General features: G+C 45.2%; 1 protein-coding gene across 1 annotated transcript; it reads left to right on the top strand.

The window, feature by feature from the left end:
• The first annotated feature begins 40,574 nt into the window (after positions 1 to 40,574).
• On the top strand, positions 40,575 to 135,721 carry LOC147700390 (uncharacterized). The gene is made up of 4 exons (XM_086935759.1): positions 40,575 to 40,654; positions 60,555 to 60,653; positions 61,424 to 61,470; positions 123,035 to 135,721. Exon 4 carries the CDS (start codon positions 124,106 to 124,108, stop codon positions 125,405 to 125,407), a length of 1,302 nt encoding a protein of 433 aa, XP_086791885.1. The 5' UTR covers positions 40,575 to 40,654; positions 60,555 to 60,653; positions 61,424 to 61,470; positions 123,035 to 124,105; the 3' UTR covers positions 125,408 to 135,721.
• Positions 135,722 to 144,179: the final 8,458 nt, after the last annotated feature.

The following is a 144,179-nucleotide window of genomic DNA, read 5'->3' as shown; positions in this document are numbered from 1 at the left end:
GGGGCGCACACAGGCGGTCCATCTTGCCGAATTTTCTGCCCCACCTAGCAGGGTGCAATGTGGGGTTCCGCAGGGCTCTTCTCTTTCCCCCCTTTTATTTAACCTTTATATTTTCCCTCTTATTTTTGCACTCCAACAGATGGAGGTCACAGTCTACAACTATGCTGATGACCTCCAACTTATTTTTAATTTCTCTCCCTCTTCACCAGGCGCCTCCAACTTCCAGTAAGTCTTACTGTTTATCCGGGCTTGGATGAATGCAAACCATCTTAAACTCAACCTGGATAAAACAGAGCTGATTCTGACGGGAGGCAACCCCTGGTCGCCTTCTTTTTGGCCCTCCTCTTTTGGCCCCCCTCCCTCTCCTTCTTATTCTGTTAAGACCCTTGGCATTACGCTCAATCACCACCTGACACTTCACACCCATATAAGTTCCGTTGTCTCTTCCTGTTTTTTTACTTTACGTATCATTAGGAAAGTATCCCGGTTCTTCTCTCCCTCTGCACTTAAATTGATTGTCATGGCCATGGTTTTATCTAAGATCGATTACGGGAACATAATTTACAACGGTGCTCCTGTCTATGCACTTCAACGCCTCCAGATGGTGCAGAACCAGGCAGCTCGCCTGGTGCATGGCCTATCGAAATTCCATCACTCCTCCCCTCTTCTCACGGCCCTTCATTGGCTTCCAATTAAACAAAGAGCCCTTTTCAAACTTGGCTGCCTCACCTTCGAAGCCCGGGCAGGCACTGCCCCCACATTTATCAATTCTGCCATTATCAAATATAGCCCTGCCAGAGACTTACATTCCTCCTTCAAGTCCTTGTTAGTCATCCCCCGGTTCAAGAAAAAACGATCCGGTGGCCAGAAATTCTCGGTACTTGCACCTACTTTCTGGAACTCCCTTCCCCTCCCTCTCAGATCCTCACCCTCCTACATGGAGTTTTGCAGAGCTCTTCAGACCTTTCTGTTCCAGCAAGCCTTTAGCCCATAGCCCCTGTTTTTCCCCTTCAGTTTGAAATCCTATAGCGCCAAGAAACTGCCTAGTGAATGTGCGCTCTACAAATAGCTAAAAATTCAAATTCAAAATTCAAATCTCCGGCTCCATAAAGGCTACTGAATAATGAATGCTGATATTCTTCTCAAAGATGAACACAAAAACAAATTAGTACATTATTTTACACAGTTTTTTACTGTTGATGCAGGCAATAATATGTCACATGGAACCAAGTGGGATGTGTTCAAGCCTTATAATAAAGGTTTAACTATCTATTTTACGGTTAATGAAACAAACTATTCACTCATAAATAACTAATTCATAAAATGAGATTACTAAATAAGAAAGGTTCTTTTCTCCTCAAATAATGTGGTTTATAAAAATAGAACGACATACATTAAGATACAAATATTTAGTAGTAGTAGTATAATCTTTATTCAGTAAAAATTTCCCCATAAAAGAATACATTTTCAACAATTATACATTACTTTCCGTTAAAAGAAAAGGATAAAACATTAGATAAAACCTGGCACAATAAAGTTCCTGGTTAAAATGAAACCTACATATTTACAGTACATTGGGGGTTTACTGTGGGGCCCGGTTCAAACCTTCTCATCAATACATTGTTATCTAATTGATAGGAAGACATCAAGCTATACTAAACTCAGCTTAACATACGGCCAATGGGTGCCGACTATCTGTTTGACAGGGGTGGGGTTTGCTGCTTTAACCTCCTAATACGGGTCAGCCATGCACTACTCAGAAATTTGGCCACCCCGCATACCAAGACTGTGGAAGTTGAGTCAGTGGTGAGGACTCGTAAAGCCATTCTATGGCACCTCAAACCCAGCCCCTTACATACTGGTTTCAACCATACCTTCCTAGCAGTTTTATATGCGGGGCAGGCAAACAATAAGTGCGCCACAGACTTCTTCGGGGCCGCGCACCCGGGGCATGGGCGCGGTAGGCCATCAGCATTAGACCGCCCCGAGGTAAACTCATGTACCGGAAGGGTCCCATACCTCAACTTTAAATAAAGGGCTCTGTCTAGAGGCTTGGTTATAAGGTCGAGGAAAGGTTCCAGCTTCCTGGACCACTTAACCTTTAAGAACCGCTCTGTAAGTGAGCCCCCTACCCCACTGCATATTGCCTCTGTCTGCACCCAATCCCAGTATAACTTCTTGATCACTGGTTTGGGAGGTGGCATTTGGCTCTCCCACACATCCCTTAGGCCCAATTGCACCACCAGCTGCCTCACATTGTACAGCCACCTGATCTTATTACCAGTGTCTAGCAATATTAATTCATCCAATACGGCAGCATAGTTAGCGAGCTCCTCGGACCTTCGCAGCCTCACCCTAAACAGTAAGGGTCGCAGCCGCACTAGCTCTTTAATGGATCGCCTGCCCAGATCAAGCCGCAGGGGAATTAGCGGAGTGGAAACGGGAAGAGCCACCAAGTCCCTAAAACACTTATTTTTCGCTGCTACTAGCTCTGACACATTTTCAAACCCCCACAGCTCGGAGCCATATAGTGCAGCCGGGAGTATCTGGCCCTCATAAATTGCCATAACTGGAGCCACGGGTTTGCTCGTTGATTCCCGATGCTCTCTCAGAGTCACCCCTGACACTCTTTTATGGGTAAGTAACATTTTAGCCAGGTGGTCCTTCCAATTCATCCGACTATTTACCCGTACCCCCAAATAGTCGAATGATTCTACCAACTCCAAGGGTGCCCCGTTAAGTGTGAGATTGTTTCTAAATCTTTTGGAGGGTGAGAAAGCCATGAGCTTAGTTTTCGAGGTATTGATGGTGAGTCCTCTATCTGTACAGAAGGTGCTGAAGCGATTTAAAAGCCTTTGGAGTCCCACCGGGGATTTGGAGATCAGTAAGGTGTCGTCCGCGAAGAGTAGAGTGGGGATTCGTTCCCCCGCCAGGTCTGGTGCGTCCACCTCTTCCCCTCTCAGATGATCCACCACACCATTCACAAACAGGGAGAAGAGGGTCGGTGCCATGACACATCCCTGGCGCACTCCTCTCCTCACGGGCACCCTTTCTGTTAGCTGGCCCTGAGTGCCCCATCTGATCCTCGCATAATTCCCCTCGTGGAGCCTTACGATGAAACTCAAAAGGGGCCCTGGGAAGCCCATCTTCTCCAGTGTCTCCCACAGCCTTGCTCGAGGGACCAGGTCGAAAGCCATCCTGAGATCTATGAAAGCCATATAGAGGCTGCCTCTATTGATGGTAACTGACTTCCAATAGATCCCAAAAAAGCGGAAGACCTGGTCCATCGTCCCCACCCTCTGACGGAATCCTGCTTGAAGGTGGGAGAGGATTTGTTCCTCTTCCATCCAGGCTCCAACCCTTGAGATAATGACCCTGCCAACCACTTTCTGAATCGCATCTGTCAGACTGATGGGTCTGTAATTGGCAGGGTCCTCTCTAGCCCCTTTTTTAAACACCGTAACCACCTAAGCGCCCTTCCAAGAGTCAGGCACGGGGTGCCCCCTGGCGATGTAATTCATTATGAGGGCGATTAATTCAGCCCAAGCCTTATGTTCCTTTATCAGAAGGTCCCCCGGTATCCCATCTGGGCCAGCCGCCTTCTTCGGGGTCAGATGTCTAATTGCCGCTAGTACTTCCAAGGGCAGGAAAGGTTCCTCGAGCTCCCTTGTGATTCCCCCTTCCCTACCCATGGCTACCGTTAAGGAAGTGTCAACTTCATTTCCGCCATATACTGCAGAAAGTGGTCAACCCATTGCTGACTTGTTATATGGGTGGCTAGTGGTTGTGTACTCTGTTGCCTAGCTTTGTTAATTAGGTCCCAGAATAGCCTTGAGTTCCTCATGCAGACCGCACCATTTAGATCCTGCCAATATTTTTCCTCCCACTCTCGTTTGGCAGCTGCCATGACCCTCAAATAATCCTTCCTAGCCGCTCTAACTAGTGAGGGATCTTTTTTGAGCAGGGCAGCTGTTAACTCTTTCCTTTTACCCTTGCACTGGGCTGTGTACCAGGGATTAGAAGAGATGGGAGGTGTATTATTAGCTTTAAAGCTTTTCCCTTTAAATAAGAAATATTGGCACACCTGCTCTATTGTATTCTTAGGCGATTGGTAACTCGGGTGCGCTTCTCAATCCCTGTTCCCGTGCTGCCAAATCCAAGGTCAGATCTACCACAAGGGATTTTATACTCCCCAGTTGATCTTCCTTTAATTGGGCCTTGTCCCATTTCAACCTACGGTTACTATTATAGGGGACAACCTCTTTGGTCAACCTCAAGGGAGCACTCGACCCCACACCCTTTAGGTTACCCCACCTGAGCTTGCTACAAAGAGGGTTGTGGTCACTATACTGTGTAGCCACCACCTCCATACAAATATAACTCATTGGTTGGCAAAGATGCTGGCCTGCAAATATCAAACAATAAAGCAAATAATTATTTTCAAGCCTGTAGATCTAGGAAACTCCTTGTTAATTATGCAATAAACATGATAAACTACAAACACATTCTGTTATCTCAGATTTCAGACAATTGTTGACATCTTTCAAGGGTATTTTATACTTACTCATGACAACAGAGATTCTTAAACTCTCCTAATTTCTCTCTCGAAAAGTAATCTGCAATTGCTTCACTTAATTCTTGAAATTCAGGTGTCCCAAATGACATTCCTACTGAGTTATATAAAACTTTCACCACACAATTATCATCCTATTTTTTTCACTTTTTGCGGATTTTGCACAATATGCGGCTGTAGCTGGTATTTTTCTGAAGCCTTGATTGCAATTTTTCCTAAGGCAGATAAGGATTAGTCAATTAGGAATGTAAAACCCATGCTAAATGTATTGCTACTAGACTGCTTGGTCTGCTAATTCACACTGACCACGCCACTTTTATGAGACAAAGGTTATCTGTGCATATCATCAGACTTGCTTCCCATGACCTTTCATCTATAGTACAAACCATCAGGCTGACTTGCAATAGGTGCAGAAAAAGTGCTTGAAAACGTTAATTGGCAATTTTTATTTCGGGTTATATTGCTGTTATTTTTTGGTCAGCCTTTTATAAACACGATTAGAGCTTGTTGTATTTCTCCTACAGCTAAACTCTTAGTTACTGCCCAAATTTCTAACTCCTTCAATCTCTTTAAAGGAACTAGACAGGGTTCCACCATTCTTTTTTTTTTTGCATAGTTTTATGTAGCACGAACTTGACCCGAATCGGAGTGCTTTACATAGCACCAGTTACGTTACATGAGGGCACACATTCATTTTTGTTAGGCACAGGGAGATTAAGTGATTTGGCCAGAATCACAGGGTGTTTGGCGTCGTTACCAAGACTCAAACCCAGATCCCCAGGTCCGAGGTCAAGCGCCTTAGCCGTTAGGCCAACTCCTCTCCTTTCTCCCCTTCTTTTCCTATTGGCTATTCAACCTCTACGGAACTCTCCTCATAGTAAAGGTATTATATTTGGCAACACTACTGCTAAGACTTCAGCATATGCTGATGATCTATTATTTATTTCTGATCCAGAGACATCAATTATGATATTACTAGACAGAATTAAAAAGTACTCAGTAGTTTCAGATTATATTCTTAGTGTAAATAGGATAGCATTATTTCCTCAAACTGCATGATTCACATCAAAAATGATTAAACAATATAATAGTGTCTGGTGTCCAAATAAACTCTTAATCCCTCTTAATCCTTTTCACAAATACTTACAGTATACTTAATAATTAAAGTGTCATTCAAAAAGTTAAAATAAGAAATTGATCTTTCTTAATCTTAGTGAGGGTAAATTCAGTCAATTAAAAATGGTGGTTGTACTGCAGATATTGTATGTGCTGTCTATGTTGCCTCTTTACGTCCTGTTATCCTTTTGTAAATGGTTGCATTTCTTTTTTATATTCACCACTCTGCCTTTATTGAGTGACAGTGTTCCTCTTTGGTTCAAAATACTACTGTAATTAAGTTAGTAAGTTTGTAGATTTGTATAGCGCAGCTTATCACTGTGAGGGTATACAGACACTGTCCACGAGCATGGGGAGATTAAGTGATTTGCCCAGAATCACAGGATGTTGCACCCCAATGCCGAGACTCGAACTCAGACCTCAAGCTCCTCTGTCTGCAGCTCTGGCAGCTGAGCCATATCCTCTATATTATGTGGGTTAAATTTGAAGATTTTAACTAATCACTTTCCCTAATTTCGATTTTAACTATCTCCATTACAAAAACTTTTAACAATATCCAGTTAATAAAGCTACAAAGCTAGCTCTCTTGTCGCATGATGGATCATTTTATAATAGAGTTAAACATTTTAAACAGACCTCTTTATGTTAAATCCTGCTATTAAACTTCAACATAATATAAATTATTGAACAAATTGTATAGATCCCAGAATTGTTTACTTATCCGAAAGAAGTCAATGTAATAAGATTCTTTTTTATCATTCACCGATTTACCACAAAAGTTTTTTTCTAATCTTTCTCTGAACTCCCTAATCATGGAATTCTATGCAACTCCTTTCTTCATTTTTTATAATGTTATTCCAGTTTTTATGGTACTTTAAATAGAATTGTCTTTAAATATTTCTCATCACTATGGTCTTCTTACGTCCAAAGTGTGCAAGAAAATATTATCCCAGTTTCTTTATATCAATCGAAGTACATTCTTCATTTTCTAGAATGTTATTCCAGTTGTTATGGTACCTAAAATAGAAATGTCTTCAAATATGTCTCATCACTACAGTCTTGTTATGTCAAATGTTTGCAAGAAAATATCATCCCAGTTTCCTTATATCAATCAAATCTCTTTATTACACTGTTTATGGACTCCTCTTAGGCTGTTCGAAGCTGAACTACTGATTTGTCACATTTTCTGGCATTGTCATGTTACTAATGGTTTTTTGAAGCTTTTATTATTTCTTGACTGCCCAGTGTTATATATGCTTTTTAGTTCGACATATGGAATATTATTTGGAAAATCTCAACATCTCTATTAAATGGTCCTATTTTATTATAGGTAAATAGTTTGTCCTACCTTCTTTTATATCTGTCACTAATCAGGCGTTATTTAATATATTTGGCAATTAAAACTATTATGTCTAATTGTAAAGATGCTAATTTATTGTCTACACACATACCTGGTGAGCATGGATTAGATTTACACCACAAGGTGATAGAATTTCTTCTCCTCGTCCTATTCTTACATTACATAAATATGAAATTTTGTGGACACATCTGAACTACTATGTTTTTCAAAATGTATAATATTTCATAGGTATCAAAGTATTGATCTAAATTATACTTTCTATTACTAATACTGTAACTTCATAAATGTCTTATTGTCTTTTGATATATTATATACACTTGTATACTGATATGATTTATCAATGCTTCATATGACTTTATAATTACCAGTATTTTGTTATTGTTTCTTCTTTCTGTACTTTAAAAAAAATGTTTATTGTACTCAATAAAATATTTTGAACTCGCAACTTATTTTTAGAAAAGCATAACCTTTATGAAAAGCTGTAAATAATATGCACCACTTCTTACCCTAAGCATAAGCCTTTTTTCTCAAAAATACTAAACTACATGTAAGATCAATCATCATACACTCCACAAATGTCTATGTTAACTTGATACTATCTAATCTCCATTGACAATGATTTTCAATGTGGGTACCCCAGGACTCAGCCCACACTTTGCTTCACGTCTATATGGCCTCCTTACAGCGGTGGCTCAAACTGGGACTTGAATGTGGTGTCCTACGCTGATGACACCCAGTTATTTTTTTCAATGACCTTGACAACTCTGCTACAGACAATTCTCAAGGCTGCCTTTTGGAAGTGGCAGACTGGATGTTTAGGAACAGCCTCTGCCGAAACTCCAATAAATTTTAGATCCCAGTCTTCGGTACCTCCTCTCCACTGTATACTGAGAGAATTTGGCCGACTGAACTGGGTGTCTCTCCTACCCTCACCTCATGGCCAAAAACTTGTGTGTCAAATTGACACCTCACTGTTTTTTAAACTGCAAGTCAATGCCAAAACTGGTACATGCTTTGCAGTACGAAATCTCTCAGGGCTTTTTGTAAATTTCTAACAGCAAACACTCGCTAATGTATCACTCATGCCCTCTTAACATCTTGGCTTGATTATGCCACTGTCATGCTCCTTGAGGCTCCTCAAAGGTTTTCTAAATTGACTACAATGGGTCCAAAACGCTACGTCTCGCCTGGTCCCAAATTTCCCAAACTTCAACTTGATCCGAAAGGGACTGAAAACACTCTACTGGCTTCATATCAGGCAAATAATTAATGCAGGGAACTTTCACTCACTTTTAGAGCTGTGAATCTGACAGGCCCGAGCTACATTCAGAACAAAGTGAAAAGATATCAGCCCCACATAATTATGCGGTCTACTCCCCAAAATCTGCTTGTCGTTCCAAGAATATCCAAATCCAGAGCAGGAGGCAGGGCTTCGTCTTATTTGGCACCCAGCTGTGGAATTCGCTTCCTGATTATCTAAGGAATATACAGACAGAGTTCATGTTCAATGACCAGCTAAAAACTCACTTTTTTGACGAACTGTGAATAGTCCCCCGGTCTCTGTCTTAGACATTTCATTAGTCCTTCTGGTTACTTTACCTGCAACTAGTGCCGACACGCTTCTGCTGGAGCAGCTGTTGCGCTCTATAAAACAATGTCATTCATTACACAACCAAAGCAGACCTGCTTGATTAATGATTTGATAGTCTGTTCTGGATATCATGCATTCTGTCTACCACACTGGAGAACTTTACTTTATATGGAAGGTGAATCTGTGAAGGACCAGTATAATGTACAAATAGTTTATTTTTCTTTCACTATATTTGTAATGTTAAAAAATGCTACTTTATAAAGGGAATATTTTTATGGTGATTAGGACTTTTTGTGAAATACTTGTTTAGAAACTAATGCTAACCGAAAGGCAAGTTTCGCTCAGCAGCTTAGCATATTATGATTTATGTCATGCTGTATTTTCATGTGCGGTAGTGTTAATTGCAAAGTTATTTAACCATAACCAAAGCATAAGGGGTTTAATCTGTGCAGTGTAACAGAATGATCGTAAACAGGCTTCATGCGTAGGGCCATTTTGATTAATTTTGTACAATGATTTTAGAAAGGAATATTTGATGCATCAGGCCTCTCAAAATTAGAAAGATTTTACTAGACCTACAGGTTTAGTGACTTCAATGATCTACTCAAGCTAACTGTAATACATTCTTCCCATAAACTTGTCTCAATTCGCGTGATCCTCGGCAAATATTTTATTTCAGTGAATCCTCTTTTTCTTTCTTATCACATACAAGAGCATCTTTATCTTTGTGAGTTCAGCATGTCTGCTTTACAAAATACCCTTTTATTTGAATTAATAGATTAAACTTTTGCTCAAAGTATAATAACAATCTAACCCACATATAGGGTACACATGGCCCACAACTTTTTTCTTGGTTCACTATCAGCATTGCCATCAAGACGGAGCAGGAATGTTTTCTCAGTTCATATTTAAAAATATAATACTAAAGTATGATGTGATTAGCACACTGTTCTTTACAGACAGACAGTTTCCTTGAAAATGGTCACAAACGTTCGCACTCACATGCAGTTTTACTGATAAAACTATATTGCATACACATGACTGTGGGGAAATCCGGTTTCAGCAAATATTTATTTATTTGCATATCACCCATATTCTGAATTGTTTTTATCTTATTAAAATCTTGTTTTATTTTTTTGAAAACAGATTATATTTATCAAAATAAAACATATGATGCAGACCTCTGGATCCCAGAGACAGCTGCCGCATGTACGATAAAAAGGAATTGACTTTGACCGTTTTACTCATTTAAAACAGGAGAATATGAAAGGCAATTCAAATAAAATCGATCCCTGCAAACACCCAACATTCCCCCTCCATCCCCATCCTGCATGCACCGTCTCCTTATTCTGGGACAACGTATCTCTAAACCAGACTGCCATTGCTCTACATGAAGCTCAATGTCTACGATATCACATCCTGCTGTGGAAGTAAGGGCAACCCAAATGAAAGTGCAGGAAACGGGAGAGGCCAACAGGTCACTCTGGGTTACGATCATGGCCCTGGCTCCCCGCGGCGGCTCCAATTCCAAGCATTGATAATCCACCCAGCGCCTCCAGATCTTATAGTGCTTGCAGGGCATCCTCTAGCTTCAAAAATAGGAATCTCGAGGCCAATACAAAATTCCAGACCTTTTTTCCAAGTCGAGACCGAGGTGGCAACCACAGCCTTCCAGGCTCTAGTTATATCTTTCTTCGCTAAAGTAAAGCCTAGGAGCATAAAATGGCGCTTATAGATGTTGCCCCTGATCCCTTCCATCACACAGAGGAGGACAAGTTTCGGTGAATTAGGAAGCTCCCATCCCAGTACTTCGGAGAGGCAGGCCAGTATCCCCCTCCAGAATCGTGCAAGCGCCATGCAATGCCAAATAGTGTGTAGCAGGGTCCCCTCCTCGTGCCCGCAACTAAGACACACCGGGGAAACCACCAGGTCCGCCCTCCAGAGCCTAACCCTGGTACAATAGACCCTATGAAGGTATTTAAACTGAATAAGCCGCAGGGTCACTGCAATAGCCACCCCGCGCAGAAAAGCAAAAGCTTCTGTCCAGTCCTCTTCCATCTGACCCAGATCTCCCTCACAGGTCTCCTGCAGATTCTGCAAAAAGGGGGAACAGTGAGGAACCAGGGATTGATATATTTTAGAGATCTTATGGTCTAGGAGGTCCCCATAAATACCTTAGCCTCTACTGGGCTAAACACCAGCAATGAGTCCAGACCCTCCAAGCTGGGGGAGATAGCATGCCTAATTTGCAAATATTTGAAGAATTGGGTCTTTGGCATCTGGAAATCCTTCTGGATGCCCTGAAAGGATTTTAAAATCGTGCCCCGCAAGATGTCCCCCAGAGTGGAAATCCCAATGTTGTCCCAATCACGAAACTCGGAAAGATTCAGCAATTGTGGGAAGCGGCCGTTGTACCAAAGTTGGGTCTCCTTAGTCAGTTTATTCCACCAGTACATCCTCCGCAAGGCCTGCCTCCAAAGCTGAAAAACAATCCGTGTGGCAGATGGTAGGGGACACCTCAACGGGGCAGAATAAAGGAGTGTGTAGGGACTGGTCACCCATGCAGCGCCACTCCACAGCATAGGCTGGGTCCGCTCTGTCTCCATACCACCACTCATTTAAGACAAGTAGATGCGATGTAACATAATAAGACCAGATATCGGAGGTTACCAGCCCCCCACAATACGTAGATAAGCACGTCTGGACCCCTACCCTCACGGCTCCCCCATCCCAAAGGAACTGACCCAGGGCAGAGTTCACCTGCCGGAATCACCGTGGGGGAATCTGGTAGGGATGATTTTGTAGTTGATACAGTAATCGCGGGAGCGACACCATCTTAAAAATGGATGAGCGGCCGTAGATGGAAAGGGGCATATGGGACCAGTTCTTAATATCCACATGCTCCCATACAGGTGTGAGCTTTTGCTCCCCATTGGTGGGGGAATCAAACAGATACACCCCCAAATATTTCATGCCCCCGTACACCACCTGTACCGGCGATGCCCAACTACCGAGCTCCCAATACCCACAAGGTAGACTTCCGAGGGTTCATATATAGACCCAACGTTTCCCCCAAAGATCTGCACGATGCGCATCAATTGGGGGCCCGTGCGTTCCAGATTGGTATGGAAAAACAATACATCAACCGCATAAAGGGTGATGCGATCAGACTGTCCGTGCGCCCACTCAAAACCTGGACACCTGAGGATCCATCCGCACCCAGGCAGCCAAGGGTTCCATTGCTAGAGCAAAAAGATATGGGGAAAGCAGACACCCCTGCCTGGTGCCCTGCCCAATAGAAAAACCCGCAACTCGCGCCGATGCAGTCAAGTCAGTGTGCAACAGGGTTTGGTAGGACAAAAAACGCGGTCCGAAATTCAGCCGCCGCAGTAGCGCAAATAAATAGATCCAACTGAGGAAATCGAACGCCCTGTCCACATCTGCCAGCAGAAGCGCTGTCCGTTCTCCCAATCCCTGGACCGTCGCGACGCCACATGTGCCCGCCTGATATTATGGCTGGTTGCACGCTGGGGCATGAACCCAGCCTGGTCCGGATGCACAAGTAGGGTGATATGGGGGCGGAGACGGTTCGGCAGTGCCTTAGCTAATATTTTAGCCTCCACATTCAGGAGGGAGATAGAGCGATACTCTGCAAAACTACGTGCAATAGCAGACGTGCCAGACAAAGGTAGCTCATCCGACCCCACGATACCCGGGAGGGCCTGGTGGCAGCAAACCCTGACACAATCGATGCAACATTTTGCTAGAGAAATTTTGTTTTTCATCTCACTTCAGATTTACAAAAAAGTGCTTTCCTAGTTACTGAAATAGATTCTGATGGATTTGTACAATTCATTTACAATTTATATAAATGTTGTGTGCCCAGCACGGTTGTCAGACAGGTTACTTTACAAAATCTTCAAACTTTGCTGTCCGACAAAAAAAAGTTAACACCAATCTCCAGGGCAAAATTAGCAGTTATTTGTTTGAAGATATAAGCTGACATTTGAAAAGGCTGCAACTCTGACAAGATAAAAACGAGATTTAAAGCTATATTTATTGTTCATTCTCTTTCTAAATGAATTGAACACCTATTCTTTACCAGCTTCAGTACTCTTGCCAAACTGGGCCGGTACACCCTAAAAATAGCTTGCCCTGATTAAATCCGACTCGCCATGCCGAGTAGATTTCTCAAAGCCTCGGCATTCAGCATTGCTTCCTCAGTGCAGTGAAACTATATAGCCACAAAATTAGCCTTTTTTGACACATACTTTAGATAACCATACCACATAATGTAGTCCTCTGTTTCCCCCCATAACCCAGTAGCCCCAATAATGTTTAAACTATGCAGAGTGGTTTAGGGGTATTTTGATAAAAATCTATATTTCACAACGAAAAATTTTATATTTTTCCATATTTCATGGTTTCCTCTAGGTTTTAATAACACTGCATTTCTTACAGTGAATGCATTCAAACGTGATCTCTGTAGGGGGAGATCCTTTTATTAATATAATTACAATGTTAACACCTGCAGCATACAATGAAAGTGAATATGTATTTAAGTTATACTTTGGAATCTATTTTAAATTTGTCGATGTTATTCACATTGTAGGGATTCTTACTAGAACAAAATCAGTTTACTTCAAGAAATGACACCTGAACTTTCAATTGGAGCTTAGCGACAGATACACAAAACCGTTTTCAACTATAAACCCGGCAAACAAGGTCAGACTGGCTATACCGGGCATTGGGCTTTTCCTTGGGAGGCTGAAAGGTTGGGGGGTTGGTTTTGTTACTGGGCTGTTTTTGTAGCAGTGCAGCAGTTTTGAAGGCACCTGCTGCAGAGTGTGTCCAGTAGTTTTCCAGCAACAATAAAAGTGCCAAAATAACTCTGGTGATAAATGTTCGTGCTGGAGAGAGATCAGAGTTTTGTATAGGGGCCGTTTTGACTCATCTAATGTAGTGCAGAGGGTTAATATGCTTGCAGCGAAGGACGTGTACCATGCAAATCACAGAACAGTATTTTATGTGCGTAGCTTAGTGGGTTACTGATTTTGTCACAGAGACTTTTTGTTACTGTACAGTTAATAAATTACAATACTATTCGGTAGCGAGAAATCCTTGAACCTCCCCTTGGAGCTTAAGACCAGATTCACAAAGCCATTTTCAATTGTAAACCCTCCGAGCACGGCCGGACTGGCCATACCGGGCATTAGGCTTTTCCTTGGGAGGCTGAAAGGGTTTGGGCCAGTTTTGTTACTGGGGGCCGTCTGGGGGCCGTTTGTGTAGCAGTGCAGCAGTTGTGAAAGCACCTGCTGCAGAGTGTGTCCAGTAGTTTTTGGGTAATAATAAAAGTGTCAAAATAACTGGTGATTAATGTTCCTGCTGGACCGAGATATGAGTTTTCTATAGTGGCGGTTTTGACTCTTATAAGGCAATGCAGATGGTTAATATGGCCACTGCAAAGGACATGTACCAAGCATATCGCAGAACAGTATTTTATGTGCATAGCTTAGTGGGTTACTGCTTTTGTCGCAGAGACCCTTTGTTACTGTGCAGTTAATAAATTACATCATAATCTAGTACAGTGAGCTATGAAGTGTCATCAAACTGCATGGTTCAGGTTAGAAAGTTATGTTTTTTTCCTGAGGCTTTTATTATCCTAATGTTGGTAAAAAGGGTTTGTTTGGGTAAAAATCAATACTTACTAGTAAAGCCAACCCTAACCACTGTGTTACGGTATAAATCCTGAGTTTGTGCTTCTCCAGACCAAGTACTCTTTAAAAACAAATGCATACCAGTATGGATGACATGATCTTAAACATTGTAGTTCCGTTTCTCTTGCCTAACATTTCCAATACACTCATATACAGATGTACAATACATTGTCTCTGTATTCGTATGTGAGGTAAAGTGCTCCAACATCCTACACTGGTATGAGACGCGCTATAAAACAAATGAAACAGTGGCTATAGAGAGATAAAGTGGTACAAAAGGGGGTGGTGATGGACGGAGCATCTGAATCAATCAAACACTCACACCCAGTCAAATGATCTGGGTTTAATCCATTACCGTTCTTTAGCCCACTCTGCCACCCCAGTTCAGACATGGCTACATGCAAATCAGTCTGACCCTGTGCCTCATGGGAACAGTCCAGCCCGAACTGCCAAGCCATGTCTTCCCTGGACCAGGAAAAAAAGGAGTGGGGGGGAAAAAAGGTCAAAACACAAAAGAGAACGAAACTTGTTCAATGAGGAAACCACAGACCTTGGTAATAACATGGACTATGTCAAAAGTAGACCTAATCCCCCCCGAAGAAGCCCAAAGACTAAATCAACAGGGGAAACACCATGCCAAACCCTGAGCGTACAAGAAAACAAAGATAGACACCAAAAAAACTACGGAGCCCTCGTTGAGCCAGGTGCTCAGCTCAATAAAAAACTTCCATGAGGATGTGAAAAAAGACAGTCAAAAGAACCGCATGGCCATTGAAAAATTACAAGGAGCAGTGAGGAAAGTGGGCAGTATTTGCTCCGAGATCTCTGAAAGAATGGTCATGATGGAAACCCGTACTGAGAATCTTGAAACCCATGTTGAGACGCTTCAAAACAAGGAAACAGAACAGGATGGAACAATAAGGGATCTTATGGCCAAAGTGGTAGATCATGAAAACAGATCCAGAAGGAATAATCTAAGGTTTCTTGGAATTCCGGAGAATTTTGAGGGAAGCGATGCTAGAGGGGCAATGGTTAACATACTCAAAACCTCGTTTCTGGAATTGGAAGCCTGGGATATGGAAAGGGAAGTCCAGCGGGCCCATCGTTTTCCTCTAATGCTATCAAAAAACTCTAACAAGCAAAATCAATATCCCAGGGCAATGCTGGTCTGCTTTGGGGATTTTCTCCTCCGTGAAAAAATCTACGACCTTGCAAGACCTACCATCCAAAGAGAGCATAAGGGGTTCAAATTTTTTGTCAGACCGGACTTCGCTCACGCCACCGTGGAGCGAAGATGGAAAATGCGTCAGCTATTTGGACCCTTTGAAAAAGTTGGAGCAAAAGTATTCTTGCAAAATCCGGCACGCCTGAAAATTATATTTTAAGGTGCAACAAGAAGCTTCAACAGCGAAATACAGGCGGAGGACTATCTTCGAGAAATTTCAGAGATAACCTCTCGAAATCCAGGGAAATAATCTAAATCAGATTTATAGACTTGTAGACTTAAAGACTTGTTGTAAAATGAATATATAAGATGAAGGAACTATTGCAATGTATATCAAGTAGAAGGTATGTATTGGGAAAGCGTGGACTTTTAGCGGAATGGCTGAACGATTTGGGGAAATTAAGTCTGAAAAATTATTTAAAAATTTAGGCTTAGGGTCAACTATAAAAAATAAGCATGAAACTTATAGTAACAAACTAGCCTAGTTCGCAGAGCCTGCTTGCGCGGATGTCGCACCCCTGGTCCAGACAGGCCCAGGTAACCTTCAAAGGTGGTGGTGGGTGGGGGGGAAAGGGGAGGGGGGAAGGCCGGACAGGTTAGACATACAGGGAAGTAAATCTATGTCAATAAGAACTATGGAAATACCTATAGGGATCACAGGAAACCAGATTGTCTGTGATATAAAACATGGCACTCTTTTATTAGGAACATGGCTGGGATAAAAATATTATCTCTGAATATTTGTGGTCTGAACGATCTCAAGAAAAGGCAAATGGTTGCAATTGGTCTATAAAATTGGGGAGCCAATGTTGTATGTATGCAGGAGACGCATATTGAAGGGTCCCAGAGCCAGTTGTTAAATACACTAGGGTATAAACTGGTGTGTGCTACCTCACAAGGTGTTAAAATTCGGGGGGTTGCCATTCTGGCTAAAGGGAGTGGATTGGTGTTTAACAAATCTAAAGCTGATAAGTTTGGCCGCTGGGCTATTACCGAATGCAGCTATCAAACAGGGCAAAAAATCACAATTTGTGCTATTTATGGGAGCAATACAGATGACCCCAGGGTTTTCGATGAGGTCTATAATGAACTTTCACACTGGCCTCTTCCGGTGTTGGTCTGTGGGGATTTTAATATAAACCTCCCGGCTAACTGGTCTTTAAATGATGAATGGGTCTATAAAGGACACAAACCTAAAGTATTTCGCTCTCTTAAGGATTTGTGTCTTGTACATGGACTTGTAGATAGCTGGCAGACGTCAAATACTAACACCGGGGACCTTGGATATACCTTTTATTCAAATCCACACCACACGCACACCAGAATTGACTATATTTTACTCTCAAATTCACTATTCAGGAATTCCCAAATTGTTAAATGGCCCCGGGTACTATCTGACCATAACCCCCTTCTCTGTACACTGACTATTAGGCTAGCTAAATCAGAGCCTACTCTGTGGTCATTTGAAAAAGCACTACTGAACGACCTTCAGTATTGTATCCACATGAAAGACTGGATACCCATGTTCCTAGCAGAAAACATTAATAGTACGTCAATAGAGGTTGTTTGGGACACATTGAAAGCAGGGGTCCGGGGTGAGACTATGTCATATTCCCTCAGAGCAAACAGGCGAGAGAAAGAGGAGATGCAGAGGCTGCAGGATGAGCTTATGCTAGCTGAAGTAGGGCTCATCAGTGTCACTAGCAATAGAGACTCAACTGGGGACATCTATAGCACCTTAGCCCAAGTAGCAGTTGCCAAGGCAGCAATTACCAATATGTTTTCAGATAAGGCAATCCGGAAAGCCACGGCACGAAAAGAATTAATATATGAAGTCAATGAGCAAGTGGGTCATCAATTGGCGGTGCGATTGCGACAACAGGTCAATGCTAATCTAATAAGGGAAATTATAGACCCAGTGGAAGGCCAGTTAAAAGACTCAGAGCTGATTAAGCAAGCATTTTGGAGGTTTTATAAAGAACTATATACGGATAATGGCAATGAAGATATTACAGAAATAGAAAGGTACTTAGAGAATTGTGATATCATAAAGTTTGAGGTAAATACGCAGCTGGCTCTAGAGGAAACTCTGAATATGGAAGAGGTATTGACCGCAGTTAATAGCCTCCCTAAAGGAAAGGCAGCAGGTCTGGACAGTATCCCCTCGGAGTTCTATTGCACATTTATAGACGAAATCAAACACATATTTAGAGACTTGATTATCCATATTTTCTCCGGGGGGGAACCTCCCAGCTCCTGGTCCAGCGCCAAAATTGTGATTTTCGCTAAAAAGGGGAAACCCCCAGAACATTTAGGATCATATCACCCCATAACCCTTATAAATGCTGATTCTAAAATATATTCCAAAATCTTGGCAAATCGAATTGCCCCTATAATACACAATGTAATCGTCAAAAGCCAGCACGGTTTTGTCCCTGGAAGGTCAACGATCAATCATATCCAGAGGGTAATAACACTTTTTGATGGAACAGAAACTACAGGAGACCCTATGGCCCTGATCCTTTTGGATTCAGAGAAGGCCTTTGATAGGGTTTCCTGGCAGTTTCTCTGGAAAGCAATGGCGATGATGGGATTTCGAAACAAGTTTATTCAGGCGATACAAAAAATGTATAATAATCCTAGGGTTGTTGTATCTATCAATGGAAGTCTAACTAAGGAAATCGCCATCTCCAGGGGAACACGTCAGGGGTGCCCTTGCTCGCCATTGCTCTTTGCAATATATATAGATTCCTTTATTCGTTATTTGGAGGAAAATAATCATATAACCCCCATTATATCACAGGGGTATACAACAAAAACATTAGCATACGCTGATGATATTGCTATAGTTACCGCAGACCCCATAGTAGCAATGTTGATCATTGAGGCCGAGGCTAGGAAATTTGGGCTGGTCTCTGGCTACGCGCTAAATCAAGGAAAGACACAAATTGTTTTAAATCAAAAAATTGTGATGGATGACCCTAGGGTGGTGAAGGGAGCGACATACCTGGGTGTCACAATCTCTTCAAAGCTAGAGGAAGTAGTGGACATAAATCTTAAGCCAATGCTGAACACGATACAAAAGGATCTACGACGGTTAGACAATCTTCACCTGTCCATCATCGGAAGAGCAAATGCAATTAAAATGGTGTACTTTCCTAAAATATTATATTTATTCAGGGCAATTTGCCTAGAGTTCTCTAATCAGTGGTTTACAACAATGGAACGTACCTTTTCTAGATTTATATGGTCATACGCTCAACCCCGTCGACCATATAAATATCTTACCCTTCCTAAGGACAGAGGTGGGTTAGCACTTCCCAATTTAAGGAGATATTACTGGTCATGTGTATTACTTTACAGTAAGGAATTATTGCAAGGGGGGAACAACATAGAGCTACATACCGCTTCAATCTTTCAGCTATTGGTGGGGAATTCCTGCTATGGCTACTTTTGGAGACACATACATGACAGTTACCACAAAAAGGTCAAATTCAAGACTCTCTATAGCTGTTTTAAGGTATGGAAGGCGGTAAAAAAAGTACTAGGCATAGGACGATTTTCATATTACACTCCGGTACTAAACAGCCCAACTCTTCCACCAACAATCTTTAAAGATAATTGCGTTAATAAATGGTATAATTTAGGAATTACACAACTTGGGGATTTTTATACCAATCAGGGGATTAAATCTTTTGAAGTTCTGAAGGGAGAATTTGGTTTAGACTGGCGGGCTTTTTTTAAATATCTCCAAATTAGGGACTTCCTAACTCACAAATCTGGAGCAAGGACACTCTGGGAACAATCTATTGTAGTGGAGACAATTATACATTCAAGGAAACAGTCAATAGGTGGAGTGTATGTGTCATTGCTGGACAGGTTCCCGGATGATCTAGATAAAACGGCAATGAGGTGGCAAGGTAAACTCGAGATTTCTAAAGAAGGATTTTTGTACTCCTATCAGCTAGCTCAAACCATTCTTATTTCGACTAGACTCCAGGCACAATTTTATAAAACCTGTTTTTTTCTTTACTATACACCCGATAAAATTGCAAAATGGGGAACCAGTAATGGGACTTGCTGCCCGAGATGCATTCTATTTAAGGCAGACTCCATCCATATCTTTGCCTCTTGCCCGGTGTTAATACCTTTGATACAAAGTATAGAGAGGTTTCTAACTTCAGTTCTTCACAGAAAGGTTGTCTTGTTACCAGAGGTAATGGTACTTGGGGTGGAGGATCCAGATAATCTTGAGAGCGGCCACGATTTTACATTTGTTGCTATGGCTGTTTGGCGGCTATGCCTAGCCTCGGCTTGGCTAGACCCGCTACCACCTACTTTCCAACAGTGGCTAGCTAGGCTCTTAGCAGTGCATACAACATCCCGCTCTCTACTGGATCAGCTCCTTTCTGACCGGTAGGGCCCAGCCAGCCTGGCTTCCTCTTCTTAGGATGCGAGCAAACTGATCTGTGGATTACCGCAAGAATCATCTCTTCATTGCCTATATATTACCACTTGCAAACATCGTCAGGCACCCACAATATCCGCCTCCTACTCCCACGACTCTCAACGTATACTTTCCACCTCGAATAAGACTCCTAACACCCAGAAAAATGTATTTGCCTATATCACCGAAGTCGCTGACTGGATGAAGACCAACTGCGACACTCCGCAAAGTGCCATCAGTATTGTCATTGACAGCATGTCGAACATGACCGCCCTATCAACATCGTCCTAGCCTCATGGTTCCACACACTGAAGACGCTCAGGAAAATCTTCAAATGGTTCTGGACTACAAGGACACCCTCTACCCTAGGATCAACAAGCAACTCACCAGAAGACTGCAAACCAGTCAGAACTTGCAGCCAGAAACACTTTCAACCTCCTCCTCACACTGTAGCTCAATGAGCTCCATTGACTTCGCATACACAAACGAACGCAGTTCACACATTTCACTCACCCCTTCAACGCACTACCCAACACAAGCACAGCATACCTTGATATCAACATCTCCTTTCACAAACCTTCCAGACACCTCCTCTCAGCTAGAGGACTCTTTGCACTCATTCCATGCCTACTTAAAACCAAATCTGGTGGTTGAGCTTTCTCCATTCCTCCTAAGGCTTGGAACAGCCTGCTATTCTACACCACAGCCTCCTGTTCGATTATTGAGGTCCGCAAGAAGCTGGAGATTTGGCTCTTCTAACAACTTCCCCATCTGTCCGAGGCGAGGCTGGATTCACACCTGCTCAGTGCCAGGATACCCTCCTGGGTGATAGTGTACTTTTCACATCAACATAACATTTCATGGACTTACAAGAGGCCAGTGGACTGCACACCTCTCCTGATACAGGTCTTGGTACTTGGACCATTAATGGAGGAGAGTGCATCATTTGCAGTAGTGGTCTGGGAGGCAGCTGAAGCCATAGACTTGCATTTGCGTTCAGTTACGACCAAGACTAATGTCCTTACTGAAATGTTGCAGCTTGGGCCTGACACTTGAGAGCCCTTACCTCCATTGATAAGCACTTGATCAAAGTCCAGTTCATACCCTCCAGTAAACAGGTAGGTGGCCAGGCATCGCAGATAGGTGCCTGGTGAGCCTGATTGTCTCTATAAACCCTCTACCACAGAGCCTGGTGTGTCAGGGTTCAATAGGCGAGGTGAACTCCAGTTCATTCCCCAAGACTCCTGTGGGCAGGGAGTCCAGAAGGATTGAGGCATTTGGAAAACAAAATACTAGCATGGCAGTGAAATCTGTCAATGTTTTCTGTTTGTTGGCCCGCTACATGCATGACTTCTGGGATGACCAGCAAGATTTTGCCAGTGGCCCCTGAAGACCTTATCTCCATGTCTCAAACAATTTATGATGACCAGGATGTGGCCAAGTATGTGAGGCATGCTGGCTGAGATTCAACTGATTGGCTGGGAAGGACGGTTGTCACCAGTGCTGTGACCCCCGCCACGGGACGGAGATGTACAAGCCTCGCTCGTGGATATGCCTTTTGATGGCTCACAACTTGCTGAAAAAGCTGCTTCTCCATGGAGCATTTAAAGACAGTAGAGCCGCGGTGCATTCCATATGGCTATTGACCGCTGCTAAGCAGTTCCATCAGTGCAGAAAATTCAGTGGATACTTCAGAGGGCTGGCATGTAGACCGTGATAATCGCCCTAGCCACCACAGGAATCATCCCAGGACTTTTTCAAGTCTGGGGACATGTGTCTGGCTGAGAACCCAGCATAGGTGCCAATCCTCCCACTCCCCCTTCTCTGTGGCAACAGCCACTAAGCGGCTTTATCTTGCGCCTATCCACCCTACCCATCCCATGGTGGGCAGTATTCAACACTTTTCCCCAGGATGGCGATCATCACATCTGGCAGATGAGTCATATAATTGTTCAGCATGGCTGTGCCCTCTACTTTCAGAGGAGCACATGTCTTCTCTGTTACAGGAGGCGCGAGAGTTGCTCTAAAGGTGCTATAGGTTGGGTTCCAGACACGGAAAGAGGAGAGGCTATTACTCTTGCTATTCCCTTGTACCAAAAAAGGACTGGGGCCTCTGGCCTACATTGGACCTTTAGCTCCTAAAGTTCTTCTTGCTGAGGGGCAAATTCTAAATGCTCGCTTTCGCTTAGATCTTGGGTGCCCTGGACTTGCTGGAGTAGATGGTATCTTTGGACCTACTGGACGTGTATTTTCATATATCCATCCTGCAGTTCATAGGCAGGAACATCTTCAGTTTACACTGCTTCCCTTTGGCTGTTGAAGGTGGGCTCGCCACGAGGAGTGACAGACCATCTCCGGTTCATTGTAAACCTCTTGACATCATTGGGGTTTGCAATCACTGAGATAAAATTGCACCCGACTCTTTTGCAGAGACTGCAGTTCATTGCAGCTATCTTGTATACAGTGCAGCTTAAGGCTTTCCCTTTGCCACGAGTTGAAGACATTCAGGCTGTGGTCCTGATGTTTCAGCAGATCTTTTTGAGTGCAGCTTGGAGACGTCTTGGCCGATTAGCCTCTTGCATCTCCTGGTCGACTGTACCAGGAGGCACATGTGAGCTCTGCAATGGAATCTGAGATTCTAGTGGACCCATTAGCAAGGAAATCTGTTGGATGGCATTCAGTGTTCAGAAATGACCTCTCACGATCAGTAATGGCTGTTTGGTTAAAATTTAGACAACGTCACAGCCCTCTCAATCTCCCAAATTTGATAATGATGATTGTAGCACTCCATTTTCAGATGGAAGCCCAGATGCATATCAGTCTTTTAGAGTTGAGGGCCATTTGTCTGGCTTTGAAGACATTTCTGCTGTCCACCAGAAGGTGGCAGGTACCGGTTCTTATGGACAACATCACCATTGTGTGGAATTGCACCAGGAGGGGCGAGTGGGCTCCTGGGTCCTGTGCTAGGAGGTGGTATGCCTTTGTAGCTGGTTGGAGTGTCAGAGATACTCCCTGATCGTGAACCACCTGGCAGGATCCTTGAATGCCGAAGTGGACAAGCTAAGCAGGTGGCACTTTAGAGATCACAAATGGCGGCTACATCCCAAGGTGGCGCAGGGCATCTTCTAGCAGTGAGAAAATTCCTGTTAGATATTTTCCCCACCATTTAGAAGGCACAGTGTCAAAAGATTTACACGATTGCGTACCTGTGATAGCACTCACTAGGACATTCATTCTGTCTGAGCTGAAATATTAGACTCCTCTATGTCTTCCCGCCCCCGCCTCTCCTTCCCCAAGTCCACAAAAAGATCAGGAATGCCTGGGTACCCTGTCATGATAGTGACTCTGGATTGGGCAAGGCATGTATGTTACCAGGTAGTTCTTGCCGCCTCATTGACTACACGTGAAGGATCATTTCATCGCCAAAATATTTCTTTGTCCTGAAGAAGCCCATGTTTGGGTGAAACGCGTTGGCTGGTTTCGTCATCTGCGTATTTTGCATAGCTGAAAATAAAAGATGAAAAACAGCATCTGAATATGATGTGTCATTGAATGCTTACACTTTGTTCTGTTTTTTATATGTTGCCTCTCATTCAAACTAGCTTGTGTTATATTTGTTGTGGTCTACTAGCAGCAGGCCTCTTGAGGTGGGCAATATACTGGATCAAAATCTGTGACTAGCCCTGGGAGTGCAGTCGCCTAGGACCCAGCTGCCTGGTGCTACTTAAATTCATGTATGGTACCAGGAACCTCTGGGCATCTGCCCTCAGACCATGCTTCCTCATCATGGGGATTTCCTGTTGCAGCAACATGGTATGATCCTTCACCTGAACCTGTGCAAGCTACGCCTCCATGTATGTGGATTGAGCAGCACCTGTTAACTGTGTTTGGTTTGCAGCTTGATGTGGTGGGTGTCACCCTCACCTCCGGTTGCCATCCACAAACTCCATTTACACCAGCCGCTTGGACAAATGTGTTGCCTGGTGTGGTATCCACAACACAGACCCCTTACAAGTAATGCTGTCAAATATTATACTGTTTTTTTTGTCTTTGGCCCAGGCAGTCTTGTAGTGGCCATTAATACAGGCTATTTGTCAGCTCTTTCAGCCTTTCTACGTTTACCGGTTTAAGGTTGACTTCTCTGGATCATACATACATGAGCAATGAAATAATGGAATACTGCCTACAAAATATTTCCCTTGTCAAAAAAATTGATGGTCCATGAAAAGTTGTCTCCGGCGAGGGCCATTAAAGAAAACACAATCCATCATCCTATCCGCCAGGCAGCCCTTTAGTGCCTTGAATTTAAAGCAGTTGGAATGGAACGTTCAGCATGCCTTATCCTAAACATGTGAAATGCTGTGACTAACATTGTACTAAATTGTGTATTATTGTGTAATCCTGACACATTGTTGCACAGGTGTATCAAAATTGTTAGTTGTTTTTTTATACATCAGGAAATCATTATTGTTTGTGTGCTCAAAAATGCATTTAATATCTAACAATTATTAACAATGGGACTTTATTTGCATTTTGTTGTTTGTTTCATAACCAGACAATATGTTATAACATGTTCAGCACAAGCAAATTATAGAAGTGATACGTACCATCGTGATAGGACTTTGGTAAGCATGATAATAAATATGGCGGGGTACATAGCACAGTGAAATGCACACATGAGCAATGGTGGGCTAATCCTTTATAGATACACGAGGTGTCTCAGCTAGCACCTCTCTGGGGTCACTCGTAACCCGCACACACCCTGGGTCACAGGTCCCCCTCCTTTCATGCCAGCTCACACGCCACAGGTGTAACAACTCACGTCTAGTAGCTCAGCAAACAGGGCAACTCCCCTTACCGACTCCTTAACGTTACTCGCCTCCCCATCCTCATCGTTAGCATTTCTCAGATGTGCCAAGCACGCCTGGCATGGAGTCCGTATATCTTTTGGGTGGATATGATCACGCGCAGTTGTTGGAATATTGCAAGTCAAAAGCGCTGCACATCACTGTTTAATTGTTGGTTCGTCTGATTTAATATATTCAAACATTGAATAAATTTCAAAGTCGGGCTGGACTTTTTTTCATTATAGTGCTTATTGTGGCCTATAATTATTGATACGTTGATCTTTCCTGTCAAGGACCGTTGTCTCTAGCTCACCAGGACAGAGGCACGCCATATGTGCAAAAGACAGAGCCACGCCATATGCGCAAAGGACAGAGGCACGCCATATGCGCAAAGGACAGAGCCATGCCATGTGCGCAAAGGGGATCACTGAAATAATATAGACTGCTAAAATATCGACCTGCAAAAATATCGTTGACAAAATATCGACAGACAAAATATCGACTTTCTATCTACAAACAGGTAAGTACAAAAATATCGAGTACAAAATATCGTTAACAATAATATAGATGTAAAAAATATCGACTTTATTAAAAACAGTGTTAAATTAAATTAATATTAAATTTTAATCACTAAAATATACTTAAAAATACTTAAATTAAATTATAATAATTAAATAATAAATGAAAATAATTAAAAAAAAAATTACAATCTTATTTGTTGACCCTGAACCCTAAAATATACCCTTTTACCCAAAAACCCAAAACTGACCCTGAACCCTAAAAATACCCCTTTACCCAAAAACTAAAAACTGACCCTGAACCCTAAAAATGCCCCTTTACCCAAAAACTGAAAACTGACCCTGAACCCTAAAAATGCCCCTTTACCCAAAAACTGAAAACTGACCCTGAACCCTAAAAATGCCCCTTTACCCAAAAACTGAAAACTGACCTTGAACCCTAAAAATGCCCCTTTACCCAAAAAACTGAAAACTGACCCTGAACCCTAAAAATGCCCCTTTACCCAAAAACTGAAAACTGACCCTGAACCCTAAAAATGCCCCTTTACCCAAAAACTAAAAACTGACCCTGAACCCTAAAAATACTCCTTTACCCAAAAACTGAAAACTGACCGTGAACCCTAAAAATGCCCCTTTACCCAAAAACTGAAAACTGACCCTGAACCCTTAAAATGCCCCTTTACCCAAAAACTAAAAACTGACCCTGAACCCTAAAAATACTCCTTTACCCAAAATTTATCAATATTATTTAATTACCAATTAATTATTAATTAACAATAACAATAAAGTAAATATATTAGCACATTAGCTGTAATTATTTAATTAATTAATATTATTTTTCCCAATTAATTACTTAACAATAACACAAAATTATATATATTAAAATGTACTCTAATTAATGTAATTAACTAATTACAATTAATCAATTACCAATTAATTACTAATTCAAAATATGTACACAATTATATTAATTAATTAACTAATTATTATTAATTATCAATTAATTATTAATTATAAATATTTACAAACATATATTAATTAATTAATTATTATTAAATTACTTCCCACCCTATTCCCCTATAAACCCACAACCCGCTACAGAATTACATAACGCAATTATTAAAAAAACAAATTCCATTTAATAAAATATTTTATTACATTAATACACACTTTTCACACATATTATTACATAAAAATACACTATAAAATATTATATATTATTAAAAATTCGATATTTTTGCTATCTATATTTTAAACAGTCGATATTACTTCACTTACCTGAAAAACGATATTTTTGTAGTCGATATTATGTCCAGTCGATATTTTGTCCAGTCTATATTTAAAACTCGATATTATGTCCAGTCGATATTTTGGAGTCGATATTTTGTCTGTTCACCGCGCAAAGGACAGGCCATGCCATATGCGCAAAAGACAGTGCCACGCCATGTGCACAAAGGACAGAGGCACGCCATATGCGCAAAGGGCAGATCCAAGACATATGCGCAAAGGACGGTTCCAAACCATATGCACAAAGGACAGAGCCATGCCATATGGGCAAAGGACACATCCACTCCATATGCACAAAGGACAGAGCTACACCATATGCGCAAAGGACAGAGCCACGCCATATGCGCAAAGGACGCATCCACTCTATATGCGCAAAGGACAGAGCCACACCATGTGCGCAAAGGACACATCCACTCCATATGCACAAAGGACACATCCACTCCATATGCGCAAAAGACAGAGCCACGCCATGTGCACAAAGGACAGAGGCACGCCATATGCACAGAGGACAGATCCAAGCCATATGCGCAAAGGAAGGTTCCAAGCCATATGTGCAAAGGACAGATCCAAGCCATATGCGCAAAGGACGCATCCAAGCCATGTGCGCAAAGGACAGAGCCACGCCATATGCGCAAAGGACAGAGCCACGCCATATGCGCAAAGGACAGATCCACACCATATGTGCAAAGGACAGAGGGTCGCCATATGCTCAAAGGACGGAGCCACGCCATATGCACAAAGGACGGAGCCACGCCATATGCGCAAAGGACAGAGGCAGGTCATATGCGCAAAGGACAGAGGTACGTCATATGCGCAAAGGACAGAGGCACGCCATATGCGCAAAGGACGGTGCCACGCCATATGCGCAAAGGACAGATCCACACCATATGTGCAAAGGACAGAGGGACGCCATATGCGCAAAGGACAGAGCCACGCCATATGCGCAAAGGACAGATCCACGGAATGTGCGCAAAGGACAGATTCACACCATATGTGGAAAGGACAGAGGCATGCCATATGCGCAAAGGACGTAGCCACGCCATATGCGCAAAGGACAGAGCCACGCCATGTGTGCAAAGGACAGAGGCACAAAAAATACGCAAAGGACAGAGTCACGTCATATGCGCAAAGGACAGAGGCACGTCATATGCGCAAAAGACAGAGGCACGCCATATACGCAAAGGACTGAGCCAAGACATATGCGCAAAGGACAGATCCACACCATATGTGCAAAGGACAGAGGCCCGCCATATGCGCAAAGGACGGAGCCACGTCATATGCGCAAAGGACAGAGCCACGCAATATGCGCAAAGGACAGATCCACACCATATGTGCAAAGGACAGCGCCACGCCATATGTGCAAAGGACAGAGCCAAGCTATAAGCGGAAAGGAGAGAGGCACGGCATATGCGCAAAGGACAGAGGCGCGTCATATGCGCAAAGGATGGAGCCATGCCATATGCGCAAAGGACAGAGCCACGCCATGTGCGCAAAGGAAAGAGGCACACCATATGCGCAAAGGACAGAGGCACGTTATATGCTCAAAGGACAGAGGCACGTCATAAGCGCAAAGGACAGAGGCACGCCATATGCACAAAGGACGGAGCCACACCATATGCACAAAGGACGGAGCCATACCATATGCGCAAAGGACAGATCCACACCATATGTGCAACGGACAGAGGCACGACATATGCGCAAAGGATAGAGCCACGCCATATGCGCAAAGGACAGAGCCAAAAAATATGCGCAAAGGACGGAGCCATGCCATATGCGCAAAGGACAGAGCCACGCCATGTGTGCAAAGGGCAGAGCCACCCCATGTGCGCAAAGGGTGGAGGCACCTCATATGCACAAAGGACAGAGGCACGTCATATGCGCAAAGGACAGAGGTACGCCATATGCGCAAATAATGGAGCTAAGCCATATGCGCAAAGGACAGAGCCACTCCATATGCGCAAAGGACAGAGCCACCCCATGTGCGCAAAGGAGGGAGCCACGCCATATGCGCAAAGGACCAAGCCACGCCATATGCGCAAAGGACAGAGCCACACCATGTGTGTAAAGGACAGAGCCATGCCATATGCGCAAAAGACAGAGCCACGCCTTGTGCACAAAGGACAGAGGCACGCCATATGCGCAAAGGAAAGAGGTACGGCATGTGCACAAAGGACAGATGCACGCCATATGTGCAAAGGACAGAGCCACGCCATATGCGCAAAGGACAGATCCACTCCATATGCGCAAAGGACAGAGCAACGCCAAATGCGCAAAGGACAGATCCAAGCCATATGCGCAAAGGACAGAGCCACGCCATATGCGCAAACGACAGAGCCACGCCATATGCGCAAAGGACGCATCCACTTCATATGCGCAAAGGACAGAGCCAGGCAATGTGTGCAAAGGACAGATCAACTCAATATGCACAAAAGAACAGAGGCACCACATATGCGGAAAGGACACATCCACTCCATATGCTCAAAGGCCAGCACCACGCCATATGCCCAAAGGACGGATCCAAGCCATAGGCGCAAAGTTCAGAGCCACGCCATACGCGCAAAGGACAGAGCCACACCATATGCGCAAAGGACACATCCACTCAATATGTATAAAGGACAGAGCCACGCAATGTGCGCAAAGGACACATCCACTCCATATGCGCAAAGGACAGAGCAACACCATGTGCGCAAAGGACACATCCACTCCATATGCGCAAAGGACACATCCACTTCATATGCGCAAAAGACAGAGCCACTCCATGTGCACAAAGGACAGAGGCATGCCATGTGCACAAAGGACAGAGGCACGCCATATGCGCAAAGGACACATCCACTCCATATGCGCAAAGGACAGCTCCATGTCATATGTGCAAAGGATGGATCCAAGCCATATGCGCAAAGGACAAAGCCAAGCCATATGCGCAAAGTACACATCCACTCCATATGCGCAAAGGACAGAGCCACGTCATGTGCACAAAGGACAGAGCCACGCCATATGCGCAAAGGACACATCCACTCCATATGCACAAAGGACAGAGGCATGCCATGTGCACAAAGGACAGAGGCACGCCATATGCGCAAAGGACACATCCACTCTATATGCGCAAAGGACAGCGCCACGCCATATGCGCAAAGGACAGAGGCACGTCATATGCGCAAAGGACAGAGGCACGTCATAAGCGCAAAGGACAGAGGCATGCCATATGCGCAAAGGACGGAGCCACGCCATATGCGCAAAGGATGGTTCCAAGCCATATTCGCAAAGGACAGAGCCACGCCAAATGCGCAAAGGACGCATCCAAGCCATGTGCGGAAAGGACAGAGCAATGCCATATGTGCAAAGGACAGAGCCACGCCATATGCGCAAAGGACACATCCACTCCATATGGGCAAAGGACAGAGGCACGCCATATGCGCAAAGGACGGAGCCACGCCATATGCGCAAAGGACAGATCCACACCATATGTGCAAAGGACAGAGGGACGCCATATGCGCAAAGGACGGAGCCACGCCATATGATCAAAGGACGGAGCCACGCCATATGCGCAAAGGGAAGAGGCACGTCATATGCGCAAAGGACAGAGGCACATCATATGCGCAAAAGACGGAGCCACGCCATATGCGCAAAGGACAGATCCACACCATATGTGCAAAGGACAGATGGACGCCATATGCGCAAAGGATGGAGCCACGCCATATGCGCAAAGGACAGAGCCACCCAATGTGCGCAAAGGACAGAGCCACACTATAAGCTGAAAGGACAGAGGCATGGCATATGCGCAAAGGACAGAGGCACGCCATATGCGCAAAGGACAGAGCCACCCAATGTGCGCAAAGGACAGAGCCACACTATAAGCTGAAAGGACAGAGGCACGTCATATGCGCAAACGACAGAGGCACGTCATAAGCGCAAAGGACAGAGGCACGCCATATGCGCAAAGGACACATCCACTCTATATGCGCAAAGGACAGCGCCACGCCATATGCGCAAAGGACAGAGGCACGTCATATGCGCAAAGGACAGAGGCACGTCATAAGCGCAAAGGACAGAGGCACGCCATATGCGCAAAGGACAGAGCCACGCCATATGCGCAAAGGATGGTTCCAAGCCATATGCGCAAAGGACAGAGCCACGCCAAATGCGCAACGGACGCATCCAAGCCATGTGCGGAAAGGACAGAGCAATGCCATATGCGCAAAGGACAGAGCCACGCCATATGCGCAAAGGACACATCCACTCCATATGGGCAAAGGACAGAGGCACGCCATATGCGCTATGGACGGAGCCAAGCCATATGCGCAAAGGACAGATCCACACCATATGTGCAAAGGACAGAGGGACGCCATATGCGCAAAGGACGGAGCCACGCCATATGATCAAAGGACGGAGCCACGCCATATGCGCAAAGGACAGAGGCACGTCATATGCGCAAAGGACAGAGGCACGTCATATGCGCAAAGGACAGAGGCACGTCATATGCGCAAAGGACAGATGCACGCCATATGCGCAAAAGACGGAGCCACGCCATATGCGCAAAGGACAGATCCACACCATATGTGCAAAGGACAGATGGACGCCATATGCGCAAAGGATGGAGCCACGCCATATGCGCAAAGGACAGAGCCAACCAATGTGCGCAAAGGACAGATCGACACCATATGTGCAAAGGACAGAGGCACGCCATATGCGCAAAGGACGAAGCCACGCCATATGTGCAAAGGACAGAACCACGCCATGTGTGCAAAGGACAGAGGCACAACAAATGCGCAAAGGACAGAGTCACGTAATATGTGCAAAGGACAGAGGCATGTCATATGCGCAAAAGACAGAGGCACGCCATATGCGCAAAGGACTGAGCCAAGCCATATGCGCAAATGACAGATCCACACCATATGTGCAAAGGACAGAGGCACGCCATATGCGCAAAGGATGGAGCCACGTCATATGCACAAAGGACAGAGCCACGCAATATGCGCAAAGGACAGATCCACACCATATGTGCAAAGGACAGCGCCACGCCATATGTGCAAAGGACAGAGCCACGCTATAAGCGGAAAGGACAGAGGCACGGCATATGCGCAAAGGACAGAGGCACGTCATATGCGCAAAGGATGGAGCCACGCCATATGCGGAAAGGACAGAGCCACGCCATGTGCGCAAAGGACAGAGGCACACCATATGCACAAAGGACAGAGGCACGTCATATGCGCAAAGGACAGAGGCACGTCATAAGCGCAAAGGACAGAGGCACGCCATATGCGCAAAGGACGGAGCCACGCCATATGCGCAAAGGACAGATCCACACCATATGTGCAAAGGACAGAGGCACGCTATATGCGCAAAGGACGGAGCCACGCCATATGCTCAAAGGACAGAGCCACACAATATGAGCAAAGGACGGAGCCATGCCATATGCACAAAGGACAGTGCCACGCCATATGTGCAAAGGGCAGAGCCACCCCATGTGCGCAAAGGACAGAGGCACGTCATATGCGCAAAGGACAGAGGCACGTCATATGCGCAAAGAACAGATGTACGCCATATGCATAAAGAATGGAGCCAAGCCATATGCGCAAAGGACAGAGCCACGCCATATGCGCAAAGGACATAGCCACTCCATGTGCACAAAGGAGGGAGCCACGCCATATGCGCAAAGGACCAATCCACGCCATATGTGCAAAGGACAGAGCCACACCATGTGCGTAAAGGACAGAGCCATGCCATATGCGCAAAAGACAGAGCCACGCCTTGTGCACAAAGGACAGAGGCACGCCATATGCGCAAAGGACAGAGGCACGGCATGTGCACAGAGGACAGAGGCACGCCATATGTGCAAAGGACAGAGCCACGCCATATGCGCAAAGGACAGATCCACTCCATATGCGCAAAGGACAAAGCCACGCCAAATGCGCAAAGGACGGATCCAAGCCATATGCGCAAAGGACAGAGCCACACCATATGCGCAAAGGACAGAGCCACGCCATATGCGCAAAGGACGCAACCACTCCATATGTGCAAAGGACAGAGCCACGCAATGTGCGCAAAGGACAGATCAACTCAATAAGCGCAAAAGAACAGAGGCACGTCATATGCGGAAAGGACACATCCACTCCATATGCTCAAAGGACAGCACCACGCCATAGGCGCAAAGGACGGATCCAAGCCATAGGCGCAAAGGACAGAGCCACGCCATATGTGCAAAGGACAGAGCCACGCCATATGCACAAAGGACACATCCACTCCATATGCGCAAAGGGCAGAGCCACGCAATGTGCGCAAAGGACACATCCACTCCATATGCGCAAAGGACAGAGCCACACCATGTGCGCAAAGGACACATCCACTCCATATGCGCAAAGGACACATCCACTCCATATGCGCAAAAGACAGAGCCACTCCATGTGCACAAAGGACCGAGGCATGCCATGTGCACAAAGGACAGAGGCACGCCATATGCGCAAAGGACACATCCACTCCATATGCGCAAAGGACAGCTCCATGTCATTTGTGCAAAGGACGGATCCAAGCCATATGCGCAAAGGACAGAGCCACGCCATATGCGCAAAGTACAAATCCACTCCATATGCGCAAAGGACAGAGCCACGACATGTGCACAAAGGACAGAGCCACGCCATATGCGCAAAGGACACATCCACTCCATATGCACAAAGGACAGAGGCATGCCATGTGCACAAAGGACAGAGGCACGCCACATGTGCAAAGGACACATCCACTCTATATGCGCAAAGGACAGCACCAAGCCATATGCACAAAGGACAGAGGCACGTCATATGCGCAAAGGACAGAGGCACGTCATAAGCGTAAAGGACAGAGGCACGCCATATGCGCAAAGGACGGAGCCACGCCATATGCGCAAAGGACAGATCCACACCATATGTGCAAAGGACAGAGGCACGCCATATGCACAAAGGACGGAGCCACGCCATATGCGCAAAGGGCAGAGCCACGCCATGTGCGCAAAGGGCAGAGCCACCCCATGTGCACAAAGGACAGAGGCACATCATATGCGCAAAGGACAGAGGCACTTCATACGCGCAAAGGAGAGAGGTACGCCATATGCGCAAAGAATAGAGCCAAGCCATATGCGCAAAGACAGAGCCACGCCATATGCGCAAAAGGACAGAGCCACCCCATGTGCGCAAAGGAGGGAGCCATGCCATATGCGCAAAGGACCAAGCCACGTTATATGCGCAAAGGACAGAGCCACACCATGTGCGTAAAGGACAGAGCCATGCCATATGCGCAAAAGACAGAGCCACGCCTTGTGCACAAAGGACAGAGGCACGCCATATGCGCAAAGAACAGAGGCACGCCATGTGCACAAAGGACAGAGGTATGCCATATGCGCAAAGGACAGAGCCACGCCATATGCGCAAAGGACAGATCCACTCCATATGCGCAAAGGACAGAGACACGCCAAATGCGCAAAGGACAGAGCCACGCCATATGCGCAAAGACAGAGCCACGCCATTTGCGCAAAGGACACACCCACTCCATATGCGCAAAGGACAGAGCCACGCAATGTGCGCAAAGGACACATCCACTCCATATGCGCAAAGGACAGAGCCACACCATGTGCGCAAAGGACACATCCACTCCATATGCGCAAAGGACACATCCACTCCATATGCGCAAAAGACAGAGCCACGCCATGTGCACAAAGGACAGAGGCATGCCATGTGCACAAAGGACAGAGGCACGCCATATGGGCAAAGGACAGAGGCACGCCATGTGCACAAAGGACAGAGGCATGCCATATGCGCAAAGGACAGAGCCACGCCATATGCGCAAAGGACAGATCCACTCCATGTGCGCAAAGGACAGAGCCACGCCAAATGCGCAAAGGACGGATCCAAGCCATATGCGCAAAGGACAGAGCCACGCCATATGCGCAAAGGACAGAGCCACGCCATATGCGCAAAGGACACACCCACTCCATATGCGCAAAGGACAGAGCCACGCCATATGCGCAAAGGACAGAGCCACGCCATATGCGCAAAGGACACATCCACTCCATATGCGCAAAGGACAGAGCCATGCAATGTGTGCAAAGGACACATCCACTCCATATGCGCAAAGGACAGAGCCACACCATGTGCGCAAAGGACACATCCACTCCATATGCGCAAAGGACACATCCACTCCATATGCGCAAAAGACAGAGCCACGCCATGTGCACAAAGTACAGAGGCATGCCATGTGCACAGAGGACAGAGGCACGCCATATGCGCAAAGGACACATCCACTCCATATGTGCAAAGAACAGCTCCATGCCATATGTGCAAAGGATGGATCCAAGCCATATGCGCAAAGGAGAGAGCCACACCATATGCGCAAAGTAAACATCAACTCCATATGCGCAAAGGACAGAGCCACACCACGTGCACAAAGGAAAGAGCCACGCCATATGCGCAAAGGACACATCCACTCCATATGCACAAAGGACAGAGGCATGCCATGTGGACAAAGGACAGCGCCACGCCATATGCGCAAAGGACGGATCCAAGCCATATGCGCAAAGGACAGAGCCACGCCATATGCGCAAAGGACAGAGCCACGCCAAATGCGCAAAGGACGCATCCAAGCCATGTGCGCAATGGACAGAGCCACACCATATGCACAAAGGACAGAGCCACGCCATATGTGCAAAGGACACATCCACTCCATATGGGCAAAGGACAGAGGCACACCATATGCGCAAAGGACGGAGCCACGCCATATGTGCAAAGGACAGATCCACACCATATGTGCAAAGGACAGAGGGACGCCATATGCGCAAAGGACGGAGCCACGCCTTATGCACAAAAGACAGAGCCACGCAATGTGTGCAAAGGACAGATCAACACCATATGTGCAAAGGACAGAGGCACGCCATATGCGCAAAGGACAGAGCCACACCATGTGTGCAAAGGACAGAGGCACAACAAATGCGCAAAGGACAGAGTCACGTCATATGCGCAAAGGACAGAGGCACGTCATATGCACAAAAGACAGAGGCAGGTCATATGCGCAAAGGACTGAGCCAAGCCATATGCGCAAAGGACAGATCCACACCATATGTGCAAAGGACAGAGGCACGCCATATGCGCAAAGGACGGAGCCACGTCATATGCGCAAAGGACAGAGCCACGCAATATGCGCAAAGGACAGATCCACAACATATGTGCAAAGGACAGCGCCACGCCATATGTGCAAAGGACAGAGCCAAGCTATAAGCGGAAAGGAGAGAGGCACGCCATATGCGCAAAGGACAGAGGCACGTCATATGCACAAAGGATGGAGCCACGCCATATGCGCAAAGGACACATCCACTCCATATGCGCAAAGGACACATCCACTCCATATGCGCAAAGGACACATCCACTCCATATGCGCAAAGGACAGAGCCACGCAATGTGCGCAAAGGACAGAGGCACACCATATGCGCAATGGACAGAGGCACGTCATATGCGCAAAGGACAGAGGCACGTCATAAGCGCAAAGGACGGAGACACGCCATATGCGCAAAGGACAGAGCCACACAATATGCGCAAAGGACGGAGCCATGCCATATGCGCAAAGGACAGACCCACGCCGTGCTCACCCATTCTCTTTGCATTGTATATAGATCCCTTAATAACTCTTTTAATGAACAGTAAAATTAAGCCAGTTGTTACCAATGGATTCCACACTAAGGTTCTCGCCTATGCGGACGATGTTGTTATATTAACTACGGATCCTGATAGCGCATTGAAAGAAATAGTTTGAATCACTTCAGAATTTGGCAGATTATCTGGATATCGTCTGAATGTAGCCAAGACGCAGGTATTGTCACCAGTAATATAATTAAAATGGATAATAGATATGTGGACTCAGTAGTCTACTTAGGTATCTCAATCAACGCCCAGCCAAGGGATATTATTAAAGATAACTTCGAGCCGTTACTGGTTAAGATCAAACAGGACCTAAGAAGAATAGACAAGCTTCACCTATCAATTATAGGAAGGGTTAATGTCATAAAAATGTCTATCTTCCCCAAGATTTTATACAAATTTAGGTCTATCCCATTCAGAATAGAAGATGCAATGATCAAGGAAATGGAGTCTATCTTTATGAACATTGTATGGCAGTACGGTAAGGTCAGGAGATCTAATAAGTTTATGTCCCTTCCCCAAGAAAAGGGTGGGCTGGGAATACCTAATCTCAGGTTTTACAACTGGGCTTGCCTCCTTACAGAGATGTCCGTACTCTTCTTCCCAGAAGATATTAGATACAGTCAGGGAGACATCCCCTCTATCTATCATCTGGCACTAGGGAGGGAAGTATACGGGATACTGTCGAGGAAACATGACAAGCGTTTCTTTAAAGCATTTGGTTACAAGATACTTGAAGATATCTGGGGGATATGGCCTTCTATACATAAAAATCAGAATATCCCAAGATATAACCAGCACACCCTACTATGGAACTCAGATCTATTCCCGCATTTAAGCGATGATGGTCCATGGAAACACTGGGAAAGACAGGGGATCACTACACTAGGCCAAGTAATGATAAAAGATGTCTGTAGGCCTCTCGAATTGTTGAGGACACGGTTCTCATTGCAAGGTGGTCAAGAATTCAAGTACATGCAGCTGGTTAACATAATCAAATCAAAAAGACCGCGTCTGAATATATCCAAAGGATGTGCTCTACTAGATTATATGAAAGGGGGTGGTCACAGAATCAAGGAATTTTACGGGTTATTTTTGGAGAGTCTCCCCGATGATTTGATCAAGACGGAGGAGAGCTGGGCCTCTAAATTGCAGGATCCAGACATCGATCTTGACAGAGCATTGGCAATGGATAAAAGGTTTTTGCGATCATCAAATCTAAGAGCACAGTATTTTAAGACCCTTTTTAACTTATACTACACACCAGCTAAATTGTTTAAATGGGGTAAGAGATTAGACCATAACTGTCCCAGGTGTGGTAATGGGCCAGCAGATGTATTGCATATGTTCTGTAGTTGTGGAAACCTGGGACCTATTAAAAAAGAAATCGAAATGTTTTTAGAGGGGTTGCTAGCCGTCAGAATAGACCTATCCCCTACTCTTTTAATACTTGGTTGTGATGCAAAGCTGGGTCTGAGTACAGAGATAGAGGCGCTGGTTTTTATATCGACAGCCGTTTTCAGGATACTAATTGCTGCTGCATGGAAGGATGTGGAGCCTCCAACTTTTCAAATGTGGATCTGTAGGCTGTTAGGGATCCACAATATCGAGTCAGAACTGTATGCCCTCAAAGGAATTAAATCTAGAGAAATGGGGCTACGGGTATGGGCACCAGTGGCTAGGTGGAGGAAGTCTAGGTGTGGGGCCCTATAGTTCATATCGTGGGCTGTTCTGGTTTTCGATCCTAATGGTTTATTTTATTTCGCCTTCTTAATTGCCTCTCCCGTTAAATACTGCTTCTGGCTAATGGTCGTATCTATTGTATGTATCATGTGTATTTATATATTTATATATATATATTTATTCATACATATTGCTGATTTTAATGTACACTATGCTGCTATGAACTTTCAATAAAAAAAAAAAAGGACAGAGCCACGCCATGTGTGCAAAGGGCAGAGCCACCCCATGTGCGCAAAGGACGGAGGCACGTCATATGCGCAAAGGACAGAGGCACGTCATATGCGCAAAGGACAGAGGTACGCCATATGCGCAAAGAATGGAGCCAAGCCATATGCGCAAAGGACAGAGCCATGCCATATGCGCAAAGGACAGAGCCACCCCATGAGCGCAAAGGAGGGAGCCACGCCATATGCGCAAAGGACCAAGCCACGCCATATGCGCAAAGGACAGAGCCACACCATGTGCGTAAAGGACAGAGCCATGCCATATGCGCAAAAGACAGAGCTACGCATTGTGCACAAAGGACAGAGGCACGCCATATGCGTAAAGGACAGAGCCACGCCATATGCACAAAGGAGAGATCCACTCCATATGCGCAAAGGATAGAGCCACGCCAAATGCGCAAAGGACGGATCCAAGCCATATGCGCAAAGGACAGAGCCACGCCATATGCGCAAAGGACAGAGCCACGCCATATGCACAAAGGACGCATCCACTCCATATGCGCAAAGGACAGAGCCACACAATGTGCGCAAAGGACAGATCAACTCAATATGCGCAAAAGAACAGAGCCACACCATGTGCGCAAAGGACACATCCACTCCATATGCTCAAAGGACAGCACCACGCCATATGCGCAAAGGACAGAGCCACGCCATATGCGCAAAGGACAGAGCCACGCAATGTGCGCAAAGGACACATCCACTCCATATGCGCAAAGGACACATCCACTTCATATGCGCAAAAGACAGAGCCACTCCATGTGCACAAAGGACAGAGGCATGCCATGTGCACAAAGGACAGAGGCACGCCATATGCGCAAAGGACAGAGCCACGCCATATGCGCAAAGTACACATCCACTCCATATGCGCAAAGGACAGAGCCACGCCATGTGCACAAAGGACAGAGCCACCCCATATGCGCAAAGGACACATCCACTCCATATGCACAAAGGACAGAGGCATGCGATATGCGCAAAGGACAGAGCCACGCCATATGCGCAAAGGACACATACACTCTATGTGCGCAAAGGACAGAGCCACGCCATATCCGCAAAGGACAGATTCACCCCATGTGCGCAAAGGAGGAAGCCACGCCATATGCGCAAAGGACAGAGCCACGCTGCATATGCGCAAAGGACAGCGCCACGCCATTTGCGCAAAGGACAGAGCCACGCCGCATATGCGCAAAGGACAGCGCCACGCCATTTGCGCAAAGGACAGAGCCACGCCATCTGCGCAAAGCCACCATCCTCAACACCGCATCGTGGACAGCGGGAATCATCACGCAGGCCGCATCGGAATAGCCGAGCTGGCTTGTAATATACCCGGTTAATATATTTAAAATGTAAATGCCCGAGGCGTCCGTTTGAGAAGACAGTGTGCACCACAGAACTGTAGTACGCCCCCTGCTGGCCACTCATGATTAACCCTTGGCTCTCCTGCCAGTCGCTGCTAACCTTGATAACACCTGATTGACGACCCGGGTTTGCCGGGACAGTCCCGGGGCTCCGACAACTGTCCCGACAGATTTCAGGAATTTAAGCTCATGTCCCGGGGTTTTGAGAGGGTCGGCTGAAACGGGTGGGAGTTGTTTTTATGTTTTGCAAAGCAGGGATAGTTCGCAGCTGGTAGAGCAAAGCAATTTAATTAACAGGCAAGCTGCTGGCTTTAAAGATGAGATTTGATGTGTGTTCTTTCTGCGTTCTGTCATTCTAGGCGCTGTCTTGAAGTAATATTGTAGTCCTTGTTCTATTTTTGGGAAATGTCCCTTTTTTTTGCTTTAAACTTCTGGTCGCCCTAGTGAGAAGGCGCCACGCGTGCCTGCTGCCTGTATGCAGCGCTAGAATCACTGGGGGCGTCAGGGATTCCTCCCCTAAGGGCCGCTCCACGAGGCTGGCCTGGTCCAGTGTAGTCCGTTCAGAGCTTTGTGAGTTCCTGTGCCCGGTGCGGCGCCCCCCACTTCAAAGGAATACCCCACAAGTTGTATTCCAAGCCCCAGAGACGCTGTCGCCGCTGCCTTCGTTCCCCAGTGAAACCCACGCACAGCACTGGGTGTGCGGGGGCTGCGGGGGCCGAGGAGAGGCCCCGCCGGGGCAGATCCAAAGATTTCCAAAGATTTTGAGTCTCCCCGCGGGCACGCAGGGGCCCCCGGGCGGCCACCACAGAGCCACAGGATGGCCCATAGCCCGCTGGGCTAGTGTTTCTGACCCCCTGCTGTCCCGCGTCATTTCCGGCAGCAGTGGGCAGGAGCCAGGTATACCTGCCGCCCCCGCCCACCTGGCCACCTCTGTGCCACTGGAGCGCGCGCCGTGCGGGTCGGGGCAGAGTCCACCGTCGTCCGAGGCTTTACATACAGTAAGTGCCCCCCCCCATACACCCGCCGGGGAGTCTAATACTCCGTCCGTTGTGGCATCAGGCACCCCCTGGGTCGAGGCCCCCCCTGGGTCGAGACACCCCCCTGGGTCGAGGCACCCCCTGGGTCGAGGCACCCCCTGGGTCGAGGCATCCCCTGAGTCGAGGCACCCCCTGGGTCAAGGCCCCCGCCCCCCCCCCCCTGGGTCTAGGCACCCCCTGGGTCTAGGCACCCCCTGGGCCGAGGCACCCCTGGGTCCGGGAGCGGGTGCTCTGGTCAGGGCCAGGGGTGCTCCTTCCGAGAGGCGTGTTAGGGCTGCACAGGCGGGGGAGGGGGAGTGGGGGGGGGGGGGGGTCGAGGGATTGGACTCGTGCACGTTCCCTGTCCCGAGTGCTTGAACTGAACACCCACTATTAGCAACGGGGATAAATGTTTCACAAACAGGGCGCCTGCTTGTAGCATGCTTTGACTTTTGCACCCACGTGTGTACAGTCCTCGTTGCGTACGTGCTGCGCACTTGTGCACTTTTTCGAACATGTGTTCAGGTGATGTCATGTTTCGCATGTGCAGCCTTTGAGTTCTGGGTTCTGGTGTGTGCATCAACTTGTGGTTCGGTTTGTAGAATATTGGCTCTGTGTGTATTTCTAGGGTCACATATTCACAGTATTTTGTGGTCTGCGTGCGAGCTTTGGGGTTAGTGTGTTAAGTGTACTCTGTATGGGGACTATAAAGGCCTCTGGAAATACCAGGGGTTTTGTGGCCACGGTATTTGGGGCTTCTTTCTAAAACATTCAGGGCTCCGTACACATCAAATTTAGGGTGTCTCTGTGTGAGGTTTTTCGGGTTTAATATGTGTGTAATATTTGACGTTCTGTGTAATCGTGTTCCCTTTGTGCAGCACGTGTGCAGACCTTTGGCTTCAGTGTAGTCCGTTCTTTAGGCCTTCTGTGTGTAGCACGGGAGTGGTTCTCCGTGCGCAATATGTGCTTGGACGGATAAGTGAGTAGAGGTGAGGGGGGACGGATGGATGGATGGGTCGCAGTGCTTAATTTGTGCCGGTGGATGCGTGTGGTAGGCATCAGCACTCGTCCGTGTGTTCCAAATTGCATTCAGTCTTTGGGGTTTCGCCTGTTGCATTCTATTTTTTGCATGTGCAGGTTTATGTAGCGCGAACTTGACCCAAAGGTATCCAGGCGCTTTAAATGTGCGCCAGAGGCATTACAGATGGACACATTCAGTTTTCTCTCACTTGGTCCCCCTGCTTCAAAGTCGTCCTCCGTAGCCGTTAAGCCACAGCGCACCTTTGGGTGCCTACTGCAGCTTTAAAGATGACCGAGAGGAAGGAAGAAAAAAGAGTAAAGGATAGCACAGAAGTCTCCGAAAAGGGAGCAGAAATATTTGAAGATCACGGATTCACAAGTGCCTTCAGCAAACAGGCGTTTTACTTGAGGCCAAACGGATCTCCTGGTATTCCACTTGTGCCCCCCTGGACTGTGCGACAACAGCTGTTCTCTTCTGTGCTTTGAAAGGTCGAATGTCTGTCTGGAATGACGTCAAATGCTGTGCAGTAGCGTTGTGTGTGCACAGGGTTCTGGGGCTTCCAAGCGCTAGAGCTTGATCGGCTTCAAGGAGCTCGAAGGAACCTTGCACCTCCCACGAGCCTCAGTCTCCATCAGATGTAACTTCATTTAGTGTCGGCCAAAGTCGGGGCTCGATCCTTCCTGGAAAATGCAGACTTAAACAAACCACCTAGCGAGTGCAAACTCCGTACTACAAAGTGAAGTACATAAAACAGATGACCTATTTGGATGTACTTTACCCCTAATAAAGTTCTTGCTTTCCGACATGGCATTCATTGCAGGTGCAAAACACCCAGGTACAACCTTTGAACCACATTTTAAAGTTGCCCCTGCTAACGAGGACTATAAATTGTAAGATACACAGTGCTTCATGTATTAGGATTAGAATTGCGGTTACCTCTGCTTACTGTTGTTATGATTAGAACTTATGAATATTACATCAACTTTAAAGCAAAAACGTGTGACACTGGGCTATCGATGGACCTACGTCACCATGCTGAGATTTTCAATGCTAAAAAATGAATACTGTTTTACCTCTGATAATGAAATGAGACGTCTTATGGCTGCGCAGTGGCTTCTGGGTATGCAAATTAAAACAAGCATTTACAATGCAATAGGCCTCGCATTTGCGAGAGTTTGAGCTATGGGCTTTGCAAATGACAATGCATTTTAGTTGTGTATTTTGAAAACCTGCGAGGGCGCACTTTGTACATATAGTCCTTGCTTACGAGACGCAAGGCTGGGAATAACTGCGCCTCTTTACTGCCAGCCTTGCTTCTCATAAGCAAGGACTAGAAATAGAAAGTGCGCGTTTACGAACCGCTTGCAGCTTTTCAAAACACATAATTAAAAGGCCAATAGCTCAAACTCTCGCAAATGCGAGACCTATTGCATTGCAAATGCTTGTTTGCATTTTGTTATGGACTCTGGCATAGTAGAGCTCTGGTATTTTTCATAAGGGAGTTATTATGTTCCATTTTCATAGAAGAACCCCCTATAGTATGGAGGGCAGCGATGCCCTTCATCATGTCTTTAAGTAATACTCTGATATTTAAGAGAATTTCAGGGTTCACCTGTAACCAGCCCCGTCTTATGCCCTGAAGGAAGCGGGCTCTTTATATGATATACCAAAAAGAGGCATATCGTGGTATTCCCTGGTCAGTGGACACCGGCTTGCTCCAGCAATCCCAATGTGCTTTTCTAGGGGGTAGTATGGCCGAGCAGCCTTAGGCTTATCAGAGAGGAGTGTTTGGCATCTGCAAAATACACACACAGTCAACAAATGATGCACAGGACTCGATAAGGAGATCCACACCAATTTATACAAATAATACGCACCTTTATATATGTTTAGACACCAGAATCAAAAGTCAACACAGCGCAATTATCAGAAGCTGCAATGTTAGCCTATGGAATGAAAACCAAGTTTGGCTTTCAGGTGGAGTAGAGACCAATCTCCTTGACTTCAGGTGAGTGTGGGGTAAGATCCAAGGCCGCACCAGCAGTGCACCTCCAGTCGCACTAGGGCGGGCGAGTGCAGTGCTGCAGTATATCTTCGGGTGCCCAATGTTAGTCAACTGGGATCGGTCTGCATGAAAGGAGGCTGCAGGTTTCGACTGGGAGGCCAGTCGGGCGGAACCAGCCAGAGGGTTTAAGTCGTGTGATGCTAGGGGAGGTGGGGACGCCGGTGGTCCTCCTCTTCTCGGGCCGGGGTGGCTGGGTACTGAGGGTCTTTTAGGAGTCAGGCTTCAATGTCCGGGAGCACCTGTGGCTGAGGATGCCTGCAGACGGCTTCAGGAGTTCATTAGTGGAAAAACCAAAGTGGACTCTGTCTCCTGCGGCAGGGGGGCTCGGATGCAAGACTGCTTGGCAGCGTCAGGTTTTTTGTAGGCCTGGAGTCCTCGCAGTTCTTTTTGGGGTGCCTGCAGGATGAAGGGCAGCAGCTCCCCTGCTGCACGAGAGACTGTGGGGCTTTGTTGAATGCAGGCAGTCCGCTCCGGCTTTGGGAGTCACAACCGCTTGCAGGATGAGATGACTTTGGAACAAATCATTGGGAACAGCAGACAGGCCAGCAGGTCAGTTGCTCCTCCTTCAGCCAGCTTTCGCGGCTGTAGAGTGTCCTCCTTTGTAGGTCAGCAGAATCTGCCTTTCTGGTACCAGGGTGTTAGATCTGGGGGTCTCTAGTTGGCATAGGTAAGTACCTTAGACCAAGTAGGGACCCTTGCTTCTAGTCAGGGTGAAGGAATACACACAGTAGATAACCTCCGCTCTCCTCTAGGTAGCTTGGCGCGAGCAGGCAGGCTTATCCCCAAGGCAATGTGTATAATATTTGCACTCAACACAACAATAATCCCCAATCCACCACAAACTGAGACCACACAGGTAAGTATATTTTATAAAAATATATATAACTTTATCTGGTTGCAGCAATGTAAAAGCAGTTGCACGATTATCACTTCAGTATAGCAATGATGAACTTAATCTTAATTGGTGTTTCTAACTTTCAGGAAGTTCTTGAAGCAAATGTCTCTAGTCTCTTTAATCAGCACAATATGCCAATATTAGGTGATTGAAAACGCTCTTCAAAATGAGCCAAGAACCATGCCAATGTTTTAGTAATGTAAAACGCTCTCAAAACGAGCAATTAATCAAGGCCAGCGTCGATAAATGCGTCACGGCGAGCCCCTGGCATCAGGGACTCCAAGCGCTACAAGCGCGTCTCACCCGGTAGCTGGGGGGAGGGGGACTCCCTTCCCCGTGATCGGTATCTCTTCAGATGCACCTCGCGGGTAAACGCTTACTCGCGCTCCAGCCCGGCCGGTCTCAAGACGCTCTCCGCCCGCTCTCGGTCCTTCAGAGAGCAGCGGGGAGCAGAGACGGCAGGCCGGGGGCTGGAACACTCTGTGGATCCCTCGGCGAGGTCAGGTCAGTCTTTCCCCGGGCCCGGCGGTGATCTTCAGCGCTTCCTCGGCTCCTCGGCAGCTCCAGTCGAGGCAGCCAATCCCGTCGCGGCGTTCGAGTCGAGCCCCTCTTGAGCGCGAGGCCGCCAACCAATGGCAGCGCGGCCTCGCTGATGACGCTCCGCCACAAGCACCAATCCCGTCGCGACTCTGGTGAGGGGGCTCGGCCCTCTCGCCCAATCAGAGCGCGGCGGGCTCGATCTTCAGGACACAGCCACCGGGATGATACGGGGCACTTTCCACGGGGGTTACTGACCCCGGGCTGCGACGGTGACACGGCCAGCAATTATTTTTCAGCGCTCTTTACGCTGGGAAGGCCCACAAGCGTCCGATCTTCGCTCCCTACGTGTCGATGAACACGTCGATCTCGGCCACACGGCAGGCTGGTTCAGCGCGGCGCCCTCACTCAGATTAGAGAGCAGCCAGTGCGCTACACGGCCCCACGCAGTGTTTCACGATCTCTGCACTGCACAGCAGCTTCAGGGGGCGCAGCAGAATCTTGTGGTCCTTGGGGCAACCTTTATGTTCCTGGGTTGCAGACAGGAGGCCAGCTCTTCTCAGGCCCTTGGAGATTCAGTAAAGACACAGCACACAGCAAAGTCTTGGCAGTTTCAAGCAGGCAGGGCCACAGCACACAGCAAAGTCCCTTTCTTCTCCTCTCCTTCAGTTGGACAGCAGGATAGGTCAGCCCTTAAAGCACACAGCAAGGCAATCTTCCATCAGCTCCTTCAGCAGTCCTTCTTCTGGCAGAGGTTCCTCTTGATTGTAGAATCTGATTTTCTGTAGTCAGGGGTCCTTCTCTTATACCCCAAAAAGGCTTTGAAGTCCTTTGAAGTCTTTAGAAGTCTTTGTGCAAAGGGGGCCCTGAGCCCGGTCCAAACCAGTTCTGGGGGTCTGGGGTGTTTCTGGTTTCCTTCTTCCTCCCTGTCCCAGGGACAGAGGTGACAGTCGCCCAGCAGGAGGTGGAGCCAGCTTTGTGGTTAGGCAGGCACAGCCCTTCACTATCAGGTGCTATCTCCTCCCACTTCCCTGGCAGCAGATGCTGCCTTTCATCCACGGGGCTGGCTCAGATAACCCCCTGGGGCTCTGCAGACCCTGTCATCCTCAACCCAGACAGTCAATCCACAAACAGTCCCAGGCACACAGAAAGGTTTAGACAAGAGAACAGCCACTTTCTAAAAGTGCCATTCTCAAACACAGAATTTAAAAACAACCCTTACTAAAAGATGTGTTATTAAATTCTGAGTTCAGGGATATCTTTCACTTATGTCCCATCTTGTTCCTATGGGAAGATAGGCTGGGATCCAATGGGACCAGCCTCCCCCATGTTACTCTATGGAGCAAGATAGCCTTACAGCAGTGAGCACACAAAATGGCTGCTGCTCACTACCAGAGCATGTTACCTGCACTAGTACATGCTCTACCTTATCCATGCACCGCACCCTGCCCAGGGGGGTACCTTGAGCCTTCCATAGGGGTGACTGGTGTGCACAGACAGGGAAGGGTTAGGCCCAGCCAGTGGGGACACTGGCCAGGCGGACATGGCAGTCCACTGACTGCACACAGGCCCTGCGCTGGCAGGCCTGAGACATCATTTTAGGGCTACTCATGTGGGTGGCGCAATCTGCGCTGCAGGCCCACTAGTAGCATCTGTCATCACCAGCCCTGGCACACACAGTGCACTTTACTAGGGACTTCATGGTGACACAAATATGCCAATCAGGTATACCCAATCAATATGACAATTTACAGAGGGAGCACTTACCCTCTGACACTGATCAGCAGTGGCAGAGGGTCCAAAGCATCTAAACCAGCAAAAACGAAATCCAGCACAGCATCAAAAATACATGAGTCAGAGGCAAAAAGATGGGGGAAAAACCACGCCAAGGATGTCAGGTCTAACACAGGGCCTCCCCTATATACTGAATGTTGGGGCCATTGAGGGAGTGTAAGTTGGTATCTAATGGGCTACCTACCTCTGAGGTCACTATGTCCTCTATATGACCACTTCCTGTGGGAACTGGACATAACCCTGTCCAGAGTTCCTAAGTTTGCCATTCCCAAGATGGCTAACTTTGAAAAGTCACCTCCACCTCAGGTAGCCCAGCTTAGGGGTGGTACTAGCCTGAGAGTGGACACGCTAATCTGACTCGCTAATTTTGCCACCTGTCCAGGTGCCAAAGGGCTCTGGACAAAGGAGGCCCATTCTCTCCTGTGAGGGAAGCCATGTTTGCATACCAAAGGGGGTGGGCTCTTTGAAGCTTCCCTGCCCTGGAATACTATCTGCAGGTTATCATATGGGAGGGTCTTTGTTTCTGATCTCCTGAGAGCAAAGGCCCTCATCCTAGGGGCCAAAACCTGTCTCTGGTTTTCGCCAGCCTGCCATCAGTCAGATAGCACACCTGTAGCTGGTAGGTTTTCATAGGCCACCTCTAAGGTGCCCTCTGTGTGCATGTATCAATCAACCCAACACTTGCACCAGTGTGGGTTTATTAATGCAAGATGTTTGATCCCGCACACCTATATTTTTGGTGAAGTCATCGTGTAGGTGGGGAACTCCAGTGTCCAGCACATACTTTTAAAATGGCTTCCCTGATCCATTGTACTGGCAGTAACGGGCCTGACCAGCTGGAGCATATCTGCTCATGCAGTTATGCCCTCAAAAGTAGTATACTGCACCCTGCCTTACAGCTGTAAGGCCTGCTGCAGGGGTGACTCACCGATAATTCATGCAGTGTCTGTGGGCATGGATCATCAGGGATGTGTCCCATGTTGTGTTTTCACTTTTGCCTGCAACAAGACACGCAGCCTACAGTGGCAGTCTGTATGTGCTTGGTAAGGGGTCCTTTAGGATGATACAATTTGTGCTGCAGCCGTTGGGGACCCTCGTTAGCTTCCTTGCCCTAAGTATCAGCCGTACCATTTACTAGGGACGTATAGGGGGTGCTAATGTTAGTGATAATTGTTAAAACATTTGCACAGTTTTGGGAAAGAGACCTGGCACTGGGGACTTGGTTAGCATGAACCCAGCGCACTTCCAGTCAAAATTACATCAAATACCAGACAAAAAGTGGGGGTGACCATGTCACAAAGGGGCACTTTCCTACATACTCTTCCTATTGTTACTACACAAGATTTCTCCTGGAGAGAATAAGGAGGGTGCTTTTACTGAAAGATATAGCAAATCATTGCTTGTCAGTACAAGAGCGTTGTGATCACTGTCCTTGCGAGCTACGATATTCATATCGTCCAGCAGGTGCCAAAGATCAAAGATGACGTTGAGGAGCAGCTTGATACATGATGGAGACACATAGTCAGGCAGACGTATGTCGCACACAAAAATTCCTTCATCAAAACATGACTTGGGGGAGCAGCTTCAGCCATGATGTAGACTCAGACTGTGATATGTAGGCCACAAAAACCTTGTCATCAAAACTGATGTAGGGAAGTAGCATGAAGGGTCCAAAACCTTGAGTGGTCTCACCGGAGCAAACTATTGTAGTGTAGTTCCTATATTCCCAATAGGCTCTGCGCATTGGAATAACATAAACAATAGTTTAGACGTAGGACTTAGGTCGACTAGGTCTCTATTGAATATGTTGGACTTAATTGTGAATGCCAGCTAGCTCAGAGGTCACTAGAAACTTTCTCGAATACACAAGAAGGGATTAGTTTCTGACAACCATATAACATGACAACTTTGTTCCCCAAGAATAAGGAATATATCTCCAGAGTCGTGGAAACAATAGATGGCTATTTCACTCAGTCAATCGTGCATGCTTCGTTTCGCCAGAAGTGCAGATAAATAGAGAGACAGGCGTTTTCAATAAAAAGGTTATTTATTGAGCAGTCTTCTTTCTTATGCCAGAGAAGTGAATTGCTATGATCGTACTACTTGCTATGAAGTAAAGTGCGTACAGTAAAAAAAGTATTATCAAATAATATTGCAAAAGCATTTATATGGTTTCTAAGCCATAAGATACATAAAATAGATAAAATACATACAATGATAAATAATGACTAAAAGTACTCAACTGGTGCATCTAAAATACGCCTACCCCGGTGTACCTAACCTAAGTCTAGTACTAGGGAAGAAGTAAGTGAGGTGTAGCTTGAGTTAAAAAGTTTCTGCCAAGAATCTATCCAAGAATTCTCTAAGGGTCTAATCAGCTCTGTACCTTGGTTATAGAATGAAGGAGGTCTTGTATCTCTCTCACAGTACTCGATCTCCCAGTAACCCGCAAGGGTAGCAGGGAAACACTGGAGCTGGATTTCTCGGCAGGGGAAAAGACAGCGTCTCTCTCAGTGCGTCAGCAGGGAGGGTCAGCTTCCTTCGGCACTCGCATACAGCAGGGCATCGGGCAAGTAGTTAGTCGATCTGCTCTAAAACCACTGTGTGTTTGCTAGGGCAGATGCTGGCATATTTATACCTGGAAGGTGCCGAGTTTGACGTACGGGTGGACATGATAATGTCACTAAGAACTCAAAGTTCTTTACACGCTCCAGGAGTTCTGGAACAAATCAATCCTGAAGCAGGGGGAATTCCTGTACTGCTGAAGGTTGGCTGTCTTCAAGAACTCGTTGTACTCTAGGAGCTTAGTGGAAGTAGCCATGTCGATTTGGACTGCATTGGGTGTGTCTAAATATGGTTATGATTCTTATGCCTATATAAGGATATGATAAGTTATACCTATATAAGGGCATGAATCGGGAAAATTACACTAGAGCCCTAGATACGTTACAACACCCACTCCACGTAGAATGTCCATCTTTACTAAATACTAAGCAGTTATAACATTTCTAAGCATGTTTTTACAATACCACCTCAAAAATACATAAAATGCATTTGAAATGGTTTGTACAAGAAAAATGAGTATTGTACTGTACGTTTTCTAAGCAGTGATATCATTCAAAATAATGCATGTAGTTTTACATTTGAAATGCTGGCTGAATGATTCATGAAATTACATTTATGAAATGGCTCTTAATACAGAAGAGAAGGTCGAGCCCATTTCATCACAGATTGATATAATACTGTACATGTGCTAGAGGCTAGTTTAAATATTGTCTCTAGGTATAAAAAATAGAAATCTTGTTCTCTAAGAATAGTTCTACATTAAGCAGATTACTCTGTGCCAAAAAAAGGTAAATATTTTGGTATTGAGAAAATAATTTCGTTGTAGTAAAAAATAGTTCCAAATTTTAGAAGTTCTGTTTATCAAAACTGAAGGCCGAATTCAAAGTTCAGGGAACGCTGTGTGCTTGTTTTTCAAGAGTTATTCTCGTTGTTAGGAGAAAACATTAACTCAGATAGGCTGGCAAAAAATGTGTCTACCACAGTAGGTGAAAGTTGGGCCATTTCCGAAAAAGTAGGAATAGTGCATATGTGAGATGCATTACAGTCAGCGTTATCGGGATCAGCAATGTTCACAGAAGGTTGTACCTTTGTGCCGCTTTCATCTTGTACCTCACCGTCACCTAGTCGTAATGGTGAGGTCTCAACGAATGCCGTCATCAGAATTGATAGCCGCTGGGGAAAACACGTTGCATGAGCCGTTACCGAACCAAGCAAAGTATCGACATCCATAGGTACTGCTGATGGAAGTGAGAGAAAGATGTCTAACACATATTCTTCTCCGCAGAGCAGGCATCGTAGAACAGTTAAGATGCAAGCTTGACAGGTTGGTCTGAATGATAGAAACCATGTGGTATTCAGATCTCTTAGACAAGCCAAGCCGAGAACCTGTGTTATCCTATTTCGGGACCGCAGTGCCTGGATCGCTTGTTCCATGGTAACCTGGGTATCGCTGGTGACTGGACTTGCCATATTGGAGCAGAAGGAACAAAAATAGAATTCCAGCTACGAGTCCCAAAATGAGAGGCAGGCCGCCGAACACAGAGTGCACGAAATTCGGAAAAATGTTCAGGACTGCTTCAAAGGGTGCTAATAGTCCCGAAAAAAGTGTCTTAAATACATCTGCGATGCCACTGGTATCTGACATGTTTAAAATTTGACCTAACGTTTCTACGAAATGTACGGGGAAGTTTGTTGATAACAATGTATTTATCTCTGCTGAGGTCCTTGCAACTTGCAGATCATACGTTTCTCTGGACGAGGTCAAAGGCACAGTTTTTTTGTAAAAGAATGGCTTTCATTCTGCTTAATGTATTAATTCGAATAGAAGAGATGTTCAATGAAGGCAAAATTGTTGACTCCTTGTTTGGCTTGCTGTTTGCATACAATACTTGCATACAACAAGTGACCCTGGATGTGACACTGACGAGAAAGGGCGTTCCTGGCAACATGCCACAACAGCTGTGGTCATTTAACATAACGTAGCTATCGTTGTAAAGCTGCCTAAAAACAGGTTCTATTTGTGTTGCTGGAGTGCCGTGCAAGTGGAAAGATCATTAGATGAACCCTCACAGGCTCCATGTAAATTAATTTCTTGACACAGAAGTGTACCACTTAGTGATTTTTCACAATTTTTCCACTAAAAAATACCTCTTTGTTACTCCCACTCCAACATCTATGTGTGTAAGGTAAATTCCAGGTTGACTTAATGTGTCCTTTACCCAACCTTTCATACAGGCCCGCTGGTATATGCTGTAAGCAGTATTGAAACTGGAATGTCTTTATTGGTATTGTTATGGTACCATGTATTATCCATTCAATGACAGGTTTCTCGGAAACTGTTAATGGTAATCTTTCTAGTTTTTCAATGCTCAGCACCGTATAGTCTGCTCCTTTTTGTGCCAAAGAGATTTGTTTATCTGTAAGGTTAAAGATAGAAAATAATGACGTTGTGTTGATTAGACGCCAAGGCACATAGCCTGAACGCAGATTTTGTAACGTCCAGCCTAACTGTACAATAGAACGTGATTGGGACTGGCCATGTTGTAACATTAGCATATCCTGTTCTATTATATCAATAGCAGATGATACAATGCTGTCCAAAGAATAAATTCTGGAGGACAGAGTCATTAACCCATTGTCCACTACAGTGCTTTTTCCAAAAGAATACGATCAATTTCTCGTATTTTTTCAGCAGTTTCAATTTGCGTCACTTTCCAAGCTTCGTTGTAAGCAGCATATATACCGGCGTATATGAAACGTTTTTGACGCTGTTTGCGAGGTCCCAATAAGAAATCTTGCAAGTCAGTCCTTCTTTAAGTAAGGTCAAGTGTTGCTTAATTTCAGGTAGTGTGGATTTCTGTAGCCATTTGAGGCATAGTTTTCCTACACTGTATGTTGTTATTATCCCTGGATGTTGGGTCTGGCCTGTATTGTTTGAACCCCTGTGTTTTGTCCAGGAATCTATCTTGACAGTTATTAGTGTCTGTGGACCAGATCAACCATTTTTTCCAATAAGGATTAGTTCTGTTTTGGTGTAAAATTTGGGACACGTCTAACCCCTCATCTGTAGTGCTATTACTATCAGGCATAGGCTTTGTTATAGACGGGTTGTTTAAATCTTTTATCTTGGCTAGGCCAAGACAGGTAGTCTTAGGAATGGTGCCAATCATGAACATTATTTGTTCTGGGATCATGCAGGCTCTACTTGCCAATCTTTTGTTTTTGTTTCAATGTTATCTTTCCAGAATTCAAAACCAAATGTAGACAATTGTTCATAACATTTTGCAGAATAAATCAGTTTTGTATTGGTCATCATATTTTTCATTCCTGTCTTATTCACATTTTTGAAATAAAACGTTTCTGGATCTGTGACATTAAACCCTGAGAAGTATGGAAATTTCTCATAAAATGTTTTCGAGCTGCATTTTGGCGGTGTTGGACAATGTTCCCATTGAATATAAGTTAAAACATTTCTAGGTTTTGCAGATTTATGCAAATAGTGGTGCCCAAAATGATTACAACAATACATTTCTTCATAATCAGATGAACTTTCTAAATAATCATGATTTGTAAATTTTGCTGACATTTCTGAATCAGACATCATATTATTAATAGTCTCAAAGTCCCAATCCTCGGAGAAACTGCTCGGTGAGACAAAGTCACTTAATGAAACCTTGAACTGATTTGGATACTTAAAGAGTTCAACCGGGCCATAGATGTCGTAATCAGTAGCGCCCCATGCTACACCACCAAGTATAGGAATGGCTGTGATGTTTACTGATGACAGGTCTCTTTTTTCAACATGAGATTACTTGTGAGGTTTTAGGACCAAGTTGATGTTCTGACTTGCTGTGTCCATTGTACTGTATTTTCCATCAATCATTCTTCCCAAGCGTAAAACTAAAATGAGCCAGAGCAGGAGGAAAAGTACACCTAACACAATCCACAATTCAATCCATGGTGAAATCAGATATATTTCTCCAAGTTGATGAAAGAGTTCTGTAATTTTTTCTTTCGAAAGTTTTATTTGCTGGCTTTTCTTCATGTTCACTGGGATCTTCAGAAAAGTCATTGAAATGATGAAATAGCCAGAAGCAGTTCTGTCAATTGTTTGAATGGCATCAGGATTATTAATAATCTTCGTAGTTGCTTCTTCCTTTGTCATATTAGTATAGTCAGAGGCTACATCATTGTACACAGGTGTTTCTTGACGAACTGTTGCAATTTGGGTTTCAAGAGGCAAAAGTTCCATGGCTTTGTTGCATAGACCTTCTTTATTCACTGCAGGTTTCTCAAATGTGATTAGTCTTTCAGTTTGAACCTCTTGAATTGTAGCAAGGTTTGGTCTTCTGCTACATCTTGGGAGTCCACTGGGCCTACTACTTATTATTGGCCACATGGTTGTGGTTTTACCAGGTCAATTGATACACCTCTGTTCTCCTTTTTACCAGCAAGGGGCGGTAGTACTACTGATCTTGTTCCGTTGATTGCTAAGATCGGTACTGCTATTCTGTAAGAAGGCCCAAATTCCTTCTTCACCGCGATCTTTTCTCTGACCAGATCCCCAAACTTTGGAATCCAGACAGGTCTTGCTGGGACAGGTGGTTTTTCTTCAGTGGCCGTTAGCTTTAGCTTTGTGTTACTCAGACTTCTTCTTGTTTCATTTAAGTCCTGTAAAACAGCCAAACGATCTTTGATATTAAAGGTTTTTTGTTCCACAAGTGAAGTCTGACTATCGAGGTCTTCGATTATCATTCTAGTACCAAACAAAAGTTCAGACTGAGTGAATCCACCCAGAGAATTTCTTGGCAGATTATGTAGACTACATTGGACACTTATTAGATGTTTCACCCACCCATCACGCGAACCTAATACCCTAGCTGTTATAGATTGCTTTATGTCACGTTTTTTTCTTTTCACTACCACATTACCCTCAGGATGGAAGGGACTAGAGTACTGCAATGCAACGCCCAAGCTGGCCATGGCCTCCTTGTAAGCCCGAGAGCTAAACGTATGACCCTGGTCAGAATGTAGAGTGCCGATTGCGTATGTGCCGATAAAGACTCGCAAATCTTTTATAACAGTTCTGGCGTCAGCCGAGCGCTGGGGCCACATCCAAATGAATCTCGTGCAGGAATCCACTGCGACCATGATATATTTATAGTTACTGTCCCTTTGTAAGGGACCACATTGGTCCAGGTAAACACACGCTAATGGTTTATCTGAGATCAGAAGGGGCGTCTGTGCAGGACGTTTGACTGTTGATACTTTCATTTTTTGGCATATTTCACAGTCTAGAACATAGTTTCTAGTCTGTTTCCTCATGCGGGGCCACCAATATCTCTGTTTTAATAAAGATACTGTGGCGGAAACACCTGCATGTGCAGAGGCGAGCCCTCCGTGCGCTGCTAAGATTAGTCCTAACCTATGTTTCATGTTTGGAATTCCCTATTTCCCACTCCAGGGATTTAAGCAAAAGGAACATTGTTTGCATCAGTTTTATATGAGTACTTTACTGGAAAGCCTTTCGGGAGTGTCTTACCACTGTTTTTTACAGAAGCAGTGACAGCTTGCATTATTTCGCTGTCTATTTTTGTTTTTGAACGAGTGATTGCAGCTACGGAAGCAGTGTTGACGGCTGCCTTTGCGGCTTCATCAGCCAATGAATTCCCTGCAACGTGAATGCCATCACGTTGATGACTCAGTGTATGAATCACGTGAGTCTTCTGTAGTTCTTTTTGTAAAAGAACTAGTTGTTCCGAAAGCATTTTATGCTTTATTGTGCCAACTTTCGCATCTTTGAAACCATTTTGAACCCAGTTCTGCAAGTATTCATTGTAAGACTGGACGCAGTAATACGAATTGCACACTATAAGTGTGGGGAATTCGCGATCGGTATTCTCAAGCGCCATCTTAAAAGCCTGTAGTTCAGCTCGCTGAGCTGTACAGTCTCCGAGTGATTGAGTTTTTGTGACCATAGGTCTGAATTTACCTTCACGCCAGCGACCTTTAACAATCGCGCATGCAGCACTATATGCTTGTTTACCCCCAATCGCGGGCTGTGCTGATCCGTCTGTATATATTATACAGACGTACTGTTTGAGAGGCAGAATTTCGGTCAGCAGAGGACATTCGTACTCGTATTGGAGAAATTCTTGTGTTTTCAAGCTAGGGACAAAAACATATTCAACGTCTGTCGCAGAAAGAGAATTAACCCATTCTATCCATCTTGGATGTAAAGCTTTAGCATTTGGAATCCTCGCTTTTGTTACTGCCTCCAAGGCAGGGACAGGTGTAACAACTGATATTCGTTTTCCCTGTGCCAGGGCTCTTTCTTTTGCTATAGCAGTTTGAACAGCTGTCAGAATTTTCTCAGTTGAAATGAATTTTATTTCAGCTTGTGTGTACAAGTGTGATTTGTAAGATATTGGTACCGTTTCACCTTCGTTGTAGGTCAGGTACGTGAATCCGCATCTTCCTGGGATGACTCGGATTACAAGGTTGCGTACGTTTACGTGTGTTTGTAGCTTTGTTTTTGCTAACATGCCTGTTTGTATTGAAGGTAACATTTCTGTGTGTTTCTGAGTCCAATTAGTTGGTTTGAAATCAGGTTTTATTAATTCGTAGAGAAGTTAAACCCTTTCTGCATAATTCAGAACGTAAGTTCTTCTAAAATTCAGGAAACCTTGAATTGATTGTAAGTTTTTCAGCGTCTTTGGTGCTTGGAGCAGCGCACATTTCTCTAAGAAATTGGCGGCCAGGCTTTCCCCTTCACTTGAAAGCTCATATCCTAGAAATAGAACAGTGAGGTGGGCAATCTGCGATTTTTTAAAGTTGAATTTGTACCCTTCAGATGTGAACCCAAGTATAATGGTGTTCACTCTTTTCAAGTGCCTGTCCAAATCATCATCTGTAAGATAGATGTCATCGACATAAGATAATGCCTCCTCATCATACATTTGTAGTAACTCTGTTACTCTGGCTGAAAATAATCCTGGGCTATTCTTGAATCCCTGGGGGAGACGGCAAAATTGCCTCTGGGCCCCCATACTTGAGAAAGGGGTCAAATATATGCTTTCTGATGCTATGTTTTGACAGAAAAAACCATTTGAAATATCTAATGTCGTTTTATATTTTTTGCGCACGATGTTATTAATTAGTGCTGCACTGTGTGAATTTTGTACTGCAAATGTTTTGCAACAAGAGTTTAAGTGTCTGTAGTCCAATACTAGACGATATGAATTGTCTGGTTTGGAGACAGGAAACAAAGGATTGTTCATTTGTGAGGAGCATGTTTCAATCACCCCTTGGTACTCAAGTTGGTCTAAGATCTCCCTGACTTGTTTTTTAGCTTCTTGCTTAACAGGATACTGCCTTTGTGCAGAAGGTTGATTTTTTAACTGGATTTTATGGTGAGGGGATTCCTTTTCCCATCCTACATGATTTTTATATAATGCAGGGGCTTGGGCCACTGCCCATTTTCTTGCATATGTGTATTTTTTATGAATTGGAATATGATTTGAGAAGGCAGGCATAATCATTTCTTCGCCATGTGGGCACTCCCTAACAAATTCAGGTGGCCAGTCTTTCTCAGCTAGAAGAATATCATAGCCTTTAGATAGCTTCTCCCAAAAGAGAGTTCCTATTTTCCTAGTTATGTCCCCTTCTATACGCAATGTTATTTCATATAATTTATGGGGTACACTAACTCTGGTGTCTGCAGTTTCCACCTGAATGTATTCATTCGTGTCCACTGTCTCCAGAAGATTCATCAGGATCTTGCAAGCTATGGTCACTTCTGCTGCGCTGTCTAGCATTGTTTGGGCCCACTCCCCGTTCTTGAGTTGTGTCCTCAGGATCCTCGGCAATTTTTATCTTTATGCTTGCTACCTTCTTTTTGGAAAATTGAGATTTTTTACTTTGGTGAGCGGGTTCCTTGTCTTTGGACTTGATGCGCTCTTCTTTATGTTCTGACCGTCCTCTTCTTTCCGATTTCTGTGAGGAAGTCTGAAAAGATCGAGAGGGACGTGTATCAATATCTTGATATCTGTCCGGTTTTTTCAAATTATCCCTATTTCTGAGGTTATATCTTTTCTCAGAGGGCTCCCGTTGTGGAGACCTACCCCCCGTTCTGGAGATCTATCTCTCCTTTGGGGCGACCTTTCTCTGGACTGAAACTGTTTTTCTCTAGGAGTGGTCTGTTTATTACCCTCCCACTTCTTTTTAGGAGTAATTACATTATTTTTAATGCAAGTCTTTTCAGGATTTTCTGTTAGTTGTGGTTTTAGTGGTTTCCCACCCAAACTATCTCTACCTAATTCTTCATAGGATTTTCAATTATTCTGGCAAGTTCAAAAGGCTTGTCTGCTATTTCTGTTTTTCATTAGGTGTACTATCAGGGAATACTGCCTCTATTTGAGTAATCTTTTGAGCCAACCAGAACGGAATTTGTTCCCGTTTTGCGGGTAATTTACCAATGACTGATTGTATAGTCTGTGGTGTGATTTTATTTGTGTTCCCATGGTGAGGGGTGTGCTGTGGAATTTTTATAGCAGGTTGGACTGTTAAAGTCCGCATGACATATTGGACCAATTGTCTATGTATTTTAATTAATTGTTTTAATTGAACTAATAGTTCTCTGTCTGACATTTCTTCAATGTCAGGATGTGGTGTATAGCTGGCTAGAACCGGCCATGTGGCTCCTGGTCTACCTAGTGGACCGAGCCTGGTAATGTGATTTTGATGTTTTAAGGCGCCATTAAACCAGAGCTGATGCTCCTGGTAAGTTAGTGGAATTTCAACGTCCTCGAAAGGAATGTATTCCGCTGGAGGTTCCTCTGCTTTGTAGTAGTGGAACTTGTGTGTTATAGCATTTGCTGCTGGAAAAGTTATCCATGAATAGAATACCTCTGTCTGCCGAAATTCATGTGCCTCTACCACAAATATGACTGTACCACCTCTTGATGGTACACCACTATTTATTAGTCTGTAAGTTACACTCTTTCTTACATTTATCGGGATGATTATTGCATCATCTTCATTTTTATTAAACCCTGTAACGTCTGAACCCGGTTGATTCGCATCTACTACAGCTCCATCGGTTGCGTTGTTGTCGCCGTTAGTTTACATTGTTTAATGAAAGTTTGCAGAGCAAGTTTCAAGGAAACAAAGATTAGGTGCACAATATTTTGGAACACTGTATCCTTCAACGTTGAATAAACCAAAAACTAATACATAGGATTCTCGTCCTATTTAGTTCTGGCGGATACTAACCTTTTACCCACTCCAGACGTCTATTGGAGTTTTTACGGAAAAAGGGGTCTGTGTGAAAAGCACGACTGAGTTACTCTAGTATCTAGCGTTAAACTATTGCCTTACCAAACGTTGGGCGCCATGTAGTGTAGTTCCTATATTCCCAATAGGCTCTGCGCATTGGAATACCATGAACGATAGTTTAGACGTAGGACTTAGGTCGACTAGGTCTCTATTGAATATGTTAGACTTAATTGTGAATGCCAGCTAGTACAGAGGTCACTAGAAACTTTCTCGAAAACACAAGAAGAGATTAGTTTCTGACAACCATAGAACATGACAACTTTGTTCCCCAAGAATAAGGAATATATCTCCAGAGTCGTGGAAACAATAGATGGCTATTTCACTCAGTCAATAGTGCATGCTTCGTTTCACCAGAAGTGCAGATAAATAGAGAGACAGGCGTTTTCAATAAAAAGGTTATTTATTTAGCAGTCTTCTTTCTCATGCAAGAGAAATTAATTGCTACAATCATAATACTTGCTATGTAGTAAAGTGTGTACAGTAAAAAGAGTATTATGAAATAATACTGTAAAAGCATTTATATGGTTTCTAAGCCATAAGATACATAAAATAGATAAAATACATACATTGATAAATAATGACTAAATGTACTCACTGGTGCATCTAAAATACGCCTACCCCAGTGTACCTAACCTAAGTCTAGTACTAGGGAAGAAGTAAGTGAGGTGTAGCTTGAGGTAAATAGTTTCTGCCAAGAATCTATCCAAGAATTCTCTAAGGGTCTAATCAGCTCCGTACCTTGGTTATAGAATGAAGGAGGTCTTGTATCTCTCTCTCAGGACTCGATCTCCCAGTAACCCGCAAGGGTAGCAGGGAAACACTGGAGCTGGATTTCTCGGCAGGAGAAAAGACAGCGTCTCTCTCAGTGCGTCAGCAGGGAGGGTCGGCTTCCTTCGGCACTCGCATACAGCAGGGTGTCGGGCAAGTAGTTAGTCGATCTGCTCCAAAACCACTGTGCGTTTGCTAGGGTAGATGCTGGCATATTTATACCTGGAAGGTGCCGAGTTTGACGTAAGGGTGGACATGATAACGTCACTAAGAATTCAAAGTTGTTTACACGCTCCAGGAGTTCTGGGACAAATCAATACTGAAGCAGGGGGAATTTCCGTACTGCTGAAGGCTGGCTGTTTTCAAGAACTCATTGTACTCTAGGAGCTTAGTAGAAGTAGCCATGCCGTATTTGGACTGCATTGGCTGTGTCCAAACATGGTTATGATTCTTATGCCTATATAAGGATATGATAAGTTATACCTATATAAGGGCACAAATCGGGAAAATTACACTAGAGCCCTAGATACGTTACAACACTATGGGATACTGAAAAAGAAACAGGGAGACAAACTAGACCTGGTGCAAAAAACAATCTATCTCTCCTTGGTCTGCCTCTCCTCTCTCTCTCTCCTTGGTCTCTCTTTCGCGTTCTCTCCTCTTCTCTCTCTCTGTCTCTGCCTCTGTCTCTCTGGCTGTCTCTCTCTCTCTCTCTCTCTCTGTCTCTCTCTCTCTCTGTCTCTCTCTCCTCTCTTCCTCTCGCCACACAAAGACTATTCATGGACCTTGGGAGTGTGGGTTTGTTCTGACTCAGTAACCGAGGACTATTACAAGGCTGTCTGAGATTCAAAATGTCTGGTTTTTAACGATCTCACAGAATTGTTTCTTCTATTTTCCTTAGGCTTCAGTCCCACAAGCTCCTTCCTCCCTTCTCCTCCTCCTCCCTCCAGAGGCCATCTGTGGTCTCCACCTCCAATGTCCCTATATTAAAAAAAAAAAGGTAAGTGTTCTTTTAAACCCCAAAAACCCTCAAAACTATTGGAATTTTTCCAGCTTTTGTTTCTACTTTATGTGCACACTTGTATCACTTTTGCATTATTACTTCTATTTTATCCTTTCTTCTGCTTTATTTGTTTTTCCTTTGCCCTCCTGTCTACTACCACCTTTATCATGAGAATAAGACCCAATTTTAGGCCACCTAGACTTACCACCGAAAGAGCTCAAACAGGTTATCTTAGGACTGGCCCTGTAAGAAGGATTCTGTGCATGATTGTTAGTTTCACCTCCAGTTATGCCCCACAGATTCAACTTCAGCATCTATGCCTGTACTGTCCTCGACCTCTTCCTTTCCAAGACTATCACCATCACACACCAGGTCAGCCGCAGTTCTCCATGGACCATGGTGTGGCTTCCTTTTCCTTAATTTGTCCGGACTTAGGGTCTCCTCCTGGCCCTTCGGTCCTCCTCCCTCTGGTGGCAGCTCCTGGGTCTCGATTCTTCCTGGCTATCGTCCATGCTGTGGCACATTGTCGCATTCCTTGTGCAGGAGGGCGCCCTCCGCGAGAGCGGATTCTGCATTTGCAGTCCCCTGCTTTTCAGAGCATTACTGAAATGTTTATCAGAATTAGAGACCATTTATAATCCTTCCTTGGTTTTCTCTCCCCACTTTTTTAAGCTGTTTTGGTCTTTCTATCTTGTAGTCTTTTCTTTCTTTCCTTGTCACCAGTCTTTCCTCTCTTTCTAACATTTCTTCTGTGTCTTCCTTCACAGGTCCTCGTCAGGCTGTTGAGGGAGTCATTGGGACTCCACCTCCTCACGTAAGTGTCACTATCCACAGGCAGTGTAGGCAGAAGCTACATTTTTCTAAATGACCAAAACTGCAAAATCATACACTCATCTATGAGTTCTGTATATGGAAAAATAAAACCCTCTGCTTCACTCTCCATACTGCAAGCAAGACTTAATTAAAACCATGTTTAAAAAATAGCACATATTAAAGCCACCGGCTACTTTTCCCTTAGTTTTACTTTTGACAAACAGAAAATATGAAAAACACGTATTGGCATTTTACATTACCAGATAAACACGTCTACAAATGTCACACACTGAGCACACTGTACATGGTTCACACTGACTGGATACACCAGCACTTTTCTTTCTGCAAGGCTAGGATCTTTGGGGGATACTAAAGCTCAGTGTTTCTAAATTACTAAACTAAATCATACTTTCCTCTAGAATTCTTCCTACACAAAATGATGATGCTCTGCATCACTCCCCCATCCACTAGCTATATGTAATTAAAACCAAAATCGATATTGAAACCACACCTAGAGGCTTAATATCAACAGCAAAATCAGGGGTGCACTTATGCCTCTTTTATATGCGACAATCCTGTCTTACCACCATGTCTAGCTCTTCAGTCATTCTTGTAAACAAAAAGAACATTCCCTCAGCCAGGCCTCAAAATCCTTGGTGCTGAATTTTCTTTTCACTCAGGCTGTGTGAAGTCTGCAAGGAGCAGGCCGGATGTGTGTTGGCAACGGGATTGTCAGCCAGGGGCCACATCTCTTTCTTGATGATGTGCTTGAAATGTTCCAGCAGGCTGCTTGTATCTGGAAGCCTGATTAGTCTTTCATCATATTCAGAATCCACTTGGGTCTAGTTAGTTGCTGTAAGTCGCACACTCCACAAACCACCCTCATCCGCACAAAAGCATCCAGCGAGGAGCTTGGATGCCCAGAGTGTCTTCAGCTAAAATATCAGGGGCCTCATTTATGATGCCTTGCATCAGTTTTTTCGCTTCCGATTCGTCACTTATTGTGACGCATCAGCGGCATAAAACATGCCTACTGTTGCGCACTATTTACAAAGTGAGGCATCTAAGCAGATGCGTCACTTTGTAAACCCCTGCGCTACATCATACCTGCGTCAGGTATAATGTATGCAGGGGGGGCGTTCCCACGCAAAAAGCCTTGTAGAAGTGACGCAATGAAATCTATGAGATTTCACTGCGTCACTTCTAGGACACCGTTGCGTCAAAATCTTGTGCCTGCCTCACAGCAGGCTTAAGACCGACGCAGGCCCTTCCACATGGGGCTTGCCCCATGTGAAAGGACGCATTGCTGGAGTTGCGTCACTTTTATGACACACTCCAGCAATGCGCCACTTTTGCGCTTACAGATACGTCAGAAATACTGACGTATCTGTAACTCGTTGCGACATGATGCGTCATACATTAAATATGACGCATCAGGTATGTCGCAAGGAGTATGCACTGAGAAGTGACGCATCGCTGCTTTCACGCAGCGATGCGTCATTTCTCATAAATGAGGCCCCCGACCTTTAGGAAATTTAGAGTACGCGAACATCAGTTCATGCACAAAGTGAGGGAATATTGCATCAGATTATTTACTAGAAGAAAACAAGCTCTGGTAATGCCAGTGGGTCTTGCTTTTGTGACATATTGGCCCTGCCAGTTCCTTTTGGCGATGCTTTACAGCAGATGCTGTACAGCTTGGCCAAATAGAGGAAAACATATCTCCCACCCCCCCAAAAAAATTGTGTTGCTTTGTAGGCACAATATCTATTCCTCTGCATCTATGATGCAAATAAAATAAACATGTCCTACAAGTAAATGAAACCAAGGTCCTTATTTAGAGTTTAATGGATTGAAGGCTCTGTCACAAACATAGCAGATATCCTGTTACATTTAATATAAGTGCACTGTTGCCAACAGCGCTTTTTTAGAGTTTTCTTGGACTGGATATTCTCCACTTTTTGATGGAGTGTCTCGTCCACCGAGCTGTAAATAAGGCTTGTATTATTTAATCAGATTATTTGGAAATATTATTCTGCCGGAGGGGTGTTAAAAATATATTTTTTTAAATGCAAGCCCCTTTCCCGTAGCAATATTTTTAACAAGCGACGGCCATTTTTAATTTGATCATTTGTGTTGACCGTTTGGTGTAGCAATCTTTGTTTACTCATAGAGTGTGCTTGCAGCAAATATGTCCATAAAAGAATGCTTAGGGCAACAAAACAAGGTGATAGATGGAAAGCTTGAATTATTCTCAGTCACTGGAAACACCGGGGCCACATTCCAATCCATCGTTTTATGCCCATCATGCCACCTAAGTTTGGACCAAGCCCTGTTCAAATCAATCTTGACCCTGCTCCAGTTGGAACAGTTCATCCCAAGCTGCCAAGCACATCCTTCCTGAACCATATCAAAAGCAACCCGGGACCGGTTTCTGCCTTATTAAGGCTCATTAGCCAGGTGAATCGAGTGGCACAGTGAGCACAGGACCCATGTCTGGGCATACCCATCACACTTCGGTCACTATAAACAAGTTGATGAATGGAATGCTTGAATTAATCTCAGCCAGTGGCAGTCGCTCGGGCTGCATCCCAGTCCATTGCTTTTTACTCGCCATGAAGATTGAAAGCTGAGTGACCAGGATGATGGGGCAGTACCGTGTTATATAAAGAACTTTCTATGCTGTTTACATCTATCTTACTTGGAAAAGATCCAGCTCAGAGTTTGTACATTGGGGGAACAGCAGGGGAGGAAAGTCCTGGTTAGATTCTAGATATGTTGCATTCTAAGACATGCTTTAATTCATGTTTAGAAATGTAACTGCTAAATTTATCAGGACCCCCCTCCAGGTTAACAAGGTTACCCAAGCACTGCCTTTGCTACCATCAATCCTTCACGAATAGTTTCTATAAATGGTACCCTCAATCTTGATCTCATTTTATTTTTGTAACTCTTTTCTGTTAAATAACATACACCCTTTGACCACCTCCCCTGCAGTCTTATAAGTTAAAACTATAACTGCAACTTGTGTGGAAATCTTGTCTATTGCAGAAAAACAAAAAGAAACATCAGTTAAGTTCTGCTCGTAGTAATTTTGAGAAACAGCTACCCATCTCGATATCCTAAAATGATCCACATTTATTAACATCCTTTTTGGAACTGGGATGTTGTTGAACATATGACCATATGTGTTTTTCTAGTAGCTATGCACTACTTTACATTAACAGGGCGTTTCATGGGTAGAGCGTGTGACTTCCCATGGATTTTAAAGCAAATCCCTATCTTCCAACAATTGTTGACAATGATTTTCTCTTAAACCCTCCACTTCCTTGATGCAGGTGTAACAGAGCAATGATTTGCTCTTAAACCCTCCACTTCAGTGATGCAGGTGTAACAGAGCAATGATTTGCTCTTAAACCCTCCACTTCCGTGATGCAGGTGTAACAGAGCAATGATTTGCTCTTAAACCCTCCACTTCCTTGATGCAGGTGTAACAGAGCAATGATTTGCTCTTAAACCCTCCACTTCCTTGATGCAGGTGTAACAGAGCAATGATTTGCTCTTAAACCCTCCTCTTCTGTGATGCAGGTGTAACAGAGCAACGATTTGCTCTTAAACCCTCCACTTCCTTGATGCAGGTGTAACAGAGCAATGATTTGCTCTTAAACCCTCCACTTCCTTGATGCAGGTGTAACAGAGCAATGATTTGCTCTTAAACCCTCCTCTTCCGTGATGCAGGTGTAACAGAGCAATGATTTGCTCTTAAACCCTCCACTTCTTTGATGCAGGTGTAACAGAGCAATGATTTGCTCTTAAACCCTCCACTTCCTTGATGCAGGTGTAACAGAGCAATGATTTGCTCTTAAACCCTCCACTTCAGTGATGCAGGTGTAACAGAGCAATGATCTGCTCTTAAACCCTCCACTTCCTTGATGCAGGTGTAACAGAGCAATGATTTTCTCTTAAACCCTCCACTTCCTTGATGCAGGTGTAACAGAGCAATGATTTTCTCTTAAACCCTCCACTTCCTTGATGCAGGTGTAACAGAGCAATGATTTTCTCTTAAACCCTCCACTTCCTTGATGCAGGTGTAACAGAGCAATGATTTTCTCTTAAACCCTCCACTTCCTTGATGCAGGTGCAACAGAGCAATGATTTGCTCTTAAACCCTCCACTTCTTTGATGCAGGTGTAAGAGAGCAATGATTTGTCCTTAAACCCTCCACTTCTTTGATGCAGGTGTAACAGAGCAATGATTTGCTCTTAAACCATCCACTTCCTTGATGCAGGTGTAACAGAGCAATGATTTTCTCTTAAACCCTCCACTTCCTTAATGCAGGTGCAACAGAGCAATGATTTGCTCTTAAACCCTCCACTTCTTTGATGCAGGTGTAAGAGAGCAATGATTTGTCCTTAAACCCTCCACTTCCTTGATGCAGGTGCAACAGAGCAATGATTTGTCCTTAAACCCTCCACTTCTTTGATGCAGGTGTAACAGAGCAATGATTTGCTCTTAAACCATCCACTTCCGTGATGCAGGTGTAACAGAGCAATGATTTGCTCTTAAACTCTCCACTTCCTTGATGCAGGTGTAACAGAGCAATGATTTGCTCTTAAACCCTCCACTTCCTTGATGCAGGTGTAACAGAGCAATGATTTTCTCTTAAACCCTCCACTTCCTTGATGCAGGTGTAACAGAGCAATGATTTGCTCTTAAACCCTCCACTTCCTTGATGCAGGTGTAACAGAGCAATGATTTTCTCTTAAACCCTCCACTTCCTTAATGCAGGTGCAACAGAGCAATGATTTGCTCTTAAACCCTCCACTTCTTTGATGCAGGTGTAAGAGAGCAATGATTTGTCCTTAAACCCTCCACTTCCTTGATGCAGGTGTAACAGAGCAATGATTTGCCCTTAAACCCTCCACTTCTTTGATGCAGGTGTAACAGAGCAATGATTTGCTCTTAAACCATCCACTTCCGTGATGCAGGTGTAACAGAGCAATGATTTGCTCTTAAACTCTCCACTTCCTTGATGCAGGTGTAACAGAGCAATGATTTGCTCTTAAACCCTCCACTTCCTTGATGCAGGTGTAACAGAGCAATGATTTGCTCTTAAACCCTCCACTTCCGTGATGCAGGTGTAACAGAGCAATGATTTGCTCTTAAACTCTCCACTTCCTTGATGCAGGTGTAACAGAGCAATGATTTGCTCTTAAACCCTCCACTTCCTTGATGCAGGTGTAACAGAGCAATGATTTGCTCTTAAACCCTCCACTTCCTTGATGCAGGTGTAACAGAGCAATGATTTGCTCTTAAACCCTCCACTTCCTTGATGCAGGTGTAACAGAGCAATGATTTGCTCTTAAACCCTCCACTTCTTTGATGCAGGTGTAACAGAGCAATGATTTGCTCTTAAACCCTCCACTTCCTTGATGCAGGTGTAACAGAGCAATGATTTGCTCTTAAACCCTCCACTTCCGTGATGCAGGTGTAACAGAGCAATGATTTGTCCTTAAACCCTCCACTTCCTTGATGCAGGTGTAACAGAGCAATGATTTGTCCTTAAACCCTTCACTTCAGTGATGCAGGTGTAACAGAGCAATGATTTGCTCTTAAACCCTCCACTTCCGTGATGCAGGTGTAACAGAGCAATGATTTGCTCTTAAACCCTCCACTTCCTTGATGCAGGTGTAACAGAGCAATGATTTGTTCTTAAATCCTCCACTTCCTTGATGCAGGTGTAACAGAGCAATGATTTGCTCTTAAACCCTCCACTTCCGTGATGCAGGTGTAACAGAGCAATGATTTTCTCTTAAACCCTCCACTTCCTTGATGCAGGTGTAACAGAGCAATGATTTGTCTTAAACCCTCCACTTCCTTGATGCAGGTGTAACAGAGCAATGATTTGCTCTTAAACCCTCCACTTCCTTGATGCAGGTGTAACAGAGCAATGATTTGCTCTTAAACCCTCCACTTCTTTGATGCAGGTGTAACAGAGCAATGATTTGCTCTTAAACCCTCCACTTCCTTGATGCAGGTGTAACAGAGCAATGATTTGCTCTTAAACCCTCCACTTCCGTGATGCAGGTGTAACAGAGCAATGATTTGTCCTTAAACCCTCCACTTCCGTGATGCAGGTGTAACAGAGCAATGATTTGCTCTTAAACCCTCCACTTCAGTGATGCAGGTGTAACAGAGCAATGATTTGCTCTTAAACCCTCCACTTCCTTGATGCAGGTGTAACAGAGCAATGATTTGCTCTTAAACCCTCCACTTCCTTGATGCAGGTGTAACAGAGCAATGATTTTCTCTTAAACCCTCCACTTCCTTGATGCAGGTGTAACAGAGCAATGATTTTCTCTTAAACCCTCCACTTCCTTAATGCAGGTGCAACAGAGCAATGATTTGCTCTTAAACCCTCCACTTCTTTGATGCAGGTGTAACAGAGCAATGATTTGCTCTTAAACCATCCACTTCCGTGATGCAGGTGTAACAGAGCAATGATTTGCTCTTAAACTCTCCACTTCCTTGATGCAGGTGTAACAGAGCAATGATTTGCTCTTAAACCCTCCACTTCCTTGATGCAGGTGTAACAGAGCAATGATTTGTTCTTAAATCCTCCACTTCCTTGATGCAGGTGTAACAGAGCAATGATTTGCTCTTAAACCCTCCACTTCTTTGATGCAGGTGTAACAGAGCAATTATTTGCTCTTAAACCCTCCACTTCCTTGATGCAGGTGTAACAGAGCAATGATTTGCTCTTAAACCCTCCACTTCCGTGATGCAGGTGTAACAGAGCAATGATTTTCTCTTAAACCCTCCACTTCCTTGATGCAGGTGTAACAGAGCAATGATTTTCTCTTAAACCCTCCACTTCCTTGATGCAGGTGTAACAGAGCAATGATTTGCTCTTAAACCCTCCACTTCCTTGATGCAGGTGTAACAGAGCAATGATTTGCTCTTAAACCCTCCACTTCCTTGATGCAGGTGTAACAGAGCAATGATTTGCTCTTAAACCCTCCACTTCCTTGATGCAGGTGTAACAGAGCAATGATTTGCTCTTAAACCCTCCACTTCCTTGATGCAGGTGTAACAGAGCAATGATTTGCTCTTAAACCCTCCACTTCCGTGATGCAGGTGTAACAGAGCAATGATTTGCTCTTAAACCCTCCACTTCAGTGATGCAGGTGTAACAGAGCAATGATTTGCTCTTAAACCCTCCACTTCCTTGATGCAGGTGTAACAGAGCAATGATTTGCTCTTAAACCCTCCACTTCCTTGATGCAGGTGTAACAGAGCAATGATTTGCTCTTAAACCCTCCACTTCTTTGATGCAGGTGTAACAGAGCAATGATTTGTTCTTAAACCCTCCACTTCCGTGATGCAGGTGTAACAGAGCAAACATGTTTTACTTACTCCAAAACTTTCAAACTTTGCATCTGTGCTGCATTGTACAGCACATATAGTGGGAAAGGTAATCACGCATAGGCTTTGTGCTGAAAAGCTCCCCTCCTGATGCAAAACCTATGCTTGAAAGCACACTCCCTTGCACTATGGTACAAGTTAGTGTGCATTGACACCTGGCAGCCTGAAGTGCACTGGCGTTGAGGAGGGAATCACTGCACGATATCTTAGTGGATATGGCACAGTTGTTCACTCTCCGTTGTATGCAGCACAGCAACTTTGGTTGCCGTATTGCGTCAAAGGTTAGTAAATTTGCCCCATTAGTTTAAAGTTATCAAACCTTTTACCTGTAACAGTTTGTAACATTTTCGGGATACACATTTATAATCTGCGTTAAGCATCAAGAGGAGGCCATAAGAATTGAGCTAAAGGGGGTCCTTATCCTTCTTAGGATGTGACACAATCGTGGCTTCACGCAGAGGGGGCGGGAGTACTCCTTGCTGCCGGGCACCACTGTAGACTCAAGTACCAACAGGAAAGAGTCTGTAATGTAGCTCAAACCATCAGACTCGTACACCGTAGTGTTCATGGAGGGCAAGTCGCAGTAGTATTGGAGGAACACAGTACTGATCTCTTTCTGCGTGTTCAATTCTTGGTCTGCCCAGTTGAAAATCTGATGAATAGTATGCCCTTGTGTCTCCTCTTGTAGTATATGCTCTATAAGCATACTGCCATTCAATAAGCATCCTTTTCCTGCCCTCTGGTGTCTCTTCCCCCAGGTCCGGGGGAAGCCCATCGAGAACCCCTCCTGTTATCTAATATTCGATTGTAATTGAGCACGTACCCCCAAACTTGTTGGATTGCAGTGACCTCTTACTACCTCCTTCATGGCTTCCTATGCCACTGCCCCCGACGATACTGAACCTACATTGTCAAGCCAGAAACTGGTGAACTGCTCACCAAGTGAGGCCTGGAAAACCAGGCCATCGAACATGGCCGGGTCCAACTGCCAAGTGGAGATAAAAGATCTGCGGGGCACCCACAGGAAAGGCATAGTAGGTGGGAATGATCCGAATAGGTTCTCGACAAATGCTCTCTTTCCCCCACTCTCTCATCCAGTCTTATCTTTAAATCATGCAGACAAGATCTAAAGGAGTAAGCCTGGACCATGGGGTTCCACACCCTCCAGCAATCAATAAGACCCCACTGTTTAGCCCAGTTGCAAAAAGCTCCAGCCAGTTTGTGCTGGGGCCGAACACAGCAGGGTATGAGATCTGTCCAAGGCAAGATCCGCTACACAATTGAAGTCCCCTCCCACAATCTTTAAATAAGGCAACATCAACGGCAGGAGGGCAGTCAGGCTGGCTCAGGAGGACTGGTCCGCATTCGGTGCGCACACATTAAACAAGGCAACATCTCTACCATCTAACCGTCCCAGCACAAATCTGCCCTAAAGTCAGATACTGCCCTTTGCAGCTGGAAGGGCTCACGGCTCTAATCCAAATAAGAGCCCCCCTCGCAAAAGCTGCATACGTTTTCTGCCAACGCTTGCGGAGTGCCCTACCCTCTGGCTCCGTTAGATGCGTCTACTGCAAAATGCAACCTGTGCCCCCCTTCGTTTAAAAACCCCCAGGACATTATAATGCTTGGAGGGAGTGGACATGCCTCATACATTCCAGGTGATCATTCTAATACAATCCGCCTTCTTGTCAAGACCTTGCGCAATGCGGTGAGCCACAGTTCACTGCACCAGCAATACTTTCAGAGCACCATTTACTAAACAGAAAAGGTGGTGTTCTCCGCCACGAAGGAACCATTGTTGTGGGCCTGCCGTAAAAGAAAATCTCTGACAGAAATGCAAGAGGGATGGGCCACCACCAGACTGGGTGGAGTCCCCAATTTGGGGGGTGGCAGGTTCCCTGTGAGCCCATTCTATGGCAAAAAACGTACAGGTCATCTGAGGCCACCGCCTCCAGAAGAGCCAGTCCTCCAAGTAACTCAACATGGATTCGCCCTCCACTCTCTCCAGCAGTCCTACGCCCCAGATGTTATTGTGGCAAGCTATCCCTTCTTGGTCATCCTGTCTAGCTGCCGAGTATGGGCCTCCACCTCAGTGAGACGACAGTCAATATTTTGGGCCTCCGTCAATCACAGCCACCACAATCATATTGAGGGAGGCCCCGCCATCAGGGAGGACCCTGCAAACAACATTTTCTGTTCCAGGGCAACAGGCTCCACTCCACGCCCCCAGCCAAGGGGCCACCAACCCTGTAATACCCAAAATATCAAAAGGAAAAGTGGTACGTAACAAACTGATCTCCATAAGTGCAGCACCAGAAATGTGAAGTAGGCCGTAGGGCACAGCACAAGCAGGTCAGTTTAAGTTGGTCTCCGCTGCTCCTGCCCCAATCCTCCAAGCGGTCCAGGGGGAACCCCAAAGTGATCTAGCCTGTCTGCCCAAGAGCCAACAGGCAGAAGGATTACCACAGGCACAGTGATCAGCATCCAAGTTCCTGAGGCCTCCACAGTCCCAAAGCCCGGTTGCCAGAACACAGTACCCGAACAGAGTCAGTCCGGGCATCCACCTCACTTGGTATCATGAGAGGTGTCCCTGCCACCTCGAAGAGTGGTGCAGCCCATCTGCTGTGCCTCGGCCTTCACCGACATCCCCCCAGCAGAGGGGGAAAGAGGGGGTGTGAGAAGTTGGCCTGGTATATAATGCTCACTAATTCTAGTGATCACTTTGTACCATGCCAAGCAACCCTTATGATGATGGTTGTAATTCAACCTTGTAGACCAGTTATCCTAGTGGTAACGTGGACAAAGCAGACTTAGGCTAAACTCTGAAAGGCATGTGAAGCCAGCTGTTATACCATACACAACCCCCTTGAATACCAAATGAAAGGGACACCACACAGATATATATTGAAAATATATATTGATTTATTAACTATAAAATCCCCTGGACTCTTTATGAGCACAGAAGCACAAGCGTTAAATCACAAGACAGTTTAAAATACACAAGAGTTGCACAATATGGATGAGCCCTAGGGGCCACCTAAACCATATACTAAGAAAGTGGTATAAGAGATACCAATAGGAAAGGGAACAGGCCTAGGGCCTTGGGAATCGCTGGAGCTATTCGAGACTAGCAATGATTAAGTCGGGAAAGGCCCGCGGGACTCGGGTGTAGTGTTCAAAGTGCACGCACTTTCCAATGCAAAGTCTATGGTGCGTAAAAAGTACAAAGTTAGAAAGTTAGGAACCTTCCGAGTGACCTACGGAGCTGAAACTTAAGACACAGGCCCTTGAGATGTGTACCAGTGCAGGAGCACCGGCGGAGCTGAGTTACCTCACCCACAGGAAGCGGGTGCACAGGGTCGAAGTAGTGTCGGGTTTCGTCACGCTGGTCGATGGTGCTTGGAGCTGAAGATGCTGCAGGCGGCTCGATGTGAAGAGTTCCGGTGGATCCAAGGGTGGATCTGAAGTTGTGAAGACCTGAAAGCAGAGGGGACAATGTTCAAAGTCACTAGCCAGTGACTACCGTGGAACCAGATTGGAACCAGGCGATGTCGGGTGCAAACAGGCGTTGTCGGGTAGCTTCTTTCTGCAGCCACGTGGATACCCGGGGTCGAGGACATCCAGGAGTCGGCCACGAGCTGTCCCACGCAGGCTTCTCGCTGTTGGCGGTGTCGGCGACCTGATCGTAGCAAACAGGCCTTGGCAAATGCAAGCCACGCAGAAGGTGAAAGATGCTTTTCACTCGGACCAGCAAGGTCAGAGCGGGTGCTCCTTTTCACAGGAGCTGGGGTAGGTCTGGAGCAACCAGACCTGCTGTGTAAATTGTCGGTTTCGTCGCCAAGATGGCCACTGACCACGTGGCTAGTGGCCGGGATGGCGCGTCGAGTGGTACAATGCAAAAGGGCCCCACGCAGATCGTGGAGATGCTGGAGGGCTGATCTTCGGTGCAAGGGCTGCTCGGTAGTAGGGGTTCTCAGTCCCCAAAGCACATTGTCGAGGATGCCTCAGAAGCTGCGCAGTCAGCTTTTCGAGTGTCTTCCAAGGGGACCGGTCCCACGTCACTCGGTGCCTCCACGGGTCCCTTCTTTGCAGGGACTGTGGATCAGGCTCTGAGAGGTCTGGGAGTCTGGTTCTTGTTGGGCTCTGGGCTCGGGCTCCGGCAGGAGGCGGCGGCAAAGCAGACGTCGAGTTGCTGGTTGGTGCCTGTGTTCACAGGGTGGCCACTCCTAGGCCACAAGGGAGATTCTCTTCAGTCTTCTGTGCAGCAGAATGTTGAAGTCCAGTCTTCTTCTGTATTTCAAGTTGATTCAGGATGATCTGCTGTGCAATGGCACTGCTCCCACTCTTATTCCCAATCTGAGGGGTGGATCACCTACTAGGTCCCTCCTCTGGGAGGAACCAGGAAGGGGGGCGGTTACACCCCCTTTCCTTTGTCCAGTTCCGCGCCAAACCTGGGTCTGGAAAGTCCCAGGACCGGTTTGGACTGGCCTATGCACTGGGACACCTTGTGTGCCCCGGGCATGTCTGATTCTATTCAGCCCTGTCCTACCCAATACACAAAACCCTGTCTGGGGTGGTGCTCGCACCTCCCAAGGTAGGAAACCCTTTGTCCAGGCCACCATCTGCCGAGTTTCGGTCAGCAGCAGGAGGCCAGACTCGTGTCTGTGGTGGCAGCATCCATTTTGTGATGCTGAGGCTCTGTTTAACTTTAACCGGGGTTAAGGCTACACACATGTCGTGTCCCTCTAGAAGGGTGGAATGCTATCCCCGTCGCCAGAACTGGCGAGGGGATAGTATTCCAATTCGTATGACACCTTACTCGACATGTTTTGATAAAGCCAAACCAAAGATATCATTTAACCGCGAGGATTATAATGCACTTAAGAGTATATGGTATGGCAATATCCCGGAACAGCTTAGGTAGTGGTTCCCGACAGCTGCAGACAGGCTCAGCTCATGCTAGAGCACCATCTCACATGTAACCATGCACTCTGCCCCCAGGATTGCAGGGGCCTTCCATAGGAATGGCTTACAGGTTAACATGTGTCCAGTTTAAGGTTAGATATAGGGATACTATATCTAAGTAAGAGGTGATTACACCAACTTACCCCAGCTGAGTGATCAGCCAGTTGTGTCAAATCTGGAGGCCAGGCCAGGGGTGGCACAAGACGTGCTGCAGCCCCTGGTAGGCCTTGGATGCACCTATGCCCTGGGTACCTAGGGTACACTGTTACAGGGGCCTATAAGGTGAACCAGTTCCAATTATGTTATGCACCTAGGGTACATGGAGTCCATTTTAAGGAGAGAGCAATCAGCCTGGGGCTCTGAATAGCAGGATCCCAGGCCAACTATGTCAAAAACCAGCTAAACACCAGGCAAAAAGTTTGGGGTTAACCATAGTCAGATATCCACCTTCCTACAGGGGGCCCACACCAAATTCTAGAGGCAGAGAAAACTGTTGCTTAGGCCCCTGTTACAGCACCTGTCACCAATAAAAGAGGTAGAAGAACCCCCCTTTCGGATATTCCCCTCGTGGCCGATCTCCATGTGTGGGTTAGCTCCAATTCAGGCTCGGCTCAGGCATAATCTGGGGTCTCCGTCTAGCTACGGATCCACCATCTTGTTGCTGCATGGAGGTCGCTCTTCCATGGCCTCCTCAGCACTGCTTAAAGCCAGTATGCACGCCCCAGAGACTCTACCAGGTGTTTGGCAGTTCGGGGGTGCTCAGGCTGGCCCTCAAAGTCTGGTGAGGTGGCCAGGAAGGCTAGGGGCTCGGTCTTGGCTCCAAACATGACACAACATCATTATATTGTGTGAGAAATGCACGAAGATGAACCTGTAGGCCATCTGTGACCGTGAAGCCAAACTACATAACAGAATTCTGAAAGAAGGCCTTGTCTCGGTCAAAGTCGAGAGCATGGATACACTTCTGCACCCTGTGCTGCTCTTGCATATGATCATCTTCGAGGTCAAGGTCTTTAGGTAAGTCGAAGGAGTATAAAAAGTCAAAGTACCGCTCACCTTTGCCCTGCCACTCCCACTATGAGGAGCCAATTGATTCCATGGATTCTTCTAGACTGAAAAACTCTATTTCTGGCCTCTGAACCAATTCTGACCCTCGTTCCAATGCACCTCAACATTCGAGGTTCAGCGATAATGCAGCAAGAAACCGTGAATTTAGGAAGTCCCTGGGTAACCTTTTCGGTATAAGATTAGGTCCCTCTGGAGTGCCTTTGGGTCTTAAGAATCCTAGGTGGCATCCAATCATCTACCACCAGTGTATTTTTGTCCCCCCAGATACCAACTACTACCCTAAGCTCAAGCTAAGGTCAGCCCTGGCTTAAGGCACAACCCCAAACCCCACATCTCTTACAGCGCCACAACCCATGGCACAACCCTGTGAATTGACTCCGGAGTGGGAACCAGTAGTCCTCTGACTCATAAGCCGACCCAGAGCAACCTCCACCAATGTTGCATCAACCTCAAACTACCCCCTCCCCCCCCCTCCTGTCTCAAGAAACAATACGGACTACAATCCTGATAGCAGCTTCTGTGATGAGAAGAACCTATTCATTGATTTGCAGGTGCCAGCGGCCTGGATATTTCTCCTGACACTGGCCCCCACTCGCCTTCACTGGCTCTGGTTACCAAAGAACCTGCCTCCTTTGCCGTAGTCATTACAAGAGAAGCAGACATACAAGACTTCACCCTACCTACTGCAGAAGTTAAGATAAATGTACTTAAGGCTGTGCTTCACCTAGGACAAGCTGAGGAGCTTCTCCTTCCTTTCACTGAGGCCCCCACAGACATGCTGCTGGGTTTCTTGGGCAACGCCAGGAGATTGCCTCCCCCTAAACAGGCGGATTGCACGGAAGGACAGGTCTGCTCCAGGGTACCCTGCATTCCTTCTACAGTACTTTTCCCCAGAAAGTCTGATGGTACAGGCTCCACCAGCCTATTGAATCCCTATGCTTTTCCAAACGCCTCACCAGACAGAGTTAAATCAGAAACAGATGTTTGCTAAGAGAATATTCTCCTCAGTCAACCTTGCCCTCAGGTCAAGGAACACCTGTGGAAATACTTGCAGGTGTTGTACGACATGGTGGCAGAAATCTTGCCAGATGAGATTTAGGCCAACCTGTAGTGTCTTATCCAAGACAGCTAGAACGCAGATCAGGTCTGGACATTGACTGCTTGTGTGTGCTTTCGTACTAGTGTGGTGCTTCGGTGACACCCTTGGATTCTCTCTGCCGATTTCTCAAGCAATGTCTAATAGTCAGTTATGGACATGTCATTTGATGGCACACTTCTCTATGGAGGCATACAGACTCAGCCCTGAAGCGCTTTAAGGATAGTAAGTCGTCTGCATGATCTCTTGTCTTGGCCCCGCCAGTGCAGGAGTTTACCCATCAGTTTGACCACTTTCAAGATGCCTGAACGGGATACCAGTAGAGGAAGTCTCCAAAGCCCTTGAGCATGGGATCTGGCCAACAGCATTCAGGGCCAGTACCCCAGTGGCAGTGTTGTACACAGTACCCCACTCCTCCCCCAGCATCTTGCACAAAACAACTTTCATTTTTACTCTATGGACCACGATCGACTGGTTGCTATTCCTGTGACTTTCTAGTGGTGAAAAAGAATTAAGGCCTCCACCATATCCTCGAACTTCACTGCCTTCACTTTGTTCTCGGAAAGGGCAAGCTCAGAATGATCACCCTGGTCCAAGTTCTGTCTGCCCTGGACCCAGTAAGGAAGTGTACCTTGTGTATTCACAAAGTGGATGGTTGTGGCCGCTGCCAAAGATGTGAGAACCACTCTTCCTATACCTTGATGACTGGTTGCTGAAAGCGGACATGCCACAAACAATCCTAAGCCACCTTTAGGTGACGGCCAACCTGTCGACATGGTTGGGTTTTTCCATCAATTTGCCGAAGTTCCACCTAACTCCCTTACAGCAGCTTCCCTTCATCGGAGCCATCCTGGACATGGTGCTCTTGTGAGCTTTTCCTCTGCCTCAATACATCCGGGACATTTGAGCTGAGATCCCAATGTTTCAACCTTTGACCTGAGTGTCAAAGAGAGCGTCTCTGAAGCTTCTTGGCCTCTTGGCCTCCGGCATTCTGCTTGTGGACCACACAGGTTGCACATGTGGGATCCGTAGTGGGATCTGAAGTTTCAGTGAGCTCAGCACCAATGGAAGCTTTCGGATTTCTTTTAGGTGCCGAAGGAGACTGCAATAGACCTGCAGTGGTGGCGCGAGACTGCAGTTAGACTGCTGGCAGACCTCCTAACTACTGAGAGCTGACAGGTGCATTGTTGCTGGGTTGGGAAGGTCATCTGGGAGAGGCAGAGATCATAGTACTCTGGTCTCTGACGGAAGCCTGCCGCCACATCAGAGTGCTGGAGTTTCAGGTAATTCACTTGACAATGAAAGCATTCCTCCTGATCATCAAGAGGGGGAGAGAATGCAGGTTCTCACTGACAACTAACAGCATGTGGTACTGTAAACAACAGGGCAGAGGAAGGTTGTCAGTCCTGTGGCAGGAGACCGTGCATCTCTGGACGTGGACGAATCCCCAGTGCATCTCTCTGGTTGTGCAGAGCCTGTCAAGTCTAAAAAATATGAGGAACTGCCTGCTGTAGTCATCCTAGTAGATCTGAACAGGGTGAGGAAAGTGTGGTACCTGAAGGTTCTGGCCATGAGCATCTGTCCTCTGATTTGGCTCCCTCTTTGGGAGAACTTTGCCACAACAGCAGGGCCGTGTCCTGCCCCGGAGCCTGCACAATCTACACCTCTTGCATGAAGATTGAGTGGTGGCAGTTGAAGACTATCGATCTTCCTCCCGAAGTGATTGGTGTCATACTGGCAGCCAGACGTCCTTCCACCCAGACTGTATATGTGGGACCCTGAAAGAAGTTTGTTGTATATTCAGCCTTTACAGGCACAGTTGACTGACATACTGTAATTTTGTCTTTCTTCAGCCCAGCAAGGCCTTGATGTGGAAACTGTTAAAGGTTATTTGTCATCTCATTTCAGCCTTTTTATGTCTTCCTGATAATAATAATAATAATAAAGGGGCTTGTAAAGCGCATGGTGACGCCATCCCGGCGTGTCCCCGCGCTGAGGAGAAGAGTCAGGGCCAGTAGAGGGGATTACAGGGAGAACAGATAGGTTTTTAAGCTTTTCCTGAAGGTGGTCTCAGAGTCCGCCAGTCTGATACCCATAGGGAGAGCGTTCCATTCCCTGGCGGCCATTACCCGGAAGGAGCGACCACCCATTCTGGCTTTCCTAATGCGAGGAATTTTGAGCAGGCCAGTTCCTCCAGAGCGAAGGGCTCTGTAGGGCTCATAGGGAATGGCTAGATCATTCATGTAGGAAGGAGCTTTTTGAGAAATGTTCCTATAGCACATTAAGTGTGCTTTAAAGAGAACTCTTTTTTTTATAGGTAGCCAGTGCAGAGTATCCAACGCTGGTTTGGAGGGTGCTCTCTTGGGAAGTCTGAGGACTAGGCGTGCTGCTGTATTCTGGAGTACTTGAAGCCTCCTGATGTTGTTTTGAGTTGTTCCGAGCAGAAGCATATTGCCATAATCTATTCTCGAGGTCACTAGAGCTTGTGTCATAGTGCGCCTGGCTTCAAGAGGAAGGAGATCAAGGGTGCGGTACAGGGTCTTCATGACCCCAAAGCATTTTCCGACCACTTTGTTCACGTGGCAGTCATAGGTGAGTTTGGGATCAACCCAGATCCCCAGATTCTTGGCCGCTTTACAAGGGGTGGGTAACGGCCCCAAACAAGAGGGCCACCACTCCTTGGTCCAGCTCGTGTCCCTACCTCCAATTACCAGAACCACTGTTTTTGAGCCATTGAGCTTCAGGCAGTGTTCGGTCATCCAACCTGCCAGGGCCTGCATGCAAGATTTAAAATTATTAGCAGAAATGGAGGGGGCTTGGGATAGGGAGATGAGAAGTTGGGTATCGTCGGCATATGAAACTAATTCAATGCCGAACAATTGGACCACCTCCGCCAAGGGGGCCATGTATAAATTGAACAGGGTAGGGCTCAGGGCCGAGCCCTGAGGTACCCCCTGTTCTAGGGTAATGCTTTCAGAGAGATAAGTGCTTCTCTGGACCTGGAAGCAACGATTAGTAAGGAAGGCTTTCAACCAACCCAATGCTTCCTGGGTGACCCCGGCTTTGTTCAGACACTGTAGCAAGATGGAGTGTGCCACAGTGTCGAACGCAGCGCTAAGGTCCAGCATTATTAGTGCCATGGTCTGTCCTTCATCTGCACCTGCCCGTAGGGTTTCGGTCGCTCTCAGAAGGGCGGTTTCGGTGGAATATCCTGCCCTAAACCCAGATTGGGTGTTGTGGAAGGCATTGTTAGACTCTAAATGGGCCATGAGTTGACTGTTGGCTATTTTCTCGGCCACCTTCGCCAGATAAGGTAGTAGCGAGATGGGCCGTAGGTTTTCCAGGATGTCTTGACTGATGTTGGGTTTTTTCTTTATTGGTAATACAATAGCCTTCTTCCATTCCATAGGGAGGGTAGCTGTGGAAAAGGAAAGTTGGAGGATATGTCTGAAGTGTCGTTCTAAGGCCTTCAGGCTAGCAGCTAGTATCTTTGGGGGGGCAGGGTCCCGGGGTGAACCAGATTTAATGTTTTTGCAGATACTAGTTAAAGTTGTAGTGTGGGGAACAGAGAAACTGGTCAGGCATTTTTTGTCATGAGTAAGCTCCAAGTTTTCAGTGAAGTCAGAGCCCGATGGCAGCTCAGTGGAAAAATTGGAGTAAATAGTAGTGATTTTATTGGCAAAGTATTTGGCAATATTATTGCATGTCTCAACAGAATCATTGTGGGCACTGCTCACATTGGTAGCCACCGAGATTTCTTTAAAAATTTTAAAAAGCTCCTTAGAGGAGTTTTCTGCTTCACCAATACGGGTCTTGTAATGTAGTGCTTTAGCGGAGCGGATAAGTTTATAGTATCTCGCTTGCTCTGTCTTGTAGTGGTCTTTAGCAATAGGGCAGAAATTGACACGCCATTCGCGTTCCAGTTTTTTACAAGCAGTTTTAGCAGCTTGCAGTTCAGATGTAAACCATGGAGATGATTTTCTCAATTTCTTATTTGTCACTGACCTACGAATGGGAGCGGTTTCGTCAAGGGCAGTTAGGACACAGTTTTTTAGGCAGGTATAGGCGGTCTCACAATCGGAGCCTCTAGGAGGTCCAGCCGTTTCAAGCTTGTCAATAAAAGTGTCCAGGTTAAAATTTTTCCACCTGCGACTTTGATAGGTCTGCACATTATCGTACTTAGTTTCGTTCTCAGACACTAGTATATGTAGGGGAATTACATAGTGGTCAGACCAGGGAACGGGAATTGGAGGAAGCACTTCTACTCCATTCCAGTTACCAAATACGGGGTCGAGCAGGTGACCTTGTCTGTGAGTAGGGCTCTGGTTTTTAAGATCTAACTGCAAGGAAAGTAGCTCTGCTTTTATGCAGGCGGCGTCTTTATCCCCGACGTCGTCGAAATGAATGTTCATGTCGCCAAGTACCAGGAGACGAGATTTCCTTAGGGCAAGATGAGCTGTGGCCTCTATTAGGCTAGCGGTAAAGTCAAACAGTCTGCCCGGGGGTCTATATAAGAGAATGCCAGATATGGAAAGTTTAGGACCCAGTGTGATAGTAAAAGAAGCTGCTTCGCAGTGATCAATAGTCAAGGGAGACAAGGAACATTCCAGTGGGGCTCTAACAGCAATGGCTATTCCTCCACCCCTACCATCCGGCCTATCGAGCCTGGCGAGGGAGTAACCTGGGGGCAACGCCTCGATGATGTCAGGGTCAGAATCTTCGCCAAGCCAGGTTTCGGTTAGTAGAAGGATCTCAAGTGCTTCCTCCTCAAGTAGATGATATATTTGGATGCTGTGTTTGCTGAGAGATCGGCAGTTGAGCAGTGCAGCTTTGAGCACGCTTTTGTGGGGGATTTCGGAAGAACTGATACTAGGCGTGAAATAGCACATAGAGCACTTGTGAAGATTAAGCGCCTTCATAGAGTGTAGGCAAGGAGAGGTAAGGGCAGGACGAAGTTTCAGCAGAGTGTGTTCATCATACCTTATATGAGGGGGCAGACATCTATTTTCAAATCACCAGTTGTGATGTTCATATGTTCCCACCACTACCTCTTTCACCTAGGGCAGTCTATCATCCTACCAGCTTTCTGTGCCCTGGCTCATTCCTCCAAGGAGGAAAAATGACTCAATTCTCTCAATCATGTGGGGCGTGGCTGGCAGCCAAGCAAGCGGCCGCTTCTTGAAGTGGCTCCTGTCACTCGCCTATTCCCTCCACAAAATATCCTCTATTTCATCAGTCTGTCATAATGGAAAAACATAATATTTGTTTCTTACTCATTGTGGCGATGCTGAAATGGTGACTCTTTTGGCTTGCAGTTGATTCTACGCTAAGCAGAGAGTCGAGGCCTGTGCTCAGAGGAGCAGTTGCGGCCTTGCATGTCTGTGAGGCATCGGAAGTGGGAGTGTCTGAGGGTGAGAGGAGAGAGCAGAGTTGAGTAACTCCTAAAGATTGGAGACAGAAAATTGGCCGGAGTACGCTGGGTAATCCACATGTTGCAGCAGCTGTGGAAGTAGGAATCGTGAGTGGACCAGCTCTGTGAGAAAAACACCCTCTGACTGCAGCAGGCCCTTTGAGCTTTTGTAACCGACTGCGTCCATCAGTGCACCAACCAAGCAGCACGTGTCAGAGGCCTGAGTCTCCAGTGGTGGCCCCCGTCTACGAAGTCCTATGTCAGCGTTCCATCCCGGCAAGAAGCCGGTGACTCATCACACTGATCGGGCCGTGATTGCTCAACCTGGATGCCCATGGCTGATTCCTTGGTCTGCAAGTAGCGTTGATGCCCCCAGCCGCAGACCTCTGCTGAACGATTGACCTAGCTGCCCACAATCAACATGAGACCTTGAGTGCAGGAGGTGAATCTCCTACTTCACATTTTTGCTACAGAACTTGTTGAGATCAGTTTGTTACGTACCACTTTTCCTTTTGATATTTTAGGTATAACAGTGTTGGTGTCCCCTTGGCTAGGGAGTGGGGGGGCTTATCTCAAGGTGGCAACTTTAAAGTGTCAAGTCAAAGACCTGTGTGACAATACTATCATTCTGGAAGGTAGAGGTGAAGATTTTGAGGGGCATTCCAGAAGGAACAATGTTCAAATAATAGGTGTCCCCGAAAGATCAGAGGGACCTGCAGTCGATCTGTTTGTGGAGGACCTCATACTTAAATAGCTGCAACCTCTCAACTTACTTCTCTGTTGAGCGGGCTCACCATTTTCCTGGGGCGCCGCCATGTCCAATAATTACATTTATCTTTCATTATCAAGACCGCAATGTCCTACTATAAATTGCCCATAGTGTACCACCACTCAAGTTCCAAAACGCCACTATCGCTTTTTTTCCGGACTTCACACTCCGGTACAAATGGGCCTTGAAAGAGCTTGGTGTAAAATCCTCCATGATTTTTCCAGCAAAATTGCAAGCTGAGGCAGATGGCAGTACTTTGTACTTCACCACTCCTGAAGAGGTCTGGGACTGGCTCAAAAGCTAGAGAGCGGTAAGATGCACTGGGCCACGATCCCACACTGGATGACATAGACAGGAGGCCTCAGCACAGGAGTCGGATGACTAGTAAGGACAGATGGGTCAAATACACCAGGGAACTTTTTGCCGAGGAGCTTCATGAATCCACAGTCAGGACTGCGTCTCAGGAACCACTATCTAAATCAAACATGGTTGTTGATATTGTAGGGCTCCTAAATGCCGGAGGTGCAGCCACTAACCTCGAGCTCTTCTTGCTTGCTCCACTGGCATCTAGGGGGGAGTGGACTCCTTGAGATGGTGAACATCGTGGTAGCGATTTCCCTCTTCTGGTGAATTTGCTGCTTGGTGCCAGCCACAGCGTCTACAGTTTGTGCCATGTTTTGCAGAATTGAGGGGTGGGCAGTTTCAAGTCAGTCATGCAGGGAGGCAAATTGGGGTTTGGGGCTTGGTTGTTTTGTCTGTTTCTTGTTTCTACAGTCTAATTATGGCATCCCACTGTTGGAGCTTCAGCCGCTTTTGTATTGTAGGCTCTTGTCCTGATCCTTAGTCCGTCCCTTTATTAGATGGAACCCTGCTCTACCTCCCTCCATAAATATCTATGATGTCTAAAGTAGCCCCATCATTCTCCTTTCTATTGCCCAGGGCTTCTGAGTTCTGAGCAATCTTCCATGACTGATAACGTGGTGGGACCTAGCTTCAAAATCCTCTCATGAAATGTTACTGGGTTAGGAGATAAAGTTAAACTGTGAGTAGTATTACAATTCCTCAGAAGACACTCAGCGGACGTAGTCCTCCTTCAGGAGCCTCATCTACATGAAAACACATATCGTGCCTTAGACAGATGGGGATACAAAATGGTGTCAAACGCTGGTTCTACCACGGGCTCCAGAGGGCTTGGTATCCTGCGATAGTTTTTGCCCTTTCTCATACAGAACACTTAGCCGGACACACATGTGAGATAGGTGACACTTTCGGGGCAGTGGGAGGGAAAAACACTCAATATTGTTTCAATATATATGTATACCCCAAGACTTCATGATGTGGCGTTCTCTGAAGAAGCGCACTCTTCCCACAGCTTCCAGGTGGTGATTTGCTGCTGCGTCCGGGATTGCCACACGGCTCTGTGCGACCGCATTAAGCGCTGGCCCTCTCGTAAGCTCATGTCTCCCACTGGCAGATTTTATAGCCACACTCAGCCTTATTAATCCCTGGCTTTCATACAACCACACATCAAAACAGTACACATTCTACTCAAAAGCTCATGGCGGACTTTTGCGCATTGACTACATACTGACTTTTTCCCATCATCTCCCTCCCTCTAGAGAAGTGCGCCTTCTCGCCAGAGGCATCTCTGATCACTCTCCGGTTTGGGAGGTTTACGGCTCGCTTGCCCACAATGATAGCCGGCGAATTATACTTAGTGTTAGCTTTGTGGGTCTCTAGTTGGCATAGGTAGGTACTTGTGACAAATAGGGACCCTTGCCTCTAGTCAGGATAAGGGGATTACATTCCTAAATAACCCCTTCTCGTCCCCTTGGTAGCTTGGCACAGACAGGCTTATCTCAGAGGCAGTGTGTAAAGCATTTGTGACCACATACAGTAACCCAGTGACAACACTACAGATGGACACCACACAATGTTTTAATATAAAAAATAAGTATACTTTATATAGAGTTACTCCAAGACCATAAACAACAAAAATACACAATACGATTACTTTAAGATGGTAGTTGTAGCTTAATTCAGTTCAGTTCTTAAGATGCGACACTTTGCGTCAATGTACCTTACAATGCGTTGCGCTTCCACGACAAGCAATGTCGCAGCGAGGGAAATTCAGCAAAGTTCAGGTGCAAAGAAATAAAGACGTGAAGATCTTCCAGATGCGGCACACTTATCGGTTCGTTGCGAGAAGTTCTCGGTTCGATGCGTGTACTGCAGTGTCGACACCCTTGTGCAGAAGTGCAACGGCAACAGCTTCAGCTGCAACGCTCTTCTCACATGACGCGTGAAGCTTCCGCACGATGCGACAACTACAGCGGCTACATCCTTGTTCAGAAACGCAATGGCAGCAGCTTTGACAGCAGCGAGCTTCTCAGGGATGTGAGGCGCTTCCCTCGATGCGGTGCAATGCGACAGTTCCAGCAGCGACACCCTTGTTCAGAAGTGAGACGGCAGGTACAGCGACACGCTCAGACCTCGTTGCAAGACTCTTCTCTCGATGCGGTGCAGCGCGACAACTCCAGTGGCGACACCCTTGTTCAGAAGTGCGGCGGCAGGCAGCAGCGACACACTTCCTCTTCGTTGCGAGACGCTTCTCTCGATGCGGTGCAATGCAACAACTCCAGCGGCGACACCCTTGTTCAGAAGTGCGATGGCAGCAGCAGCGACGCCGACACGCTTTGGCTTTGTTGAGTCACGCTTCCAGCTCCTTGCGACACGCAGTTCCTCAGAAGGCCCAAAACAGCAGCAGGCACTTCCACAAGAACTCTGGGTAGCTGGGGGGGTGAAGTCTGTTGTGCCTGAGACTTCAGCAGGAGGCAAGCTCTTTTCCGAGCCTTTGGAGATCCTTCACAAATTAAAAGAAAAGTGCACAATGTTCCTTTCTCCTTCTGTAAAAGTATGAAAATTATTAATAGGGACTATGAAGAACACATACAAGGTTTTCAAAGGAATAGTGGCTTTATTGCCAATTAAAGCTGCAGCTTGAGACAATTTGCAGGTTTGCAAAGTGATCTGATTTCACAGAGAGAATTCAGGCTTTATATATTGTTCACAATCTCTTGACAGGTTATTCATTAACTATTACATCATGGTGTGACCATGCTAGAATTAAATCCACGTGTACATTGCAGTATCAAGGTGCATTTCAAAAATATGTCTACGTTCACATTTTACATTATTTGCGACACATCGGACCATGCAGCTACAGGTTAATCTTTAAACCACCATCTCCTGACTTTTCAGGCTTGCCTTGGCCGGTTATCTACATATGTACATTTGCAGTATTGATCTACTATTGGCAGAGGCCCGTGTCAGCCTTGCCGTGACCGGTTATCTACAAATGTACATATGCAATGTTGATCTAGCAGATGCAGAGGCCCGTGTTTTCTGCTTTCCCACACAATGACGCACTTGCTATCTGTGCTAGGTAAACACTTTGCCCCTCTACGACGACAAGGCAAGGGCAGGCCAAACATGTCACACTCTAGGTCAGCGAGCAATTCCTGTAAAACGTTCACTGAACTGACTGAACTGCCACTGGTATAGAGGTGAAAGCTAGTGAATCATTAAACAATTTGGAGTTTCAGCAAAGTAGACACGCACAAGCTCATCTGTCTTTCTTTCCTGTTTTTCAGCTGAATTTCAGACAACTTTGATTTTAACTCTCTGTGCACCAGCCGTGCACCATGGAGCAACATTTGAAATGACAAGTGGGATCTGTTCATTTGCAAGCAGGTTACAGACAGAAATTAATATAAACTGCAGTTCAATTCAATATTGTAATTTTTCATCTTTGACAAATCGACCCTTTGAACCTCAGTTTAAAATAATTTCATCACGCAGCAGATCATAATTAATAATTATATTGTTCATTCTTATCATCGTCAGAAATGTCTATGTTCATTAACTCAGTAGTGACTGTTTGCATCAGCATCCTTTCTTTTTCCTTTAATTTTCTCACTTGGCATTTTGTCATCTGTCCCAATAGTTGACAGCACATTGGCAGGCAATTAACTAATAGACAACAGCCTATTATTAGTAGGAAAATTGTTATGAATACCATCCCTATCTTCCAACCCCATGCGCTCAACCAACTCCAAAGTGAACCTCCTATATCCCATGTACCAGAATCCTGATGTGCTTCTACACCTATATGATGCAATCTTTTTATTGCTTCCCTGACAGTAACAGAGGAGTCCGGGACATAGGTGCAACAGGACGCCCCTATAATTGCACAGACTCCTCCCCTTTCTGCTAGCATCATGTCGAGGATCATTCTGTTTTGTAACGAAACTAATCTCACAGCTTGAAGCTCTACTGTAATATTTTCAAGTATGCTAGTTGTTTCATTTATTGTTGCTTCTAGTAGCCTGGATAATCTACGTATATCTCTGGAGTTGATAGCTGGACCAATCCATGGTATCACTCCTTTAAATATATCACCCGCTATCTGTGATGCTGTATCTCTTTGATCCACATCCACACTTCTCCTGCCTCTCCGTGGTGCATGTCTTTGCATGTCCCTTCGAACTTCTTTTGTGTCTTTTATTGCTATAGCAGGTAATACAAAACCTAGGTGACAACAACCACCCCAATTTGTTGGAAGCCATGTATAAGCCTTTTCTCCACAAATGAAATAAATTGAGTCACCTACGTAAAGTGGAATGCTAATATTTCCGGCCGTCATTTCAAATGTCATGTTACAATTTGTACTATTTCCTACCTGATAGGTCCCATTACTTTTAATACATATACTCCCTATTGCGTTGTGTTTTCTTAATTTTAACTTTAAAAATGGTATATTCTTATTTGCTTCTTTTGATGGGCCTGCTATCCCAATGCTTGTATTCTTATTTGGAAAGAGCGGGGTAAAGATGTCAGACAGGGGAAATGTTGCATTTGGTTCTATCACTTCCGTGCAGTTCCCTAGTGTCAGAATATCTGCCATATATTTGTTATATAATGTTCCTGCAGGTGGGGCCATAGTTGCCCCTGCACCAGCAGTACTTTTCTTTAAGTTCTGCAAAACAGCTATCAGTTCTATTTTTACTATTGTGATGTAAATGGCATAACAGGATGCTGCAAACGGTAGTGGGACTTGAACCAGGGGCAAACTTTGGTCTACAGAAGCTGGGAATTGCAAACATATCCAGCAATCTCCCCTTGTTAATATCTTATTGGTATGATGCATCAAAGTCACAAAGGAATTGTGGTGCATATCTTCTCTGTGGGCTATTTCTTCAGGTGACAAAGTGTATGCAGGTATTGTAGCAGGTGTTGTTGGCGTTGAGATCAACTTTTCCATGGGATAGAACACATCTAATAGATATACAGTAATTAATGCTAATAATAACAGACAGAATATCACCCCAGATATGCACATTTTAGACTTGTACCATTTTCTCTTCATTTTTAGAACTGTATTTTCCCTATCCATATCTATCTATCTATTCTTATACTTTCTTTAATTGGATGTAGTGCTATTGATGACACTATGTTGTGAATTATCACTATGAATCTTTACTATAATATAGGCTAAACAGACAAAAAGCATAAACACATATAAGGTGAGACTGTAATATAAAATATATTGCGAACAGCTATTCGTTAATATTTCAGATGGTCTCTGAGTATTTCCTTGTACTTCTCTCCTCCCAAAGATATGCATGTGATCTTTGAAAAACACGACCCTTTGATCATAGATATCACTTGTTAGTGCAACCACATTTATATTTACAGGAGTGTCCACTATACCTCACTCCAAATGTATCTTTCTGAAGCTAGTTATCCTGATGATCTGGAAAAAGTCCTTTGCTGGTTGCTGCAGCAGCACGGGTGCTCGCAGTGACAGAAGGACCCGCAAATTCCTTCTGGATCCGTTCAAGTCCTTTGCTGGTTGCTGCAGCAGCACGGGTGCTCGCAGTGACAGAAGGACTCGCAAATACCTTCTGGATCAGTTCATCTACTAATTACCGCAGTGGCACGGGCACTATGCAGTTACAGGAGGACTCGCAAATACCTCCTGGATCAGTTCATCTACTCAACGTTGTATTGGCCCACTTTTTACTAGGAACTTCCCTAATGAATTGTTGTAGTCTCTTCCTGTTATGCAGACAGGTTGTTATTCCTGGTGGTAGTGTGCAATACACCCTATTTTATTTTTCTCAGTCAGCAAGTACTCTATTCAAGGCTTCTTGTAATGCTAGACTATTCAAATCTTGCATTAGTTGGTATTCTAGCTGACTAAATACTTCCTCAAGGTAACTGAGTGCGACTTCGTTGTCTTCTTCACTGCTATTCTCAAAGTCAAAAATCGTTGTCAAGATATCTGTTAGGATAATATCTAATAGTAGTACTTCATCTATTTCTTGCAGAAGATCAGGTACCAGAATTACTGACATTTCATCTCCTTCTTCTTTGTAGATCTCAAATTGTACCTTTTTTCTTCTTTGATCACTTCTGGTGTTGGCATGTGCTGCTGACCTGGGTCTTGGCTGGATGCAGTCTCAGGAGGTGCCAATTTTATATGGCTGGCGTGGATCCAAGATTTGTTGTTGGTGCACTTCACCGCTGTCTTTGTTGCGAGCAGCACCTGCTGCGGTCCCTTCCAGCGAGCTTGGAGACAGTTGGACCTCTGGAATGCTTTAATGAGCACCCAGTCCCCGGGCTTGAACTTGTGCCCCTCGACCTGCAGCGGCTCTGGAAGGGCTCCCTTCACGTGCTGGTTGATAGAAGCAAGAGTACGTGTAAGTGACATGCAATAATCATTCAACAGTTCATTCGTCATCATAGGCAGAGCATTTTTGTCTGGAACTCCCCAAGCTACCATTGGCAACCCAGTGACGATTTCGTGCGCACTGAGTTTGGTCTTGGCATCTGGTGTGCTCCTCATGCTCATTAGGGCAATAGGTAAGGCATCCATCCAGGTCAATTTTGTGTCAGCACATATTTTTGCTATCTTGGACTTAAGGACGCCATTTTTTCTTTCCACTGCACCAGCGGCCTCTGGATGATAGGCACAGTGAAGCTTCTGCTGTATTCCCAAGGCTTTGCATGTCAGCTTTATTAGTTCATTACAGAAGTGTCTGCCATTGTCTGAAAATATTGTTTTTGGGACCCCAAAACGTGGGATCAGTTCCTTTATCAAGCACTTGGCTGTTGAGATGGCATCATTGTGTTTCACCGGATATGCCTCTATCCACTTTGAATACATGCACACCACCACCAGGATATACCTATACTTATTGGTAAGGGGCATCTCCACATAGTCTATTTGCAGGGCTTCAAATGGCATTGTTGGTTTCTGAAAGTGGCCTTTGGGTACTGGAGCAGTCTTACCCACATTGTACTGTGCACATACCATACATGTTTGACATATCTCCTGTGCTATTTTTCTTATGTTCTTGTTCACCCAGAACTTGTCCATGCAATTTACAATTGCATCTCTACATATATGTGCTGGGCCATGCATGGCCAAACACATAGAGTAGACCATCCTGTCTGGTAACATGTATTTATCCTTGGCGTCATTCATCCAACATCCTTGAACAAATGACCCATTCTTTGACCAACTCATCTGTTCTTCTGTGGTTGCTCCTTGCTGCATTAGTCTTATACCTTCACTTGTTAGATCTAGTGACTTCACTTCATCTGGTAATTCTTGGACAGTTAGTACAAGTGCTGAATTATTTCTTGCTGTTTGTTTGGCTGTTATGTCAGCAAATGCATTTCCCTGGCCTACCTTGTCTGTTACTTTTCTGTGGGCGCTGCATTTAACTATGGCCAATTTCTTTGGAAGTGCCAGGGAGTTAAGTAATTTGGTGATAAGCACTCCGTGCTGTATCTTTGTGCCTTGTGAGGTAATGAAACCTCTTTCCTTCCAGAGTCTTCCAAAGGAATGTGCCACATTAAAGGCATATTGGCTGTCTGTATATATGTTAACACACCTTCCTTCAGATAATTCACAAGCTCGTGTGAGAGCCACAAGTTCTGCTGCCTGTGCAGACAACTCAGGTATCTTACAGGACTCAACTACAGTTTTATTTGTTACAACTGCATAGGCTGCTGATGTATTTCCATCCTCTGTTCTAAGGCAAGAACCATCCACCCATAATTCTCCCTCTGCATCTGCATAGGCCATGTCTGTCATGTCGATTCTCCCTTTTGTTTGCTCTTCAGTTAACAAAATACAATCATGGTCTGTGTCCACTAGATCATCAGTGGGAATAGGTAACAGAGTAGCAGGGTTAAGCACATTGCATTTGTGAAGTGTCACATGTGCTGCAAATAAACAGATCTCATACTGCGTGAGCCTGGCATTTGTGAGGTGCTGCGTACGTGTCTTATTTAGTATCAGCTCTACGGCATGTGGAACATAGACATCAACTTCATGTCCCATTATTATCGTTTCTGCACGTTGTAGTGCTAAGGCGGTTGCTGCAACAGAACGTATACAGGAAGGTAAAGCCTTGGCTACAGTATCCAAGGTGGCAGAGAAATATGCGCATGGTCTTTTGTGGTCACCAAATTGCTGGCATAGAACCCCAAGAGCACTCCCGTCAGACTCATGAACATAGAGTTGGAAAGACTTAGAATAGTCTGGTAGGCCTAAAGCAGGAGCAGAGCAGAGAGCTTGCCGAATGGCAAGGAAGCTTTGTTCATGTTCTGGCAACCACTGGAGGGGTTCGGGCGTGTCCTTGTGGGTCAGGGCCAATAAAGGTTTTGAAATCAAGGAGAAGTTAGCAATCCAATGTCGACAATAACTGGCCATACCTAAAAAGGCTCGCACCTGTTTTTGGGTGCGTGGCACTGGTGTCTGTAGAATCAATTGAATGCGCTTATCATCCAATCTTCTCTGCCCTTTCGACAGGATGTGTCCTAGGTATGACACTTCCTGTTGAACAAATTGAATCTTTTCTGGTGAAACTTTGTGACCACGTTCAGCTAAGAAATTTAACAAATTAATGGTGTCAGTTGTACATTGTGCCTCAGAGATGCTACCAAGTAGCAGGTCATCAATGTATTGTATTAGCACAGAGTTAGGTGATAAATTGAATGTGTCTAGTTCTCTCTTTAAGGCCTGGTTGTAAATGCTCGGACTTTCTGTGAACCCTTGGGGGACCCTACAGAAGCAGAAGCTTCTCCCGCCTATAGAGAATGAAAAGAGGTACATGCTAGCCTCATCTATTGGGATTGAGAAGAAGGCATTCTTCAAATCCACTACAGAAAAATATGCCATTTCTGGTGACAGTGTTGACAATATTGATACTACATTTGGGACAACCGGGAACTGTGGCACCACTATTTTATTTATTTCCCTCAGATCAACTATGAATCTGTAACTTTTTTCATTAGTATTCCCATCACTCTTTTTTAAGACCGGTAGGATAGGGCTGTTACAAGGACTGCCTGATATTTCTTTAACAATCCCCTCTTTCAGTAAGTCAGCTATTATATCCTGCAATCCCTTTAGACCCTCTGGGGCAATTTTGTACTGTGGTATTCTTGGTAATTTTACATTCTGTTTGACTGTAATAGTGACAGGTGTGATGTTCATTTTCCCTGTGTCATTTTTGTGTTTTGCCCATATCCTTGAATCTATTTGATCCATTATTTGTGCGGCAATATTTTGTATTCCTATTGATAGGAAACAGTTGCCCATTTCCTCTGTCATTGGTCCATCTACTTCCAAGAAAACTCCGTCTGCAGTGCACTTAATAGTGGCATTCATCTTTTTTAGCAAATCCAATCCCAACAAATTAAATGCACATTTGTCTGATATAAGGAATGAATGGGTGTCCTGAATTGGGCCTATGCTGTATTTCAAGGGTGCTGAAATTGGGCTTGTTACAAGTATGTTGGTAAATCCCACTGACTTGTTTATTTTTCCCGAGAGAGGAACATCTGGAAACTTTTTCTTGGTCAAGGAGGAATTGGTGGCCCCTGTATCTATTAGTAATTCCACAGGTGTACCTTCAATCTTACCCCTCACATATGGTCCAGTGGGATCTACAGGGATTACCATCCTCTGTATTAACTCTCTCGGGCCCCCCTATTGTGCATTATAGTCCCATTCCCCTTGGGGCCCTTCCTGATATATTCCATCATAAGGGTGATGCACCTGCATTTTTGGTATTTGTTCATTATCAAAGAAATTTGTGTTGGGGGGATACTCTGTAGGGCCATGCTGTGAGTCACGTCCTTGCTGTTGATATCCACCTCTTCCCATGCTCCTTCCCCGGCCTCTTGATCTTCCCATCCCACCCCCTCTTTGTGACTGCTTGACGGGGTGTGGGCATTGAGCTCTCCAGTGATCCTGACCCCCACAATTAAAGCATCCTTGTGTGTGTGCTTGTTCATTGGTGGTGGTATGCTGTGTAGGGGGAGTAGAGAATGACCTTTGTGGGCCCCCACGGCCTCTTCCTCTACCCCTTCCTCTTTGTCCTCTGCCGCTATACTGGTTTGACTGCTGAATCAAAACTTTAGTTTTTAACTCTTTTAATTTGTTATTTTTACTTTCCAACTCCTTTTTACCTAGCATTTCGTAATACTGTGCCAATTGTAAAACTTCTGTTAGTGGTTTGCATGACCAAGTAGGGTTGTACTCTAGAATCCCTTTTTTAATCGATGGTTTCAAATTATTTACAAAACAAGAGACAAGTGCACTTTGTGTTGCTTCCTTTTCAGTATCTAAACCACTTGAAGCTGTGAAGACTTTCTGTATTCTGGCGAAAAACCCAGATACTGTTTCTTCAGTGTCCTGAATGCATGCATTTAATTTTGACCAGTCTATTTGTTTTCTGGGGACCAATGTATTTACTTTAGCCATTATTTTTGCTGGTAAGTCTCTAATATCATCTGATATGTCCTCTCCTTGTTCCCTTTTTGCTTTAGTAATTTCTTCCCAATTTATTTTTAATACTTCATCATCCTCTCTCCTTATTTTTCCCCAAATGTCTGGTGGCAAGATTATAGAAAACATTTGTTCTATGTCATCCAGTGTGAGAGTGCCAACTCTTAGTATTATTTCTGTCTGTCTGTACCATTCTTCTCTGTCCTGTCTAATGTCTGGAAATTGAAGTGCAAATCTATGCAATTCAACATTTGACCATGGTGTGTGAACTTTAATAGTGGGCTTCCCTTCCTGACTTCCTGGTACTTCTCTTAATGGCAAGGCTCTAGAAGTGGAAAGAGTACTATCTTCCTCCTCTTTACTTTTTTTCTTTTTTGTACATTTTTGTTGTAGCTCCAGAAGTGTATCTATCCATTCAGCTAATATCTGGACAGCCTCTAATATTTCTGCACTTGATGCCCCTACATCATCTATTGCTGCTGATATTGTGTTGCTATGAGCACGGGACAATCTTTCAGGTTGGGGGTAGTCGTCTTCCTCAGGCCAATATTTTGCCCAGTCTTTAAACCAGCTGTAACTTTTCTTGTCCAATTTATGCAAAGCACTGCGTTGAAGCGCAGGCGTGAATTCTGGGGGGAAGCGACTTTTTGCAGTACGCCATGTAGAAGTACCATTTTTCATAATGTCTATCACCCACTCGTGTATCATTTTCTGTTCTTTTTCTGTTATTTTTTGCCTTAACCCTTGTCTACCAGAGGTAGAGAGAGGTGTTTCTTGTAGTGCTACAGGTACTGTCTTACTAGTTGGTGATGTATGTTGTGGTGTGTGTGTCTGTGGTGCTGATGTAGTTTGCATTGTTTGTGGGCTGTATGGTGGTGGAGTTGTTAACAATGCCTCTATTACAGGGTCTTCTGTATCTTCCTGTTCTAAGGGAGCATTAGGTAGGGTGGGGTACACATCTGGTATGGGCTTGTGAACTGTAAGACATTTATCCATTTCCATTTCCTTTTCCCTACAACTTGTTACACATCTTTCTTTTGCCTTCTCCCTATCATATGCCAAAGCTTTCCCTTTCGTTGTCCCAGGTTCCCCTGGCCATCTGTTAGCGGCATATGATCGCCATGCATGAAATGCATCCCATTGTAATAAACGTACTTTCTTCCCTTTCTTTTCACGTTCCCTTAAACAATCTTCTAAATAAAGCATTTTATCTCTGTCAAATGTCCCATATTCTGGAAACTGTAGATCAGGATTTTTTCTAGTATAATGAGTCCATTGATCTAAGTGCATAGCTGTGTGGTACCCTTTTTTCCGTGCCACGTACCATGCTGGTGTGCCACGAGGAGGTGTTGGTTGAGTGACATCTAAGGCTGTCCTGCGGCCTTTAGCTGTGTTCAAAAATAGTTTGCTAAGCATTTTGAATTTTATTCAGTTACTAATTTAATTATCTTTTCTCTTTTAGCACTTGTAATTTCTTTTTGAAGTGCTTTTAAAATACACTACTGTACACTACTTTACACACTTTTTATACTATTTTTCAAAACTTTTTGCAAGATACAGTTGTATGACCTATTTCAACAATATGCATATGTACTTTTAATTTTTAGACGTCTTTCAAAAGCATGCTATGTCTAAAGGCGACCACCCATGATCCCTTTTAGGAAAGCGACCACCCACGGCCCTTTCTCCTGTCCTTCGGACCCTTTAAGATCTTTCACAGGTTGGACAGTCCTCAGGCACTTATCTTAAAGGCACCCTAAGACCTCCCCTAGAGACCCCTAATGGATCTCAATTTATGCTTTCTGATGTATTGTAGAAAAAACACTATTTCAATTGACAATATTGAGTTCAGTGCAATGAAGCACTGCCTACCTGAACATTAGACCATTCAGTATGCCGTTGTATGCGTCCTTCTTTGCTGTGGCAACAAAATCACCTGATGGCTCAAGGGAAGCTGGTGGTGTCTTTTGTCAAAGGCTTATCAACGGGAGCCCCGTCATCTGGGCGTGTCAGGAAACAAGTCCTCTCAGTAGCTGCGCAGAATACACCGAGACATCAAGGCTCCTGAAGAATCCAAAGACAGCAGCTCTTTATCCTCTGCAGAGACCATCAGTTCCCCACGAGTCACGGTACCATCTGTAAAAGTATGAAAATTATTAATAGGGACTATGAAGAACACATACAAGGTTTTCAAAGGAATAGTGGCTTTATTGCCAATTAAAGCTGCAGCTTGAGACAATTTGCAGGTTTGCAAAGTGATCTGATTTCACAGAGAGAATTCAGGCTTTATATATTGTTCACAATCTCTTGACAGGTTATTCATTAACTATTACATCATGGTGTGACCATGCTAGAATTAAATCCACGTGTACATTGCAGTATCAAGGTGCATTTCAAAAATATGTCTACGTTCACATTTTACATTATTTGCGACACATCGGACCATGCAGCTACAGGTTAATCTTTAAACCACCATCTCCTGACTTTTCAGGCTTGCCTTGGCCGGTTATCTACATATGTACATTTGCAGTATTGATCTACTATTGGCAGAGGCCCGTGTCAGCCTTGCCGTGACCGGTTATCTACAAATGTACATATGCAATGTTGATCTAGCAGATGCAGAGGCCCGTGTTTTCTGCTTTCCCACACAATGACGCACTTGCTATCTGTGCTAGGTAAACACTTTGCCCCTCTACGACGACAAGGCAAGGGCAGGCCAAACATGTCACACTCTAGGTCAGCGAGCAATTCCTGTAAAACGTTCACTGAACTGACTGAACTGCCTCTGGTATAGAGGTGAAAGCTAGTGAATCATTAAACAATTTGGAGTTTCAGCAAAGTAGACACGCACAAGCTCATCTGTCTTTCTTTCCTGTTTTTCAGCTGAATTTCAGACAACTTTGATTTTAACTCTCTGTGCACCAGCCGTGCACCATGGAGCAACATTTGAAATGACAAGTGGGATCTGTTCATTTGCAAGCAGGTTACAGACAGAAATTAATATAAACTGCAGTTCAATTCAATATTGTAATTTTTCATCTTTGACACTTCCTTTGGCAGTAAGGCAACCACTGGAGGTGGAGCCAGCATTGTGGTAGGCAAGTACAGTCCTCTAGCACTTTGTTGACAGGATTCCTTCTCTTCTTTCAGTGTGCAGGGCTGAGACATCAGCCGCTCCCCAGGAGATGGAGCCAGCATTGTGGCAGGCAGGCACAGCCCTATTCAAGGTTCAGGTGCAACTCCTCCCTCCCATCTAGATGCAGATCTCTCTATTCACCACTGGCCTGACTCATCCTGTCTCTTGGAATCCCCCAGCCCTGTCACTCACAAAACCAGACAAAGGAATACACAACCTATTAGAAGCAGGCTTGAAATGGTAGGCAAGCAAATACCTACTTTCTAAAAGTGGTATTTTTAAACACAGAATGTTTAAACCAACTTCACTAAAAGATGTATTTTATCATTCTGAGTTCAGGCATACTAAACTCGAATTTCTACCATGTTCTCTGAGTCAGTTAGGATTATAAAATGTAATAATTCTAACAGCCCATTCTGGCCTATGGAGAACAGGTAGCCTTGCAATAGTGAAAAACAAAAATGGCTGTAATTCACTATTAGGACATGCCACACACATCAGGGCTTGTCCTACCTTATACTTACAATGCACCCTGCCCTTGGGCGTACTATAGGAGTGACTGATATGAAGAAAAGGGAAGGTTTATGGACTGGCAAGTGGGTGCACTTGCCCATTCAGCATACCAACTGCATGCAGGCTCTGCAATGGCATTTTAAAAGGCTGCTTCTGTGGGTGGCACAACCAGTGCTGCAGGCCCACCAGCAGCATTTGGATTTACACGGCCTATGCACACTCAGTGCTCTAGACTAGGGTCTGACAAGTAAACCAAATAGCCAAACATGGAACCACTGATTAATACATCAATTTGCAATAGGGAGAGCATATGCACTTTAGCACTGATCAGCAGTGGTAAAGTGCCCAGAGTCATAAAACCAACAACAACCGGTCAGGCAAAATACAGGAGGAAGGCAAAAAGTTCAGGGATGACCCTGCAAAAAGGGCCAAGTCCAACACTTAGTTTCTCAAAATTCCCCGCATTTGTGCAGGCCTCAGGTAAAGTAACTGAGAACAACTTTGTAAAAATGATTGCTCAGTGTCTTTGTCATGTTTCTGTGGAAGGGATAGAAAACAGTCCTATGTGTCAAGGCCTTTCCTTAATCTCCAGACACAAAAAGGGAAAAAGAATCCGCCTAGAAAGGCTTCAACAGGAGATCCAGGACCTGGAGTCCCAACTCATTGACACAGCTCAAAGAGGCTTACATCATACTTTAACCTTAAAACAAAGAGAGTATTAAAACATAGTAATGAAAGCTACTAAAGCCAACCATCATGCAGCACAACATCGTCTCTACGACGTAGGTGACAGAGAAGGAAAGCTCATGGCCTGGTTTGATAAAAGCACAAGGTAAACCGGTAGGTGCTTGAAATACGGGGTGAAGGGGGAGATTGAATTAGAAATAGGCAGGGAACATGAATTAGAAATTGGCAGGGAATAGCTAATGTCTTTGCGGCCTACCATTATCGCCTGTACTCCCTGACTTTCACTGCTACGACTGAGAACTACTGCTGGATATCCAACTATTGACCCTTTCGCAGTCGGATAAGGAACTACTTGAGGAGGAGTTAAGAGATGATGAAGTAGTTAATTATATCAGAGACCTGACCTGACCCCTGTAAAGAAGTGGGCCCCAACTGTCTGCCCATTGAGCTCTACAAGCTCACAGATTAAAAAGTTGCTCCACATCTCATGCAAATGTACCGAGAAAACCGAATGGCCAGCATTTTGGCAAGGGACCAGAGGTTGGCTAGTATAGTGGTCATAACTAAGGAGGGCAAGCCGCCAGGCAATTGTGCCTCTTACTAACTTATTTCATTATTAAACATAGAGGTAAACATTTGTGCAAAATTATTGACTGGTACTAGAAATTCAGACACTGGTTCATCCAGATCAATCCAGCTTCATACGAGGGAGAAACAGATCATGAACTTGCGACGCCTGCATGGCATCCTGGGTCACACAGCAATGATCCGGGAGGATGCCCTAGTGCTTTCGCTTGATGCACGAGTGGCCTTTGACATGGTCAACTTGCCTTTCTTGTTCAAGGTTCTGCCTAGACTGGGCTGTGGTCCTCACTTCATGTCATGTGTGAGACTCCTTTATACTGAACCTGTCTTAGGTCAAGGTTATTTATTAAAGGCACGTCCTCGATATTTCAACTCACAAGAGACAGGGATGTCCACTCTCACCCTTGCTCTTTGCCCTAGTCTTGGAGCTACTATCCATATAGCATATTCTGGTTATACCATTACCTGGAGTAAGGGCCAGATGTAGGTAGCCCAATACCGTTCGGAAACGGCCGAAAATACCTATTTTCGGCCGTTTCCGACCGGTATTGGGCTTTGGAGATGTAGGTCCCTTGAAAACATACAGAATCGATAATTTTACCGATTCGGTAAATATACCGATCGGTAAAATTACCGATTCTGGATGTTTCCAATGTAGGTAGCACTTTTAACACTGCTACAGGGCTTTCAGGATTCGGTGTTTACCATGCAATACAATTGCATGGTAAATAACGAATTCTGGAATACATGCACATCAGTGCATGTACACCTGTGCCATGTGGCACACAGACATGCCCTTAGGGCATGTCTGTGTGCCACATGGCAAACAAGCCAGAAACAGGGGTGCAACAGGGTGTCAAAGTGACACCCTGTCCCCCTTGGCAATTCGGTATTTTTACCGATTCGGTAAATACCGAATCGGTATTTGCTATTGAATCCTATGGGTTTCAAGGCCCATGTGATTCAATAGCAAATACTGATTCGGTATTTACCGAATCGGTAAATACCGAATCTTACCGATTCAGTATTTTTTACCGATTTTTTACCTACATAGGTTTCACCGATTCTTAAATACCGAATCGGTAAAATTCGGTATTTAAGAATCGGTAAAACCTATTTACCTAAATCTAGCCCCTAAGTCTCTTATTTATTTCTTTTATGGCTGTGCTTATATATTGATGGCGAGGCTCATATTGTAGCAGCAGGGTTTCACTGCTTGGAGTTATATATTTCCTGGGTCCCAGGCACTGTTCCACACTTGCAACCTGGAGCCACCGCTCACCCGCCTGCGACGGGATGTCAGCCACTGGAGACCATTGCCTCTGTCACTTTTAGGGAAATCTGCTTTATTTAAAATAATGGCACTGCCCTGTTTTCTATATGCACTTCAGAACATACCCTATTCAATCCCGGAATCCTATTTTCAGGGGATCCAAAGCGAAATCCATACATTACTCTGGGATGGTGTCCCTTGCACGGATAGCTGCTAGGAAACTCGTCAGGAGTTGGTATGATGGTAGGATTGCTCTGTCCGGCATGCAACAATATTATTGGCTGACGTAACTTGTCACCATTAACCACTGGGCCCATCTCCCTGAGGAAGGACCAGCCTATGGGATGAATAGGAGAGTCCTGCAACCTGGAGCTCTCTACGGGGAAACACATACCACGTCCTTTCCTAGCCCCACCACTGTCACGCTTACCCTCTGGCACACAACGCTCAGTGCTTTGGATTGGCAAGGCAAGATCCCAAAGGCCACTTCCTTACCGAACACTGTACAGCTGGACACCTACCACACAACAGGGCTTTGATAAGGGACACTTAATTGGCCTGTCAGGGTGGGAGATGTATGGACACGGGGTGGGGTAATTTCATTCTCTGACCTCCAAAGTGAATAACAACTAGCAGAGTTTAGGAGTAGCAGTTATCTGTATATATCTGAATTTATGGGTACCTGTGCTAGTGTATGACAGAGTGTATTTTTCAAAATGTCTTCTTACTTATGCCCTGACTTACATTTGAAAGTCACAAATGCAGTTAAACCGAATTGATAATAGTAACTGTTCTACTATTCTATGCTCCCACAAGTTTTCCAATAAAATGATGCCTCGTTTGTGTGGGTACTCTGTGACAAGAAATGTTGGGCCAAAACACAGCATGGATACTTTTTTCATTCAAAACTGACCCTTTTGTTGTTGCATTGTTAGTAGCTGTAGTAATTGGATCTAGGGAACCCTAGCAAACATGTACATTTTTTAAATCTAGACAGCTAAGGGTATCCAGAATGGGCTGCCTTGCATGGCTTTCACTAGGTTTTATTACCCAGAATCCCTTGCAAACCTCAAACTTTGACTACAGAAAAGAATGTTCCTTATAGTTCTGTGATGGAGAGTTCTGGAATCTTCTGTGAGCCACAAATTTCCTTCCAATCGGCTTTCCTGCAAGTCTCCTGATGAAAATGGTACCTAACTTGTGTGGGTAGGCCTGTTTCCCGCTAAAGGAAATGGCCTAAAACACAACATGGACACGTTACATTTTCTCAATCAATACTGGCCCTACTTTTGAAAAGTAGGTAGCACTGGATGTGGGGCCCCATGCTCAGATGGCACCTATGGAAACCTAGCAAACCTGCACATTTTTAAAAACTAGCCACCTAGGGGAATCCAGGATTAGGTGACTTGCTTGGATTCCATGCAGTGTTTTTACCCAGCAATACCTTGCAAACCACAAACTTTGGCAGAAATCAAACCTTTTTCTTACAGTTCTGTGATGGAAACTTCCGGAATCCGCATTAATCCACAAAAGTCCAACCACCCATCATTAACTCACTTGTGCCGCTAAAAACGCGGCCCCACTACTGTGGCTGGGCATAATGCCTCCGACAGGAATGGATCAAACCAAGGTTAATTGGAGCCCTTGCATGAAGACTCCTATTGACCTTGGTTTCATCTGTTCCTGTTGCTGGCACAAAGCCCCAACAACACAAGTGGCGCAGCGGTCTCAATGGCACAAGAGGAGCAATGCTGGGTTGTAGGAATTTTGTGGATTCTTGCGTCTTACAGAAGGTTTAATCACAGAACTGTAAGGAAAATGCATGGTTTCAGGCAAGGTTTGAGGTTTGCAGGGCATTGTGGGTAAGAAAATCTCATGTGATTAAGACAAGTCATACCCTGGAAATCCCTGTTGTCTACTTTTCAAAAATGTCTGTGGTTGGTAGGTTTCCATGGGTGGCAGCCGAGCATGGTTGCAAATCCCGCAGCTACCCCTTTTATTGATCTCTCCACTTAGCACTTTAGGGCCTTTTGTGTCAAGGTCTCTTGGCCCACCCACACAAGTGAGGTACCATTTTTATTGGCGAGACTTGGGGGAATGCTGTGTGATAGGAAATCTGTGGTTCCCCACAGATGCCAGAAGTTTTCCTCACAGAAATGTGAGGAAAATGTGTGTTTTTTAGTAAATGCTTGAGGTTTGCAGGGCATTGCTGTTAGGAAAATGGCATGTGGTGCTTGTGAAGCGCACCGCCATGGACTCCCTCAGATATCTAGTTTTCAGAACTGTCTGGGTCTGGTAGATTTTTCCAGGTAGCAGACTACCCAAGCCCAAAAGGCGTAGCCGTTCACCATTTCAAGTGGGATGATACTGGAAGTTAGCCACACTCTCCTGGCTCATATGTAAAAACAGCATCCAAAAGAATCAAATGTCATCTTGCTTGCCGCTGGGAAGAGATGCTTTAGTCCGTAGGGGAGCAGAAAAACTGTTGAGGTTTTAGGGGTGAGTGTAGGGTCTGATGTTAAGATGGGAAATACCCACTCCATTATTTTATAAAAATATATATATTTCTGACATACAGTGGGCTTTCTGCCCTCTGGGAGGCAGATCGGGTTAACCTCATCTGCACTCGGGGTGGGCGGGGGGCTGATAAACATTGTCCCCTTTAGTTGGGGTGTGGGCATAACCATTTCCAGGGTTGGCAGCCCCCAACCCTCTATTTGTGTTTTTTATTTCCCTGGCAACTAGTGGGCTATCTGCCTCCCCAAGGGGCAAATCGGAGGGTTTACCCCCATCTTTCCCTCAGGAGGGGAGAAAGACTGTGTCTGCATTTATTTGGGGTGGAATCATAGCCATGTGTATGGTGGGAAGCGTGCACCCCTAATTCCCTAGCGTCTAGTTCTCTCTGAAGGTGCAGATCAGTTTAATAACCCCCATCTGACCCTCCACGGGTACAGAAAGGCTGTCTACCCTTTTATTAGGGGTGGGGGCCTACCCATACCCATTCTGGGTAGCCCCCACCTCTCTATTCGTATTAAAAAAATAATTCACTGGTGGGCTTTGTGCCACCCAACCGCCCGGTGGGCAGATCGGGGGCAATCGCCCCATCTGCCCCTCGGTGGGGCAGAAAGACTGTTTACCTGTTTATTAGTGGTGGGTCCATTTTGGGCAAAACACAACCCTCTATTTTTTAAAATAGAAGAAATCCCTGGGGCCTAGTCAGCTTTCTGCCCACCCGCCCCCCCCACCCACTTCAAGGGGTTGAGGGGCAGATCATGGGCCATTGCCCCATCTGACCCACAGGGTGGGTAAAAAGACTGTTTAACAGAATAGAAAACTTTCCTACAGAAGAGAAATAATTACAATTAGATAATAAAATCCTTTCCAGAAAAAAAACTAGGTCCGTGTTGACTTCCTAGGTCCCTAAGATCTTCCATAATGTTACTCAGTCAAAGGCTGAGGCAAGGGTTATAAAGGTCCAATGAATAGATCTTGATTTGGCTACTGTACACTTGTTGATAATAAGATACAGGTTTAAACACTCATTGTTTGTGCACAAACCTGGTCTAACCCCATATTGTAGATCTGAGAGAATATTGTTTTTATCAGCCAGGTTCTTTACCTATTTAGAGTCATCCACCCTATGACCTTTACTACCAGAGCCAGTTGAAGATATGGAACTGTAGCAGTGCGGTCATTCTAATCACCCTTTGTGAAAACCAGTATAATTACAGATGTTGACCAGGACAACAGAATACCTTCGGCTGCTGCATTACTGTCTGGGTAATTAGTAAACCACAGACTAGGATTGTTTTACAAATACATTGGGGTGGGGGGGGTCATCTGGTCCTGGGGATTTATTCTTAGATTGCCATAAGGTTGCATCTTTTACTTCTCATAGTGAAAAGACTATTTTTGAAACACCCTCATACAAGCCCTTCTCATCTCTGGAGGGGTGTAAGAGATGCAATTATGAATCTCTTTAAAGAGTTTAATTCAGCTTTCGGGCGCAATATGAGCGCAAGCCGTGCCTGATGTAAAAATAGTTGGCAGTCCCCAATCTCCCAGAATAAATAACTGTTGGTAAGACAGCTGGCTTGAAGAAGCTGTTCCTAAGTTTTATTGTTCAGAAATGATTGCACTTTTTACCTCAGATTTATAAATAGATCAACCTTTTAGCCCCACTCAGTGTAATGCTGCTACTTTTTTTTACTGTTGCTTTAGATGTTTCTGTCCTATAGTTGTTGTGTTCCTAAATCATTACATGTTGCTGTTGTCTGCCCTTTTGCAGTTTATCTGAGTGAATGTCTGGGAGGGTTTCATCTTGCAATCTTACATGCATTTTATAATATATGTCTGTTTGTGGTTAGAGATGGATGGGGTTGGTTTTGCTGGATCGCATTCATGAAAGATATACAAGTTGTCTGCAAGTTTCTATTAAGGGTAGGTGGTGAGCTCTGCTCTGCCAGTGGAGTTTGAAGAGTTTTGCCAACTCTACAATACTCTTGGAGCACGAAATTCTGCTAAAAACAGCCCCCTCCCAGGTACAATGCATTTACGTGGCGCTCTCGAAGGACCCTGGTGCCATGTACACATATTTCCCTGGTGAATTACTTTATTGTTCGATTAATAAAAATCCAATAGTGAACGTGCGAGCACTATAAAACATTTATCATGAATAGTTTAAAATGTTTACATTTATACCATCATAATAGGAATAAAAAATAAAATTCATTGGAGAAGTCAATTTAAAAGCCTCATAACCTGTTAATAAAGATAGTTATAAACCTTAATTATCTGTTGTAGTTTTTCCATCTAATCGGGTCTAGTACAGACATTTACTTATAAAGAGCAGCATTTAGTTTACTTTAATGATATAGATCATGGTTTGTGGTGGGGTTCCAGGGGTGTCAGTCCATTTATGTGATGAGCCCCCCACATACAGTGTTTTAAGGAATTTCCAGGAGAAAGACTGGTCAAGACATATGCCGAGGCCAGGTCGGCTATTCTTCGGTAATGCATAGGATTGTAGGTTAGCCATTGGTGGTTCGCAGAGTCTCGATGTTTGTAAATTTTCTTGCTGTTGCTGTAACAAACTTGGCGAACCTGATGTTAAGCTGTGGGTTTTCCAGGTTCATTGATGCAAGAATAGCCTGACGGCGTGTGCGAATACCTAGTTTGTTCCATTCGCACTTTAACAGTTTCCTTCGTTCATCTTGAGCTGCAACACAGTGGCATACCACATGCTCGATTGTTTCTGTGCTGCTCCCGCATCCTCTGCATATTACGTTTGGGTTTGCACGTCGCCAGCCCGGCAGGTGATACAGAAATGGCCATTCACCCATTCTAAGGGCAAAAATCTTTTTGTCCACTGCAATGAGTATGTACATGACAGATGTTGTCCCATGGTCCTTGGCTTAAATACTGATATAACTGACCAGGCATGCTTACGTTGGGCCAGTTGAGCTCTGTCGGAAAGGAAGGATCTGAGGCGGACGTTTCTTTTGATGTGGGTTTTAAGTACCTCCTGCGATGGGTTAGAGGTCCAGATTTCTTCCGTATCTAGAAGTTGTAAGGAATCCTGCAGGTAACGCCGGAATGAGCTACCGATTTGACCGGCTGAGATCTCCAGCCACAAGAGGGCCTCCAGGCTTCCCTCTCTGGAGTTGCGCAGCTTATTGCAAAGCCTAATGAACGCTCCACGCCCGATTGCTTGGTGATCTTGTGGGCCAAATTCTAGTCGTACTTGAGCTGGGGAGGAGGACTTAGGTAGGCCTAGTACCTGTTTAAATATTCTTGTTATTGTTTTGTTTACGCAACTGTTGTCTTTCCCTTGCATGATCTCCTGGCTGTAAGTGAGGAAGTTGATGGTTTTTGCCTTCATTACAGTTATAAGTGGGGTTAGGCTGGGACCTGACAGTTGTCTTGCAAGGGTTTTATAAGCCACTTGGATAGTCAGGGCGTTGGCTTCCACCTCGTCTCTGTGTTTAGAGAATGTTCCCCTTCTGTCCAGGTGAACCCCCAGGTACTTATAAGAATGAGCTCCGTCAACGCTTTTGCCGTTGAATTGCCATCCGCCACCTTGGTATTTCCTTTGCCCAAAGGTGATTGCCTTAGTTAGATTCAATTCCAGGTCGTTTTCAATGGTGTATAGGGACAGCTGATCGAGAAGTCTCTGCAGGCCCACCCTGGTGTGACTGAGCAGTACCAGGTCTTTCCGCGTACAGTAGGTTACTGACTCTTATCCCAGCAAGTTTTGGGGGATGGGAGCTAACTTTGTCGAGTAACTCTGACAAATCGGAAATGAAGAGGTTAAAAAGTAGGGGCGCCAGCACGCACCCCTGTTTTACTCCACGCGTTGTTTGTATTTTTCTTGAAATGTGTGATCCATCCCCAAGTTTTATACGGATCCATGCGCGATTATGGCTTGGAGTAATGTTGATGGGATCCCCCATTTCTGCAATTTGAGCCATCATTTGTTTCTGGGAACGCGGTCGAAAGCGGCCTTGAAGTCGACGAAACAGCCATGCATCAACATTCTTGAGGTGGACACTTTATCTAGCAGAACAGAGATTGCAAGCAGGTTTGTCATAGTACCCGATTTTTGCACGAAACCTGTCTGATTGAATGGTATAAGATGTTTTTTTTCGGCCCAGGCTGCCAGATCTGGAAGCAGCAGTTTGGCGTGGTATTTTGATTCCACGTCCAATAGGGTAATCATCCTATAGTTTTTTGGGTCCGCTCTCTTGCCACCTTTATAGATTGGGTGTACAATTGCTCCTTGCCACGATTCAGGTAAAACTAGGTTAATCCGGCAATAGGAAAAGAGAGGTGCCAACTTGTTTGCCCAGAATTCTATGTCCTGTTTGAACAGAGACTGGGGTAAGCCATTTGGCCCTGGCGCTCCGTCTGAGCGGCCCTCTGTTATGGTTCGGGCGATTTTATCTACAAGTGTTTCTAAGGTTGTCGGGGTGTCTTGTGATGTTTCTATTGACTGGGGCCGAGGTTTCATGTCTGTTGTCGTTGGTGCCCTTATGTATAATTCAGTGTAGATTCCTGGTGTCTTCACATCCATTATGCCTGAAGGTTTGTATATTTTAGATTGAAAAGCCGTGGCTGATGATCTGACCGATAGGGCTTCTTTTTGTGATTCATCAAAATGAGTTGTTAGATAGGATACCCAGTCGGTTTCAGAGATGCTAGCGCTGCATTGATCTCCTTGTTTGTGTATTTTAGAGTTAACAAGTGACCAAAAAGCCTTTGAATTATCATTTTTGCTTGCGTGTATCAATTTTAGCCAGAACTACTCTGATCGTTTATTTTTCTCAGTAGATATAGCGTTTCTGAAAGCTTTTTGAGCTTGCTTGAAATTGTTTTGGTTATGGTGGTCCCCTGGGTTCCTGCGTGCCTGTCTTAGGGCTCTGTTGCGTGCTGTTTTTAGATTCCTGATTTCGCCGCTTGTTGTTACCTGATTTCCTTTTCCAATTTTCCGTGTTATACGTGGGAGTTTCTTAAGCAGTGCCCGAGAGAAGACCTAATGTAATGGACTGAGATATTTCAGTACCCATAGGGTTTTGCTGGGCTCTGCATTCGCTCATTATTGCTGGTATGGTCGAGTCGGTCCATTTCAACCTTTTCGATTTTCGGTATAGTTGCCTTCTGTTGTCTGGCTGGTTGTAGTGTGATGCATTAGGTGAGATGACAGGGTGGTTACTTGGGGGCGATAGTCGCTGTCTCCTCGGTCTACTATGGTGTAGTTCTCAATGATTGGGAGAATGTCCTTACTGCAAATGGTGTAATCTAGGAACGAATGGGTTTGACCATTTGTTCTTGTCCAGTTAGGGGGATTGTCCTTGGGGAAGCGACCATTTAAAATTGTATAACCCAAAGCTGTAAGTCTCAACACCATGTATTTGCCTAGTTTGCTATATTTGTTGCCAGCAGGTTTTTTTGTTCCATGGTGTCTGGCCATGGAGCATTATACTCTTCCGGGGCTTCTTGGAAGAGATTTGTGTTGAAGTCTCCCGACACTATGCAGGCTGGTCTTTTGTAGTTACTTTGTATGTTACACAGTACCTGGATTAGACTTCGTTTTTTTCTCCCTAGTGCTTGGTGAAATGTAAATGTTGATCAAAATCAATTGTTCAGTCTGTGTAGAGTTGTTAATAAGTACGCCGGAGATCCAGTCTTCTTCGAATGTCAATTGTGTTATTTTAACATTTAACTTAGTTGAAATGTAGATTAAGAGGCCACCGCTGGGTCGACCGGACTTATGCGTTTTCTGAGCGGGTGTTCTATATTCCAGATATCCTTCTAGTGGGAGGCTAACCAAGGACCATGTTTCCTGCAATAATATAGCCTCATAATCTTTGAAGAAATTTATCACATCTGGAGATTGACATTTTGATGGGAGGCCGTTGATGTTCCATGAACATATTGAAAGAATGGGTTGAGTTTAATTATGATTACCACCGTCCAAAGCTGCTGGCAGCCAAGCCCAGTCTGTCACTGTGGTCTTTGTCTCCTTATTTTTTGGTTGGCTCACTCTTACTGGGGAAAAGCCTTTGGCTGATCTTAAAATTGAGAAGGATCGTGGACCCTGGTTGTTTGATGTGGCAGTGAGGTTTGCGAGAACCGAGGAGTACCGTGGTTCTGATTGGGGTACTATTTTGATATCCCATTTGTTGAATAAGGCTGACCTTGATATGATTTCTTCGGTAAGTGCTGTAGTTTAAAAAAGTGATTAGCGTTTGTTCTGCGAACTGATTGCTTCTCATCGGTTTGAACTCGATAGAGATTATGTCATTAGATTCAATGTGGCGCAGTTCAGGGATGCATTTAAAAAGATTCAAGATGTTCCCTCTATTCAGGATGTCGTGTGGTCCTTGGCTGTAATATTCAGGGACAAATAGCAATTTATTTTTCAGATTGTTTGATGAGGGGTCCTGGCAGAAGGTCTTACGATTGTCTTTGACCATGATTTCAGATGGATCAGTTCTTCTTTGAGTGTGATGCACTTGTTGCTTAGATCCTGCGTTTTCGCCTGCGATCTTATAAATGTCTTCGACCATGGCTTGTGATTGGTCCATTCTCCTTAGAATGTGTGGTGATTGTTGCTTAATTTTCCTGTCTTCGCCTCGAAAATAATGATCGATTTGATTCGGTAACGTCTTGCCCTTTTGTGATATGTCTGGATTCATGAGCAACGTTATCTGGATGTTCTCCTTGCCTCTTGGCCTATACTCCTTGTGTTGTTCGTTAATTTCCTTATCTTGGTTTGCCATTGGTGTGCTTACCATGTTCGTTGGGACTATCGGGTCATCTAGTCCGATCTTAATGACATGGGGTACTGTTCCCAGCCTCATGACCTTTCCCTGGTCGTCTGGGGTCGAGGGCTCCTTATGCTTTTTGCTGGCGACGGGAGGTGTTGATACCTTATCAGTTAATACTGTGGATAATTGTATTAAAGATTTTTGTGGTGATGTAAGGATGCTGTCGGAGCTTGCGGTACTATTTGAACTAGGTCGGGTCTTGTCCTTTCCAATACATGGTGGATCGCTGGTTGTATTTTGAGTAGCTGAACTACGTTTGTTGCGTTTTTCCGTAATCTCTTTCTTTCTCTCTTGCTCAGGGGCTGTTTTCGGGGGAATTTATTAATTAGTCCCGTTCCTGGGCCGGCCTCTCTAACGTCGACAATTTCCACTAACTCAGGAGTAGATGGTTTGTCTATTTTCTGCGTGGTGTTATTTTTATTGTTTAATTTGGTTGGTAGAAAAATGTCATACTCCTTTGATGCCATTTGTTTGTCTCGATTGTCTAGGGATAGAACTGCTGCTGGAGTATCTTTTAATCGAATATCGGTTTTTGATAAAGATACCTTATGATTTTTACCAGGGTTATTATGTTTTATGCTTTCCTCGTTGGCTTCCTGAGTGGTTAGGTTAATTGAGTGTGAACCTGGCGGACATGGTTGAGCTTGTGTGCTTGATGGTAATTTCTTTATCTCTGTCAAAACCAAGCCAAATAACTGTGGTAGTGTAGACAGACTGTCAATTATTGGTGAGCAACATCATATTGCTTGGGTCAAGTTGACTTTTGATTGTGCTTTGGTTATTAGGGTGTTCAGGCCTTCTAGTTTATTATCGATCCCTGACGTGTATACAGCTAATGTATTTAAGAGTTCTACTTGAATGTCAAGTTTATCTGAATGATAATTTAGTGCAGACACCGTGGATTGTAGTGTTTGTTGGAGCTGGGGCCGGATGATGGTTGAATCAAGCTCTGTTGGGTCAAGGGCTGCTGTTGCGACGTTTATTTTGTTGGAGTCGGTCTTGAAAAAGGATAAGTCCAAGAGGGAATGGTCATTGGGCTCACGTGTCTTTGTTTCCGGTGATTTGTGATAGAAGATGACAGGTGGTGTTGTTGGTGTTAGCGACTTAATATTACCTGGAAGGGTTCTGGTCCATTGAGCTGCTTGGGGGGTGGATTCTATTTTGTTTACAGAGGAGCCCATGCTGTATGGATTAATTTCCTGCTGTGTGGGCAATCTGAGGGGGGGGGGGAGAATCGTCACTTGAAATAGGTATTGCAGATAAGTGCTGGTCCTTGTTAAGTTGATGCACTTGTTGTAAGGGTGGTGATAAGTTTCCTAGCCTGATGTCTGGCCTTTGCCTGTTTTCCCGGGTGTGGATGATACTTCCCTTGATGAATGATCATCTGGGAACGTGTTAATGGCCTGGTTTTGAAGATGTTCGTGAACCACGGCCTGTACTTTGATCTTTGCTTGTTCTGTATTAGTGATAATTTGTGGCAACTGAATAGGTTGTGACAGTATTTCATTGGGGCTGGTTGGGGCTTGAATTTTAGTTCCTTGTTTCTTGAAGAAGTCTCTGTGTCCAATTTTTTTTATGTCACTTATTGTTTCGTCTGGCGTGTTATACTGTTGGGTTAAGGGTGGGTGAGTCTTTTCAATATTAGTGGTACAGTCTATAGAGTCGAGTATGTGTTCAAAATCCTGCAAGTGGGTTGGTGATAAGGGTGACGCCGGGAGATGGGGTTGCACTATCTCCAGTTCCTCAAGTGGTTCATTGTTTTTCTTATTCGGCTTCTTGCGTTTTTTTTTTTTTTTTTTTTTTTTTGTAAATCTTTATTAACATGAAGGCATATTAAGCATTTATCTTGTTACAGTCAATCAAATATTCCCTTGTACTTAGTGATATCTCCGAATTATACATTCTATATCAGACAATTTCCATCAGTGACCTTACCTACCCACACTAAATCTAACGTAGTCATTTTTATATGTTTAAAGATCAGTCATCGGAGTTTACCAAAGCGTCTCCTGCTGTATGTTGCTTAACATGAGCCCTCCTGTTAATGAACAGAAGAAAACTCCCCCCCCCAAAACATAAGTCATCATTTTCAATTATGTTGCCACACTATTCTCCCCATCAGCAAGCCTCCACGCCCCTCCCGCACCGCCCAGTTGCATTGTTTTAGAGCGCCATTACATTTAGCCCGCTCAGGCAGCCATTCCCATTTCCATCCATCACTCCTCATCCCCCTCGGAGTCCAGGTCATCTCCCTCCGGCAAAGGTTCACATATCTCTCCTCTATAGACATTCCATGCCGCCCATACCTTGTTCCACTTACGGGGGGAAGCCCGAAGGACATATACCGCCCTCTCCGTAACCATCAACATATCCATATTTTTAGCCCACCTGCTCACAGTAGGTAGTTCCGGAGCCCCCCACTTCTGTGCGATGTCTCGCTTAGCCACTGTCATTGCCAATGTAGCCCAAATTAGTTCATGTCTGTCTAGGTCGTTGGGATCCCAAATGTTGAGGAGGCATTTGCGTGGTTCAGGCAAAACTGAGATCTTAAGTGTTTGGGAGATGGTACGCATTATTTGCCTCCAGAATTCCTGTATACGCGGGCAGTCCCACAATGTATGAAATAGTGTTCCCTCTTCCCCGCAGCCCCGTAAGCAGAAGGGATGTGGTGCTCTATGTATTTTGTGGAGCAGCGTTCTAGTATAGTAGATTCGGTGTAAAATTTTGAGTTGCACCAACCTGAACTTTCCCGAAATTCCCACCTCTCTTGGGGAGGCTAATGCCTCATTCCATTCCGATTCGTCCGCCTCTCCTATCTCCCCTTCCCATTTTTCCTTGAGTTTCAGTGTGGGGTCTTCCAAGTTGTTGATTAGTTTTTTGTATGTGAGGGAGGTCGCTTTATGTTGCATAAAGTCCGTCAGTAGTCTATCCTCCAGTGGTGAGGATTCCAGTATGGCAGTGCCCGCTGGATTCGCCCTAAGTAATGCTTGTCTGATTTGCACGTATCTATATGTTTCAGTGGACCTAAGGCCATATTGTTGCTGGAGCTGTGGAAACGCTATTACCGTGTCTTTGTCCCAAAGGCCCATAATCTCCTACGCCGACGACACCCAGCTGATCCTCTCCCTGACCAACGACCCCGCCGCCGCCAGAGCCAACCTGCACGAAGGGATGACAGATGTAGCCGAGTGGATGACGACCAGCCGCCTGAAACTGAACTCAGACAAGACGGAGGTCCTCATCCTGGGCTCCTCGCCCTCCGCCTGGGACGACTCCTGGTGGCCCCCCACCCTGGGCACCGCACCCAAACCAACTGACCACGCACGCAACCTGGGCTTCATCCTGGACTCCTCCCTCTCCATGACCAGACAAGTCAACGCCGTCTCCTCGTCGTGCTTCAACATCCTACGCATGCTACGGAAGATCTTCTGGTGGATCCCCACCGAGACCAGGAAGACCGTCACCCAGGCCCTCGTCACCAGCCGACTGGACTACGGCAACGCCCTCTACGCCGGAACCACCGCCAAGCTCCAGAAGAGACTCCAGCGGATCCAGAACGCCTCGGCCAGACTCATCCTCGACATCCCACGAAACAGCCACATCTCCGGCCACCTGAGAGAACTGCATTGGCTCCCCGTCAACAAAAGAATCACCTTCCGCCTCCTCACCCACGCACACAAAGCCCTACACGATCAAGGCCCGAGCTACCTCAACAACCGAATCAACTTCTACGCTCCCAAACGCCACCTCCGATCAGCCAGCCACGCCCTCGCCGCCGTCCCACGCATCCGAAGAGCGACTACAGGAGGAAGGTCGTTCTCCTACCTGGCCGCCAAGACCTGGAACTCCCTCCCGGCCGACCTGCGCCTGACCCAAGACCACCTCTCCTTCAGGAAGAAGCTCAAGACCTGGCTGTTCGAGCAGTAATGGCACCCCCCCCCCAAGCGCCTTGAGACCCTACGGGTATGTAGTGCGCTATATAAGTGTCTTTGATTGATTGATTGAAAGGTCCCCTACCGTGGAAATGCCTATTTGATCCCATTGCGCAAATCCTTTACACAATCTAAGGGTCCCCAGCGACTTTGTATCCCACAGAGGTGTCATTTTAGTGATTTTCCCTTTCCAGCCCAGTCGTGCCTGTGCTAAATGCCACAGGGCCGCTGTGTGCCGCGTCGGACCGATCAGATGATTAAGCTGTGGTTTATTATATAGCACTCAGAGCATACAGTCCGTTCCCAGCTGTGACCAGTCTGCCCGAAATGCTGGGTAGTTTCTCGAGGCGTGGAGCCATTGGTTGATTATTTTAAGCTGAGCCGCCCAGTAATACAGCTGAATGTTGGGCAGCGCAATCCCCCCCTCGTACCAACTTTTTACCAGTTTGTCGTATGCTATCCGTGCCGGGCCATTATTCCAGAGCAGGTTGGAGACCAACGCCGCAATCTGTTTGAAATATCGTGGTGGGACTAGATGTGGGGTGTTTTCCAATACATAGAGGAACCTGGGGAGAGCTATCATTTTATATAAGGCTGCCCTCCCGAGGAGGGTCAGGGGCAGAGTTGCCCAGTGCTTAACGTCTGCACGTAAGCGTTCCATAGGTGGTTTCAAGTTAGTAGCAAAGAAGGCTGCTTCATCCTGCGTGACGACAATGCCCAGGTATTTAAAGGAGGTCGTCGCCGTTGCCAATGGGCAATCCGCCTGTAGCCTTGGTGCCGGGCCCTTCAGTGTGTATACCACCGATTTTGACCAGTTCAGGGTATAGCCTGAAGACCTCCCATGCGTATTGCAGAGGTCCAGTAGGGCTGGAATTCCGACATCCGGGTCGACCATATAAACGAGCATGTCGTCCGCATATAGTGATACTTTATCCTCCCAGCCTTCCTCCCATTGAATCCCTCTGAATAAGGGCGTTGTCCTAAGCAGGATTGCCAAGGGTTCGAGTACCAACGCAAAGAGTAAGTGTGACAGGGGGCATCCCTGCCTAGTCCCCCTGCCCAACGGGAATGTCAGCGAGATGTGGCCGTTGGCCACCACCTGCGCAACCGGCTTCGTGTATAGTAGTCGTATCCAGGCTATGTATTTCGGCCCAAAGCCCATACGTGCAAGTACGACAAAGAGATATTCCCATTCGACTAGGTCAAAGGCCATTTTGGCGTCGAGGGAGAGAATTACTGCCTTCTCCGAGAGGAGGTGCGAACGAGCCAATACCCCATGAACCCTCCGGAGATTCAACGCTGTACTCCTGTGGGGCATAAAACCCGACTGATCAGTGTGGATCAGGGTGTGCAGGTGTGGCATCAAACGGGTGGCCAGTAGTTTGGCTAGCACCTTGGCCTCTACATTAAGCAGGGATATTGGACGATAGGAGGCACATTCAGTTGGGGGTTTTCCCGACTTCGGTATGGCTATAATTGTGGCTGTGCGCTGATCAAGCGGTAATTCTGCCCTTTCCCGGCTCTCCATATACTTGTCCAGTAGGGGTCTACTGAGCTCCGAGGCCATTGCTTTGTACACCTCCACAGGTAGTCCATTGGGACCCAGCGCCTTGCCTGACTGCAATGCCTGAATCGATAACTGAATTTCTTCCTCTGTCGGGTCTGCCTCTAGGTCTTGCCTTGCCTCGTGCGGTATACTGGGGATGTCAATTGCAGCTAGCGAGACCGATGCCATCTGAGTAGTGACGGCATGGTCCGGGGTGTATATATCTTGGAAGTGACTCGCTAAGGTGTGCACAATGTCCTCCGGGTGCGTTAGCACCTGGCAGTCATTGGTGTGGAGCCTCTGAATACCCCTCGCACCCCCCTTTCTCCTATCCAACCACGCCAGCATTCTCCCCGCTTTGTCGCCCACGTCATAAATTCTGTGTGCAGTGTTTGCGATGTATCCCTGAACTGTCGTTTTGAGATGGGCCTGGTACTGTTGCTGCCTTAATTGCAATGTATGTGCCGTGGCCGTGGTGGGATTTGCCATGTGAGCAGTGTTCGCGTCGTTGAGTGTCAGTTCTATCTCTGTGAGTTCCCGCCGGAAATCCCGTTTGTGTCCCGTTATTGCTGCTATTGCAGTGCCTCTAAGGACCATTTTGTATGCTTCCCATAGGACTGATGGCGAGGACACCGTGCCAGCGTTTTCTGTGAAGTAATGCATTGTTGCTAGTTTGAGCTTCTTCCGGATCTTGGGGACTTTTAAGTAATTCGGGTATAGTGGGTAGACCCTAGCGCATTTTCTTTCTCTGGTGGTGAGAGATATAGTGATTGGTGAGTGGTCAGAAATACCCCTGGGCAGGATATCTATTTTGTCCACAGATCCCAGCCCGACCCCCAGAAACAAGAAGTAGTCTATGCGTGAGAGGCTGTTATGTACTGCGGAGTAAAAAGTGTATTGCGTTGCCGCCGGGTGTAGGTGTCGCCACACATCTGTGATGCCCAAGGCTTCTAAAAAGTCAGGTAGTGAGGCGTTCCCTCTTAAACGGTCTCTAGTGGGAAAGGCATCCATCGCAGGGTCTATTATTGCATTCAGGTCACCCCTATTATCGTATCCCCTTCAGGGAGGTCTAGGAGGAATTTACCTAGGGCAGGCAATGCTACGGAGTGAAGTGCCGGGGGTATGTATACGGAGACTACATTTAGTGACCTACCCTCCCATTGGCCGTGTATAGCTGCAAAACGACCCTGATCGTCCGCTGCGCGGTGTGTAATGATAAAGGATGACGTCTTTTTCATTGGGATCCCTGTCCCCCTGGAACCGGTGGTAAAGTCCGCATGTATCGCCATTACATAGCTGCGCCTGTCAAGCGCTTTACACGTTGTCCCTGCTAGGTGTGTTTCTTGGAGTAGTACTAAATCTGGGCTTTGTCGCTTAATGGCTTGCAGGACCAATCCCCTTTTAATTTTGTCCCCTAGGCCTCTGACGTTCCAGGTTAACAGGCGCAGTGGGGGCACCTCTATAGTCATAGGGTTAGTCTCGTCGGGTGTATCATGAAGTAGACGGGCAATTAAATCGGTGGGGTAGTGTCACTTGTAGTGTGCCGCCAGGGTCAATGCCGACGTTGCGCGCCATGAAGGCGCATAGGAGCGTGCCGATACCTGGAGTGGTAGCGTAGCGTGTGGACTGAGTGATGACTAAAAACAGAAACGTGAACAACAAAACTTTATCCCTATCCCCCCTTCCTGCTCCCCTGCTCCACGGACAAACCCTTGCCCGTGTCCCCAACATTGCAGAGTGCTTTAGTCCTTCCCCAACTATCTTACTTGCTCGTGGGGTTGGTGAGTCCCTTACAGGCACTAACTGTGCCCACCCTACTCAGCTGCATCAGGTCCAAGGTCCATTGCGTCACACTCAGTTTCTCTCGTATACAGCCCATCTTCAGACCGGAGCTGGTTGTCCAGAGTCGAGCAGATCTTGTGCAATGTCAGACTCAGTTTCTTCCATGCCATCTGGACATGCCGATCGGCTGGCTTGGCTGCTCAGTTGTTTGCCGTTCCGCTGGTTAGGCCGGTCTCTGCGCGGACGGTGTTGTTGCCCCATCTGTCTCCAACCATCAAGCCAGTCTTGCGCCACTTCCGGTTTATCGAAAAACCACACTTTCCCATCGGCAACAATCCGTAACTTGGCAGGAAACAGCATTGAGTACGGCAAGTCCCTGTCTCGTAGTGCTTTTTTCACCTCCGTGAACAACTTGCGGCGTCTGGCCACCTCCGCCGTGTAGTCCGGGAAGAAGGCCAGAGTTGCGTTTTGAATCTTAACAGGTAGAGAGACTCTCGCTGCTTGTAGGATTGCATCCCTGTCTCTAAAATTGAAGAGTCTAGCTAGCACAGGCCGTGGTGCGGCTCCCGGTTTGGGTGCTCCGCCCGGGACCCTGTGCGCTCTTTCCACGGAAAAGAAGTGGGACAGTCCTTTTGGTTGCAGTTTGGATTTTATGAGATCCTCAATGTAGATGTCCATTGCTCCCTTCCCCTCTGTCTCCGGAAGTCCGAGGATGCGTACATTGTTCCTTCGAGAACGCCCCTCTTGGTCGTCGAGCTTGTCCTGTAAAAGTCTAGTGACTTTCTCCATACGTTCCATGGCTATTTGTAGTTCCGATGTGTCCTCCACAAGAGATTTCATGACCACCTCCACCTGGGATACTCTTTCAGTCATTTTTTGGAAGTCCGCTCGTAGCAGCGTGACCTCAGAGGAGATGGAGCCTACTGTAGATTTGACTTCCGAGAGGGTTCTCATAATGTCTTCTAATGTTACTTTCTTGGTCCCCTCCGTTTCGTGGGAGGCACCCGTGGAGTTTCGCCCACCAGCCTGCGATTGTGCGTGTTGGCTGTAGGCAAACTTGTCCAACTTGGCCTGCGTGTACCCACTCCTAGTACCTTTGCCCGCCATGTTTCCGAGCTTGCGGAGATCGGTTCTGTTCCTCCCTGCGTCGCGGCTCGTTTTTGCGAGGCTCTTTGTCCGGTGTGTGTGGGTCAGGGAACAGTGGTTTGTATTCAAAGAGGTTCCTTTCTGTGTGTTCACTTCAAAGGGTGACCATGAGGCCTATCCATGTCTATTAGCTATTTTATTCATTTGCCATTGACAAAGACAAGAAGTCAAATTTTAAGCTCCACACTAGGATAATTGTACTTTATACTCAAAATTTATTTTCATAAAAGCTCATAATTAGGAATTTATTATTAAATAAACATTCAATTTTACACTGTGGTGCTCTGGTACAAATATATGTCTACTAGCTAACAATTCCGTATTACGGTTTCTATCACAGAGTCGCCACGTTATAATATGCACTCAATATTTAAAATACACCCATGTAATAAATCAATAAAAAACATTTTTTCATTAAAAACAAATCCAGAAGTCGACGCGTTTCGGTGCGTTTATTGTGCTTGATGCACCTTCATCAGGACAAAATAGATTAAAAGCAGGTATTTCTGAAAAAGTAGATAGAATGCATATAGTTAGTACGAGATCCCTATTTTGAGTATATCCTAGTCGTGGGCATTTACTTCAAGATTCTTTTAATCTTGTCTTACTTTTAGTTGGAGAAAAAGACGTCCTTCAAGTAATTTCTATGGACGTTTTGGTCTTAGTTGGTCTGGTGGCACGTTCTTAATCAATTCGCGGCCGTCAGAAATCTGGAAACATAATTATATTTAGGTTCCAATCGCCATTTTTTTATGCTTTCAAAGGCTAAAAGTAATCCCAATGTACTTGACTACACTTACTTATGTCAAGTGTTAATGGCACATTATCAATGGTGCTCCATTAGTGATGTCATCTCCCAGTAGCGTTATTAAGTATGCGCTCCAGATTGTGGTCTCGTGATAGTGACCTTGAAAGTGGAGCAATATACTATAATTAGAGAAATGTACTACATTTATTAGATATTGTTCTCCAAGAGCCCTATTCATACATACCAAGCATGTAGGGTTTGTCGGATTTAACCACTTTTTCTCATTTCTTTGGCAATCCAGACACCTATTTAAACTGATGTCACTAGTCTCGTTAGCCTGGAACCATCAGCGCTCTTCTCTTTACTTTCAGAGCTGTTTGTGAGATATAAAGAGGACGTAAGAGGTTTTTTTTTGTAAAGGTCGAAAAACGGTACATTCTGTCACTTTTAGAATTAAAGGAGAGGACATAGATTGTTCTATCGCTTTTCGAGTTTGGGAAAGTGGCATAGATTTACTTTCAAACCAGGGAACAGTGGACCAGAGTACGTCCCGTGAAGTCGAGTATCCGCGGGCAGACGGCTGCTTGCTGTAGGCTGGGCGCCGGGGAGAGCCTCCCCAAGCAGGCCGGCCCGGTCGCACTTCCGCCGGGGCCGGGAGATCACGCCAGTCCAATGCTTCCCCTCGGGGCACAGGCCCAAGTGAGCCAGTGATGATTCAGGCAGTTTTGAGTCTCCGCTGCGCCTCAAAATCGGATCGGGTGGTGCCGCTCCGAACCCGGACCCGATTGCTGCCGCTTCAGGTGAGCAATGTTGCGGATTAATGTGCCGGATTATTGATTATGCCACAGTGCCCTCAGGAGCTCTTACGCTATGCTGCCGCCATGGTTGGCTGCTAGCCACGCCCCTCTTCTTGCGGTTTTTTGCGATCTCTTTTTTCAGCCTTCCAGACCGCATTGCTGAATCCCAGTGTCAACCGGCAGTTTCGCTTTTTGCTTCAATTTGCGACTCGGCTCGGCTCGGCTACTGACAGCTTGCAGAGATGGAACTAAAGCCGAGGCCAGTGCAGGGTGGGCGGTGCAGTGCAGCCCGCGGTGGCAATGGCGGCTCTACTGCTCAGCTGCTACGCTCCTCTCTGCACTGTGAACTGGATGTGCGTGTCGGCTTTCTTCCTTCCTACAGTTGCGAACAAGTAATCATACTTGGTATGATAAGGCAATTAGCGGCTTCTGCCGCGCTAGAAGGCTATTTTGCGGCTCCTCGCTGCTTACGCCACGCTGAGTGGGCAACTCGGGGCTCCTGCCATGCTGTGTGGGCCCACTGGGAAGCTACTCATGGCTCCCGCCGCATTGTGAGGGCAGCTCACGGCTCCCGCGCTGTGGAGTGATTTGCGGCTGTCCGCCGCACTGGGAGACTACTCACGGCTCCCACCGCGTTGCGTGGGCAGCTCGCGGCTCCTGCCGCGCTGTGGAGTGATTTGCACTGGGAGACTGCTGGGAGACTGCGCACCGCTCCAGCCGTGCTGTGTGGGCTGCTGTGTGGGCAGCTCGCGGCTCCTGCCGCGCTGTAGGGTGATCCACCCACTGGGGAGCTACTCACAGCTCCCGCCGTGCTGTATGCTCTCTGCGTGCTCTCCGCCCGCTGGGAGGCAGCTCGCGGCTCCTGCGGCGCTGTAGGATGGTTCTCCACCCACTGGGGGGGCTACTCGCGGCTCCTGCCGCGACGTGAGTGCAGCTCGCGGCTCCTGCCGCGCTCGGGAGTAGTTTGCGGCTCTCCACCGCACTGGGAGACTACTTGCGGCTGGTTGCGGCTCTCCACCGCGTCTCGAGTGCTTTGCCGCTGTACTGTGCTTGTGGCTCCTTTGGGGCGTCCTGCAGTGTTGGGGGCCCGACTCGTGGCTCACAGGGCTCGCAGGGGGTCCCGGTACAGGGAGCCCTCTGCCTCGGTAGCTTCTGGCGTTCTGGCGGTAGCGATGGCGGCACAACTGCTCAGCTCCGCTCCGCTCAGGACCCTGGTGCCATTTACACATATTTCCTCACTGTCCCTGAAAGAGAAAACCGCAAGGGAACATATTAAACCCAGAGAACCAATTGGGGAGATTCAACTTTCAAAATAGTATCCTGAATGAATGAAAATCGTATAAAGCTCACGAATACCCTCAGGCGTCTTGGCGTTGAGTGAATCGGAAGGGAGCCTACGAGGGCTAAGTCCTAAGGGTTCATTGGTTAAACAACCAAGTTTTAAGGTTCTTTTTGAATGCTAAAAAGGTAGGTGTATCTTTAAGCTATGGAGGCAGAAGATCCCACAATTAGACTGTGGTTCTGAAGTAACTTCGGCCTCCCCAGGTGACCCGTCTGAAGGAAGCGACCATTACCAGGTTTGCTGTACTTGATCGAAGAGTTCTGCTGGGGGTATACCGTATCAAATTTGCCCTCAAATAAGCAGGAGCATTAATCCTCATTCAGTGAGCAAATTTCGCATGCATGGGAGCGTAGCCATCTGCAGTGTCACAAAAGTCCTTTTCCATCATAGAGCTGTGAATCGAGCTCAGCGCAGGGAGGTGGGCAGTGCATGTAGTGTTCTAAATACTCTGCGAACCCACCTAGCAGGTAGTAGATGATACCCCAAAATCCTCTGTGTATGAAGATGAAACTGGGAGATGCCAGAATGAAACTGTTCATTGAGTAATCCTTGTTTGAATATTAAACGCATCACACAAACACAACAACACACACCAGGAAACTTATGACCTGGTGGGTCAGCATGTTGTGTCACAAATGCAGCAGAGAACACCTGAAGACCAACAGAATCAGCATGGACAGAGCACTATGGCACTAGGATGTGCACCCTACCTGCCCATGTTGGCACCATCCATACACCGCCCTTCCATCCTGGGGTGAATCTGACTGCACAAAAGTCTGCATGGTAGCTGGGCTGCATCTGTATGTCAGGCTGCGATGCCACACTCAACTCACTGATCAGATTCATGTGAGCGCCTTTGTACCTTGCATTTCTATGGCTCAGAGTCCACTCCCTCCGGGTCTCAGAGTCACACACTGCCCACCATCTAGACGTGGGCCAGAGAGATGCACCTGGATGCCCAGATGTGCTATCTCGCTGGAACTGCTCCATGCTCAGGTCTCCACGGATGATCATCGCGCCAACCTTCATCTCTTTGAAAACTAGTGCGCGGTGCTACTTTCCAGTGACAAGAACGCTGCACTTTCAGCAGAGCGCATCATGTCCCAACCAGGGATCACAGAGCAGGAGTGTCACGGTGAGATCCTTCCTTAGCAGGGAGGGATGTGCGGGAGGCGCTGGGAGACTGTACAGCCGGAGTGGAGATAACAGCAGGGAAAGAAGGGTGTGATAGATGGAGGGGGAGAGGAGACATCTGAGGTTTTGCGATGAATTGGGCGACCGAGAGATGAGGAGGGTTGAAGATGGAAGTGGAAATATAGGTAGTGAGGGGGGGGTTGAAAGGTAAGAGACCGAGAGATGGTTGTAGGGTGGAGCGGAACTCCGCGGAATTCCTCTGAGGTTTTTAATGCAACTCCGCAGAATTCTTCATAGTGCAAACCCCCAAACCCTGCCCACCCCAGATGCTATTCAAGTGTAGTAGGCAGGCTTCTGGCCTTGTATGAAGCTCCTTGTCTGTGATGTTGTGACTGGTTGAAAAGTGTCTTTCTTGTACTTGTACTGTTCTTGTACATCATGTTAAACAGAGGTGTAGATTGAGTTGGGAAAAGTCGTTAGTTCCCAAAATGTTTTTTTCGGTGACGGTTTTAGTTACATTGATTGCACCAGTAAGAAGCACTAGTTTCTTTTTATGTATTCTGGGTTGTGTTTGATGATCTACAAGCTCCCAATTTCTGGTGCACTCACAGTGTAAACTGGTTGCTACCTGTCTGAGCTCAGCATGACCTGTAAAACACTAAAATCTCAGGGTCATCTCAAATGATTTTAGCAGTTTGTTCAAGACTGGAGAGTTGTGACCGAACATGCCAACCTTACTGCCATTTCTAATGCAAACACAAAAGAACTACCCCTCCATAAATACCAAACCGTTAGTGTGTCATCTTCAAGTTAATAAATTCTGCATTTTCAAACACACAGCCGCTCTATGTGCATCCACACTGTGTCCACCAGGTCATGTTAACTTCACTCAAATGTGTCAGTCCCTCTAAAGAGGATAAAGGCATTGCCTAGCTACTCTCTGCAGTGAACCTACAGATACTATCATCATTGAAATGCCATACACTCCTCTTTACAATCTATGTTTTGGTTTTCATTGTGAGAAGGATTCTATTATTTCTATTTTCCAAATAGCCATGTTGTGTTTTGTTTTCTTTGTAATGTTATTCCCTAAGATATAAACTTGATTAAGTGGAAATGTATTCAATAATTGTCTTGCTGTGCCCTAGGACTTAAGCTGTAACTCACGTATCCGGCCCAGCAAAGTCAAAACTATTAAGTGGTTGCTTTTATTGCCATTTATAGGAACATGGACTCTTGTTCATACTGGACCGATACTTTTGGAGCAGGATCAAGGCTTATTTGCATACTAATATTTTTGTGTTTAGTGGCGCAGTGATTAAATATATAGGCCTTGTTTTTAGATGCTGGCAGAAAAGGTTACTCCTTTCTGCCAATCAGGAGGTCTGTTCACCTAATTTATAGGCATATGGACCTTTAGTATGTAGACAGCGGAGACTACTGAGTCTCTTCTGCCTATATACCCCTGTGACGGGCCTGCAAAGAAAGGGCTGATGGAAGTTTGACAGTGTGTTTGCCAGATTTAGAGTACAAACCGCCACCTAAAACATGGTGGTATGTAAAAGTTCAAACTTTTTAATGGTCCCCTGCCATGGAAGAACACTTCCGTAATGAGGGGCTCATTGTTCTTTTCTTATTTTCAAAAACAAAATCCTGCTTTGGGATTTTGTTCTTGAAAATAAAATTAAAATTGCAAGTGGGCGATGCCATCATAGTGATGGTGCTGCAAGGGACCCTTTCAATAAATTTACAGGATCTGCCATGATGGTGGGTCCTGTAAATGCAAGAGATGTCCACTGGGCTGCCAGGGATCTCCAAATTTTGCGGGCATTGTACCGTCACCATGACAGGAGAAAGATTCTCTGCATGGTGACGGTACTAACACCGTCCAAAAATATCTGAATCTGGCCTATAGTGTACAACGTATTAGAAAACAAGTAGTTATGTCTTCTGCATAGTGTTCTTTATGTTGCTTATACATTCAGAGATTACAAATATTTTTGCATCCACAGAGAGCCGATTCGAGAATACATAAGATGAAGAGTAATGAAGAAAATACGTTAATACTCGAAAGCTGTCTAATATTCAAGAAGAGCTCGAAATAACGGCAATTAGTAATTATAGATATAAAAGCACTGTAAAAATCTTGTATCTCAACAGACAATTCCTGCAAAAAACATCAAGTGCAATCCGGTGGCTTAAAGAGGCTGAGGACACTCATCCAGTATTAAAAGATACAGGATTTCGCCCTTCGTCCGAGAGAACTATTAGGTCCTAACAGGATAAGATCCTAACAGGATAACATCCATAGTGTGCTGTTAGACCATTATAAGCTCCGATTTGTTGATGAACCCTATAATCTGTGGAAAAAGACCATAGGTGTACAAAATGAGTTGTGAAGCAGACTTCTGAAAGTTCAACGAAAGAAGGCTTTGACTAGATACATTTCAGCACACTGTCCTAGAATGTAAAGACTTGGTAATAAGGCTTGTTCTTTGTTTGTATTTTTCATAAATATTGCTTGAAATTGAAGATACAGACTATAGTAAATAAGCTGTGAGTTGTATTCTTTGGTCCCAGACTTTAAACATTTTAATGTGCGTTGCAGACACAAGCCCTGATAGATATGTTATCAGTCTGGCAAGCATTACAGTGACCATTCAACATTATTATTATTGAGAAAGAAGGATACATTGCAAATACTACACATTTGCAGTGAATGTTAAAATACAGTTAGTTTGTCAGCAACTACAGTATTCTGTTGGGAAACACATTAATAGGATCTATGGCAAAACATAACTGACCATTTGCCACTAAACCTTAGAGAAAAAACATACATACACAACAAACTTAAGAAGAGCTTTTGTTTCTCCTCACTACTAAAGCAGCATCAGCAAGCATGCACTGAGGAAAACCTATAAAGACACAGTGAATGCGTCAAGAGTATTTATCAACCATCACAACTACGAGTTCACTCACAAACGAAAATATAAGAAAAACATACAGGTGGGTGTTTGTGAAAAGTTTTAATCTCTCATCATCCCTACATTGTCAGTAGCAGCAATTCAGTAAAAAACCTATTTATGTCTGCTCTACAGGTCAAATATCAAACACATCCAAGAAAAAAAGGAAATACATGCAGTGAATGCGGAAAGAACTTTACTGTCTCAGGACATCTAAATATCCATCTTCGCACACACACAGGAGAAAAGCCATACAGTTGTAATGAATGTGGAAAAAGATTTAACAGTTCATCAACATTAAAGAGCCATGTGCAATTACACACAGGAGAAAAGCCATACACCTGCAGTGAGTGTGGAAAGAGCTTTGCTTTCTCAGGAAAACTAAAGCTCCATCAGCGAACACACACAGGAGAAAAGTCTTACTGCTGTAATGAATGTGGAAAAAACTTTGGTCATTTATTAACACTAAAGAACCATTTGCGAACACATACAGGGGAAAAACCATACACCTGCAGTGAATGTGGGAAGAGCTTTAGTAAGTCCACAAATCTAAAGAGCCACCGGCTAACACACACAGGGGAAAAACCATATGTTTGCAGTGAATGTGGAAAGTGCTTTACTCAGATACCTAATCTAAAGAAACATCAGCGAACACACACTGGGGAAAAACCATTCCCATGCAGTGAATGTGGACGGAGCTTTACACAAAGAGCCACCCTAAAGCTCCATCAGAGAACACACACCAAGGAAAAACCATACATATGCAGTGAATGTGGAAAGAGGTTTCCTTTCTCAACTAGCTTGAAATGCCACCTACGAACACACACAGGGGAAAAACCATACCCTTGTAGTGAATGTAACAATAGCTTCACTGATTCATCAAAACTAAGGATCCATCAGCGAAAACACACAGGAGAAAAACCATACTCTTGCAGTGAATGTGGAAAGAACTTTCGTCTGTCAGGAAACCTAAAAAGCCACCAGCGAATACACACAGGAAAAAACAAATCATACACCTGCAGTGAATGTGAAATGTGCTTTGCTGAGATACATAGACTAAAAAAACATCAGCGAACACACACAGGAGAAAAACCATTCACATGCATTGAATGTGGAAAGAGCTTTGCTCAAAGAGCATACCTAATGCTCCATCATAGAACACACACACAGGAAAAACCGTATACATGCAGTGAATGTGGAAAGAGGTTTCCTTTCGCAACAAGCTTGAAAGGCCACCTACGAACACACACAGGGGAAAAACCATATCCTTGTAGTGAATGTAACAATAGCTTCACTGAGTTATCAAAATTAAAACAGCATCAGAGAAGACACACAGGAGAAAAACCATACTCTTGCAGTGAATGTGGGAAGAACTTTCGTCTGTTAGGAACCTTAAAGATCCACCAGCGAACACACACATGAAAGAAAAAAATCATACACATGCAGTGAATTTGGGAAGAGTTTTGACTAAATCAGCACATCCAAAGAGCCATCAGCAAACACAGGGAAACCCCATGCACATGTACTGAATGTAGAAAGAGCTTTATTTGTTCATTTGCCTTAATAGTCAAGCAGCATATGCACACAGGGGAAAAACCATACATATTTACTGAATTAGTCAACATACCCTAAATGCCATCAGGGAGCTCACATAGAAAACAACATAAAATATTCAGCATGTGTTTTACTTATTCATAAATTCTCTTAAGACACCACCTGTAAATTGTGAAGAGATTTCATGATTTATTATACCTAATGGTCAATTAGTGAACACACAAAAGGGGAAATAGCATTCTCTCGTAATGGATGTGGGAAGCGCTTCCTTTGTTTTGCATCACCTGTGTATAAGTAAAATCACACAGAGGAAAACCGATACACATAGATTGAATATGGGGTGAGTGTCAGTCTGTCCCAAATGTATTAATTGCTGTCATTAAATACAAACACATCCAAGAAAAATATGGGAAGAGTTTGTCACATTTCAACATGCAAAAGTAGAAGGTTTGTGAAGAAACCGTTTCTGGACCTCACTAATGTCAACTAAGCTTTCTATTACTGCCCTTCCTAGCCTTGGAAAAAATGTTAGCACACCTTGATTCCACCCTCCTGCTGTTGAAGATGCCTTACATGTGCTAGTAGAAGAGACATCTCTTGTTCCTATTGTTCAGTATATCTGTAACCTTTAACATTGTTAAACATGAGGCACTTTTTCCATTACATGCATGCACCTACAGATGGTAAACTTTAAATTCCAGGTAAATTTCAATTTGTAATCTTTGTTATTTTGTATTAATAGACATCCTTGTGACGTTGATTCATCTGTACATCCTGATGATGTCACTATTTCTTTTTTAATCAAAAACACTGTGTATTTTTTTAAACATGTTTAATTTCACTTACTGTTAATATTTGTCGTACCTGTAAACAACAATTCAGTTTAGAAATATTTTTTCTGCTTTGTGAGCATATTCCACTTTAGTATAGATATTGTTATGGTTCTGTTTTGCCTTATTGGACAATTTTGCTAAAAGGATTTCATTTTTATACATGTATCCTTTTTTAAACAGGAATTTTCACTTTCATAACATTCAATCTGTACTGCAAACTCAGGCACAAGAATGATTTATGAGACATATAAACATTGTTTTTATTTCTGATATACTCTGGGAGAAGCACTGTGTACTTCATAAGTTCAACAAACTGGACTGTACCAAATCTGCTGAGGATGGGGTAAGAGAATGAAGCTTATTTGTAGGGAGTCAGAGCTTGCACGTGACCCGGATTGACACAGTACTGTGAGCTGGTACTCACCGGCCGGGCAACAAGCTCTTCCAACTAAGATAAGACAACTGATGCTGTTCTCTTGATCTGCAGGACCTGCAGTTTGTGCCTTGCTTAAGATGAGAGCATTTCTGGCTCTTCCTTTGCGATGTGTATGGTTTCCTGCTCCATTAATGCCTCAGTTTATAATTTCAAACTTCTGTCAAGGAGGCGGCACCCTTGTAAGGAAATTGAATGACTTTCACTAGGCCGGCTCCTTTTATGTTTCAATATGTTATGTTATGTTAAAGTGCACTTTTATAGCGCTCGGCTACTCTAAAAGAGTGTCCCGGCGCTTTCCACAGGCAACTACAGTGTATAATCAACATAACAAGAAAAAAAACAGAACCCAAAAGAGACAGAAAAAAAACCCACCTAAACAGAATGATTAAAAAGCCAAGTCTTCAAGTTCTTCCTGAATTGAAGCAAATTGGGAGTGCTACGGCGTGCCAGTGGAAGCGAGTTCCACAGCTGGGAGGCCTTGAGGCTGAAAGAGCGCCCCCCAATGCGGGCCTTCCTCACGCGTGGAACCACAGCAGTGAAAAGGGATTCCGAACGCAATGAGCGAGCAGGGCGATAGAAACCCAATCTTTTCTTCAAATATCCGGCGCCTGAGCCAAACAGAGCCTTGTGCACCAGCGTCAGGGATTTGAAAACAATCCGCTTCCGAATTGGAAGCCAATGAAGCGTCTGCAGCAGTCCAGAAGCCCGTGCTCGTCTGTGCAGACCAAAGATTGCCCGGGCTGCAGAGTTCTGTGCCACCTGCAAGCACTGAACCAAGTAATCCGGCAGGCCTAAGAAAAGGGCATTGGCATAGTCTAGCCTAGATCCGATAAGCGCCTGCACCGTAATCCGTCTGTGCTCCGCATACAATAAAGGAAGGAACTTGCGGAGCATTCTGAGGATGCCGAAACAGGTGCCGGACAGGCCAAGGACATGCGTTCTCAGAGAGAGTTTGTTATCAAGCTTAACACCCAGGTTCTTGGCAACCAGGGAGGATTGTGCCGGAGGACACATGGCGGCCGGCCACCACTGCCGCCACTCGGGATCAAAAGCACAGCCGAAGAATAAAACCTCCGACTTACTGGAGTTGGCCTTCAGACTATTCCGCTGGAACCAGCCGAAGACCCTGTCCAGGCAGTCCCGAATTCTCTCCCCATCAAATGTCTGATCTTTTCCACAAGTGAAGAGGAGTTGCGTGTCATCGGCGTAGGACACGATCTGGGCTCCGTAAGCCTCAACCGCAGCCGCCAGGGGGGACATAACGATGTTGAACAATGTCGGGCTCAACACAGAACCCTGTGGAACCCCAACTCCCAGTGGCGGCATCTCGGCGGAGCTCTGGGAAACCCAGACCGTCTGGCGGCGGCCCTCCAGAAAAGATGTAAACCATCTGAGCACCGTCCCCCTTAGGCCGATGTCGTAGAGCCTGGCGAGAAGCGCCTCATGGGGGACGGTGTCGAAAGCCGCCGACAGGTCCAACATGACTAGCATGGCCTTGCCGCCCACATCCAAGGTCTCCCTGATGATCTCAGAGACCTCCACCAACGCCGTTTCCGTACTAAAATTCGGACGGAAACCGGATTGGGATGGATGGAGCAGATTGTTGGACTCTAGGAAGTTCGACAAGACACCATGAGCATGTTTCTCAGTGATCTTCGCCAAAGCCGGGAGAAGTGAAATTGGCCTATAATTGGCCAAAACCTCGGCATCAAGACCAGGCTTTTTCAGGAGGGGGATCACCATCGCCCTTTTCCAGGTGCGTGGGACACTCCCCTCCCTCAAGGAGGCATTGAGGATCGGGTTGACCAGGGGATTCACCAATGCCACCATCCCAGCCAAAAATTTGGCGGGGCAGGGGTCAAGTGGGGAGCCAGATTTAAGACTGGCTAACAGAGTCCGGGACATGTCACTGGAGACAGGTGGAAAGTCCTCCAGGATAGCCAAAGGCATGGCCGATGTTCCAAGTCCTGCCCCGAGATCACAGCAACCCTCCACCGCGCTCTCCGAGAAGGAGGCCTGAATTGCCTTAATCTTGTCGGTGAAAAAGGTGGAAAGATCACGCGCCCACGCATCAGATGATACAGGCGGGGGTGAATAAGAAGTGGGAGACGTGAACTCCTTCACAATCGTGAAGATCTCCTTACAGGAGTTCGCCGACGCCTCAATCCTCCTGGCAAGGTATTCCGGCTTGGCACCAAGAATATCACGGTGATAAGCCTTCACCGCCGACCTATAGACGAGTTTAGCCTCCCCATCATATTGATGGCGCCAGGCCCGCTCAGCAACCTTACATTGGCTGCGGGCCATGCGTAGCGCCTCTGTAAACCATGGCGCAGATTGCCGAATCGCCGTGGACCGGGGGGTTGCCCTAGGGGCAAGGTCATCTAACCTCTCAGTCAGCCATCGCTGCAGGGCCTCCGTGTCTCTTTCCGGATCCCCCGAGAGGGGACAGGGATGTTCCGTGAGCGCCTGCTCCAACATAGCAGGCGTCACTCTGTGTAACGCTCTCGAGGCCGATCTGGGCACCGTGGGGGCGCAGATGTCAGACCGCCCATTCTCCAACACAGAAAACCCAATCAGCCTATGATCCGACCAGAGCACAGGCCACGTTTCAATGTCAACAATTGGGACAGAGGAGAACACTTGATCAAGGGTGTGCCCTTTCTCATGCGTAGGCCCTGACACATACGGTGCCAGGCCAAGCGGAGATGTAATATCCAGCAATTTAGCCCCGTCTGGGTCGTCCGTGACATCAAGATGAAAATTGAAATCGCCTGCCAGCAAACAATGCTGTGCAGACAGCGCCAGCGCCGAAATGGCTGTCTGTAGGTCCTCCCAAAAGGAGCCCACTGGACCAGGAGGCCTGTAGACCAACAGACCCTTAAGCGCTTGGCCTGGAGACAGTCTTAGCGTAAAACCGAGGGATTCAGAGCCCTCAATGGAGTTCACGGGAAGAACTGAGCAAGAAATGTTCTTCCTCACCACCACAGCGACTCCGCCCCCCCCTGCCCTTAACTCTGTCTTGGCGAAAAATGTTATAGGTAGGAGGGATCGCAGTGAAGATATCCGGATTGGACGCCTCTCCCAACCAAGTTTCGGTCAGGAGTAGACAAAGAGGATTGTCCCTGACCAAAAGATCATAGATGTGCTGGGCATGTCTTCCTACCGACCTTGTGTTAAGTAACAGACAGAGATGTTTCGCATGCACCTCAGTTGTCCTAAGGGCGCTACGCCGCGCCCCAATGGGCGACCAACCACAGGCCGGGCAGCGTCGTTTACCCTTGTGTCGACCAGGAAAAACAGAGCGACACTGGCTAGATGTAGTACGCATGGCGCGGAGCGCCGCCGAGGTATAGTGGATCATCCTCGCCCACGCCAAACCAGAGTCCTACGCCGCCGTGCCGCCTCCGGGACGCTGACGAGCGCAGACGGGCAGGACTCCGGCACGACTCAGGCTAAGCGAAGGCGTCTACCTGCGCGTCACGCTGCGCGTGAGGGAGCGACTTTAAATAGACTCTCCAGTGAGCCCTTGGCGCGCGAGTCCGCTTAAAGATGGCGGCGGCCGCCGAATCCCAATCCCCAAACCAAGATGTCGCCCGAAGTGGATGCCCAGGACCCGGACCCACCAAAGTGGTGGTGCTTTTAGGCACAGAGGTGCACTTTTTAAATGCAGTGAGGGGAGGAAGCGCAGGCTGGAGACAGCCAAATATAAAAGCAAGGGTAAGTGAAACAAAGCAGTAGCACAAATAGGAAAACGCAGGGAAGTTAAAAATGCACAGCGCTAGTCCAGCGCGCTCGCAGCAGCGTGGTAGGTGTAGAGGACCACCTCCAGAACAAAGACCGCCTTAAATAGACTCTCCAGTGAGCCCTTGGCGCGCGAGTCCGCTTAAAGATGGCGGCCGCCGCCGAATCCCAATCCCCAAACCAAGATGGCGCCCGAAGTGGATGCCCAGGACCCAGACCCACCAAAGTGGTGGTGCTTTTAGGCACAGAGGTGCACTTTTTAAATGCAGTGAGGGGAGGGGGCGCAGGCTGGAGACAGCCAAATATAAAAGCAAGGGTAAGTGAAACAAAGCAGTAACACAAATAGGAAAACGCAGGGAAGTTAAAAATGCACAGCGCTAGTCCAGCGCGCTCGCAGCAGCGTGGTAGGTGTAGAGGACCACCTCCAGAACAAAGACCGCCTTAAATAGACTCTCCAGTGAGCCCTTGGCTTGGAAAATCGCAACAGACCGTATAACCTCCAGATTTTTAACCTTGAGGGGTAAGCTGAGTGCCTGTCATGCTTATGTGAAAATACTCCAATCCAAACTGTTAAATCTTTTTTGTAGAGTGATTTGAAGTTGATAAGGCTCCTCCGTCAACGCAGGAAGGCAAACCAATCTAAACCTCAACAACTTTTTTTCAAAGTACTACATCATTACCACCTTGTCATGACAAGGAAATTCCTTGTGGAATGGTGGATGTTAATACGATCTAAATTCATCAAGACTTTGAAAAAGAAATTTTAACCATTAGTAAACAATTTACAACTCTTTTATCTCAACTCTAGAATTTAGGATATAAATATGGCCTTTTCGACCCTTCAATCATGCAAATCTTTTAGATGGATTAATAAAAGGACGTAATTGAGATTCTTGATCAACATCATCCTATCAATATTAGACAACAAGATGTAGTTGATTTGTACTTTATTTGAATCATACTGCTGGGTCCCCTGTCGCACATCTATTATTTGTAGCTGGTTTGTAGTGTCACATCACTTCTCCATCCTAAGCTTGCCCCGCTGGGCTTCGCTACTATTAAATATTTACTTATTTATGTTTGTTCTGTGTTGTATGTTATTTGTTTTAGTATGTCCTAAGATACTTTTATTTCTTTTCTTATCAATACTTCTCATCTCATTAATCTTTTTCTTCTCTGATTCTTTCTCCCCTTTTGGGTTATTTGTATGATTTCAGATTGTCCATCCTTAAAGTATTTCATTAGATGTCAAACCCTTCAGACATCTGATAAATCGTAGAAAGATCAATGAATATCTTTTTTGGCACAATGCTGATATATGTATGATTCAGAAAAATATATGTGATGATAGGATCTGAGGCTCCATGGTTAAAGGTCAGTTTGGAGGTTTTGTTTTTTCTCTCCTGACAAAAAGAAAAATGGTGTGACCATTCTTTTTTCCAGGAACTTCCTCTTTAAATTTTGTAATTGTAAATTACAGATTGATAAAATAGTTTTGTTATTTAGTCAGTATTTATGGTACTACGACAGATGAGCCAATTGTTTTGAAAGCTGTTACTTCTGAAATTATTAAGCTTGACAGTGTTCCTTAAATTATTAGATAAAACTCATATTTTTAGATCAGGCCGTCTATTGAATAGACTTTCTGCGTCAAACTTTAAACCTTCTTGAAAGTTTTCTAGTTTTAATTTTTTTTCAAAAATACAAAATGATTAGATGTTAATTTTCTCACTAGTAAAGAATTTACCTTTTTCTCAAGTCCCCACTCGCCATGTTTCTGGATTGATCAGCTTCTGGCATCTTGAGGGAATAACCTGTCCCAAGATGCAAGCAATTGATATCTTACACCAAGCTATGATATATTTTTTTATTAAAATATGCCAACTCTGGCTCTATAAATCCTACTGAATAATGAAGGCTGATATTCTTCTCAAAGATGAACACAAAAACAAATTATGACATCATTTTACACAGTTTTTTACTGTTGATGCAGACAATATGTCAAATGTAACCATGTGGGATGTGTTCAAGCCTTATAATAGAGGTTTAACTATCTCTTTTACGGTTAATGAAAACAAACGATACAATCATAAATAACTAAGTCATAAAATGAGATTACTAAATAGGAAAGGTTCTTTTCTCCTCACATAAAGAAGTTTATAAAAGAGAACTACATAAATTAAGATACAAATATAACTCATTGGTTGGCAAAAATGCTGGCCTGCAAATATCAAACAATAAAGCAAAGATGTATTTCCAAGCCAGTAGATCTAGGAAACTCCTTGTTAATTATGTAATAAACATGATAAACTACAAACACATTCTGTTTTCTCAGATTTGGACAATTGTTGACATCTTTCAAGGGTATTTTATCCTTATTCACGACAACAGAGATTCTTAAACTCCCCTAATTTCTCTCCCGAAAAGTAATCTGCAATTGCTTCACTTAATTCTTGAAAATTATCTGTCCCAAATGACATTCCTGCTGAGTTATATAAAACTTTCACCACACAATTATCATCCTATTTTCTTACAGTTTAGCAGATTTTGCACATATGCGGCTGCAGCGGGTTCCTTTTCTGAAGCCTTGATTGTAGTTTTCCCTATGACAGATAAAGATTCCACAATTGTTTCCAGATACAGATCATTTTCATTAGTCAATTAGGAATGTAAAACCCCTGCTAAATGTATTGCTACTAGACTTCTTGGTCTGCTAATTCACACTGACCACGCCGCTTAAATGAGACAAAGGTTATCTGCGCATAACATCAGACTTGCTTACCTTGACCTTTCATCTATAGTACAAACCATCAGGCGGACTTGCAGTAGGTGCAGAAAAAGTACTTGTTAAAGTTAATTGGCAATTTTTATTTCAGGTTATATTGCTGTCATTTTTTGGTCAGCCGTTAATAAACATGATCAGAGCCTATTATATTTCTCCTACCTACAGCTAAACTCTTAGTTACTGCCCACATTTCTAACTCCTTCAACCTCTTTAAAGGAACTCAACAGGGTTCCCCTTTCTCCCCTTCTTTTCCTATTGGCTATTGAACCTCTACTCAACCTTATATGGAATTATCCTCATAATAAAGGTATAAGATTTGGCAACACTTCTACTAAGACTTCAGCATATGCTGATAATCTATTATTTATTTCTGATCAAGAGACATCAATCCTGATAATACTGGACAGAATTAAAAATTACTCAGATTATATTCTTAGTGTAAATAGGATAGCATTGTTTCCTCCAACTGCATGATCCACATCAAATATGATTAAACAATAGAATAGTGTCTGGTGTCCAAATAAACTCTAATTCCTCTGAATCCTTTCCACAAATACTTACAATATACTTGATAATTAAAGTGTCATTCAAAAAGTTAAAATAAGAAATTGATCTTTCTTAATCTTAGTGAGGGTAAATTCAGTCAATTAAAAATGGTGGTTGTACTGCAGATACTGTATGTGCTATCTATGTTGCCTCTGTAAGCCCTGTTATCCTTTTATAAATGGTTGCATTTCATTTTTATGTTCACCACTCTGCCTCTATTGTATGACAGGGTTCCTCTTTGGTTCAAAATACTACGGTAATTAAGTTAGTAAGTTTGTAGATTTATATAGCGCAGCTGATCACCGTGAGGGTATACAGACACTGTCCACGAGCACGGGGCGATTAAGTGATTTGCCCAGAATCACTGGATGTTGCACCCCGATGCAGAGACTCGAACCCAGACCCCCACCTCCCCTGTCTGCAGCTCTGGCAGCTGAGCCACATCCTCTACTATTACGTGGGTTAAACTTGAAGATTTAACTAATCACTTTTCCTAATTTTGAATTTAACTATCTCCAAACTTTTAACAATCTCCTGTTAATAAAACTACAAAACTAGCTCTCTTGTCGCATGATGAATCATTTTATACTAGTGTTAAACATTCTAAACAGACCGCATTATGGCTAAATCCTGCTATTAAACTTCATCATAATATAAATTATTATTATTTCTTTTTGTCCTCATCTCACCATTAAGCTACTGCAGATCTTACAAAGCCTTCATTTTCAAACTATAAATTATTGTACAAATTGTATAGATCCCAGAATTGTTTACTTATCCGAAAGAAGTCAATGTACTAGGATTCTTTTTATCATTCACTGATTTACTACAAACGTTTTTTCCTACTCTCTCCTCTGAACTCCCTAATCATGGTATTCTATGCAACTCCATTCTTCATTTTTTTAAATGCTATTCCAGTTGTTATGGTACTTTAAATAAATATTTCTCATCACTATGGTCTTGTTACATCCAACGTGTGCAAGGAAATATTATCCCAGTTTCTTTATATCAATTAAAGAACTACATTCTTCATTTTCTATAATGTTATTCCAGTTGTTACGGAACCTAAAATAAAATTGTCTTTAAATATTTCTCATCAGTACGGTCTTGTTATGTCAAATGTTTGCAAGAAAATATCCTAGTTTCCTTATATCAATCAAATCTCTTCATTACACTGTTAGACTGTGCGAAGCTAAACCACTGAATTGTTGCCTTTGCTGGCATTGTCATGTTACTAATGGTTCTTTGAAGCTTTTATTATTTTTTGACTTCCCAGTATTATATATGCTTTTTGGTTCGATATATGGGCTATTATTTGGAAAATCTCAACATTTCTATTAAATGGTCCTAATTTATTATATGTAAATAGTTTGTTCTACCTTCCTGTATATTTGTCACTAATCAGGCATTCTTTAATATATTTGGCAATTAAATCTATTATGTCAAATTGTAAAGATGCTCATTTATTTTCTACACATACCTGGTGGGCATGGATTATATTTACACAACAAGGTGATAGAATTTCCTCTCCTCATCCTACTCTTACATTACATAAATATGAAATTTTGTGGAGACAACTGAACTACTATGTTTTTCAAAATGTATATTTCATAGGTATTAAAAAATGTTGATCTAAATTATACTTTCTATTACTATTACTATTACTGTAACTTCATAACTATCTTATTGTCTTTTGATATATTATATACACTCGTATACTGATATGATTTATCAATGCTTCATATGACTTTATAATTACCAGTAATTAGGTACTGTTTCTTCTTTCTGTGCTTTTTAAAAATGTTTATTGTACTCAATAAAATATTTTGAACTCGCAACTTATTTTTTAGAAAAGTAGAACCTTTATGAAAAGCTGTAAATAATGTGCACTACTTCTTTCCCCAAGCATAAGCCTTTTTTCTCAAAAATACTAAACTACATGTAAAATCAATCATCAGACACTCCACAAACGTCTATGTTAACTTGATACAATCTAATCTCTATTGACAATGATTTGGAATGTGGGTACCCCAGGACTCACTCCACACTTTACTTCACGTTTATATGGCCTCCTTGCAGCGGTGGCTCAAACTGGGACTTGAATGTGGTGTCCTACGCTGATGACACCCAGTTAGATCTTTCAATGACCTAGACAACTCTGCTACAGACAATTCTCATGGATGCCTTTTTGAAGTGGAAGACTGGTTGTTTAGGAACAGCCTATGCCTAAACACAGATACATCTGAGATCCCATTCTTCAGCACCTCCTCTACACTGGATACTGAGAAAATTTGGCTGACTGAACTGGGTGTCTCTCCTACCCTCACCTCCATGGCCAAAAACGTGCGTGTCAAATTGACACCACACTGTTTTTTAAACCGCAAGTCAATGCCAAAACCGGTACATGCTTTGCAGTACTGAAATCTCTCAGGGCTTTTTTAAAATTTCTACCATCAATCACTCGCTCCTCACAGGATTTCTTTATAGACTACAGCGGGTCCAAAATGCCACGGCTCGCCTGGTCCCTAATATCCCAAAATTCAACTCGATCCAAAAGGCACTGAAAACACTCTACTGGTTTCCTGTCAGTCAAAGAATTAATTCAGGGAACTTTTATTCACTTTTAGAGCTGTGAATCTGACAGGCCCGAGCTACATTCAGAACAAAGTGAAAAGGTATCAGCCCCACATAATTATGCGGTCTACTCCCCAAAATCTGCTTGTCGTTCCAAGAATATCCAAATCCAGAGCAGGAGGCAGGGCTTCGTCTTATCTGGCACCCAGCTGTGGAATTCACTTCCTGATTATCTAAGGAACATACAGACAGTTCATGTTCAGTGATCAGCTACAAACTCACTTTTTTAACGAACTGTGAATAGTCCCCCGGTATTTGTCTTAGACATTTCAATAGTCCTTCTGGTTACTTTACCTGCAACTAGTGCCGACACGCTTCTGCTGGAGCAGCTGTTGCGCTCTATAAAACAATGTCATTCATTACACAACCAACGCCTCAGCAACGTCGGAATTCAAGGAAAAGCGCTGGACTGGATCATCTCGTTCCTCGCAGGAAGAACCCAGAGAGTCCGACTCCCCCCATTCAAATCAGAGGCAACCGAAGTCATCTGCGGCGTACCACAAGGATCATCACTCAGTCCCACCCTCTTCAACGTGTACATGAGTCCCCTCGCAACCATCGCGCGACAACACAACCTCAACATCATCTCCTACGCTGACGACACCCAACTAATCCTCTCCCTCACCAAAGACCCCAACACCACCAAAACCAATCTACACGAAGGAATGAAAGAAGTATCCGTATGGATGAAGAACAGCCGTTTAAAACTAAACTCAGACAAAACTGAAGTCTCATCTTAGGATCATCCCCCTCTGCATGGGAAGACTCATGGTGGCCACCAGCACTGGGCACAGCACCCATACCTACAGATCACGCACGGAACCTGGGCGTCATCCTAGACTCCTCCCTCTCGATGACCAAACAAGTCAACGCCGTTTCATCATCATGCTTCAACATCCTACGCATGCTCAAAAAAATCTTCCGCTGGATCCCCACCGAAATAAGAAAGACAGTCACCCACGCACTAGTCACTAGCCGACTGGATTATGGAAACACCCTTTACGTCGGAACCACAGCCAAACTACAGAAAAAACTCCAACGCATCCAAAACGCCTCAGCCAGACTCATACTAGACATCCCCCGTCAAGCTCACATTTCCGGTCACCTGAAAGATCTCCACTGGCTTCCCGTCAACAAGAGAATAATGTTCTGTCTCCTCACCCACGCACACAAGGCCCTCTACGACCTTGGACCCGAATGCCTCAACAAACGACTGTCCTTCTACACATCCACCCGCCAACTACGTTCATCCAATCAAGCCCTCGCCGCAATTCCGCGCATCAATAGAGTCACCATGGGAGGAAGATCCTTCTCCTACTCAGCGGCCAAAACCTGGAACTCTCTCCCCACTCACCTCCGCCTTACACAGAACCACCTCTCCTTCGATAAATAATGCACCCTCCCTCCCCCAAGCTCCTTGAGACCCTCTGGGTGAGTAGTGCGCTATACAAATTACTGAACTTGAACTTGAAAGCAGACCTGCTTGATTAATGATTTGATAGTCTGTTCTGGAGATCATGCATTCTGTCTACCACACTGGAGAACTTTACTTTATATGGAAGGTGAATCTGTGAAGGACCAGTATAATGTACAAATAGTTTATTTTTCTTTCACTGTATTTGTTACGTTAAAAAAGCTAATTTATACAGGGAATATTTTCATGGGGATTAAGACTTTGTGAAATACTTGTTTAGAAACTAATGTTAGAAGAAAGGCAAGTTTCACTCAGCAGCTTTGCATATTATGGTTTATGTCATGCTGTATTTTAATGTGCAGTAGTGTTAATTGCAAAGTTATTTAACCATAACCAAAGCACAAGGGGTTTAATCTGTGCAGTGTAAAAGAATGACCATAAACAGGCTTCATGTGTAGAGCCACTTTGATGAATTTTGTACAATTATTTTAGAATGGAATCTTTGATGCATCAGGCCTCTCAAAAACAGAAAGATTTTACCAGACCTACAGGTTTAGTGACTTCAATGATCTACTCAAGCTAACTGTAATACATTTGTCTCATAATCTTGTCTCAATTTGTGTGATCCTTGGCTAATATTTTATTCAGTGAATCCTCTTTTTCTTCATTATCACATACAATAGCATCTTTATCTTTGTGAGATCAGCATGTCTGCTGTACAAAGTAAACTATATTTTGAATTAATGTAATAAACTTTTGCTCAAAGTATAATAACAATCTAACCCACATATAGGGTACACATGGCCCACATGTTTTTCTTGGTTTACTATCAACATTGTCATCAAGATGGGGCAGGAATGTTTTCTCAGGGCATATATAAAAATATAATACTAAAGTATGATGTGATTAGCACATTTAGATAGAGTGGGCACTCGCACAGCGTGGGTAAACCCAAATTGATGCGGTTGTAATGAATTGTAGCGTGCAATCGGATAAACACTGTCTGACCCAACAGTGAGAGCACAATGGCTAAGAAATCCGAAGGTCCCCCTACTCGGAGGGGAACAAACCGATGCACAGCGTATAGACCGTGGTCTTATTCAATAGACATTATTGATCAAAAAAGTCTGATTGTTAGATTTCCAAGTGTTTTATTCTTCACGTAGAGAATATTCTTTAGTATTTTTGTTCATCAAAATATTATACACCAAAAGCATGTTATTGGGTGATCCATAATTCAGTCATTATGATCCATAACAAAAATTCCCGATGCATTTCGGGCAGACGCCCTTTCTCAAGGGAAATGCTCTACAAAAAGAAAACAAATGTGGCCAAAATCAATAATATGGAGGCAATTAAATATTCGACCGAATAACAGAATGTTTAAGCCGGATTTAAAGTGGCTAGACAGCAGGTGACGATGGTTAAAAATGAAACGTGACAAAAAATTCACCAAGGAATTCCAAGTAAAATGTAGGCAACCGGAGAGGTGCACGCAAGCAAGAAACAGAGAAAATGGCAGGTAGTTACACAAAACGACTAAAGCATTGCTGGACCCTAGGGCGGGTCAGAACAAACATCAACATGCTCGGCTGCGCTAAAACAGACTTATATGAGAAAGTTAGTAGGGTGCCTCGCGGCGTAACAGCGGTATGATGATACCGATGAAGGTGGTTCAAACGTGTGTATAACTAGTGTGCAAGACATAAAGGAAGGACACGAAACGTGAAATTAGTAAACAGCGAGAAAGGACCCCGAAAGAAGGAAATTGGTCGCCATGTTAGAGCAGGTAAAGGAACAAGTAAAAACAAAGATAAGTGCAATAATACATTTAGTGTAATCAACAATGATAAACATAAAGTTCTAGATTAATTATAAGTAGCACAAGAATTCAATTCGGTCGTTCAGCCCGTTTGGCACCATCGTGGAAAGGAAACGGATCCAGAAGTTCTCACGTCTAAGTAGAGTGTTCTTATTGTTGTAGGTAACTGGTACTTGTTCCAAGATCAAAAATTTTAGTTGGGCAACTGTATGTCTGGATTCAGCGAAGTGATTAGCACATTGTCATTTACAGACATACATTTCCTTTGAAATGGCCACAAATGTTCCCACTCACATGCAGTGTTACTGACAAAACTATATTGCATACACATGACTGTGAGGAAATCAGGTTTCAACAAATATTTATCATTTGCAAATCACCTATATTCTGATTTGTTTTGATCTTATTGAAATCTTGTTTTTCATCTATCTCACTTCAGATTTACAAAAAAAAGTGCTTTCCTAGTTACTGAAATAGATTCTGATGTATTTGTACAGTTCATTTACAAGTTATATAAATGTTGTGTGCCCAGCACGGTTGTCAGACAGGTTACTTTACAAAATCTTCAAACTTTGCTGTCCAACAAAAAAAAGTAAACCCCAATCTCCAGGGCAAAATGAGCAGCAATTTGTTTGAAGATATAAGCTGACATTTGACATTTGAAAAGGCTGCAACTATGACAGGATAAAAACAAGATTTAAAGACATATTTATTGTTCATCCTCTTTCTAAATGAATAGAACACCTATTCTTTACCAGCTTCAGTACTCTTGCCAAACTGGGCCGGTACGCCCTAAAAATAGCTCGCCCTGATTAAATCTGACTCGCCATGGCGAGTGGGCAGGTAGATTTATCAAAGCCTGGGCATTAAGCATTGCTTCCTTAGTGCAGTAAAACTATTTTAGCCACATAATTAGCCTTTTTTTACACATACTTTAGATAACCATACCACATAATGTAGTCCTCTGTTTCCCCCCCATAACCCAGTAGCTCCGATAATGTTTAAACTTTGCAGAGTGGTTTAGGGGTATTTTGATAAAAATCTATATTTCACATCGAAAAAGGAAATATTTTTCCATATTTCATGGTTTCATCTAGGTTTTAAGAACACTGCATTTCTTGCAGTAAAAGCTCTCAAACGTGATCTCTGTAGGGAGAAATCCTTTTATTCATACAATTACAATGTTAACACCTGCAGCATACAATGAAAGTGACTATGTACTTAAGGTTATACTTTGGAATCTATTTTAAATTTGTAGATGTTATTCACATTGTAGGGATTCTTACTAGAACAAAATCAGTTTACTTCAAGAAATGACACCTGAACTTTCGCTTGGAGCTTAGCGACAGATACACAAAACCATTTTCAACTGTAAACCCGGCAAGCAAGGCCAGACTATCTATACCGGGCATTGGGCTTTTCCTTGGGAGGCTGAAAGGTTGGGGGGTTGGTTTTGTTACTGGGCTGTTTTTGTAGCAGTGCAGCAATTTTGAAGGCACCTGCTGCAGAGTGTGTCCAGTAGTTTTCAAGCAATAATAAAAGTGCTAAAATAACTCTGGTGATAAATGTTCCTGCTTGAGAGAGATCAGAGTGTTGTATTGGGGCAGTTTTGACTCATCTAATATAGTGCAGAGGGTTAATATGCTTGCAGCGAAGGACTTGTACCATGCATATCACAGTACAGTATTTTATGTGCGTAGCTTAGTGGGTTACTGCTTTTGTCACAGAGACTTTTTGTTACTGTACAGTTAATAAATTACAATCCTAATCTGTAGCGAGAAATCCTTGAACCTCCCCTTGGAGCTTAGGACCAGATACACAAAGCCATCTTCCATTGTAAACCCTCCGAGCAAGGCCGGACTGGCCATACCGGGCATTAGGCTTTTCCTCAGGATGCTGAAAGGGTTTGGGCCAGTTTTGTTACTGGGGGCCGTCTGGGGGCCGTTTGTTTAGCAGTGCAGCAGTTGTGAAAGCACCTGCTGCAGAGTGTGTTCAGTAGTTTTTGGGTAATAATAAAAGTGTCAAAATAACTGGTGATTAACCTGTTAACCGCGGCGGTAATTCTGCCGCAGTGCGGGCGTTTCCAAGCGCGGGTGGGGAGCCGTCGACCGATGGCCAACGGCAGCACTGGAGAGGTAGTGCTGCCGTCGGCCATTGGCCGATGGCAGCAATTAAGGGGTTAATGTTCCTGATGGACCGAGATCTGAGTTTTGTATAGTGGCAGTTTTGACTCTTATAAGGTAATGCAGAGGGTTAATATGCCTGCTGCAAAGGACAGGTACCATGTCAAGTCAAGTCAAGTCAATAGATTTATATAGCGTGCTACATCCCCAGAGGGTCTCAAGGCGCTTGAAGAAGGGCGGGGAATTACTTGTCGAATATCCACGTTTTAAGTTGCTTTCTGAATGCTAGGTGGTTCTGAGTAAGGCGAAGGTGAGTGGGAAGTGAGTTCCAGGTTTTAGCTGCCAGATAGGAGAAGGATCTACCTCCCATGGTGGTTTTGTTGATGCGAGGTACAGTGGCAAGGGCTTGGTTGGATGATCGTAGCTGGCGGGAGGGCGTGTAGAAGGACAGTCGTGTGTTGAGGCATTCTGGTCCGATTTCGTAGAGTGCTTTGTGTGCGTGGGTTAGGAGGCGGAAAGTGATCCTCTTATTGACGGGAAGCCAGTGGAGGTTTTTCAGGTGACCAGAGATATGTTCTTTACGTGGGATGTCTAATATGAGCCTGGCTGAGGCGTTTTGGATTCGTTGGAGTTTTTTCTGAAGTTTAGCGGTGGTACCGGCGTAGAGGGTGTTTCCATAGTCCAGTCGGCTCGTGACCAGAGCGTGGGTGACCGTTTTCCTAGTTTCGGTGGGGATCCAACGAAATGTTTTTTTGAGCATGCGAAGAATGTTGAAGCAGGATGAAGAGACGGCATTGACTTGTCTGTTCATCGAAAGTGAGGAATCCAGGATGACGCCCAGGTTCCGTGCGTGGTCTGTCGGGATGGGTGCTTTTCCAAGGGCTTCTGGCCACCAAGAGTCGTCCCATGCAGAGGGGGAGGTACCTAAGATGAGGACTTCTGTTTTATCTGAGTTCAGTTTCAGACGGCTGTGTTTCATCCATTCGGCTACTTCTTTCATTCCTTCGTGTAGGTTAGTTTTGGCGGTGCTGGGGTCATTGGTGAGTGATAGGATCAGTTGAGTGTCATCCGCGTAGGAGATGATGTTGAGGTTGTGTTGGCGTGCGATGGCCGCGAGGGGGCTCATGTATACGTTGAAAAGGGTGGGGCTGAGTGAAGATCCTTGTGGTACGCCGCAGATGACTTCAGTGGCCTCTGACTTGAATGGTGGTAGGCGGACTCTCTGGGTTCTTCCGGTGAGGAACGAGGTGATCCATTCTAGTGCTTTTCCTTGGATTCCGATGTTTCTGAGGCGCTGTAGAAGGGTGCTATGGCAGACTGTGTCGAAGGCTGCGGAGAGGTCGAGGAGGATGAGGGCGACTGTGTCTCCATTGTCCAGTAGAGTTCGAATGTCGTCTGTTGCTGCGATGAGGGCGGTCTCCGTGCTGTGTTTTGCTCGGAAGCCGGATTGTGAGGAGTCGAGGGATTTGTTGGCTTCGAGGAAGGCGGCGAGCTGGTTGTTGACAGCTTTCTCGATGACTTTGGCCGGGAATGGAAGGAGCGAGATGGGACGGTAGTTTTTGAGTTCGGTGGGGTCAGCTGTGGGTTTTTTCAGAAGGGCGCTGAGTTCAGCGTGTTTCCAGCTTTCCGGGAAGGTGGCAGTGTTGAGGGAGCAGTTGATGACGTCTCGGAGGTGCGGTGCTATGATGGAGTCTGCTTTGTTGAAGATGTGGTGAGGGCATGGGTCTATGGGGGATCCTGAGTGGATGGAGTTCATCAGGCGGATGGTGTCCTCAGTGGAGATTGGGTTCCAGTCATAAAGGATGTTCGAGGGAGGTGAGGGTTCATCAGATGGTTGGGTGGGTTGGTCTCCGGGTTCGTTGTCGAAGCTGTTGTGGATGTCTGCAATTTTGTTGTGGAAGAATGAGGCTAGGGAGTCGCAGAGGGCTTGAGAGGGGGTGATGTCGTTAGAATTGGCCGAGGGGTTGGTAAATTCCTTGACGATGTTGAAAAGTTCCTTGCTGTTGTGGGCGTTGCTATCTAGTCGGTCCTTGAAGGCGGTTTTCTGGGCCTTTCGGATCAGTTGGTGGTGTATGCGGGTGGCGTTTTTGAAGGCATCCTTGGTACTGGTGGTTGGGTCCTTTTTCCAGGCCTTCTCTAGGGAGCGGCAGAGTTTCTTGGATTTCTTAAGATCATCGTTGAACCAGGAGGCCTTCTTGCTGCCAAGTTTGATTTGTCGTTTTTTCAGTGGTGCTAGGATGTCGGCGCTGTTGGATAACCATCGGGTGAGGTTGGAGGCGGCTTGGTTGGGGTTTGAGGAGTGG

Source organism: Lissotriton vulgaris, chromosome 8 (assembly GCF_964263255.1).
Source record: "Lissotriton vulgaris chromosome 8, aLisVul1.2, whole genome shotgun sequence".
Classification (NCBI taxonomy): Eukaryota; Metazoa; Chordata; class Amphibia; order Caudata; family Salamandridae; genus Lissotriton; species Lissotriton vulgaris.
This window is presented reverse-complemented; position numbering and strand designations above follow the sequence as displayed.

Bases quoted from the DNA above. Each gene is read 5' to 3' on its own strand.
- LOC147700390 (XM_086935759.1), top strand. From the start codon at position 124,106: ATGTCTGCTCTACAGGTCAAATATCAAACACATCCAAGAAAAAAAGGA.